General features: G+C 40.5%; 4 protein-coding genes and 1 long non-coding RNA gene across 6 annotated transcripts in view; 1 reads left to right on the forward strand and 4 right to left on the reverse strand.

Annotated features, from left to right (window-relative positions):
* The first annotated feature begins 10,340 nt into the window (after window positions 1-10,340).
* On the forward strand, window positions 10,341-64,203 carry LOC127373410 (glutamate receptor ionotropic, NMDA 2C-like). Its single transcript, XM_051417856.1, has 16 exons — window positions 10,341-11,704; window positions 21,269-21,641; window positions 22,735-22,833; window positions 32,548-32,613; window positions 33,892-34,080; window positions 34,180-34,520; window positions 34,982-35,096; window positions 41,437-41,648; window positions 48,084-48,252; window positions 50,095-50,248; window positions 50,701-50,826; window positions 52,463-52,692; window positions 56,651-56,811; window positions 58,091-58,278; window positions 59,803-60,035; window positions 61,287-64,203. Exons 2-16 carry the CDS (start codon window positions 21,285-21,287, stop codon window positions 62,841-62,843), a joined length of 4,197 nt encoding a protein of 1,398 aa, XP_051273816.1. The 5' UTR covers window positions 10,341-11,704; window positions 21,269-21,284; the 3' UTR covers window positions 62,844-64,203.
* A 10,304-nt stretch (window positions 64,204-74,507) lies between these two features.
* LOC127373425 (uncharacterized) lies at window positions 74,508-84,103 on the reverse strand. 2 transcript variants are annotated; one of them, XR_007886908.1, is made up of 4 exons: window positions 83,996-84,103; window positions 80,435-80,524; window positions 79,947-80,100; window positions 74,508-74,655 (listed from the first exon to the last, which is right to left on the reverse strand). It is a non-coding gene; the product is annotated as an uncharacterized LOC127373425 (long non-coding RNA). The 2 variants fall into 2 exon arrangements; XR_007886907.1 differs by lacking the exon at window positions 80,435-80,524.
* A 27,158-nt stretch (window positions 84,104-111,261) lies between these two features.
* Window positions 111,262-116,136, reverse strand: si:dkey-21e13.3 (uncharacterized protein LOC100150043 homolog). The gene is made up of 5 exons (XM_051417872.1): window positions 115,773-116,136; window positions 113,748-113,855; window positions 112,898-113,020; window positions 112,583-112,708; window positions 111,262-112,247 (listed from the first exon to the last, which is right to left on the reverse strand). The coding sequence occupies exons 1-5, from the start codon at window positions 115,864-115,866 to the stop codon at window positions 111,775-111,777; spliced, it is 924 nt and encodes a 307-aa protein (XP_051273832.1). The 5' UTR covers window positions 115,867-116,136; the 3' UTR covers window positions 111,262-111,774.
* An 820-nt stretch (window positions 116,137-116,956) lies between these two features.
* On the reverse strand, window positions 116,957-121,498 carry si:ch73-127m5.2 (uncharacterized protein LOC561202 homolog). Its single transcript, XM_051417867.1, has 5 exons — window positions 121,377-121,498; window positions 119,151-119,823; window positions 118,818-119,018; window positions 118,261-118,390; window positions 116,957-118,177 (listed from the first exon to the last, which is right to left on the reverse strand). Exons 2-5 carry the CDS (start codon window positions 119,536-119,538, stop codon window positions 117,706-117,708), a joined length of 1,191 nt encoding a protein of 396 aa, XP_051273827.1. The 5' UTR covers window positions 119,539-119,823; window positions 121,377-121,498; the 3' UTR covers window positions 116,957-117,705.
* Window positions 121,499-122,802: 1,304 nt separating this feature from the next.
* kif19 (kinesin family member 19) overlaps window positions 122,803-144,179 on the reverse strand; it is a 33,759-nt gene continuing 12,382 nt past the window's right edge. Inside the window, exons 3-20 of the mRNA XM_051417857.1 lie at window positions 136,081-136,191; window positions 135,875-135,962; window positions 134,562-134,698; window positions 130,949-131,074; window positions 130,666-130,860; window positions 128,649-128,795; window positions 128,412-128,534; window positions 127,868-128,024; window positions 127,574-127,748; window positions 127,075-127,273; window positions 126,694-126,964; window positions 126,454-126,578; window positions 126,180-126,343; window positions 125,964-126,069; window positions 125,290-125,413; window positions 124,354-124,742; window positions 124,037-124,205; window positions 122,803-123,943 (exon numbers count right to left, since the gene is read on the reverse strand). Of these exons, the coding sequence (XP_051273817.1) occupies window positions 123,816-123,943; window positions 124,037-124,205; window positions 124,354-124,742; window positions 125,290-125,413; window positions 125,964-126,069; window positions 126,180-126,343; window positions 126,454-126,578; window positions 126,694-126,964; window positions 127,075-127,273; window positions 127,574-127,748; window positions 127,868-128,024; window positions 128,412-128,534; window positions 128,649-128,795; window positions 130,666-130,860; window positions 130,949-131,074; window positions 134,562-134,698; window positions 135,875-135,962; window positions 136,081-136,191 (2,934 nt within the window). The 3' untranslated portion in view covers window positions 122,803-123,815. The remainder of the gene's footprint in view (window positions 123,944-124,036; window positions 124,206-124,353; window positions 124,743-125,289; window positions 125,414-125,963; window positions 126,070-126,179; window positions 126,344-126,453; window positions 126,579-126,693; window positions 126,965-127,074; window positions 127,274-127,573; window positions 127,749-127,867; window positions 128,025-128,411; window positions 128,535-128,648; window positions 128,796-130,665; window positions 130,861-130,948; window positions 131,075-134,561; window positions 134,699-135,874; window positions 135,963-136,080; window positions 136,192-144,179) is intronic.

A 144,179-nucleotide genomic window follows, 5' to 3' on the forward strand; every position in this document is an offset into this window, starting at 1 on the left:
ATATGCAGTAATTAGGTTTGATTAAGACCCAGTGAGATGTAGATCTCATTTTCAAGAATCCTAAATAAAAGTACAAAATAAAAATATAAATTCTTATGTGTTTTATTGGTTATTTTATTGGGATAAGTACATATCGATCACAACATTTATAGCCTAAGCAAGCGTGCAATGCCTGACCATAGATGGGCCCTTACAAAAATACGTAAGACTGTCCGCAGCAGAGAAATGACAGCATTGTTTGTCCGGTCAAACCAAGAGTGCATCTATTGCGACGTCACCCATTGGTTTGTGGAGTACCGTTTTTAAAACCTAAAGTCTGGCAATATAGCAGTCGCCAGTTTGTTTTTTTGGAGCGGTCACAGGCTGCGCTTTGACTCAAGCACAGATGTCAGTGCTTTACATTTACTTTGTCTTCTGTATTTGACTTGTAGCATGGAGAATTAATGTCAAAATAACAACTTTAAATAATGTAATTTTAACTTATGTGTTTCATTTAATTATGATGCAGTAAATGTATACATAAACAGGAAATATATATAACGTGCATTGTATTGAACTTTCACTTTCACCATCTTCATTTAGCTTTGGCAATAATGTAACTATTACAACATGCTAATAAAGCTTATTTGAATTTGAAAGGTGTGTGAGAGAGAGGCAAGGCAATTTGGTCGTGTCAGGATGTCAGATGAATTTTAGGCAGAATAAAATTGTAAAATCTCTGTCAGCCATGCCTAAGGGTAAAGTTTCCCAACAATAACAAACCAACCAACCACTGCCTCTCTCTGTCACACACACACAACCTTGCACACCAAAATATGCACAGACATGCACACACATTGTACATATATGCACACACACACACATACACACACACACACACACACACACACACACACACACACACACACACACACACACACACATTATGCACGCCCACGCATACAATCTTTGTCTCATGAGAAATGGTATTAATACCTGGCAGGCTTTAAAATGTCAGCCAGTCTCAAACAAGGTGCACAAAGACCCAATTTATTTATGGATCTGACACTTCTCATGTCTTTCTGCTCTCAAGCTATTTTTTGCTTTCAAAGTGTGTCTTTAGAAAGAGGAGGAGGAGGAGTAGGAGGAGGGATGGAGATGAAGATGCGGATAGACAAACTGACCGAGTGCTGGGAAAGGTGTGTGGGCCAGATGCCAAAAAGATCATCCAGTTTAGCCCAGAGGAGTTGATATTTTAACCCACACTTGAGGTCCAATGTCCCTTAGGATAATTCTTCCATTTCTGACACATGGCTGTGATCAAAGAGTTGCATTGGGTGATAAAAATACCACAAATGTGGGCTAATCACAAATCTGCATTCAGCCCTGATGGTTGCTTTCTAATATGAGTGGATGGAGTTTATTTACTCTCTTTTCTTTCTGTCTGCTTCCTTTGTCTTTTCATTCTCACTCTCTGTCCTCCTCTCTTAGTATTCACCTCCACAGTCACACACACATTAGTCGAATCTCCAGAGCTGTTTACTCATTGAGTGATGATTGCCTGTTTAAACATCTGTCCACACCAGTGTACACAGCTACACACACACACACACACACACACACACACACACACACACACACACACACACACACACATACACACACGCACAGCTCCATGTCTGATTGTATCCCAGACAACCACTAACTTCAGTGTCTACCTGGCTTTAAGATCTAGATAAACCAGACACATCCGCTAATGCAGTAATTGACACACATTTACAGTTAGCCATATAATGCTGAAATTATATATTTGATGCATTTATTGTATGCTATAATTCTTAATTTGTTTAAAATGTTTCCGCTGTAGGCTGTCTTCACATGGAAGTTGCTTTTCGACGAGGACATTCAGTTTCATTATGTAGGAAGTCAAGCGATTAAAGTCAAAGGAAAATTGTTGCTACCTTCAGTATGATTTAGGAATGATAAATAACTACAAAAAGACAACAAACTAAAACAAAAACCAGACAACAACAAGAAGGAAAGGAATGAAAGCTCTAATCTATATTTGTTATGTATTAAAGCTAGTTGAATAAAAATAACTTTTTTTGTTATTTGCTGAAACTGTCACTATTTTAGACTGTAGTACAAGAGACAGATAATCTGTGCACAAATCAGGTTCCTCTGGCTCCTCCTAGTGCTCCTAATGGCTTTTGCAAGAATCCAGAGCGCCCTGAAACAAAGCAACCAATCAGAGCCACGAGGAGTCTCGAACGCAGTGTCGATCACTGCTCGCACAGCACATGCCTTCACTTCAGTAAGAGGTTTGGAAACACAGAAACAAGCACCAGCTGTCCAAAAAAACTGTCCATTCCTCCTTTGCCAACAACAGCGTTTAGTACAAAACACATGAGTGAACACGTCCCGGCTGCACACGGAGCTTTGGGCTCATTATGTTTGATGCAATGGCGCTTGTATCGACAAGTGGCATGGCAAGAGGCATGATGACAAACAGTGGGGAATAGTCTGTATTATTAGAGGCTGGTGTTACAGTCTAATAATACAGCGCTCGACTCCCGCAGAAATCTCGACTGTTTGTTTCCCTTCACCATCAAAGCAGAGTGTTGCTGAGGCAGTTGAAATGGATGTCCGGACCATCCTCTCATACTGCTGTTAGAGGTGTTGCACTCTGCAGCGGCCTATGAAGCCTGGGGTACTCTATCCTGAGGCCGCACAATTATGTTGTTCAGGTGAAGTCTTCTTGTAAACATGAAAAACACAAGCCATCTAAAAAGAGCATTATGGATATTTCTTAGAGGCCCAAATATACATTTGGGGTGAGAAAATCTATTGTTTACCAGGCTTTTGAAACTATAAATACTAAATTCACTCACAGAGCCACAGCGGGACGGCTGTGTGAATGTGTTTGCGTAATGGGTAAATGAGTGGCACTCTCGGCTTTGGATAAAAGTGCCATATAATGCCCTCCATTTACCCATAATGTAATGTGAAAGAGCTGTTGGTACTGCCAGTCCCACTGAAAATCAACACACCGATCGGCAGCTCTTCAGAGTCAGGCAGGGAGCCAAAATAAACTATTGAAGAATGTGAGACCCACATCCAGATATTTTGTCTCAGGAGCTTGTACACTAAACCACAGCCGAAAGATCAAAACACTGGATTTCAATCAAAAGTAATCTCATCAGTTGGAAGGCTATATAATTAGTTAGTTAGTTATAAGAACATTATAAAGTAATACAGTATGACAGGCTTGCTACTTTAGTGGTCTAAAATCAATTAATTCTGCTTTAATAGTAGCTTGTAAGGCAGCCCCCTGAATGCTAATGATTTGCCAAGAAACCCACGAGTTCACTCCCATTTTGCCAGTCGAGTCACTGCACCTTTTTTTAGCGACACAGAATAACAGCATGGCAGACGGTAAACCTCTTCAAACCAAATCTTGTCTCAAAATTAACACCATACCAACTGCGATGGAAACTGAGGGCAGCATGACTTGTTTCTTTTTGCTGCTCCAGCACTTTCAACTTAAGTGCTGAATGTTAGCGAAGTTGCAACCAGACACTGGTGCAACCTCCTCTTACTGCTACTGTTGACAGCAAAGATTTTATAACTGAACTCGAAAGTCGACCCCAATTTCTTTTTAGGAGTAAAAGTATCTTGATAAATTCAACTCCGTCAGCTCTTCACACTACGGAAACAGCTCTCATCAAGGTTCCAAAGGATCTTCTGCTTGCTGATTTTAATTCTACTACACCGTAGCTCTGCATTCGACACAGCTGACCTTACAACCCTAACCAACGGTCTGGAAAAAAAGGGTTGGCAACACAGACTCTAATTTCTAGTGGATATGCTTCTGTAATATAAAGTCATAGTTTTGGAAAATGCTGGCTCATCTCTGACTCTCTTCACTTGTTTCGGTTCCCCAGGGCTTAATTTTTGGACACATTGTTTTAAATTGGAATTTCTTCCTTAAGGGCACATCATTTGTAAGCATGATCATTTGTAAGCATAAAATTGTTTCTAATTACTATGCAGATGACACAGTTGTGTGTCTGAGACACAGTGACCTGACTCACACTGTGTCTCAGAACTTCCACCAGCTCAGGAACATTAAATCAAAGATTGATTTAGTTTGTCACTTTTAAAGGGCCAGAGTTTAACATTTAGTAGGATCCATTGGTAGAAATGGTATATAATATTCATAGGTATGTGTTTTTTCTCTTTTGGGTGAAACAAGCACTTCAAACATGCCTGGTGGCACATCAAACAATAAAGCAAACAAATATTGGTTTTATTTACTTATAACAAAGGACAGTAAAAGAAAAGATCTGTGGCTTTAGACAATCCACAAAGGGGATACAAATGGTAAACTGTGAGACCCAGACTGTCAATATGTGTACATCTGTGGCAAACACTTCATCACAGGTTAATTAATGAGTGCTCTCAAGTGTGCCGATTATAAGAAAGTCTTAGTGATGGTGTAAAGAAAGTCTTTACTGTGAAAAAATATGTCCCTACCATAAAAAACCCGCTTTTAAAATGGAGTTTCACATAAACTGAGCTGACCTACCTTCTAATAATGAACCTTGTAAACAGCATAAAGTAACGTAGATAAACGGAGATAAAACCAACATGGTTTCCACTTCCACGCTCAGCTTGTAGTAAAAAGTTGATTAATAAATACAAATGGTGGTTGTGCTTCGCCACAGCAATGGAATAAGTTTAAAGAAATGTAACATTGGACAGACGAACAAAACAGGAAAATAAAGTGTCTGAACAACAGAGAAAGTGTCAGATGTTAGAAATATGAGATTAAACAAGGTAGTTGTATATGTCCAGTCCACCCACTTTGATGGAGGCAGACTGAAAGGACACTCATCAACCCCTGTTTCTTTATTTTTTATCTATATAACGACGTTAATCATTGATGGGCAATTACACAACATAATTGTTTGCCTTCCTGCACATATGATTTTGGCTCCTAATAGCTAAAAGGCAAGATGGTATTCTTATTTTATGGTATTACTTTGGCAAAGAGGTAATTAGTCAAAATAGAGGGATTGCTTTCACCCAAATGGGGTGGGGACGTGACGCAAGGCCAAAGTACTTGCATCTCATCTATGGAGGCTACCATGTTGCCAAACACAGCTCTAGATTGTGCTTTTTGAATTTTTCATGCATTTCGAGGCCACTATATCTTCTCCTTAACGTCTGCAAGGGAGGGGTGAAGTGAGGGAGTTCAATCTTTCACTACACCACAAGATCCTACACCCTGGACGTCTAATTAAAAAAATCCACAACAGCCTGAAGGGTCTTGCCATTCTTGGCTTGAAGCTGTATTACATTACTCAGGTCAAGATGGTTGATCAGTCTTTTTTTAGCTGTAGAACATATCTAATATCAGGGGTTGTGTTGTTAGGCTGCACTTCAGAAGGTTATCTATGCTTTTATCTTTAATTGTAGACTATTCTAACTGTCTGCACTCCATCCTATCGAGGCCATTTCATCCCTGCGAGGCTTTTATCTAACTCATAGATGGATCCGTATCATTGCTTGTCTTCACTGTCAGTTTTAGAGCTTAAAGCCCAAGAGGGACCAGGCTTTAGCGGTTTGGGTATAATAGTATTATAATAATGTCTTTGAATTTCTTTAAAAGGCGTAGCTTCATTTAACCTAAAGGACAATTTATCCCTCATCTTGTTTTGTTCTTTTTGCCTGTTTCTTCTTGTATTTTTTTTTTTGTCCTACTTTTCATTGATGTAGTGTGATTACCCACTAAAACACTTTGCACCAGTTTATAGTCTAAATTTTTTATTGTGATAAACTGTGGCCCCTTAGCTTCCTCGCTTGAGGTTGAACTCAATTTGTAAGGTTATTTCTGTCTGTTTATACACTGTTCAGTCAGAAAAAGCTTATTGATATGAGAATACAGCACAGCAGTATAGTTCACGTTGGGCCTCTTGGTTCTGACCTCATCACTCCCTGCTGCATGGATGTAAGCCTGCACAGAGAGAGATTGGGGAGTGATGATAGCAGACAGATTCCCCCAGAAGACTGGAGTCAGAGTGTACAGGTGGATGCTGGGTGGAGGTGGGGCTGATTAAAAGCTAAGCAGCAGAGATGAAGCAATGAAATAGTGGCAACGTTGGCAGAGCAGAAGAAAAACAACAGCATCAGTTGCTTGTTCAAATTCCCCCGAAATGACCTTGTTTGCCTGACAAGAACTAAACCAAAATGTTTCACACACCTTTAGGAGGTTTTGTACCTTCACCAAAGCTTAACCATAGCTCTGGCAGATTAAAAAAGGCTTACAAGGGCCACACGGTTTAAGTATGCTTCACATTTACCGTACAGATATGAGAGTGGAATGCATTTCTTTGAATAGACACCTGTATGGTGAAGTATGCATTGGATACATGTTGCAGAAAGTGGACATAGCAGCACAACTTGAGCTGACTTAGCTGGCTCGCAGGCTTGCCTCTATTTACTAAATGTACATTCTGCTATTTAAGGGAGAAGCCATGGGTAAACAAGTTGCACAACTAACCTTAAAAACAGTCTGACCTCTGCCACAATAACAGAGTTGTCATCTGGGAGGATGATTCACCAAACATGCTTAGCCCTTCGGGGAATGTTGTCTTGCCTTAGGCTTTTTTTCTTGGCCACAGCGTGAAGTGCTGTCCATGGTGCTGATTCCTTTGCCATGTGTTTAACATATGATTAGATTATTTTTGTAATAGCAATCGTGCTCATGGTTAAAATAAACTAATGTTGACTGTAGGACCAGTTGATCCACTAGAGGATACCATGTCAGTGTGTTGCCTAGATGTGTACAGTACACACAAGTATTAAGGTGCAGTAACAGCAGTAGTTTAAAGAGTGACAACATGTGTTTATAGCGTGACACTGCCATAGTGGACTGGTGTGCGTATTATATGCTTTGGCTTGATATCAGGTTGGTAGGAAACTGTATGCAAAAAGTCAAAGTCCAATGCTTGTCCTTCTGACCTCCAAACGGCTCCCAAACGTTCCTATTGCTGCAGGAGGTCTTTTATCCATTCAACATAAAAACATTTTTTTGTAGTTTTTGGGCAATTTGTTAAAACGACTGTTGTAAAGACATTCTTGAAATGTCATAAAATAATGAAAAATGGCAAAATCGCAACTTCCTAAATCCCAAGGTGACATCTTCAAATTGTCTCTTTTGTCCATCCAACAATCCAAAACCAAAAATATTTTTAAATATACACTGAAAAGCAGGAAATCATCACATTTGAGGAGCTGGAACCTGCAAATGTCATTGCATGGTATTTTCTTTTAAAAGATTATTGTTCATCAAACGAATTAATTATCTGTTGTTCAACTAACTGTTTCATTGCTACATGTGACAACCTCAGATATTAATACTATGCATTGTGTGCTGCACATACATACAGTGTATCCGTGACAATCTCAGACAACCAGCATTGGTTCTCAACAAATTCACATCTCACAAGACATGTATACCATAAATCTTCCTTGACAACACTCAAAATTGTCAAATTAATTATTTGCCTGTCAGCCAGCAAGCTTTTCCCAGTAAACATAATTTTGTTTCTCGCTGAATCAATCAGAGTTAATCTGTGGATCTGATCGGCTGCTGGCCGGAGAACATATGTTGCCTGGTTTACACACTCTCCAGCTGCTGAAAGAGATACTATCCTTTGAAACATCTGTCCGCTATTGTCTGTTTCCATTCATCAGAGGTATCACTGTATCTACTACACACATCCCATACAGATATAGACGCCTCAGTCACACGTCTCACATCTCAAACACTCTATTTTAACACTCGTCTGTATTTATAGCACTGTGTTAAAAGGCCTGTCACCTGACCAAGCTGCATAGTGAGGAGAAAGAAGAAATCAGCTTTTATTAGGAGAGATGGTAACCTGCGAAAGACAGCACTCTTTAAAAATATGAAACACCCGTCCGACAATGTGAGTGAAAGAGGGGAGGAGAGCAAAGCGAAATTGTTTGTCTCTCCTCCACGAAATTACTGTCAGAAGTAAGCCATGAAGAGAGGGAAAAAAAGTGAGAGGCAATCAGACATTTCTCTCTCTCTCTCTCTCTCACTCTCTCTCTCTCTCACACTCAGCATTACTCTCTACTTTCTCCTCTCAGCACACACCCTTATGCATGTCAACACGATTCCAGTCAACATTACTTAAAAAAAACGTGTGCTTTCTTTCTGCAGAACGAAAGGAGTGAAGATTACAACGGACTGATTTTTGTTCTTATCCTCGCAGGCAGGCGATTGCCTCCACAATGAGCACTTTGATCCATACATGAGACGGGCAGCAGACAATACTGATAGACACATTTGTATGTGTATAGCACCTCCAGGTTCATTGTCATATTTGCTTTGTCTCTTTGGTTTTACTGGCTTGTGTGTTTACCCAGTCGATAATCCAAGGTAAATGCGATGTTAGTGGGCTTGACTTTGCGGCTGCAACCAAAGATTGTTTTCTTTATTGATTGACTCTATTTAGAAAAAAAAAAAAGGTCAAAATAAATAAAACACAAGCAAATGCGGCCAGTTTCCAGCAGGGAACACTAAATATTTATGAATATGCTAATAATTAAAAAAAATTAAAAACTAAAGCTAAACTTACAGTACATATCTGATATTTTCATTAATATCAGTCACACAGTCCTAAAGGTCCATTTACCACATCTCACAATGTGCTACAATCTCTCAATTTCCGACACCCCTTGGTTTGACTTGCTTGTTTTTATCTATTTAATGTTTTAATGTAAATAAATAAATGTATGTATTGTCAAAACCAAAAATATTGATTTCACATGAAAGCAAATTCTTATATTTGGTGAATGTTTGGCATTGTTGCTTTAAAAATAGCTTAAAGATGAATAAATTATCATAATGGTTCTTAATTGTTTTTCCAATTAACATAAATAATAAAGAGGATGACTCATTATTGCAGCTTCACAAAGTTGGAAAACCTACAAATCCTACATTTCCTACATTTCCCATAATGCAAATTGACTTAATGAATGTACTTCATGACTGACACAAGAGGAAAAGGGAGAGAGACGGCAGAAAGGTAATATTAACGTCAATAAGTCATTTTACACCTGAACTTTAATTGTGGAATTAAATAATATTTTTAATAAAACGAGTTTGTAACTGTGGAAGTGACAAAAAAAAGTTTTGGGTGAAATTGGTTTCGATTTCGAGTGCTAATTGATTAACGATCGCCAAGTTAATTAACACAATTAATTACACATTAGAGCAACAATAGTGCTCATATTCAACTAACGTAAATGTCTTTATTATATTATATTCATTAATCATTTATGCTGTATGTGTCATTTATGTAGACAATAGTTACAATAGTACACTGTATAGCTGTACTTGCTTATAAATTGGTTTATTAGTGTTTGATTAAAGTGCAAGTGAGTTTTTTGAAGTCAGCTGTCATCAGTGATTCCTCAGTTTAATAGAAAAATAGAAAAAGAAGTTGAGAGCAGTGAGAAAATGTAGAAAATGAGCAGCAGTCAGATGATAGAAATACACAGTAGTACATAAGGTGATTTGCCCAAACAAACACAGACTATATAAACAGTCCTGTGGTCAGCTTCAAGCAAACAACACAAGGCAGAAATTTACTTCATTTTCTGTTTGAACACTCCCCCCCAATGCCTGGTGGCACATTTTTCAGATTCCATGTCTCCAGTTTGTAACGCAAGCTTTCTGTTAAAAATTCAAAGTCTGCGAGGCAAAGCTGAGATTTATTTTCTGACACTTTAAAAACCTCCTCCGCAGCCACCGAAAACATTATACGACTGTTTCTACAGGCTGAGTAGTACTCCTTGTGATGAGTAAAGTGCACTTCAGGTGTAAAATTGGTGGAATTCCCCTTTATTGGACTGATTGTTTCAGTAAGTTCATTGCAATATTTGCTTTGTCTCTCGGTTAGGCTACTGGCTTGTTTGTTTTCTGTCAATGTTCCAAGGTGAACGTGATGTTTGTTGGTTTATTGACTGTATAAAAAATGGATTCACACTGATAAACAACGGACAGAGCCTGGGGGGGTCCTGAGTGGAAAAACAATGCTATTAATGGGATTCATTTTGGAACAGCTGATGGTGAAAGGGATAGAGAAAGAAAAAAGGCAGAGAGAGGGAATTAAACAGTAGAGCAAAACAGTGAGGTGATTTAAGGAAAAGAAGGCAGGATACGTGACAGGATGAAGGTGAATAATACCGAGAAAACGGGAGCAAAAGTGGGCTGGGAGAGGAGGAGGGGTTGCGCTGAAGTGAGCGAGAGGGAGGAGAGGAAGGGAGGCAGGCTAAATCCTCACACCATTATTATCAGGACTCACATGCAGCCCCTCCTGTGATGGAGTGAGAGGAGATAGAAAGAGATAAAGAAAAGATGGAGTTAAAGAGGAAATGGAAAGCAGGATTACTGGTGTGACAGCACCGGCAGATGAGCGGCAGCGCAACGGTGAGGGAGAGAGAGAAACTCTGGTGGAAAAAAAAAAAGAAAAAGACAAATCAGTGCAACAGGATGAGGACCTGCTAGTGCACAGCCGGCCCGACCCCGCAGACCTGCCATCTGTCCCGCTGTTCTCTCCGTGTTCCTGACGCTGCCACCAGCAACCAACATCTGGATCACCTCGCTTCCATATGGGAAAAAGGGCAAGGGGGGCCAGAAAACCCAAATCTTACTCTCATCCTTTTTGATCACACAGGACCCGAGAAGGCTCATCATCACCGGGGGGATCCCTTACTGCGGAATACCACCACCTACGGGGGGGCTGATAACTGGACCTAAGGAGGGGAAAACTTTTCCTCCAAACATGCAGAGGCGTGCACAGGACCCTTTCCTCATCTGTCTGTGAGATTTTTCTAACTTCCCATGGATCTGTTCTGTCTCTTACCCCTGAGCAGGGAGAGGGAAAAGGAGACAGAGGAGGTGGAGAGGGGGAGAAAGGAGGAGACGGCGGGGAAGCGTCACCGCCGCTGCTGCTGAAGTGTTACCGGCGTTTGTGCTCCTCCGCTGAAGAGGCATTTTATCACTCTTCCTCCCCCCCTTTCGCTCCTCTCCTCATCCGACCAGCGGGGAGCCTGAGGGATGCAGACGGAGAGCTAAACACAGTGGGTTTATGCACACATGCACGCAAAACACACACAAACAGTGGCTGGCTGCTCATCTAGGGGCTCCCGCACCTCTCGTCTTCTGTCACCCTGCTTTTCCCTCACTTTCCTTTCCTCTCCTTTCCCATTTTGATGTCCTGTCTTCACCTTCATGACCACTTGTAAATGTGTTCACTGTGACACGCGCAGAAAAAGAGAGAAGTGAGAGAAGGGGCGAAGAGAGTGAGGAGTTGAAAAGAAAGATTTTTCTGGAGAAGCAGGGAGATCACATACGCTTGCTGTCACGTTGTGAAGTCCTCCAGGGGAGTGTGCAGACATCCAAAGCTGCCAAACGCACTAACACACACACAGACAACTCACTCGCTCTCACACAGAGACTTGGTATAAATGCGTACTCCTACAGGTGCTGAGAGGGGAGAGAGGCAGGTGAAAACTGAGTGAAAAGGAAAGAAACAGAAATAGAGAGAAAAGACATTTGGAGGGAAGCAGCCAGGGGAACGATGGAGCAGCGGGAGTTCAAGTTGGATGACGGCAGAAAGCACAGGTAAGTCTGTCACACTCTCCCTCACACTCTTATTCTGTCACCTAATCTGATCCACTGTCAGGAATTCATACTTTATATATAAGTGAGGGGGACAGATATGGAGCAATAGATAGATAGATAGATACTAGAATAAGAAGCTTGGTAGACACACAGTACGAGTGTGCAGTCAGACTTTCAGTTTTCATAAGTGAAGAGTTTCCTCGAGAGAAGGCTCCCATCTGCTGCTGACAGAAACAGGACAGCCAGTTGTTACTATAAGAGGAACTACTGTAAGAGAACATATTAGCATTTTTCACTCTGAGCTTTGGTGGTTAGCTGCTTGTTTGGAGTGTGTGAATTTGTGTGTGTGTGTGTGTGTGTGTGTGTGTGTGTGTGTGTGTGTGTGTGCAGTCCTTTCACACCTGCACTTACTCAGTATGACTCATTTACTTATGGATTATGGATGTTACAGTTGCAGTGTTTTACTGTCGTATCAGTTATCTGGTAATGCTCATTGATTTGTCCCATAAGCTGAATGTAGCAGCTCTCATTTTTCTCCATTAGTGACAGAAGCTCCTTTCTGCTCCAGTTTACATATATCATGTTTATTTCAGCTGCATAGTTCACAGTAACATAGAAAACCAGTGGTTCCCAACCTGAGGTTCAGGGCCCCATCAAGGGCTCATAAGATAAATCTGAGGGGCCACAAAATTATTAAAGGGGATATTAAAAGAAAAAAGCATATTTTTCTTTTCTTCTACCCATCCTCTAAGGCTGTAAACTGATGTACCACAGTTTCTTTCAGCTGCTGGGGGGGCTGCCAACATGGGGTTTTTGGCTCTAAGATAAATCTAAGGGGCCTCAAGATTATTAAAAAGACAGAACAGAAGAAAAAACATTTATTTTACACAAAATTAAATAGATTTTTCTCTAATTCTTTTTTTTGTGAAAAGACTGCAAACTTTTACCTTAGAGGCTTCCTTTCTAAGACTGCAAGCTGCTGCAGTATGTGTTTAGCTGCACAGAACTGTGGTTCCCAACCCAGAGGGGGCTCCAAGGGGTCCCATGATAAAGCTGAGGGGTCAGAAGGTGATTTAAAAAGCAACTAGTAAAAAAACTAATTCTCTTGCAAAAATAGTATTTATTTTATAGTACTTAGAGTATTTATTTAAGGTTTTTTTATGAAATAAAAATAAATACATATAATATTTAAATTTACATATCAGGTTGCAACATCATGTTTGTTTTAGCTGCACAGTTCACAGTTAGATAGAGCAGTGATTGCCAACATGGGGGTCTAGAGGGACACCAAGATAAATCAAGAGATTATTCAAATAAAAACATATTTCTATATTACATTACATTTTTGCTTTAAAAAAACAAATTGAATACTTTTATCTCTTCAAGCTTCGAAAAATCTTTCAAATGAAAAAAACTGAAAAATGTAGTTTACAGCTCATGTACACACTGCACCTGTGATAACAGGTTTAAAGAAGACACTGATTGGTGTTAAAGGGTCACAAACAAATAAAGGGTGGTTACTACTAACGCAGACAATCAGGAATATGTGTGTGAATGTGCGACTGAATGCACACTTATGCCATTTTATGTTATATGTTTCTGCAAGTGTTTCAGCGTCTGTTTTAAGCAGGTGTGGCAGCAGATTGGGTGTGACAGATATTTTGATTGCTTTACGTTTGACTGGTAGGGGCCAAGCCGATCCAGAAATGCCCCTGCCCCGCCAGCGTCACTCATCTCGGGCTGATACGTCCGGCCTGCAACGATTTCCTGTAAAGCTGTCAAGTCTTTACGTGTGAGAGCAGAAACCCACAGGGAGATGGAGTTGCAATGTTAGCTGTTAAAACCCTAATTATGATAAATTTATGTTGCAGACGTTATGTGATATGTTTCATAATAAGCTCAGGGGTTAAGCATGACACACTCATTTATTCACATTGTGGGTTTAATTTGTATGTTTATTAGCTGTGAGTGTGTGTGTGTGTGTGTGTGTGTGTGTGGGGTTGGGGCATGTGTGCATATATGAGCATGGACACAAATCAACTTGTCCTCCACAATTCATGCTTAAGAAGGAGAGATGGAGGGATGAGCAGAGGGGGAAACGGGGGGGAGCAGTTGAGCTGGTTGACGCTGACAGAGTGGTTGCTCTTGGTTGAGGCTCGGTGGTGTGTTTACTGTCATGTTCATTACTATTAATGTAACTGTTTTAATGAGGCCTTCAGAAGAGGGTGAGTCTCATTAATCCCAAGTGGGATTTCCTAGTACACTCACTCATCTATTGAATTTTTAACCAATTCTTTACATTTTTGTAATCACATGTTGACAAGCACAAGATAATGTAGCCTTAATCTATGTAGTGATGTCTTATAGAGTGCTGTCGTTACTCATAAAGTTAGGAAGATTATAATGCAAACTAATATCATGTCACTTTTGGTTGTTTTTTTGTTTAGTTGTGTACTTTCTGTCGCTGAGGACACCCTTGAAAACAGGATAGTTTATCTCAAGGGGTTATTATAATAAAGAATTTCTAACTAATAAGATATTGTATCAACAGACTGAATTGGCATTTGAAAACTGGAGATGTGGGCGCCCAGTTAGCTCAACTGGTAGAGCTGGCGATCATGTACCGAGTTGCTACAGCGGCCCAGGGTTCGAGTCAGACCTGCGGCCCTTTGCCGCGTGTCATCCCCTCTCTCTGTGTCTCTACTGCCCCTTCCTGTCTATCTTCAGCTGTCACTATCAATTAAAGCCAATAAAAGGCCTAAAAAAAAAAACTACAGATGTAGTTGGTGAGTGCTGGAAATTAACATATCAGAAGAAAAAAACTCAATATCAGGCGAGTGTTAAAGGATAAGGCTACTCTTATATTTTCTTTTTGTCAACAAATCTAATGAAAACACCAAAGTCAACAATTAGTTTGTCTCTCAGTATTTTCTGTGGCCACTTGGGGGCAGCGGAACTTCTAAGGCAAAGTTAAAACAGTTGCTTATTTAGACATCCAGCAGATACGGAGCGATATAGCATTAATATGGGGTCATATTTCTGATGACCTGATGAATATAAGTTGAACATTGACTCTTCTTTTAGCTCCACTGTGTTCACCAGCTAGTCGCTAACTCTGTCTGTCTGCTGTTTGGTACTGAGCAGGTAGCATAAACTGCTTATCAGACCTTTTTAGTGGAAAATTATGCTTATTAGAGTATAAGATTGAAGCAAAGTAGAAGAAGATACAACCATGTAAAATCCAAATATACTTTTTTCCTACATCAGTATTGCTGCATTATAGCTGATGTAAAGTAATGATGTACATTTACTCAAGCAGTGTACTGTACAATATTGAAGTACTCATAATTACATGATACATATTTTCCATTTCTGCTACTTTATACTTATACTCCACAACAATTAAGATGCAAATATTTGCTGCTAGTGCTTTAAGAGTATAGCTTCCAGTCATCACAGCAAACCACAAAGAAGTCCTTCTTGCAATTGACATACTTAAGCTCAAACATTCATTAGGAATACCAGTATCAGGAAAGGAAATCCTTGCCGGGAATATGTTTTCACACTGGAATTTCTTGGACTGATCTGGAGGCTGCATAAATGAGGCTCTAGAGAATCCTGATGTTTCATGCAGCTGTCAGAGAGCCGCGCCTGCAGTATGTTGATGAGAGGAAGCCCGTCTACTACATTAATACTAGGCCACTAATTCAAGCTCCCTAATTAATGCAATCAAATCAGTTTCGAAGGTGCTGTGAAAAAACAAGATTCAAGGCAGACATGTTGATAATTCTCTGGTGACGATGCTCATCCCATCAACTAGATCCTCTCTGCTCATTTCCTCTCCACCCCCCAGGGGACTCAGTACAGGGACTCCATCATATCCCAGCTAAGTAGTTAAATGACTGGAAGTTCACAACTGTATATGTGCTGCAGGTCCCAGGAGGTATAATGTACATAATGGTACTGTTTATTCGAAAATCACAATGTCGGTCTTTTCCCCCATTGTTATGAAAGAGGAAAAATCATATTATTTCTCATTTTGGACACCTGTAGGTGAAACATTTTACAGTTCTTCTCGATTGCTAAGACATGATTAATGAATGTAGGCGCACAGCAGAAGTCTTCTATTACAAATGAGTTTCTAATACAATTTTATATTGGTTTAACACGTTCTTCCAATCAGCAATGAGTTCTTATCCATCTATAAAACATATTGTGTTGCTATTTGCAAGCATAGATCAAAGAGGCCAATACACAACAATAAAAATGTTTGTTTCTGAGTATTGGGTGAAAAAGCTTTATTGGTTTTTTGGTGAAGACAATGCAGTACTAAAGCTGTGCCATAATGAATGTCTGGATTTGTCAAGTCTAGGTGCGTACTGTAGGTCGTACATGTCAATGACAGTTCATGGGCACAGAAAGACTTCACACAAGAATAAAATGAACAAAGAAAACTTTCTTAGACTTTCTTTTACAGTATTTCAACAGAGCATCCCAAAAATGTGTAAGAAAAGGACAGGTGCAGAGTACAGCAGAGGTTGTTATCTAGTAAAATAATCATATTGGAAAAACAATACAATTCATGCTCTGACTTGTTTGCATTTTGTTGTCCATTGTATAATGATGAAATAATATAGCCATTTGACCATAACTTCTGTTATTTTATGGAGTGTTAGGGCACTCTGCAAACAAAATGTATAATTTTGTCCATGCATGGACTTTTCAGTTCAGGTCTGTGTGTGAAAATGTAATTTCTAAATGGGCAAATGTGTTCAAGCAAATGAGGTAAATGAAACAATGAACAAACATTTTGTTTTTACTTCTTTCAGTGCCTACTTTCAAGCAGTTGATCCCAGCTTTCTGTTGCCTCGTGAATACTTTAATTAAAGGCCTGCTACAGGTTTCATGAACAGGGAACAGTCAAATGGAAGAATGGTTTTGAATTTTTAGGATGTTTTATTTGATAAACTGTCTGGCGGCTAGGAGACAAAACAATATTAAATACTACTGAATAAAAAGCTTTGAAAAACATGCTTCATTTTTATAGCATATATATCATATAATAGTGTTAGTTTATTCCCCTTTGTTATTAAGGAATAAAATAAGATAAGCCTTTATTGATCCCCAGAAGGGAAGTGTGGGTGTTGCAGGAGCACAAAGACAGAAATAAGTACCGATAAATAAATAAAAAAGCATCTTATGTGTACCCTCGTTTTATATGCCTGAAAGTGAGAGATTAACTGGTTCATAAACACTTAAATTAGGGCCTGCTACAGCTTGCATGAGCATAGAAGTTAAGAGTTCAATTAAAGAATGATTTAGAATTTTTAGGATGTTTTATTTGGTAATTTATTAGAAGAACAATATGAAGTATTATTCAAGAAACACACCTAAAAAGCAATGACATGCTTATATAGCAATTTGTATAATATTAAAGTTTGTTTTTATCATTCAATAAATCATCCATAAATCTTTGTGAGAGCTGTAAAACAAATGTGAGAGTTCCGACTCTTAGGTAGAGAGAGGAGCCTTGATACTGTGGGTTGATGATGAAGTGTGACTGGCTGTACACTCTTCTGATGTTATAGGTTTTTCCTCATTTTCCAGCACTGTCACACAGTAATCCTGTTGTGTTCTTCTCTCGTGTCCTATCAAGTCTTCCAAAATGTATCACTGCAGCTGTGCGGTTAGTTTTCATTAATAACACACCGTAGGAGGAATTTGTGGTGTGTGTAGTCATTTTGATGCTGACACAGGTACAGTCTTATGGGTCCCATTGAGAGAGTTTATCACACATGGCATGAGCTGCACTCCATCTGGAAATCTCCATAATAATAGAAAACTGGGTGCATACACTACAATGCTCACTCACTTGATTTGCACACGTTAATATTATTTTGGAAAATAAGTGCACAAACACAACAGGATTTAATGTGATTATGCAATTTTTGATAATAAAGAGTCTGGTGTTTTCCTATTAATCCCTCTTTGGCTGAAACACTTTCCATTTATTACATTTTTTAAATTCTGTTAAAAAGATAAGAAGATTCTCAGGTGATTGTTCTGTGTGTGTGTGTGTGTGTGTTGTTGGTGTGCGATTGAAATTCAGATGCAACACATTGTGCTCTGTCCCTTTTGTTCACATCCTTTCTATGCCATAAACACACTCTTTTTTTATTGCTGCTAATCTGGAGCAGACACACCCACACACCCTGTCAACTTCCTAACCACCACCCCCACCACAAACACACACGTACATACTCACACTGCTAATCTGAGGCCCTGTTATAGTGCGTTTTTCCAGAGATTACACTGTTACCACAACTTGACCTGCTCTCTAGTCATATGATCCACCCAGTGAGCGCTCGTCTATTCTCTCTCTCTCTCTGTCTCTTTCATCCTGTTTCCACGATTACCCTTTCCCTCCACAGCTCTGTTCCTTTAAGTTTTATATTTGCAGTTATATGATTACTTCTAAAACTATTACTTATCCCTGGCCACTGATTGTATGGACTTAAAACAAGGGATGCACAGATATATTGGCTGAACATCATCAGCCTATCTGCAAATGGCGTTCACCGATATCAGTGGCCGATGTTTATCTGTTGTGTTACATCAGTTTAAATGTTGTGTTGGCTTTTTCCAACTTGGATATTGAAGAAATAATCATAATTATCAGACGCAGAGCTGAGAGGCCGTTCAGCTTTGTGTCTCACATCTTGAATGAGCTGCAACAAGAGGGAGATCTTTATAATTGTAAATTTCTTTGTTTCCCTTCACAAAAGGGTGAATAAATAACAACAACAGAACATCTGTACTGGCATCTGCTATGGGCCAAATTGTTATTTTAAAAGTTGGTTTCCCAATTTTCCAATCAGTGCATCCCTAGTTAAAACTCATTATTTTTCCTGCATTAGTGTCATTTGTATACTACTGTTTGCAAATGCAGTGAGCTTGAATTCTGAAGAACAAATAACACAAGAAAAGCAGTAATTCACAAAAGGATTTGAGTCAACAAATTATACTTCATAAAGGATTTGTGGTAGTGTAGCAGTGAGGAGTGTGATTTTACATGCATATACTTATTGTTGCTTAAACCACATAATTAAAAAGAAACCTAGACATAAAATGTCAGTGTTTACCAATATCCAACAATCTCCACATAATCTTCATTTTTAGATACCTCCGGATAGCAGACACTGTAATTACTCTGAATATTTGCAGCTTGTTTATAAATCTATCTCAGAATATGAAGATCCACAGACTTTAATAATGTAGCAAGCAACAACATCTCACAACCCAAGGGACATCCAGTTGTCTCTGTATACAGTATTAATTTAATGCAATGTAAAATTAGCCATATGCACGGCTATGGTTGATAAATAAAAGAGTCGGCTGAGGATTATATGTGTTACCTGTTCTTTAGCTGTACATAAATGTTGATATCTCTATAGTACAAATTTTATTATTTAAACCACAATTGGATGGGGTTTGTCTCCTGTATGCCACTTAGAACCCGTTCCTTTCAGAGTTTTGCTGCGTGGGGGGTTTGTTTGTTTTTAATCTCCACCTAGCACAAGTGGGTGGTGGGTTAACGGCGGCTCTGTGCTCACATCTAGATATAATGATTCACTGGAGACAAATAAAGGGATCTCAGTGCATCAAAACAAGCAATCCCAGGAATTACAAGAGAAGAAGTGTAAGACAGCCTTCTGCAGTCTATACAATCTGCATAAACTCCCAGGGGAATAGATCATATGTCAGATTTTGAGTGATTTTATGTGTAACCTCCAATAAACACCTGTCTATATAGACTTGATACAACAACATTTCAAAAATGTCACTATATGCAGATGAAACTGCTCCATATACTTCTAATACGTAATTCAGTTTCACAAAAGAAAACGTGCAACACCTTTTGCAAATGCAAACATAATCAAAATGTCTTTGAACTGTCTAACCAAACATCACATCAACAAAAACACACACACATCTATAGAGTAATCTTTAATAAAGGCTGCTCCATGTCCATCATTTCAGCTATAACCAGGTATTGACTAAAGGTTGATCTATCAGCAGCATCTAATAAGAGGTAGATTGTCTTTAAAAGGTTCAAACTGTATATTTATTGCTGTGGGCACCTAAAGCCCAGGAGCTTAAAACCTCATTAAGATGAATGATTGATATGCCAGGAGCATGAAGGGGTAGGACACATTTAACCCAGTGTTGCTTTGAAAGTAGAATCAAAGCTGGGAGGTGCTGTTAATTATCAGGGTGTCTCTGATGGCCATAGATGAGACCGACACTCTATATAAAACCCCCTTCCAAATATGTGTGTGTATGTGGAGATCTTTATTTTCTATAAGCCCACCTGTCTCTAACAAGGGTTCAAAGATATTGATTCAATAAGGAAATATCTTCAAAAAGCAAACATTTGATTGAAGTAGCTTGCTAAAGATGCAAATTCTGAAGGTATACTTTGAGTTGAATGTTAAATGCACACCAAAAATCAGGTGTCAGTGACACATTATAAAAGAGGAAATGACCCAACAATCTCCAATAATTTTATCATTTCACTATTTTTTATTATGTAATATGTGCAGAATTTGACTCTAGAAGTATGTTTTCACATTCATCTACTAAAAGTGGAAAATCTCTCTGTGCTAATTGAAAATCATTCTATAGTAGCCCTGAAGGAACAAACCAAACACTGGCTCTAGATAGGACCATTCACGTTTTTTGTTGCATTTTGCGGCCACTGCAGTTTCTTTCTTGTGCAAACTGCAACGACACCGTTAGATGCCAAAACATTTCCTACACGTTGGACCTAGTGTATGGACAGTATATTTAAGTTTCCATAAACTCGTGTTAAACCTTCATTTATGTGTGGTAAAAACTAAAACAAAACCAGAGATCCAATAAACCATAGTGAAGTAAAAACTGTAACTGTCATCCAGTAAACACAAACTTTTTAAATTCAAATTAAACAGGAAAACTGTTTTAATTTGCACCTGCCACATGTTTGTTTATGAGGATGTTATGCAGTTTTTCATATCTTGTATATTTGTAGCTTGGCCGATGACTTCATGGCTGGCTGAAGTAGTGTAATGTAATGTAATCCCAGTGATGAGGGTCGAGGACCTGTGCGGCAGTTTTGGCATCCTGCTTGTACTCCCTGTGTGTGTGTGTGTGTGCTGAATCAGAGATGTGTAGAGATGGAAAGGTGATTACAGTCATGACACTGGGGGTTGGATTATGGAGGATTACATGCACGCACACTTGCACATGCTGACACACACACACACACACACACACACACACACACACACAGTTTTCCTTATGACACAAGAGTCTAAATGCAGGGCTAATACTATCATACAAAGGGGTCAGAGCGAGAGAGACAGACATGGAGAGAAAAATAAGGGATGGATATGTACAGATGGATTATGATGAATTATGTCAAAATCATCATAAAACTAAAGCAGCTTGTATGTTTGACTCTTGCTCTCTTTCCTTTCATTCTCCCTTCCTCCCTCACCCTCTTTTTCTCCCCCTCCTCTCCAGGCAGTAGGCTGCCAACATGGCCATTCCCAGGGGACATCCTCCTCCCTCTCCTTGGCCTCCCCTCCTCCTCCTCCTCCTCTTTCTCCTCCTCCTCATCTCCTCCCCGCTCCCCCTGCAGGCCCGGCCGCTCCTCGTCCACCCGTCAATCAACGTGGCGGTGGTGTTCAGCGGCTCCAGTTACCAGAACGAGGTCAGAGGTCGCCTCAGCGGGGAAAACTTTGTCGACCTGCCCGTGGTGGTCAGCCCAGTGACCGTGCTGGTCAACGACACCAACCCCCGTGACCTTCTGACACGCCTCTGCGATACTATGGCAACAGAGAGACTGCACGGCGTGGTGTTTGAGGATGATGTGGGCTCGGGTGCTGGGGCTCAGGTAAAAATGATTTATGCATTTTTAGGTTTTCTGATAAAACATCCTCTCAAGAGTCACGGTGTTCAGTCACCCACATCTGTGTTTCCTAAAGCTGCACAAAGTAAAATTTTTATGTAAAAAAGCACCTGTCCTGTCAGCTTAAATCACAAAGTGGGGCTGCAAAAAAACAGGAAGGACTAATTCAGATGCCAAGCATGTACTATCTATACTCAAATTAAATTACAGTGCCGGTATGGTTTCAGATCGTAAAGGGAGAAGAAGTGACATCAAATCGTAAAAGCAAAATCGAAATCGCCTCCAGGGGAGGGAGTGCTCAACATCCTGGTACTAAAAAGAAATTTCACTTAACTTTCAAATTACTGGTGTAAAAAAAGTAACTTTTACTCTTTCAAGTACCTGAAACAAATGCACTTTACTGATTTACACAAGATTGCTCTGCTACAGTAACGAGAGTAAATGTATTTGTTACTTCAACCCCTGGATCAGCTACCAATAAGAACTGTAAGTCTGAGTAATTTGTGACATTACATAACATGTTGTTTGCTTTGAATTCACCATAATTTATACAGTTCAAACCTGTTACATGCAAAATCGCCTGGTCCACCTTTTTTTCTTTTCCTTTAGTAGCTGTTCTGGAGCTTTTGATTGTATCTCATGATGTTCACCAGTAGATGGAGTTTGCCCAGTTATTGTGCAATTATAGATTATCATTTTCCTGAGCATTTTGAAGGTGCCTTAGGGAGTTTTCTAGTAAACATTCAGTGTTTCTCAGCTTCTCAGCTGCATATTGTAGAGGTCAAACAAACGTGTTAGACGTATTTCCCTCCTCATAAAACATGAAAATTTTGAAACCTGGATTGTTTACATTTATATTTACATGCTAGTGTTACCATTAAGGACTGAGGTTTGAAAGTACAACAATTGAAAGCTCCAGAAAACTAGTGAGTGGACCTTGTGGTAAGATTATTTATCAGCTGGATGTTTCCAAGGTCAAGAATGAACTTTCGGGCTCGAGTGCCTTTTTGGTTTGACACATTTTCACCATGGTAATCAACTCTCATGCAAACACTGAATCTGTCTGTTTTGTCTTCAGGTGGCAGAAGTGGCACAGATCCTGGATTTCCTCTCCACTCAGACAGCTCTGCCAATCGTGGGCATCAGTGGCGGCTCTGCAGTTGTCATACCATACAAGGTAATAATGAGCCGATCATTTCAGCACTGGCCCATCTCCACTCTGGAGTTTGAACCACAGCTAGAGAAGTCTGCCTTCTTGCTATGCCACATAGATTACACAAAAAATGCATGTTGTGTCCCAGAGGTGTTGATATAACATTTGTCCCAAACAGTATAATGAGCAATTAAGGAAGCAAGAAAAAAAAGATTGTAAGACGAATACCCTGTCAGCAGAAGCCCCTGCTTTTCACAGCCTCCTGTCTTAGTCAGAACTCTTCCACACCGGCGTCATTCAGCTTACAACAACTTAAGTAGGTCAGAGCGGTGGAGCCTACTTTGGCAAGCAACTCGCTGCATGCAAATATTTGGATATGAGCAATACAGATGGGTGAATTATCAGCGATGACTGCAGCCATCGACCCTCATCAGCTCCTCTAATCCCTGGCTGGGAAAAGTCAGAGTTATGGGAAGAGAAACTTTGCGAGGGGAGACAAGTGCTATGGGCAATCTGCACTTCAATCAATCATTCCCGCGTACTTGAAGAGCAGCAGGTTTTTCCTGCTATGATTTAGCATGTATCTGGTTGATGAATGGAGATGGAGAGCAGTGAGCTGTGTAGTTAGATTGTAAAGGGGAGATTGATGACACCAGACGGATTCTTAATCTATACTTTTTCTCTTTTGAGTTGCAAAATGGCTCCATCCCTTCTTCCTCTCATGCTCTGTGCTTTCCGCTCGTTTTCCCTTCCTTCCTTTAATTGCTTAACTGCCATCATCAACACCTTTTATTTATAGAAGTAACTCTCACACATAGAAACACACATGCAAATGAACACCCTCACATATTAGAGCACACACACACACACACACACACACACACACAGCCAAATGGTTGCATTCCTACACCTATCCACCACGAAAAGCATCCAAACCGAGCTGAATAGTGTAGCTGTGTGGCGGTGGGTGAGTGGTGGATTCCACCCCCAGGCAACATTTTGTAAACTATAGCATGTTGTATTTATCAGCTTCCTGTTAATCAAAAGGTATCTGCCAGATGTCACGTCATAGATGGGTATTAAACAGGAGGAGTTGTAGCTGCAGGAGGGTGATTGATTTGCTGTATTTTGATGGCGGAGTGGGAAGGCAGAGTGAGTGAGTAAGAGACAGAGAGGGGAGAAAGATGCTTCGATGAAGCTTGGCTGACAGCTGCCTGAAGGCAGTGTTTTACTGTCTCACTGATAAGTCTCCTTTTCCTTTTTCACGAGTGAGATAGTCATTCTTGTTTCCCCCACTTCCTACATTTCCCTTCCAAATTTTTCTTGCTTTTTGTCCACTTCTCACCTTCATTTCCACCTCCTTTCCATATTTCCCTTTACTCTCTCTATTCCTCCATCCTTCCCTCCATCACCTTTACTCCTTGACACATCCAGTTTTTTCGGCTCTGTTGTACGCCGGCTGAATCCATTAAGTCTGTGGCTGGAAGCAAGAGGCCTGTGCTCCTTTCTGCTCTCTCTGAGCTCCAGGACCCCATTAAACTGTTAATTAGACCCTTCAGGAGACTGAAGCCCCCCACAGCTCTTATCATTCACCCCAAAACCCAAACCATTCACTCCTCCTTATATTTTTTTCTCTTGCTGCCTGCTCCTTGCGTAACCTCCCTCTTCCCTCTACCTGTCGCTGCTCGACCTTAAATTGGCATGGAGGTGCTCATATTTACACCAGATGTGCTTTTAATACTCATCTCGGGGTGTTCTGCCACAGTGTAAAGTATCTCTGAGCCTCCAAAATATTTGGGGCAAAGTTTCTCAGTTATCAGCAATCTTTGGTTTGCAATTTGCAGAGCCGATTACAGCTGGCTCAGTCTTAGTTATTTAACCTCTCGTCTTAACGGTGGCAAAAGACAAACATGCAGATGGGGTGTTATCTACCGACAGACCGTTTGTCTGACGGGCCCAAAGTGTTGAGTGACAGTTCTCTATATAGCACAAAGAGTAAAGCACTCTCCTCTGAGGTCTGCCCGTCGAAGGCCTCATTCAGCTCTCCTCCTCACACTCCCCCTCAGTGTCTTTCTTTCTCTTATACACTCCTTTGTTGTCAGCAAGGAGAAAAAAAGCTTGTCAGAGGTGTCTGGCACAATGGGACAGGTGGATTGGATGGAGAAAGACGTATGTGTGAGTGCATGATTCTCTTAGGGGATAAAAGAGCTCAATAGTGCTTGATTATCAATAGCCTGATGATGATGAATATCTTTGATGGCGGGTTTAAAAAGAAGCAGCACCCGCCCGGGCCGCCTATTTATGGTTCCTGTCTCAGTGATCTCTCTATGGCAGACAACAAGGAAGGAGGGAATGAGACAAAGATGAAAAGATTGAAGGGAGGAGAGGAAGTGTGTCTTTTGTCAGACGGCACACACATCAAGCGAAGGCAAAGAGGAGGAAATGAGAGAGCGTGAAGAACGGCTGAGAAAAGGCATAAAGACTGTTCAATAGGGCCTGCGAGGGAAAGAGAAAAAACATTGCAACGTGTCTCTCTGAGGAGTTGGAGATGAGAGGTTGAGTGTGTTTTGTCTTTGTGTGTGTGTGTTCTTGGCTGGCTGGCTATGAGTCATTGCAGTGTGCTTGGTGATCATTAGAGGGTGCTGCATCCAGATGTTGAGTCACGGGAGTAGTAGAGCAGAAGACAAAGGGAGGAGAAAGAGAGGAGATAAGGGAGGGAGGAGAGAGAAAACTGCCAATGGAAACAAGAAGAAACTTTAATGACAACAACAAAACTTTTATTTATTCGGCACAATATTGCACTGCCTGATAAATAAGCCTTTCAATTATGATGGTAATGATTACAATAATTGGCATCAACATCAGGCCCTATGAAAACCACATATCCTCAAATTTTGTGATTTCTATGTTTTCAGAAACACTACATGGCCAAAAATATGTGGACGCCAAAAGAAATGCTCCTCTCTTCTGTGAAGGTGTTTGTGAATTGCTCTCATTCAACCACAATAGCATTAATGAGCATTGATGTTGGGTGATAAGGCCCAGCTCGCAGTCTGTGTTTATCCCAAAGGTGTTGGACAGGGTTGAGGTCAGGGCTCTGTGCAGACCAGTCAAGACCTTCCACACCAAACTGGGAAAACTTTTCCCAAAACTATTGCCACAAAGTTGGGAACACACAATGGTCTGATGGGATCTAAGGAGCCATGTCCAAACAATGTGAGAAAAGACCAAAACTTACAATTAACTGATCTTAGTAACAAGTATTGTCTGTGTAACCTGACCTTTCTCTGTGCCATAGAGCTGCATTGTTGTTCAAAAACTGTTAAAACACATTGGTGAGTCACACGGTTGAGGCACTGGGTAACATGTTCCTTCATTACACATACACCAACCTGTTACTGTAAATACTCTCTAAAGCACCAAATATGTACTGTATTTAATCCGTTGCTAAAAATAGTCCCTAACAAATGCACTACGGTTTGAGTTTTGCTAAAAACTACAGTGCCCGGCTGTTTTAGGAAACTATTTTGCCTTTTTTTCTTAAAACAGAAGTATGTTTATATGATCGGTTTTAAAGATTGATGTCTTCAGCATATATGAAGGCTATAAGGCTCTGGAATTTGACCCCAGATATCTGCACCACCACAACTGACATAGAAAATACACACATTAATCCACAGGTTGACATTATCACCCAAACAATCCAAAAGTCAGCTGTCTCCTAGAAATTACTTTCATATTATGTTCAGAGATAACATTTCTTGACACACCACATTTATGTAACACAGTGGACTAACAAGGAGTGGATGGGGTGTGTAGTGGGCGTACAGTGCAGGACTGTCACACCACCGTCCAGGGTTCACATCCACACTCCTGCAACAAAAGCACTTTAAGATTAAGAAAGATCTGACTTCTGAATATTACTGTAGTCACTACGAGTGGATAGTAGCAAGATTGTCCTTTTTTTTTTTTTATCAAAACATATGAAATATATTGTCAGTGAACATTTTATTGATATGTTCAGTATCAACATTTTTCCAAATTGCCAGGTAGGTTCCTTAACAACTTATTATGTTAATCGAAAATGTAATTTGGTTTGCATTATGTTTCCCTCAAAATATATATACTGTAAGAAATTAGTTGTATATAAATGTTATTTCTAAGAGACAGAGCTGATATGTCCCGTCACATGAAGGTAACAGCCTAAATTAGAGAAGTTGTATAAAAAAAACTAGTAGCTGATGGAATAAAAGCACTCACACACATATTGCTGTTCCAAGGCAGTAAAACCTGAACTCTGGTGGAGGCAAATTGAACTCTCTGTGTAAAGTCTGCTGAGAGTCCAATAAAATAACTTCTGTGTAGCTCTGACTGGAAGTGGTGAAGATCATTCAGACTGGCACCAGTAACTTTATGGTGCTGAGAATTCACCAACTCCTACGTAAAACCCTTTCACAACACACTGGACTGTCTCAAAAATGAGTGATTTTCACAGGAAATATAAAAGAACATAATTGCTTTTTGTAAAAATCAGTTTTCTATTTAGTACTTAATAATGAGGGTGTGGTAAAACATTTTATGATGGCTGCTGTGAATCATTTTGAGAGAGAACAGATTATTTAACTACGGATGACAACTCGTATCTATTATCGTGAAGCATTGTTAAATCTCTCTGATTCTGAGAAAATACATGAATGTTTGATCACTCACAAGCCAGTTTTTGTTCATTACAGTTACAAACATCAAATAATGAGTGATCATGGTTGTAGATGGTGATAAAGTCTGGAATAAACAAAGCCAACAGCTTTATGTGTTTGCCAGCAAACAGGAACAAAAGTGCCTTTTAAATGTGCACATGATGGATTTTTTGAAGCAAAGAAACTGTTGAGCTTGAGTATTCAATCGTAAAACATCATTTATAACAATTTGAAGCTGTCAGTAGAAGATTATATTTCAGGAGTTACAGTCTCAGTCTAAGGTCACACTCTGTTTATGATATTAGACTGAAGTGATGCACTGAGTCAGGCGTCTCTCATTGGATCACTGTGCAAAGTTATTTTTTGGGGGGTTTGTTTCTGTGGCCGGACTGACCCGCTTTCTCCATTTGTCCTTCTGTACTTGTGTCTCTTTTCTCCACCCCCCCATCCTCACTCCTGGCTCTCTCTTGGCCCCATGATCCAGAAACCAGAAACTCCATAAACAGGTCATGATCGCTGGGAATGAAAGCACATTAATGGCCAGACCACCTCCAAGCTTCACAGCATGGCCCAATAATTTCAGGAAGGTAGTCAATCAAACCACTAATTCTATGGTATTGAGTGTGACGATTGTAAAGTATAAATTGTTAAAATATATCTAAGGGGTTGGAAAAGCAGGAAGGTTTCCCTCCACACTGGAAAATTGATCAATTTAGCACTTTTGCAAACATAATGAGGTCATAAAATGTTCACTTTATCACAATAGAGCACAATTATCTATTAAAACAATATTTTCCTCTTTAGATTCTCTTTAATGCTGTGATTCTCAGTTTCCACAAGAACTCTACCTATATGGTGCCTTTCTGGTCTTCCGACCACTAAAAGCGCTTTACACTACGTGTCACGTTCACCCATTCACACACATTCATACGCTGATGGCAGCGGCTGCCATGTGAGGTGCTAACTGCTCTTCAGAAACCACCAACCTTCTCATTAGTGGACAACCTGCTTTACCTCCTGGGCCACAGCCGCCAAAACTACTTTCTATGGAAGAAATAGTCTCATTCAGGGCCGAAACTATTATTAAGATGTCTCTCCGCCCTTATAACGAGTTAAAAACATCTGTTTCAGGATGTTTTTATTTATTTATGAATGTGTGCTCTGTATTTATTTATTCATTAGTCATTTGTGTGAGATGGACACTGGTTGTGCTTGTATTGCATATCCCTCAACTTTATAGAAGTGGAATACAAACTGCTAACTAATGTACTGCTTACATGTTAATTCATCAGTAACAGTCATCCAATACAGTACTGAAGGGTGTTATTCTGCATAATGACTGTAATGATTATTTTTACTTTATTATGGCACCTTTTATTAAGTGACAATTTGAATGTAATTATGTATTTCTTCACTACTGCTGCTTTATCTGAAAGTCATAGCGGATTGAGATGAAATTAATAATTCATATACGGCTGGGTAGTGGCTTTGTATGCAAAACTTCAATTTGCAAAGTAATTATGGCCATAATATAAATATGGTGGAGTAAAAAGTACAATATTTACCACTAATATGTAGTAGAGTACAAGTAAGTACCATAACCTCCAAATGGTCCTTAAATGTAAATTCTCCACCACTGGAAGCTTGTCTACAAGCCTTACATTAGAAATGTAGACTGACATATACTGTACATGCATACATAAATCCATACGTGAGTGAGCATCTGTATGTGCAACCCCCTTCCTGTTTGACCCACACCAGTCTTTCCACCGAGGGGAGGTACAGCACAGAGTCCTCCCCCGTGGGAGGAGAGGAGTGTGTGAGCAACCACCATGTCCACCGTCTTCCTGTCACATTACCATACGCTCCTGCAGTAGGACTGCTAATTACGTCTGTGTGTGACAGCCGCACTGCCAAGGTGGTGAGAACAAGACGGCTGGGAAGTGGAGAACGAGCGGGGGGGGCAACTTCTCATGTGAGCGTATGAGTGCGAGAGTTAGACACAAAAAAGGAGGTAATTTTGTTGTAATTCTTGCTTGATTTCACTGTGAAGGGTGAGTGTCTTTCATCACATTTGCGTCTGAGTTTGTTTGATTTTTCACAATTTAGGATGCTGATAATTGGACAGTGATGTTGGCCCAAGGCGGGGGGGGTCACCATATTATTTGTTTGTTTAAAAGCTCGGACAAAACAAATTGGATTTTAATGACACTTCTTCACATGATGCACCTCTCCACTCCTCCGTCATATCAGATGAAGTGGGACACTATAGCTAAGCCAGGGCTGCCAATCCAGAGCCATTTTTTATTTATTCAGTGACAGCCTGACATGGTTGTGTACTGCTATTTTTATAGCTATTCTGGTGCTCAGCCCAGTCAGTGGTCTATTGGAGTTTCAGCCTCCGGAGGTGAGTCTCAAACAAGCTCACACAGAGCAAAAACTGGTAAAATTTGAGTGAAGGAGAGTCTTGCTGTGATATTCCTGTGGTATTCCTAGGGCTACACAGCTCTCTGGGGCTTTGCAGAGCCTCTGAGCTGTGGGAGAAGGAAGAGCAACAGGAAGGAGAGATGACAGTTAGTCACCTCTGAGACGAAAACAGACTGAGAAGATCTGAGACCTGGTCTCAAATGGCACTTGACAGTTTAACACTATATGCTCTCTCACTTTCTCTCTCTCTCTCTCTCTCTCTCTCTCTCTCTCTCTCTCTCTCTCTCTCCCTCTCTCTCTCTCTCTCTCCCTCATGCATGACTTCTCTATCATACATGTGTGTCGCTGTATTTTGAGATTTCCCAGACTTCCTGTCTCTACTAAGAGGCTGCTGTACAGTAAAAAAAAAAAGACACCTTATTACCCTGATCTTCACCTTATTGCACCAGCTCCCTGTCCATTATCAAATCAAACTCACAATATTAGAACTCGTCTTAAAGCCCGGCATGGTCTTGCACCTGCTTACATCACAGGTCTACTTTTTCCCCACAGCACTTTCAGTCTCTTTGGTTCTTCCATCCAAGCTCTGTTATTACACAGTCCCATGTGAAAAAATGGCAGGCACAGGGCGTCCAGACTATTGAACAGTTTTGGTTGAATCTGTAAAAATGTTTTTATAGTTTTGCTTTTTGCAGCGTATGCTTTATGTGTGCTCTCAGTCACTGAGGCAGATGTGACATGCATTGCCAACGATCCGATACATTAAAGACAAATATGAAGCAACTACCAATGCAACACGTTACAATTCACCTTTATTGTGATGCATCAAGACCATTTGATTCAACCCAATGCGATTCAATGCGATACGATGCTTTGCAAGGAATATGATGCTATACAATTCAATATGGTACAGATAGTTTCACTTCTGTCTTCTTTCTGCTTGTGAAAAGGTTTAGAGAGGAGGAATCAATCTAAATACAAAATTATTGGTCACATTAATAAATAATAAAGGCTACTAATAATATAGAAATAAATTTGATTTTACAGATGCAGAGATGCATCCCAAGTTCATCCAGATTGTATCCTATGCACACTTTTTAAATCAGCACAATCGCATCTTGAACTTTCATGCCCTACCCCATTAAGCAGCAGATCTCTAGATGTAAACTAGGTTTATTTGGTATTTTGAACTATATTAATTTAAAGGCTGTTGAAACAACAATTATGTGCAACTTAAATGTCTAAAAACATTCAATTTCAACCTAATTCCACCCAGTTTTGTATTTGACCCAATTTTGTTGTAAATGTCTAGACATCTTTTGTCCTAAAAATCACCAAATCTTTGCTTGGTTTACACTTGTTACTCTTGATATAAATGTATTTTGCCATTACTAGCTGACTTCTCAGTTAAGGTTAAAGGTTAATCTACAAAAAGGTAATTATTATGTCGTACCAGTTGATGATTTCTGCTCTCTGTGTCCCTCTTACACTCTACAATAGTCCTTCTCCTCTCATCCCGATAGCCTACTTTATGTGAATGCTATTTGAAGGACATGGGTTCAGCAGGCTCTAATAACTTCCATCTTATCTGTCAACACACACGAACCCACAGCGAGACGGTATGCAAATGTATGCTAACACACAGACACATACAACATTGGACCACCCCTCCTTGACAGAAAGGGAGCAGCAGGACTGAGTGTTTGCAGTTTGGAGACACGTGAGACACCAGATTGAGGCTGAATATGGCGATAAGAGTACACACTGTAAAATAAATATTCATGGTAACCGTTCCTTATACGACACATCACTCTGCATCTGCATCTTTATTAGTTTAGGGTGCAAGTGTGTATTTGATAGCTGCGTGTTATATCCATCATCCCAATCAAACAAAGATTTAATACTTTGTTAAAAGAAAAACTCTAATGGCATGCATTTTGTCAAGTTATAGATATTCTTAAACATGTTACAAAGCAGATTCAAGTGCCATTGTCCAAGCATAGCTCACCTTTAAAATGTAGTCCTTTCTTTTCATCCCATTTGTCACTTCTCGTCAACTTAATTGGTTTTGGAAGGCTGTTCCAGTGTGTTGCTTAAGTGACTTTTAACGGTGATGTTTTTCGAGTGATAGTATGCTTATTGAACAAGAGGACAAATTATTTAAAGTGCACCGTCCTAGTAGTGGCAAAGTTTCATCCAAATTTAAATGTTCTGCAGCAGTCACAATGTTAAAGGTGCTGCTAAAATGATGAGCAGCAGACGAGTTAATTTGAAAACCTTTTAGTTTGCTTCTCTTGTGGGAGAAACTTCAAGGCCGTACTCAGATGTTCATTTGCTAATTTATTCAAGATGTGTCATAATGTATTTTCAGAAGTGAGAAAAAGAAATAAGATGTTGTTTTGAAAGAAATACACAAGCAAAAATGTGGTATAGTAGCATAGTGAGAAGAAAAAACTGTTCTTTAAATTAATTTGACAGCTAACATCCACCCTGCTGAAGCGTCTTTGAGCTAAACTTGCTCTGGAGTTGCTGCTTTATCATTCACTTTTCACTCCACCACGAAAAATACTTTCCCCACCTGAATCCTTAAATGAGACTCTCTTACTCTTTACAGGCTGAGGGATCCTCCTTCTTGCAGATGGGAGCGTCTCTGGAGCAGCAGATTGTCTGCATGTTCAAGGTACAGAAATGTGTCACACTACATGTAAGTATGTAAAAGGTTATCATAAAAAATGCTTGAAGGGTCAAGCCCAAGCGTGACGTCACCCATTGGTTTGTGGAGTGCCATTGTGAAGCCCCGGAACGGAGCCAGCATGAGCTAGCGGACGTGATGTACTGCAAGTTGATCTACGCTCATTGGCTGTGTAGTTTGGACTAGCCGGAATCATAGCGGCTTGCCTGGTTAGTTCAGTACACTAAAGTAAAGCGAGAAATAGGCAATGCAGTAACAGTTTCATATTTGATCTGAGTTTCGTGGGCTGTGCTGGATGGACTCACTTTAAGAGTGACCCGTCAATCAAAATGTAGCCCTGCCCAAAAGCACACGTGACTTTATTGTCTGTTTTATGTGAAAACTAGCGACTGAGACCCTAACCTCATAAGGAAACTATTTACTGAGCTCATAAATGAAGTGTCAAGATAGCTCATTCTCCATTAGAGTTAATGGGATCACTGTGCTATTGCAGCCAATGGAGCTCCCCCTGCTGGAAATTACATAGAGTGCAGCTTTTAAGACACTTCCGTGTTGGCTTTACTTTTCAGACCCAGAAGCTCTGTCCATTATATATACAGTCAATGGTCAAGCCTTACAAATGACAAATGGCAGCTCTCAGGCTGATTAACACAATGTGAGGACATCCCAACGATCAGTGGGGGAATCCCTGATCTAATGTTCTGGCCCGATTTCCACTAAACTAATCTGTATTTATGATAGATTGTTCAAATTCTCATGAGATCAGAGAGCTGATGTCACTGATGTTTTGGGGGTCAACGGGATAATCTCAGTTAAGTCCGTGGTAACATTATCTCATCATCTAGTGGGAACATTTCCACAACGTGAGAGACATCCATTGGGAAATTGACAGGGATATTTGTGATGAAATGTGTTTTAAAAAAAAAAGATTACAGGATTTAAAAAGCTTTCTAGTTTTTTCGTGTCATGGTCAATACCAACGTAAGACTCAACGCATCTTATAGAAACTAACACCAATTTCATGTAATATATCCTTAAATATGTAGCTATAGAGTCAGCAGCCAGTTAATTTAGCTTAACATAAAGAGTAAAAACAGAAGGAAACAGCTAGTCTGAAGGTAATAAAACCTGACCACTAACACCTCTTAAGCTCACAAATTAACATGTTATATCTCATTTGGTTAATCTGTCCAAAAACTAATATTTGCACTTATTCATTATTACTACATTTTTACCTTGGATATTATTATTATTTCCCTGTTTCAGCTGATGGAGGAGTATGACTGGGGCGAGTTTGCGGTGATCACCAGTTTGCTGCCGGGCTACGACACCTTTGTGGATATAGTTGAGTCGTACACAGATACCTCGTATTTCCTGTGGAATCTACAGGATATCTTGTCTCTGGAAATGTCTGTTGGGTCTAACGATGCGAGGACCAAACGCATGCTGCAGCAGGTATAGATTTAGCGAAACTACCAAAAACTTTATGTTCAGGCAGTGATTTCTCTGTGTGAAGTGAAGTTGGCACTAACAGATTTCTTTTTCTGTCTGCAGGTGGACTCTCAGGTCCTGCTGGCGTATTGCTCCTATGAGGAGGCGCAGTACTTGTTTCGTCAGGCAGCTGAGGTAGGTCTGCTGGGGCCAGGCTACATCTGGATCCTCCCCAGTCTGGCCGTGGGCAACCCCGACAGCCCTCCACCTGACAGCTTTCCTATCGGTGTTATTGGAGTGATTACGGACCAGTGGAGGAAGAGCTTGCGGCAGAGGGTGAGGGAAGGTGTCGCCATTGTAGCGAAAGGTGCCGAGAGCTTCAAGAAGCAGTATGGTTTTATTCCTGAGGGACATGGTGACTGCAACAAGCCGGCAAAACTCTCAGACAACAATACTCTGTTCAGGTAGGAGGCATATTTTTGTTCCAGACATTTCCTGATGCATGGACGGAAGAGCACAGCTTCAGCTTTCACACTTTTCTCATAACTTTACACACACACATTCATGCAAGACGTGAAAGTATTTCGCACCTCTTTTGCACATGGTCTGAAATTCAAATTAACCTTGATTAAATATTCACAGCCTCGTCTGTTGTGGATGTATAGCTACCTTAACAGACAGCGAAATCACTCAGTAGGAACACCTTTTCCCTCCACCAATCAGCTGCTTCTGTCATCCCCTAATGAACTACTTCCAGTACCCCCACGTTAGCCCTCTCAGGGGAGCTTTCGGCTTAATTAGGAGGTGATCATTGTGTGTGTTTATCTGTGTAAATGAATATGCAAATTATCCTGTGATGTAGAATCAAGGTCCTTGATTGCATACAACACACTTTCTTCTGACTTTATGTTCTCGTGGGTTGCAGAAACATGCTGAATGTGACATGGGAAAGGAAAGATCTGTCATTCAACAACCAAGGCTTCCTCTCCAACCCTTCGATGGTCATCGTTGCTCTGGATCGGGAGAGACTCTGGGACAAGGTACTTTGACACTGGAAACTGAATCACAAGGACATAATGGCACTATGGAACACATTTTTAGGGTTCAGTTTAGTTTAAGAGCATTACAGTTTGAGTCTGTTAACAACAGCTCTTGGCCATGTAGTCCTCCATTTGACCTTCATTTTGGTATGTATTATTTTTATTTTTGTATATAAAAATCCAAATGTAGATGAGAAGATGTCATGTTGACATCCTAACGCAGCGCATTTTAAAGCACTTTAGGTAAAAGCCCTTAATGCAGTCTGCTTAGAGCAATAACCGCAAAGAGGTTACAATGGCAGGACTCAAATTTCAACTTTAAATATCATAATGTCCTTGACTCAAAATCAAAAACACATATCATATTTTTTCTGGACAGACCTGAAATTATGGACCCAAAATAAACCACCCCTGATCCGTCCAAACTACTTTTCCAGCTTGTAAGTGATGGGGTCCAACATGAACACACTTTTGTGACAAAATGAAAGATCTCTGTTGGAAAAAAGTGATGTGATGCACTTCCATGGACCAATTAGGATTAAGCAATATTATTATTTTTATTGTTACCCTGCCAGAGATCAAATCACACCCACACAGTCCTGATGAAGCAGATTAACTGAGATTTTGAGACTCATGATGAAAAACATTTAAGGATGTTTTCTTTCAAATTCAACTTATATTTTAGTAATATTGCAGAGAATGATGCTAAACACCCAAACTAATCCTATCTCCACAGATATACACAGGCACACAAATCATGGGTCAACTAAAAAGGCATTCACTTCAACAGTGATATAAAGACGTGGTCGTCGGCCACTGTGTATATCAGCCCTTCCATTATTATTGAGAAACTTAATGATCAAAATCTTAACATAAGGACATAAACAGCTGTAAAGTAACTCTCACCCATCATTAGTTATCCAACTGCCACACCCACACAGACAAAATCTTTACACCTCCGCGCTGATAAATCAATCCCTAAAACAATCGTAATGCTCAGCCTGTGAGCAACTGTTATAAAACATCTACATTGAAGTAAAGTTCGTACTTTACCTCCGCCAGGGGGGTTTTAAAGTCTGTAACGCTGCTTGTTGCTATCGAACGAGGAGCCCCGTGTATTTAGCTTATATATGTTTACATTTGCACCATTAAAAGCATGCTGAATTAACTATTTGGAGTTCCTGTTTACAATCTATCCATGGATGTATGAACAACTATCACTGGATTACTTTGATACTGAAGAAAACTTTAAAATGTGATTATTCTCAGGCCAGTTCGGGAGTTATAGGGATCATCTTTTTTTCTATCATCTCTAAATGGATTTATTTACTTTTATTACAATTGACATCAGATATAAATATATCCTCAGAAAGTGTAACTGTATCCTGCCTGTGCGTTCAGATTTGACTCAGATGACTCAGGCGTAAATTAAAACAATATAGTAAAATGTTCCTCCATGAGCCGTGTGTCCCAGCCACTGCTGCTACTCTAACTGTGCTGACAGTGTTGGTGAATTGGCCAAATCAGCATTGCGAAGTATTGCCTGGGGAGCCGCACCTCACAGTTTGCAAACCTCTGACCTACAAATATAATCTGATTGGATGCAACAAGTTCATTCCTGTTGCACTCGAGATGTCAGCATGCATTTTGGAAAAAGCTGGTAATAAAATTGGAGTGGATTCATTAAAAAATCTCAAACAATTGATCACAAAATAACTCCTAGCATGCTCTGAACGTTACCAATAGGTGATATTTGAAGGTACAAGTGTTGGCGTGATTTCAAATCAATAATGTTGTGCGTCTGTTTCCTGTTAAAGCCATATTCTTCTCTTACAGTACTCCTGTTTCATTGTCACCATGCCCTGCAATTTTCTTGAGTATTTTCACTCCGTTTTACACACACACACACGCACACACACACACACACACACACACACACACACACACACTTTTCAAAGCCTGGGGGTGTATTGAAAAAGTGCGACTAAACAGAGAGACCTGAATGTAATCTCACAGCTACAGTTGAACTCATTTATTTCTACTCTGGAAAGACCAACCTACTTTATCAATGTCACCTCTTGGCTGGTGTGTGCGTATGAATGTGTGTGTATGAACATGGACATGTAATTGTGGTGAAGTGGGGTTCGGTTTGTATGTGTGTGTAAACCTTAAAGGCGCACTTATACAGCCAACATAGTCACATACACTTCATTTATACATTAAGAGCTCATGTTAAGGTGTAGTGTAGATGTCCTGCTGTTCTTCACACACACTATCAACAATAAGACACCTCTTACAACAAGATGCTGTCTGTTTTCTCTGAATCCTCTCTTTTTCCTCTGTCCTCATTACAACCTGATCTCTCACTACTTCCTCTCCTCTTCTTGTCATGTAGCTCATCCATAATTACGCCTGGTTGTGGTGTACTTGCTCTTTTCAAGTGTCTGTCCTCCATTGTGACATCCTGACAGTTTAACATCATGTTGTTCCTCATCACCGTCTGAAGGGTGCTGCAGGGTGACATTTTGGGCAGGAAAAATCCCCGTTCTCTGCTGGGCCCCTGTCTGAATTCTTGTTCTTCTCACCGATACTCTTCCACCTGTAGAATCAATACAGAGAATAAAAACACTTCAAAATGGCTTAAAGCTGCAGTAATTAATATTTGTATGCATGTACAAAGTGAAAAACGTTACTCATAGTGAAGAACCTTTTAGCATCTTTAAACACATCAACCTAATTTCCTGCAGGATCAGGCACCTGTTTTAAGCAAAAAAAAAAAAACTCTAATAAGCCAACTGTATGCTACCTGCCCAGCACTAAACAGCAAATTAGTGACAAGCTTCTGAACATAGCATTTAGGAGCTCAAGAGCCACATATTTGTCTCCGTAGTTGGTGGAGACCACAAACAGAGCTAAAAGAAGCCTGGATATTGGACTTACATTGATTGGTTGGCAGAATAAATGCAAATGTTGTTCCATGTCTGCTGGATGTGGAAACAGACAACTGTTTCAGGGTAAAGTACCATTTAGTGTCTAAACAATACAAAACAGTGGGTGTTTGCTTTTGGCCCGTGGCCCCCCATTAAGTTGAGGTTTTGTCCCTCCAAGGGACAAAGCATGGACATCCCAGACTTAAAGTAATCATATAACGCACATTTTTGAATGGGCTAAAAACATACAGACCTTTAATTTATTGGGATGAAGTCTCAGCAACAGATATCTCAAAATATCACCAAATTCAACTGAAACTATCTGCCCAGCTACATACAGCTAGAAGAAAATTAGAACTAGCCCTCTGAGTTGGTCCTCAGACAGTAAAATACAAGATGCTTGTATTGCATTGGTGCGGCCATGTTGCTTCAGGTAGCAGTGAGACAATGAAATAGAATCCATAATAAATGAGTGATAAATCCATCTGAGAGTGTGAAGGCTTATCAGCAGCTACACAGTGGTTGATGTTATTATGTGGAAGGATTTTGCAACTCCAGAAAGTGACAGTCATTTTGTCTTTTGTCACAACAATTGGCAGGTAAACAGCAGCAATAAGGCGTTGATGTGACACACTAATCTACCAGTAATGTGCGTTTACTGCACTGTGTAAAAAAAGCTTGAGAGAGGTTAAATTTTTTGGCCTGTAGACCCTGGTGTTTTGTTTTGTTTTTCGCTGTAGCCCTGTGAGGTCCCCCCCCCCCGCTGCCTCCACACAGCAGTCTGATTGAATGAGTGGTGTGTGTTGTTTTCATGTTTTGTCTGTCTGACAGTTCCATGGGTACTTTATCATGAAACATTACATTACATTCATTTGGCAGATGCTTTTGTCCAGAGGGACTTACAATAAGTACATTTAAACCACACAGGAGAAATATATAATCCAGAATTGTGAGTTATTTCCTCAGAGATGTTTAGTTTTTTCTTCTTTTAGAAAGGAGACATAAGTGCTAGCAAAGGTTGTTGAGATATAGTCTGAAGGTGGTTTTTTTTACCTGGGAACAGAGAAGAGCCTTGACTGAGATGAGCATCCACAGTATCCTCTGAGTAATGGGACAGCTAACGTCCAGACGCAGAGGTGAAGCATGCCGAAGAGGCAATGTTCGGGCTGGGCTGTAGGGTTTGACCATGACTTGTAAGCCTGTTTGGGCATCAATTGATACAAGATAGAGTACACTGAGAATACAGACCCTCCCATATGAGTAGATTTTTTGTTGTTAGACTTAAGTGGGAATTTATCAACAGTTAGATAATGTCATTTCAAAATCAACTGGGAAGTCCAACAGTAGTCACGGACCATGAATGAAGGCATACCATCTGTACGAGGAACAAAAAAAAAAGTAATTTCTGCTTGAATTTACAATGAGGCATGAGTTCTTCTGTAGGTTTAATGTAGGAGTTAAGGCAAAGATTAGGTTAATAAACAACTTTGTAGGTGACGGTTCTTCTACCTTATCCCAAAGGTGATGAGATGACCCAATGCAAGGCGACAAGACAAGCATCAGGCACAAAACTTTCTGTGTGACACGGGACATAAGGCACTGTCTCGGTTGAAATACCATGTGATTTTTAGGGGGTCCCATGACCATGACATGATGACATTTTGAGTTTCATTTCTAACATGAAGTATTGGGGAAATTCCAAGATCCTAATACTGTATTTTAGTCCAGTATCCAATAATCAATAACAGTTTTGGCACCTTCTCAGCAGTGTAGTGAGTGTGAGAATGACAGGTAGATGATAGAGCGTCTGCTTTAGATGCTCTTTGAGAGGAGAAGACATATGAGAATCCCATAAAAGACAGATTGAAATGATTGATCTTCACAACTGGCATCTCTGCGATTCTGTCATTCACAGATGGTGCAGAGAAACAAATCCCTGATCTTGCACATCCTACTGTACCTTCATGCAGATTTGTAAATCATCCATGTGTGACGAAGGGAAGATCGCTAGTATGAGTGAGCAGAAGAACAGATCAGGAGTTGGTTTGAGAACGAGGTCTCATTAAAGCTGTGAGGGAGCGAGTTTCACATGCAGTAAGTCAGTGCTGGCTGAGCTCAGCATGGCTCATTAGGTTGGGCTGATGTGACAAACAGTCCTGAATCTCACAGTTTCACTGAGCTTAGTGCCGACATCGATGGGATTATTCATTGTTTGATGTGACATTATACAGCAATTCTGGGCCGAAGTGGCTCCCTCTGACATTAAAAAACTCAATCTACTGCATTTTTCAGTATATCTTGTTACAGTACTTGATATGCTGTCAGCCTATCTGTTTGACGATTCTGCTCAGTTCAGGGAGGTTTATTAGCACAAAACCTTTATTACCTTTATTATTATTATTATTATTATTATTAAAGCAGTTCTACAAAAGCAGCAAATATTTTAAACACACAAAAACATAAAAACACTAATCACATGGACAGTTCCCATTTATGAACACTGGCATTTCAATTTCTTTATTCAGTTGAAAAAAAGACAATTAATAATTGAATAATCAGTCAACAAAATGAACACAGATTGAAGGCAACACATGCTGGGATGTATTATTAATGAGATGCAGTCGATTCGCTCTTTGTTTTAGTTTCTGGCTTTTTTCTCTCACTCAAAGACTTTTTAAAGTCTCCTACGCATTAATGAACTCTGCTCTTCTTTCATCTTCTAATCCTCTTCCTCCAGGTCAGCACATGCTAATTTTCCTTTATAAATTAAAACAAAAAAAAAGAATCATTCATCCTGTGAAGCAGGGAAAGACAAGACAGGTGAGGAGAGAAGGAGCTGACATGCACAGAAGGTCATGGCTGAGATCCAAACACATGTCCAGTAGTGAAAGAAGTCCTCAGATATTTTACTTAAGTAAAAATAGTTTTTTTAAAAAGTGTAAAATATTCAATGAAGCAAAAGTATGCAAGTATTATCATAAAAACTATACTTAAAGTATAAAAAAGTAAAAGTACCTACTTTTTATGCAGAATGGCTTATTTTTAGAAAAAAATACAGGATTATAATTAACGATGCATCGATGTGTAAGCATCAGTAATGTTGCAGCTAACTAACTTTAGCTACTTTAAACACCTAGATCTTTAAAAATGTGTCATCATTTGTTAGCGGATATTTTGTATTAGTAAACTAATAAGTAACTAGTTATCAAATAAAGTAGTGGAATAAATGTAGTGGAATAAAAAGTACAATACTTTCCTCCAAAATATAAAGGAGTAGAAGTATACAGTAGCATCAAATGGAAATCGAGCAAGAACCTCAAAACTGTCTTTAACTACATTACTTAAATGTACATTTACTGCATAGACATATATGATAACATGAGTTCAAAGAATGAGTTCTGTGTCTCCAGGTGGGTACGTTCGCTCGGGGGATCCTTCAGGTTCGCTACCCAGTCTGGCCTCGATATGGCAGCTTCCTGGAGCAAGTGTCTGATGACCGTCACCTAACCGTGGCCACACTGGAGGAGCATCCCTTTGTCATGGTCGAGAATGTGGACCCGGGAACTGGCACGTGTGTCCGCAACACGGTGCCCTGCAGGCGCCAGTCCAATCGCACAGAGAGGTACACACAGCAGCACAAACACATGTAACGCTTGCATATTTATGCAGATGTAAACATACAGACAACACTATAGGCAACAACTATAACAACAATCAAAGCTCACTGGATTTCACACTGTGCGAGATGGGTCTAATATAGCCTGCGTCAGACTTTACAACATCCGCTGTGGGACCAACACATTTCCTCTTGTGGCCTTCATCAAGGTCACCCATACTGCAAGCTGAAACATGTTGGTCTCAAAATAAAATCGTTTTTTATGCTACGAATGAGGAGGGAAAAGAGGGGCGACATAAAATCCTTATTTTGTAAAGTGAGTTTGAGGTAAACTTGTTTGTAGCAGTAGCGTTATGTCAGCATGCCAGTGTGATTGGTGGGTTTGTAAATGTGGGTCATATAGCAGCAGTTATATTGTGAGATTTTGTGTCCATCAGTGAACATGTCTCACAGAACAATCTCAGACCATCTTTGACAGACAACCAAAGATTTCACCATCTTTCTCTCAAATTTGTCAGATTTTCTCTGGGAGCCTGAAATCACCTTTATTCAATTGTACTGGAGCGTTCCACTGTATCACTGTGTCCTTGTGTGAAGATTAAAATTGCTCTGTTGTCATGGTTCTGTGTTCAAACTCTCTGATTGTGATAGCTGAGCTTGATATTTCTTGACTTTGGAAACAGCAGCTGACAAAACAACATCAACTCAAGGTCCATTTGCACCAGAAGCTCCAGAAAAAGCGAATAAGTAGACCCTGAGTTGAGATTATTTTCTCAACTGTCAAATTCAATTGTTTCTGTTATCAGAAAGTTCCTGATGTTGAATGAAAATGTAGCCATTTTTTGACAGTTTTGTTGAGGCAAAGTTGTTGTTTAGCTGCCTGTGTTCAGACGACATTTAACATTTAAGAGCTTTGGCTCCTTTTGTTAAAGGATCAAGAAGATTGGATTTAGTGGTATCTAGTGGTATAGTTGCAGAATTCAGCCATTTGAATACAGCTCAGTCTTCCAAGCATGTAGGAGAAACTACAGAGGCTCACAAAAAATGCAAAAGACCCTACTTAGGGCCAGAGTTTTTGGTTTGTCCATTCTGTAGAAACATGGCGGTTCTACACAAGAGTTCTTATTTTCAGGTGATTAAACACTAATGAAAACATACCTATGAGTATTACATTCCCGTTCTGCCAGTAGATCCTTCTAAATGTTACAAACTGGACCTTTAAAGTAGAAAAACACATTTCTCAAAGCAAAGTATCATTTTGTTATGGTGACTAAAATTTACCATAAAAGATATCAAATAAGAAACCTTTCAAATTACACGCAGTCCTACACACAGACATATCCACCCTCCCTCTCCCTTTCTCTGCCCCAGTTTAGTTCTGAGTAGACACTGCAAACCTCCACACTTCATTAAACACAGCGTAATTGTGTGTGCTGAGTGTCTAAGTACTTTAAAAACACACCTCTGGTGTCAAACACAGATCGCAGCATGGCAGAAAACAGCCATTAAACAGCTATTACCTCTGACTACCTACAACTGGAGCTCGTCAGGAATACACAATGTCTTCATTATGTTCAAACAACCACCAACAAAAGAAGTACAAGTCTATCATAAATGTAATTGCAATCTGTTGTAAAACTAGTGTCAACCACAATGTCAGCTCTGCTTGTTTCCACACAGGAATATTTGACGGAGGAGACAAAACAGAATATATTTTACAACCTTTGGGAAACGTGATCCTCATTTAAAATCTGTCATTCTTGAAACTGATCCAACTCCACCGATTTACACATATATCTTTCTTTTTTTAAAACTGAATAGTATACTTGATATTTTTTATTAATACATTTAGATGCAGGTATAAGTACTGTATCGTCCAGTGTCTCTGCTGTGTCTCTGCATTTGAAAGTGATATTAGAGACAAAGTGTTATGCATAAAGCCCTTCTTAATGATCCTTAATGTTGGAATAATGAGTCACAAGTGGCACACATGTTTCTGATCACAGACATATTAATGTATTTTCTTCCTGGATCTGCCAAGATAGTTTCAATGAATAATAATAACTTAACTACTGAATGCAAGTGGATTTCATTTAATGTATCTATATTTTAAGATTCTTATTTTCTTTTGAGACCAGACTGTTTCTAAAAGCCTTTGTGTTGCATTTTTTTGTGGGCAGTATCTCTCTTTAGCTGAGAAACTAAGATTTGATTCCGTCGAACAACAGTTTTAATAATGGACTAATGGCCCACAAACAAAATACACAACTCCAGCTATCTTCTGGTATATGAACACGCAACACAATTGAAGAGAAGTGCTCGTTCCAAGGAACTATTATTCATGTGGACACATATTGTTCAGCAGACCAAGAGATACAGAGATCAAATGAAAACAGACAAAATCTTTACAACCCGCCACATGTCATTGCACTGATTTGATCATTTATTTAGAGGCCTTTAGGCTCATATTTTCTCTGTATGTATATATGTTGTTGGCATAAGACTCTTTCACCTCAGACACCTACAGTAGCTCCTCTGTGCACTCATGAGGTTTGTTATTTCTAACTTAATTCTCATTGGAAGATCTTCTCTCTGCCTGTTATTGATTTTGTTACTATGTATTCATGCTGCTGTGTTGTTTACCTGCAGCAGCGAGTTTACCCTGAGCCATACCAGTTCAACAGCCAGCTCCATTTGCCACATAATTATACTTATAAGTGTGTTATTTTGTGTATTATGTATGTATACGTGTGTGTTTTACAGGCAAACTTGTGTTACAGTTAGATGTTGTTGACACAAATATTTGATTATATTTGAAAATCAGGGGCAAAATCACCTTATGTTTTTCAAAGTGCTTATTGATTCATTCTGTAAATGAAAAGCAGATATGATGCCTCACTGTATTATTTATTAAAAAAATCAACATTTTCAAACAAAATACACAACAAATGCCTCCAATGGCACCTGCAACCTTCATGCATGTATCTTAAGTTCCTTTAATGATCACAGTTTTTCATTGTAAAACCATCAGTTTTGAACAATGTGTCTGTGGTAGTAAAGTCTGCCAAAAGTGCAATTGAAAAAAAGAGAGGTAAAGAGCAATAATGCATCGATTTATGTTGAAATAGGCTTGAATATGTTGTATTTTTAAGAGAATTGAGAGAAGGTTGTCATGTCTGTACTCTAAATATGAAACTACTGGTAGCAACCCATTAGCTTAACTTAGCATTAAGACAAGACTCGGGGGAAACAGCTTGCGAAAGGTAATAAAAATGCCTACCAGCACCTCTGAAGCTTACTAATTAACACCTTACATCTTTAGTTTAATCTGTACAAAAACCAGAGGAGGTGCTGGTAGTTTTTTTTTTTTAAACTTTGTGCAAGCCAGGCTGTCTGTTTCCCCTCGTTTCCGACCTATAAGCTAAGATAAGGTATTAGGCTTATTGCTGTATAGCTCATCTTACTTTTGCAAGAAAGCAAATAAATGTACCAAAATGTCACTTAAATTTAAGTGTCGATGCAGCCTCACTTGTACCACTGTATAACATTGAAGTGTTGAATTATTAGACATTTATGATATATTTAATATACACAGATTGATCAACTTTTCATCGCCAATACAACAGAAAACAAACAATTCATCCTATAAATGCCATGTTCGGTGACTCCACATGTATCTGTGTGTGTGTGTGTGTGTCAGTTATGCAGATTGCAGAGCTGACCATGGCTGGCACATTAATTATAGAGAGAGATATGTAGCGGCTGTTGTTGGGTGCGATGGCACATTGATTGCCAGTAAAGAAGATTTATCTGTCCAACATGGGGACATCTGTCATAGCATGGGACAGTGTTATCCCATCCTACCCTCTTTCTGTTTCTCTTTCACCATTTCTCTCTGGCTGGCATGTCCCATTTGGATGGTGACCAACAAACATGGAGAAGGAAAAGAAAAGGGAGAGAGAGGGAGAGAGAAGACTGCTGTTATATAAATTAGTTCATCTTGCTGGTCTGAGCAGCTTCCCCGCAGAACAGATGTTAAGCGTAATTAAAACTTTTGTCTTGCTCATTAAAAAATCCTTTCTTTGGACAGATGATGGCTTCTTTTGCCAGAGAGCTGAGCCTACCTCTCTGCCCTGATTAAGAGCAGGAATTCCACACTTAAATCCAACCTGATATATAGTACGGTGTAGCACAACATGCAGAAGACAGATGCTCAATGTAAAGCATTGCTGAAACAATAAGCTGATCATTTCATTAGTTGTTTAAGTAATTATCCAGCTAAAAAGTTACTGCTGACAGAGCCTTAAATGTGAGGACTCAGCTTCGTCCCAATTCTATCGCCAAAATGTTGGTATAAGACAATTGTACAAAACATTCAATGAAAATATGTTGATGTTTTTAATCTTTAAATCTACAATTTTTATCTGCAATATCTGCACATGACAACTGTGGTTAAGGTAAAAATGTCTTGATTATGGCAGGTAAACAATGTATGGAGAGGGTTTGGTTACAATTAGGGAACAAACTAAAGCTTTTGGTCAGGGTTAGGGAGGGATTATGCTCCAACACAGCTTCCTGCACTGGCATCGAGCGTTGGCACTGGAAGTAAATTTTGGGCAGCAGATTGATCCAATTTGAGAGTGAGGGGCATTGGACAGCTTGTACCTGTGTGTACGCTTTTGGTCCAGGGCTCTTTTTAATGGTTTGGGTTAGGTCCCTTTAGTCTAATTAAGATAAATCGTCATGCTACAGCTCATAATTATTTTTTGGAGGATAGTTTGTGTGCACATTTGTGAGAGCAGAAATTCAACATGACAGTGTCCCCATTCACAAAGTGTGTCTATAAAGTAAATGGTGCATTCAGGGCGCCTTGGTAGCTGAATTCCTACAGTGTGTGGGTGTAATGTTTGGGTGTCCTCGTACTTTTGGCCATTTACTGTTGTGTATTTTTTGATCTGGATTGTTGGTTTATAATAGTTTTTTGAATGGAAATGTGGTCCAGTGACATTAACTTTCATTATTCCTACGTGATCACAGTGGTGGTAATTTCAAATCTCCTCCTCCTCCTCCTCCTCCTCCTTCTGTCCTCCTTTGCTCTTGCCCTCCTTTCCCTCCAAACTGAAGCCGCAGCCCTGTCAGGCCTTGTCTGGTTGTTCACCATGTGTTTCCTGTCTGCTGTTCACCTGAGAATCCTCCTCTCTCCCTCTCCCTCTCTCTCTCTCTCTCTCTCTCTCTCTCTCTCTCTCTCTCTCTCTCTCTCTCCCTCTCTTTCTCTCTCTCTCTCTGGTCTAACTCCCTTATGGTGCTTCCCTCCACGCTGCACTAGTTTCTGGGCATTTCGTGAAGAACACAACACAACTGCTGCTAATTCTCAGCGGATACTGTACTATATGTGTACGTGTGTTTGTGTGTGTGGCACATTTTAGGCGTGTTTGTGTGTGTGTGTGTGTGTGTGTGTGTGTGTGTGTGTATTATTAGTGGAGTGTGTATAACGACGACAGGTGGCCAGCTCCTGCAGCAATTAATTAACACTGTGTTTATCAGAGCTATTGACTCCTGTGAAAGAAGCGAGTCTTTCAAAAGCACTTAAAATTTGTTTAAAACGAACTCTTACGCTGTTGAATGTAATCAACTTGAATGTTAATTGCTCACTTGACTTTTCATTCAATGTCTTGCTCGTTTAATCACTCACGTGCTCTCTTTTGAACACTCTTCAGCTCTTATGCTGACTCACTGACATGCTGAGGTTATCTCAATCACACACACAAACACACACACACACACAGACAGCATGGTTCAGCCCTTGTAGATTTTAGACCTCCACTTTAGCAGCTGATAGATGAAATTGAAAAAAAGTAAAGAAAGAGTTGTTTTTTTCTCCAAGAAGTTTGTCGACTTCATTTTCAATCTGTCTGCTTTTAACTTTCATTGTCCTCTGTTGCTTTTAGTGGCCCTCCGTTATTTTTTATTCTATTACCTTTTCACCATTTCCTGTCCTTCTGTTCTCTTCTTCTACACCCCATTAAGTAGCGAGGTCACATAGAGGAAGTGAGTGTCCCTCACATGATACACACCTTAATGGCCTTTGATTAGAGGCCATCACAGTCATTCAACCATCCACTGTGGGCTCCATCAACACTGCCTCGGTGTGTGCGTATGTGTTGTTTTTAGGCGTCTCCTCCGTCTCTTTGAAAGACACCCTGTTAACAGACATTGATTTTAGCTAATGAACCAGCCATCGCCTGCCCTTCACTTCGCTGCCGTTGACGTTGAGCGCTGTGAGCGTGACGTTAGCACTCGCTTTCCGAAACGAAACAGGTTTAGTCTATGAAGCTAAAGATAACTTCCCAGCTGCCAGAGAGGGCCTTTAATCACAAGATGTTAAAAACAAAAGTGTATGTACTGTATGTGTGACTCTGCTTTTTTTCATCCTTTTTACAGTATTATCGGCCACTCAGAGTCCTACACCAAACTGTGCTGTAAGGGCTTTTGCATCGACATCCTGAAGAAGCTGTCCCGCACCATCAAGTTCTCCTATGACCTCTACCTGGTCACCAACGGAAAACACGGCAAGCTGGTCCGTGGGACTTGGAACGGCATGATTGGGGAGGTGAGATTGAGGGCTGAGTTATTTAAAGGATAAATCCCTGAATACAGCAGCTGGTGTAGCTGTGTTGAGTTGCCTAGTGGCCATCTACAGACTGTTATTAGAGCAAGGTGTTTTAAAATTTTCATCCAGATCTAACTAAAAAAGAAATGTAGCTTTGGGCTATGGCATGTCCCAATTACATTAAAGGTAAGTTTTTGTGTGTAGCATATTAGATATCACCAAAAACAGCAGTGGATATTTACCCATAGTTTTAGGAACACTGCATATTTTAATAGTAACTATTCTTTAATAATAACTTTAAAAAGGGATAGATAAAAGAATATTTTTTTTAAGAGATACCTACTGTAGCCATGATAACAAGACTGCATTCATTTACTTCTTTACACATTCAGGAGACTTGAAACAACATTACTCTTCATTCAGGCTCATGTTTCGTCACTGCCTGATGAATTTATGTGTAATATTCACTCTGTTTCAGCTCTGTTCTTCATCTCCACCAACTTCTGAGTTGAAACCCACTGTGCACTACCTGGGCAGGTTGTTTACAGGTTTGGAAATGAGGTTGATGAGAAGAGATAGGATGAACCAAAACTGTAAAGTAGAACTGAGAGAAAGAGTTTGGCTCATCAATACAAGTGACCCCTGTCACTTTACACATGGTTATTTGACCCATTGTTAATATAAAATTATTGATTAGTGCCTATTTAACATAAAAATTATAAAATAAAAGTGCAGGGACCAATATGACTTCCACCAGATCCTCAGTATCAGTTTAACTTCACCAAAACATACTCAAGTCGAAGGATCACATGCTCCTCTACCAAATAAGAACAAGTTCTGAAACTCTTTAAATAATGTCTTAAATAAATTGTTGTGATGCTCTTTGTCAGTTTCAGTTACTGAAAAATGAAAAAACAACTGCCATATTTTTATCAGCTTATCTGTTATTCATTGTAAAATGTGAGGCAGTTTGTACAGCTGTTACACAGATTTTGTGGTGCGAGTACCTCAAGCTGTACACAAGGACAGTTATTGAGTAGATGTAAGTAGTGACTCCCCCACCTCTGGTTCGGTTAGTGAATGGTAGTAATGATGCACAGTGTCTTAAGTTGCATTGCATGACCGAGAGAGTTTTCTTTGATGGGTTTTATCTAGGTCAGTGGTGTGAGGCCGTGCATACATGTGGAACTAAAACACACTTTTCTCACACACACCAAGCTACATCAAACACAACTGCATCAGAAAGTAAAATGCCCTGAACAGGTGTTCCTCAAGAGAGCCTTCTAGCTTGTGTTTCTGTGCCCGCAGGCACTTTGCTCTGGGTCGGTATATGTATATGTGTGTGTGTGTATGTGTGAGTGTGGGTGTGGGTGTGTGAGTGTGTGTGCTACATTTATTAAAAACAGATGATTCCTGCTTTTGAGAGCTTGGATATGAGCACTCCTGAGATGCATCCTCTCTCTCTCTCTCTCTCTCTCTCTCTCTCTCTCTCTCTCTCTCTCTCTCTCTCTGGATGCTCAGATGATGAGACAAATATTTCTCTGCAGACAGCCATTATTAGAGTCATGCTTTACTGTAGAGCACAAAGTGTTTGCTGCATTGTGACTTCCATGTTCAAAAAGGATTGCTTATGAAATTCAGAGTTTGTTCTCTTTTCAGCAAAGAAGAGCTTGACAGCCTGTCCTTTGGGACACTGGAAAGCAGGTTTTGTTGTGATAAAATACACCCATTCACGTCTATTTTGCTGAATTATAAAGTAACCAACAATGGTTTTGTATAAATGGCGTGTTTTCACAGTGCTGACCGTAATTATTCTCTGTATCTCTGTCTTTCTTCTCTCAGGTGTTTTATAGACGAGCTGATATGGCCATTGGCTCTCTCACTATCAACGAGGAGCGTTCGGAAATCATTGACTTCTCCGTGCCGTTTGTTGAGACAGGTATCAGTGTCATGGTAGCCCGCAGCAATGGGACAGTTTCCCCGTCTGCCTTTCTCGGTAAGAAAAAGGCAACTTCTACATCCATTTCTGTTTGATTGTGCCGGTTTAAACTGGTCATAACATCCATTATCCTGGAGTTTGATGTACAGTACATGTCAGCCATGTTGCCACCACCTTCTTTCTCACCACTTTCTTCCAGGATGGCCTACTTATCCAAGTTCTGTCTCTGCAGACGCTTCAGGAAACTTCCCATTAAGCTTTTATCCCGCCGATAACTGTAACCTACAACTAAATCCCCTTACGTACCGCACACACACCTAAATCCCTTTTCCAAACCCCAAACAACAAAATTCAGCTCAAAACCCTGAAAAGTGTATTTCTGTCTGTCAGTTTTCTCATCAGCTATCCTCCTAACACATATGGTGACCCCCATCACAGGCTGAGGTTTAGAAGCAGGAAGTACAAAAGACACTTACTTTAATCCTTCATATTTGTTCCTCCTCCTCCAGAGCCCTACAGCCCAGCAGTTTGGGTCATGATGTTTGTGATGTGCCTGACCGTGGTGGCGGTGACAGTTTTTGTGTTCGAATACCTCAGTCCAGTCGGCTACAACCGCAGTCTGGTCAGCGCCAAATGTGAGTTTTAAACCTCTTTGTTTCACTTTTACTGGTAGAATGTATTCCTCCTGTGTACAGTGGGCGAAAGAGGAGTGAATGATCATTACAGCATAAACTCTTCAGGGGTAAGCAGGAGAAAAACTCCAGTAAAATCCATATTTATTCCACAGATTTCCATGTATATCATATTTTGTTAATCTCACATATTTCGCAATGTCTGCTGTTTTCTGAGTGTAATTCGGCAAGAATAAATGCAGTTATTTGCATTTACTTGATCAAAAGCCAGAAAATAGCCAGAAGCTGTGGCAAAAAAAAAAAAAAGATCCATGAAATGTATTTAATTTGCTAATCTTAGAAAGCACTTCACAGTAAGCCTGTGTGCGTCCCGTTAAATCCAGCCCCGTCTGCACGTTCTGCAACGTTAAAAGTTCCTCAACAGGATTTTGGGGAGAGGTCTAATCAATCCCAGAATGCAGCACTGACAGAGCGTGCCTCGTCTCCAGGTCTGAAAGGTCAGTTTCCTGTTTTAATTAGCATTCGTCGCCGCGCTAATCGAAGTGTGATTGATGGCGGCGGCACCCTCTGTTACTGCACATGAGCACTGGTGGCAGAGAGCGATGGAGGCTGAGGCTGTGAAATTGTTCTGTTGTTTGGAAGTTTGCAGAAGGGCATGAGATGACTCATGAATCCCTACAAAGCGGACATATTTTGCTTGATGAGACAACGTGTAGAAACAAATACGTTACTTAAAACTGATGTTATCAAACTGACAGTCAATACATATATGGCAACGGTTGTATAACTAAATTACAAAAAACATTTTCATCCTCTAGAAGTATCTAACCATGAAGATTAACTACTTTCTTAAACAAAATGGTCCCAATTAAAGATTGTCCTCCCAAGAAACGACATATGTTACATACATCCATCTGGAAAAGACCAGTAGCTGTAGTAGCTTTAGGAATTATAACTCCTCTCCATCAGGATCAAAGGAGGAAATAGTGTTATGTTGTTATAGAGCACAAAGTCTGCAGTGGAATGAGGTTGGGGTAGTTGGATGGTTCAACAAAATGCCTGACTTTGATATGGGAAACCTGCTGTTGGCTTCTCATTTCCTACTGACAGTGCTTGTTCCCTGACCTTAACCAAGTTGATTATATGCCTAAACCAAACCAAACCTTAACCATAGCTGGGTTAAATGAGAAGTCACTCCAATTAGTTATGGTTTTTAAGGCACTAACAGACATTTACATGTATCCTTCTGGTGGGAATTACAAAGAACATTGTTAACAGCGTGGCCTGTGGATTATGTAGCATAATAGAGGTATTATTTCTTGGAAGAAATTTTGACATTGATTTTTAAAAGTCATTTTTAAATGCTTTGAGCGCCACAAACAAAATCCTATTCACTACTTTTGTAGTGGGGTGGAGGATTAAATCCTAAAGCCCAGGCGAGTAAAACCAAAACTATCTGCTCGTCTAGACACCGCTAGAGCACTAAAATGTGTTTTCCAACATGAAAAACCATAAACCTTACAGTATCAATGTTTGCCCCTCTTTTCTCACTCTGGTCTAGAGTTGTCCCCATGTTGAATACAGGACCTTGTTACACAGAAACAACCTCTCTGACTTTCTCCTCCCTCTCTTTACTCAGCTCCTGGAGGTCCGACGTTCACCATCGGGAAGTCAGTGTGGCTGTTGTGGGGCATCGTCTTCAACAACTCGGTTCCTATTGAAAACCCTAAAGGAACAACCAGTAAGATCATGGTCCTGGTCTGGGCCTTCTTTGCTGTCATCTTCTTGGCCTCTTACACTGCCAACCTGGCTGCCTTCATGATCCAGGAACAATATATCGACACAGTGTCTGGGCTCTCTGACAAGAAGGTAAGAGACTGAATAAACAACTGTTTCACTGCGGAATATTAACCTCAGAGTGATTGTGAGGTGGGACAGTTATTGAAAGACCACTCAGACATACAGAAAGCAGGCTGCTTTTGTGGAGCCATGAGATATGGAGCAAACCACTCCTTTGTCTTTGTGTATAAATCCATGCCACTTCATCTTCTGTATTCTCTGTTCATCACTCTGCATCACCTAATAAACCATGAACGGAAGAGAAACAAAGGACTCACAGGAAGCCTTTAAGATGAAGTCAAGTAAAAGGACTATGTTGTGAACGTCTCTGTCCTTTTCCTATCAGTGGGGAACCCAGTGGCACATATGACTAATCAATTACTGCCTTCTGTCAATACAGATGGTGTCTGAGTCTCGACTTGTCCTGTCAGTATTTCGGTCTGTCCATCAATATTCCCCCTGTGCCGTCTCCATCTCTCGTCTCTCTCACACTGTTAAAACAAGATCACCAAATGTCAAACGATTAAAACACAGTCAAGCCACCGAAGAAAACAGACACGCACACACAAAAACTCAACCCGGAAACACGGCCTCAGAGGAGTTTTATAAGATAGCATTTCATTCTTCACAGATAGCGAAAACAACTCCGCGGCGGGGATCAGCAAAGCCACCTCAGTGATCTATGGTTGAATTAACTGACTATATTAACTTTATGCAGATGTATTATGTCCCACAGCATAAGGGACCAATATAAATTACCCTGCACAACACAACCTCAGTTGCCCCTTAATTCTGAGATCCTACACGACAGAGGATTAGGCGGATTTAGGCCGTAGGCTGGCTGGGTTCACATCTCACAGATTTAAAGGATAAGGCAAATGTTATTCTATATTTTTCCTATTGTTAATAAATGCAGTGAAAGGACAAAAATCAATGTGTTAGTCCATCTCAATCCAACTTCCCTACCCTCTCAAAAAGGACTGTGGAATATCCTACCCTATCATGATGAGAATACTTGACTACGGAGACCCGATCCGTAAGGGAGCTGTGGACAGTCAGAACCTGATCTGAATAGACCCGAGGATAATCAGACCTGATTCAATATGTGGTCAACCCCAACAGACTGAAATCGAGAGAGAACGACAATACTGGCAGCATAATGATCACCAGTTAATAAGCAGCGCCAGTCAAAACATGTCATGCTTTATGTTACATATGTTGTGTTAATAATTCATTATTAATTTCCTAATCAGGGGTTTAATATAATAGTATTCATATATTTCAAGTTTTTGCATATTCAATTAACCTGCTGTTCACGAGACTCACAAGAGAGTCGTGACTACCCCAGCACATTTGAATCAATGTTTTTCAATGTCAGTGTTTATTTTTGTGCACTGTCCACTATAAATAAACTCTACCAATTACTTGGCATTAGTTAACTGGACGAGTGCCAGCTGGCCACTCTATTTCTTCCTATAATTAGTACCAAATGACATAGTACTTTAGGAAACTTGTTGGAAATTATTAGAAAGTGATTCAGAAAATTAAAGACCCGTAAAATAAAGTGTTATCTAATTTTTCCTGAACCTCACAGTTCACACTCTCCATCTCGCCTCAAAAAACACGTTTTTCCTCCTGTGATAATTATTATTCATCATGTGATAGCTGATCCACTCGGGTAATACTGACACACACAGCAAAGAGTCACCCTCAGCAGCGCAACATGAATCTACCTAACCCAGTGAGACTGAATAATAACCCGGGTTGAGTTTTTGTTAAGAGGAACCAAGTGTGCCCATGAAGACCTTTAACCTCAAGCTCATTTGTCTAAAAATCTCATCACCTTCTTAAAACAGCATTACTCAAACAGGAATGTGCATGCTTATAGCGAGTATTTATGATTCAGATTTAGAAAACTGGCTCACAATTAAGAACACGTAAGTTTCGTATGGCTGTGCAGAAAGTAGTACATATATTTGCAGGTGTTAAACTGCTTTCTTATACACTCAGTTGCCACTTTATTGGGTGCAACAAATCCAACCTGCATGAGGCTTATAATGTTCAGTTCTTGTTAAAACTGAAAGAGGTGTTGATTCAACTGAATGATCATTTTGGATGTAGTCTGTGATGCTGTATTGCATACAGAAAGGTGTTTCTGTCATTTAGCCTACACTTAAACACATACAATGATAGAAACACCTGTCAACATAAGGCAATACAAAGAAGCAACTGAGTGTCAACAGAAGTTGGAATTATTTACTTTTTTATTGTGTTTGTCCTGGCCAGAGGGTTTTTATATTGGTGACCTGATTGGAGGAGTTGCTCATTGTCCATCTAACTGACTGGGTATAGAGATTTGACTGAGCGGTGCTTGTTAGTTAACTTGATACAGCATGATGGTTGATGATCTGAGAAAGTTGAAGTTTATTTTTGATAGAGACAAGCAATATTGTAATTGATTACTGGCTTAATGAGTGACTTGTTGTTAGTTGTCAAAATGTCTTTATTAATAGTAAAGTTCTTAAGTTTCCCGGGCACTGCTGGGCCTTGAGTCCCTTTGCCTAGAACATGCTGTAAGTTAAAGTCCTAGTACGAAATTTTTGTCAGCGTTTTCTTGCTGAGCCATGGCAGAGGAATAGTAGCACAGAGCAGAAATAAAAAGCCAGTAACTTAGGAAAATACACACTTAATTTGTCTAACTCAGACCACTGCTTAGTGCCCTCATATTAGCTTTAACTAAACTTTAAAAGCCATGTTTGTCCACAGCGATGTGGATTTTGTAATGCTAATAATAATATGCATATGGACATCTGAGTATTGCATTAGACTGAACCTATCCTTGAATTTCTAATCTTGTCTCTGTGATGTGGGCTTTTGTTCGAACAGCTGATTATATATAGAAAAGAAAGATGACGTGCACCATCTCAACTGAATCCACCACATTTGCAGCTGAAGAGTGATTATATTAACACACACACCCACTCACACGCTCACCTTTTGAGTGGCCCATTCATTTGTGCTCGGCTCAGAAGGTCAATGCCGGAACCAAGATGAATAGATCTTTCCTGTTTACAGTCTAATTGAGCTCTAACAGACGCATTTCTGCTTCATGCCGCATTAATACGTCAACTCGTGAAATGTGAACTTCGATCGGGAACAGATTGAGCGGGATTAGGATCATCTTTGGGCAGTGAAATGATTCAAACAGATGTTTGTTGACTGATATCAGATTTAATCAAACTGAGGTGAGTGGGATGGTATTACGTCTGTTCAGTTTGGCTGCTGATGAAGTCGTTCTTGGAAAAAAAAATGGAATGACTCTAAACTGGATTTCATTTAACTGAGTAGTCCCTCATCCTCTTTACTACCTTCCAACCCATTTCTTCATTCTGGCCCCTTTTTTCTCCTCTTTCCGTAATTCCTTTCCTTTACCTTCCTTTCCTTTTACCCTCTACTCTTCTTTATTTTCTTTCTTTTGTTCCTTGTTTTCTCTTCATTTACTTCCTTCCCTACTCCTACCCTTTCTCCTTTCGTCCCGCCCTCCTTTGCCTTACTCCTCCTCTCATTCCTCCCCCTTTCTGTCTCTGGCCCAACTCTCCCTTCTCTCTCCTCTTTTCCCCATGTCCTCTGACTTTTCCCGCTCTTCTTCTTAAAATGTTCCTCCTCATTATTTCTCCCTCCCCTCTCCCTCTGTCCGCTTACCACTTCTCTGTTACCTCCTCCCTTGTTTCTTTCCTCATCACCACCCATCTCTTTTATCCCTTTTATTTTCTTGCCTGCTTCTTTCTGTCTGCTCCTCATCTCTCCCACCCTCCCCTGTTCTGCTCTCACTCCCTTCAGTCTCTCTCCTCTCCTTCTATTTTCTCCTTACTTCCTCCTCTCTTACTCCCCCCCTTACCAAACCTCCCTCGATTCTCTTGTCTCCCTCTCCTCATCTCTCATATCTTCTACCCCATTTCCTTTCCTCTCATCCTCTGTCTCCCTACAGTTCCAGAAACCACATGAACATTACCCTCCTTTCCGCTTCGGGACGGTCCCAAACGGGAGCACAGAGAGGAACATCCGCAGCAACTACCCCGACATGCACACACACATGATGAAATACAACCAGAAGGGGGTGGAAGAAGCTCTAGAAAGCCTCAAAACCGGGTACAGTTTTACTGAAATGTTTAACTATGTTACACAATTAGAGAAAAGGGTAAATTTACCAGATCCTCTGGCCAGTGAAGACATGAGACACCACGGTAATAATGATCATTATTTGGGTGACAGAACAGAGATTTGATGCTCTTTGTGTTGTAGCACCTATTTGTGAATTAGGCCGGTGTGATGGGTGTATTTTTAGATGAAAAAATCATGTCTACTGCAGCTTAATTTGCATATAGAAAAGTGCTGTCAAACATCCAGTCTTCACAAAGAAAAAACTTAAAACATGTGAAATCATTTTGAACATTTTGAGCACATTAACTACAAATTGCAGATACTTCAATATTTTGATTGCTTGATTGATTTTCTTTTGCTAGGGTTGAATTAAAATTATCTTTCAGATACTTGAAACCTGCCTGGAACATTTTGTCACCTTCAACTTCAGCAACACTAGTGGCTGTCTGGAGGGCAAAGTCACTCGGTTGCTCCAGACTGAAATATATCAACAACTTTTGGATTGATTCCCTAAAAAATTGTTGACGACGTCTGTGATCCCCTGACTTTTAATCTAACTCCACCAGCAGTATCTCTACATCTACGTGGTTGACAGACACACATTCTGGTACATTTCAAATGTACAAAAATAGTTTTGTTTATGACCAAATATCTGCAAAACTAAAATCAGCCTGTGCTAACAATCTAAACCAAAATGGTGGACATGGTATACATTATACCTGCTAAACATCAGCTTGTTAACATTGTCATCGTGGGCATGTTTGCATGCTGATATTAGCATTTAGCTCAAAGCACTGCTCTGCCTAAGTAGCCTCACAGAGCTGTAGCTGTAAACTTGTTTGTCTGAGTCATATTAATATTTGAATACTAATGATATTGCAGCCATGGACTTATTTCAAAACTCTTCCTGGTTGTAGTAAAGAAGAGTACTCACGACTGGTTCCATTGCATGTAACTTTGACAAAACATTTCTACCATGTCTGCTGTGATGGAGTAGCAATCTCAAGCAAGTTTCAAGTCTCTGACTGTGTCTCAAATGAACTGAGCAATAGTAGCCTGCATGGTTGGAAAAATCTAAAAAGTTGTGTTATGCTTTTGAAAATGATCAGCAGCAATGTAAAGTATACACCGTTTGTATTTAATGGGGTAAAACATGCAGAACCAATGATAGTGTCGGATCCTTTAAGAGAGAAACATTGAGATATAAATAGAATTCTATGTAAGAGCTAAAAATTCTCTCAGACGAAGATGATCTATTTGCTTGCAGCAAGCTTGACGCCTTCATCTATGATGCTGCTGTTTTGAACTACATGGCGGGTAAGGATGAGGGCTGCAAGCTGGTAACCATCGGCAGCGGGAAAGTGTTTGCCACCACGGGATACGGCATCGCTCTGCAGAAGGACTCCCGCTGGAAACGGCCTATTGACCTGGCGCTGCTGCAGTTCCTCGGAGACGGTGGGCACATAATATGATACATAACCCATGCCTGCACACACACTCGTACACTTTCCTATATTTGTGTTTATTTCTGTCTCAATGGCACACTGTATGGGAGCCATGGAACTGGCATCAGTCCAGTTCAGTGTGTGCTGTATCAGCAGGGAAGTGGGCTTACAGGGAAGAGTTAATATCCTGCAGAACAGCAGGGAGTGTTAGGGATATGATTATCTCTATCACACACACACACTCACACACACACACACACATATCCTTCCTACCTATACACACACAAACACACTCACCATGACGGCCCGCCGGTGTGGAGTTAATATCCTCCCTCCTCTGAGAGCTTAAGAGCACCCCACACACACACACTCGCGCGCTCACTGAGCTTTCCATGATGATGTAATAAATAGTGCGTTTGTGGTCAGCATACGGTAACTGAGTGATAAAATGGGCCGTGCTCCCTGGAGGCCACTGGGGAGAACGCAGCTCAAGAGGAGGCCACCTGTTCAGAGACCTGGGGGAGAGGCTTATGCAGTAATCATAGCTAATGGAGATGCATTTAAGCACTGTAAATTCTTCTTGTTCAAAAGGTGCTTTGTTGGCATGCTGAAATGCATTTACACCACAGAGGGATATATCTTTGCGAATATGTGTATAAAAACAAGCCAAGACCCCCATATTTTGGATGCTGCACCATCTGATCACATGTTATATGTTCCCAAACGTCAGCCTGACATATTGGGTCTTTGGAAACCTTGGGATTCATTTGAATGGATCATTATAAGTGTTTTAAGTGCTGGCTTTCAGCATTCGTTTGGTCATATTTAGAATGTATGACTTGTAGCCCATTTTGTACATATTCCCCCAATTTTAGGAAAATTAAGCATAAATATACAAACAAGGAAATAAGGACCAATCACTGGCCGAGTCTGTCACCTGACCTCAATCCGCTAGGTCATGTGTGTCACAGACTTAGAACAGACTAGTCACATATTACGTCATCTGGTATGTAAGGTATTGATGTTGTATGAATACAGTATTGGTTGTGGAAGGTAGATTATATGCTATACTATATAATAACAGACTGTGGCTGACATGAAGTATTAATTTTGCTTTTATTTTTCAGACCCCTCTGTGTTATTTAAGTTAGTTATATCAGAGTTTCACAGTCATAATTATGACTTGGAGGCTGACATGAAAGGTACAAGTTGTAAACTGGAAATCAACTCCGATGGGACATTAACACGGTATCTTTGGCACCAAATATCAGAACTTTATCTAAGTCCATAGTCATCGTTTTAACTTTATAATGAACGTTTCAAATCCAATGTCGTGGCCAGTACGGAGCTAAAATAACAAAAATGTGTAACCATCCTAAGACTGCACTGTGTATCACATCCAAGAAGATATACATTAATGGTTATGTTCAGGTTATTGTAAGCTATCATATTTCTTTCTCTTCTTCACTCTGTCAAGTCATCTCATACTCTCTCTCTTTCCTCCCCCTACTCCCATAAACCTCCGTCCCTCCAGGCGACACCCAGCGCTTGGAGACTGTGTGGTTGTCGGGCATCTGCCAGAACGAGAAGAACGAAGTGATGAGCAGCAAGCTGGACATCGACAACATGGCGGGCGTCTTCTACATGCTGCTCGTGGCCATGGGCCTTAGCTTGCTGGTCTTCGCTTGGGAACACCTGCTTTACTGGAAACTACGACACTCGCTCCACAAGTCTCACAAACTTGACTTCATGTTGGCCATCAGCAGGGTGAGATTTGCAAATTAGTTGATTGATTAGTTGTTTTTTAGGAAGCTGGTTTGCTTGTTGTTTATGGATCCTCAGTTGGTTGTTTGATTGCTGATTACTTGGTTTATGGAAGTAGGGCAGAGAAATTGCTTCACTGATTTTTTACAGTGATTATTTAGTTTAGTGACTGATTGGCTGGGTGTAATTGGATTAGCTGAGTACCAGCTTGGTTGAGTGATTGAAAGATTGGCTGGTTGATTATTTTGACTCTAAGTGGTCGGTTGCTTGCTTTTTTAGTCTAATATGCTGTTTGACATGAAGTGGCTTTTTATGTGGTGATAAATTAGTGCAAATGTTTATTTGCATGTAATTATACGGTATCATTGGAGGGCCTTGTTAAAATATTTGCGAAAATGCCACTGCATTCTTATTAAGAATGAGAAGGGAGGGGAGAGAAAAAGCAGCGCTAATTCTGGTGTTTACTCAGCATTTAACTTTGATTGCTTAATGTTCATTTGCAATTAGCCTAAATCAGTTCCCAGTTTGTTGATGCCGTTGTTTGAGAATGTGGTTATTGAGGCAAAAAGCTCTGGCTGAAGTTACAGCCAAGGAAATGTCTACGGACTCCAGCCTCTGTGCTCCTCTGCCGTGTAATTACACCATTGTGCCTGGATCCGGGTTTTATCAGATTAACGGCTAAATGACTATCTGATCATTAATCCGTATGGGGCGGCCCCAAGGGCCAAATTAAATTTGGCTCTTTCAGGATCTCTCAGCCAACTGTAAGCAGAGAGCAATCATGGGATTTGGCTGTGTTTGTCCATGCAGTTAGAGACGGTTTGTTCTGCAGGGGACTTTAGGCGTGTGTGTCCGTGTGCATTTATTGGGGCAATCCTCTCAGCTTAAACTGTTTTTCTTTGAGTCCCGGGAGAATGCATAATGAATTTGTGACTAAGTCTTGCCTCAGTGATAAAATGAGATATTAATGAAATCAGTTTTTTATTTTACTGCCAGTGGGGTTTTTATTAGTTAGGAGGTGGATTGTCACTTTGAGATGCACAAATTGGTTGAAATCCCGTCTTTGAAATTGTCCCCTTAAGACCGCTAGGTTGATTCAAGGTTAAACAGTTTATGGCTGACTGTTGATTTAATTACAAGTGATTAGGCGATTTATACTCTACTCCTCTTCCCCCTGTCTGTTTTACCATTCTTCTTCTCTCTTCATTCTTTCTTTATCTTTTTCATTCTTTGTCATTATCTTTCTTCTCTCAGGGTATTTACAGTTGTTTCAATGGAGTGGAGGATACTGGCCGCTCATCTGGCTTTGCTAAACCTGACCTGACCTCCAACTACGCTCAAGCAAACATGCTAAAGATGCTTCGCACTGCCAAAGACCTGGTCTCCACTGCCAATGTTGAGACCTCTCTGGACAACGCCACCAAGACCATAGAGCAGCTGAGTCGTCACGGTGGCAGCTTGCCTGTTCGTATTCCACAAGTCGCTACAGAGGCTGTGCCAGGAGGATTTGCTTACGTTACGGAGAATCACTGCTCACTGCCCCAGCGCTCCATAACCCCGCCTCTGGCCGCTGTTACCTCTCTGAAACAGCAGAGGGGTGTGACCAGGCCAACGCCACTGCGCTACACACTACCAACTCACTCTTCTTCGTGTCTGTATGACCGGCCACTTCCTGTGTCTAGCCTCAGCAGCCCCCACCTGGCCGTGGGTGAGCCGCTCCCTCATCAGCACCCGCACCACTACCAGACCACTGGGAGACTCTACGTTGACACCCATCCTCACTCGCCCTTCATCCCCTACGCCGATCTCCAACTACCTGACATCTACACTTCTCACCCGGTCTCCTCGCCTCAAAACCAGCACGTCCAAGCAGGCTTTTCCAGGCGGAAACGAAGGTCCAAGAGTTTCCAGTGTGAGGATGGGGATGTAGAGAGGAGAAAACACAGGGACCAGGAAAAGAGTGACAAGAGTCCCGTCTGTCTGAGTGAGCTCAAAGCCAACCACCTCCAAGACAACCACATCTCCCCCAGCGTCGACAGCATCTACTCAGGGGAGGTGATGTGTCCTCGGGTAGAGAACTACAGCTCCTGGCCCCCAGAGGACCTCATGCTGAGAGGTAGACGCAGGCACCGCCGCCCCTCTTTCCTTAAAGCGACTTGGGGCAGCGAGCAGATGCGCCAGCTTGACGAATCCCAGTCATCCTTGTCCAGCCAATCACCTTCCACCCTGCCAGACCTGTTCCCATGCATACTTACACCAACCACACCTGCAAAGGCCTACAACCCTTCCCACCTTCGAAACAACCTGTGCCTCCCACGGAACCAGGCCTACCTCCACATAAGGGAGGACCAGAGGAGGCCCCTGGGGCGTAAGGGCCAGAGGCTGCGTTACTCCCACTCGGCCCACCTCCCCACATACGGAGAAGCAGTGCGACACGGGACTGGGTTAGGGCGGGGGATGGTACGGAGAGCTACCAGTTTGCTCAGCAGACAATACGCCCACTACCTGAACTCATACCCTGGACTACCCCTCTACCACGGCCCCCTAGACCTGCAACAGCACAGCCAGGCCTCCAGCAGCCACCCGAGCCCCAGCCCAGTGTGCCAGCTGTTGGCTTGTGGGGGCGGGAGATGTGGAAGCCAGCGGGCTCTGCTGTACCAGGATAGCGTGTATGGGGCCTATGGGGTTTATCAGGGATCCCAGACTGGATCAGAGGCCAAGGTAGGTCAGGGAGCAGGGGGTCAACCCATGGGGAGCCCCTGCGTACTTCGTCCCTGGCGACGGGTGTCCAGTCTGGAGTCTGAGGTCTGATGAGAAACCATATCGACCTCATAAGATGGACACAGAGGAGTAACAAAGGACAAGACTGTAGAGAGGGAGTAGTGGTTAGATTAATGTAAGAGGGAAACGTTATGACTTGAGGTAATTGTGGATTTTCTATGTGACTTTGTGTGGTAAAGAATAGAAGTTTGGGTCTGCAAATTTTACAGATCTTTAGGACTTATTTGATGTACACTACAGTAAGATAAAAAGACTGCACTGTTACCAATTTATCCTCAAGAAAGTTCTGGAAAGCTGGAATTGGCAGGTTTTGCTCACTTGCTACTTTCCTACGACAACGCTTGTGTGTTTTCTGTGCTTCGATGTGCACTCAGATTTACAACAGTCCACGGTGTTGGCGCATGGTTAAACTATAACCAGAGTTTTCATGCTGTATGTGTGTTGTGTATATTTTATTGTGGATGGTTGGGATTCAGTCTTGGGTGTCGTCAAGTAGATGAACCGTTTACAGCTGGGGAGAAATAGTAGAGGAATAAGGGATTGTCTCTTTAAATACAGCCACCAAAAAACAAGCAGCCACTGTAGCAAGATTGGTGAAGACAGCTGCGACGTACACATGAAGAGTTTAATTCCAAAATAAGACATTCAATATTAAAACATTTTGACTCCAGACACAGAAGAGCAGCAGTTTTCTAGAATGAAATAATCATTTTGAGACATCTGTTAATGAATTTCAGGTAACTTCTTCAAAGATTTATAATTTTTTGGAGCTAAACCCTTCAAGTCTTCATTTAGTGATGAGTCAGAGGAAGCAGAGACTTTTTGAAAGCAGTCCATATGAACACAATCTGCAATGATGAAAGTATTGGGACAGCACTGACCAGCACTAGGTGTCTTAAACTATGGATTCTTGTTCCTCACTGGGTCTCAGTATGAGGCTACAGTACAGCACAACATCACACAGGGCCTCACAATAAATAAATTCAGCATCTAAATACTATATCGATATAGATAAAATGTGTTATTTGAGGCTGGTTAGTGTCATAAACATGTATTCTACATATGATAGGAATTTATAGTCACTTAAAATTTTCTATTCACACTTCTGGCACATTCTTTGTTTTTCTTTTTGTAAAGCTGTTGCCAATTTACTGAAATATTTGTTATTACTGTGTTAACTCTATCAGTTGGCCTATATTAAGATTTTCATCACTTTCTCTATTCCACTCTTTTATATTCCCTCATCATCCCTCTTTTCCCATCCCCTCTAACTGTTAAATGATCAAATTTAAATGAGGTAATTGAAAGCTATTCTAGTATCTATATTACCTGGCTCCCTCACCCTGTAATTAATCACTTAGACCAATTAAAGAGCCTTTTTGGATGAACATACATGTGTGCCTCTTCTTTGTAGAGTCTTTTTCTTTCTGTCCGTGTCTATTTTGTAGAGGGGAATTGTATTCTAATGGACAAATGCCAGTCTTGAAGTAATAGTTTGGAAAATAGATGTATTTGCTTTCTCACTGGGAGTTAGATGAGAAAGTGTGAAGTTTTCCAGTTAGCTCAGCCTAGCGTAAAGATTGGAAATGGGAAAAATGTTTGCTGTGTCCAAAGGTAACAAAATCTGCCTACCAGCACCTCTAAAGCTCAGTAATTGACACGCTATATCTTTCATTTGTTCAAAAACAGAGGTGTATAAATAATATAATATAATGTGTTACATAGATATAATGTAGTGAGCTTTCAAGGTGGTGGTAGGTGTGTTTTGTTATATTCACCAAACAGATTTGAGAGCAGCATCGATCTCCTCATCTCTCCTCAATTCTCGACAAGACAGGGTATTTCCCACTCTTAATGTTTCTTTTGAGGCGTAAACAGAGGAGGAAAAAGAGGAGGTAGAAAGGGAAAAAATGGCAGCACAGGAGATGAAGATGATGATCTGGTCTCCGATCAAAGCCTCCTCTGATCTTGTCATATGGAGGTCAGTCATCTGCTGCAGCATCCTGGAGGAATATCCTTCTGGTGTTTGGGTCACATGTCAGCTGGTGACTGACACAAATACACAGCAGAAAAGAGACTGCATCAAGTGGCAATGATGTTATTCTTCAACTTCAAATCTACTGTCAAACGTTTGAACTGTGGACATGGTTTCTGTCAGGCCTGACAGCGTGGCATGACACTTCTTAAAATCTCCAGCAGCGCTCGCCTGACGCTAACTTAGGTAACGATAAGCTACTCCAACTCAAGGTGACCTGTTGCCATGGCAATTACTCTCTCTCTACGCTGTTGTCATGACGAGATAAGACTCCATTCAGGAGGCCAGATGAGTAATGTTGGAGAGTCCAAACATTGAGCGCTTTGATTTTTCCATTACTCTCTGCTTTGTTACTGGAGCATTGCTTTAGATTGGACCGTAATATTGATTTAATCCTCCGCTCTGCTACAGATCCCATATTTTTAGGGTCCAAGGTAATTGGGCTTCTTTTCATCCCTGAAGAGCAGAAAGAGGCTCAACATGCCATGATAATTATGTAATTAAGACATGCTTTTTGGCCTAACATAAAGCCTGGATTAAGGAAGGTACAGGTAGATTTGATCTTTTTTTGTACAAATATCTGATAGTATAAAAGGAAGGGAAGCATAGTACGAAGGAGCTGTCTCCTTCTGTATTGCAAAGCTATTTTTTATCTAGTTAAATGGGTCATCATCATTGGCATTTTGTGTTTTTAGTGTTAAGGAACAAAGACTAAACGAATGATCAAATGAAACTGTTCTGAATGTTTTTAAACCTGCTATTTATAGGGAGGTACAATTGAATATGACAAACTCATGTTTACAAGAGTAAATAAAAGTGATGTTAAACCCAACTTTTTTATTTTTGGAACAAATTATTTTCCAAAATAACCCTCTTTTACTCAAATGTCCAATTTCATTGTACTCTCTCACAGTATATTAAAGATTAGAGCTGAACTCTTTCATCAGAAAATGAGATTGCTTCTATTTTAATAACGCTTATTAGTGCACATTTTTTTAATTAATTGTTTAATTTTGGTAGGTGTTCGTCCTCTTGAGCACTTAGGAGTTGGTAAAACAGATAGTAATAGAGTAGTTAATTAGTTCATTAATTAAACATTGAGTGAACTCCTATCAAGAAAAATCCTGCAGGAGAAGGAAAAAAAAGTACCGTTGCATCAACTGTCAAGATTTTTATCCACTGTTGGATTCACCAAGCTGTCTGACCAAATATGTGTAACTGTAAATTACAGCCCATCATTTAGTGTTTACAGGGAATTAACGAAATACTTTTTGGGCACCTACTGTGTATGGAAGTACAAGAGAAGACGATAAAAGGTTACGGAATAAGGGGCTAGCAATTTTGTGTTTAGCAGAGTTTTGACTTACTTACATTACTGAATACCTGTTTAATAATTAAGAGAAACAAACCGGGCAGGAACAATGGGGTAAAAAAGTGAGTTTGGGAGATTTCAGTGTTAAAGGTTTAAAAGTTTAAATGGAGTACTTTGTATTTCTAAGATAGTTTTAATAAGGGAAGATGAATGTACACACACACACACACACACACACACACACATATATATATATATATATATATATATATATATATACACACACATTCACCGATCAGCCATAACATTATGATTCACTTCACCTGTCAGTGGTCATATGTATATACAGATACATATATATATTTAGGTTATGGTTATGTTTTATAAAGATGATTAAACACTTGGTGTAAATGTTCCGTTGTTCAATGTAATTATACATAGAGGGGATATTAAAGTTTATTATAAAGTGTGTTTTAAGTGCCACATGTTTTACTTTTGATGATTAATATGAAAGGGCACATAGGCTAAGTCCATTCTCTAATAGTTAAGTTCTAGGTCTTTTTTTACCCCCTTGTTTCCTACATGTCTTCACTTACCCAGTATGCATTTCCTTTGTAGCCCATCTGGGCAAAAATATTTTCACAGTAACTGTAATCTAAAGCATTACCAAATGTGGACAGTGGCATTTTGCATGTTCAAAATAAATGTTTCATTGTTACACTGACAACACACATAATCCAGATGGCACAAGGAAGAGGATACTATTCAAACCGGCGTTTTATGAACTGTACATTTCACCCCTCCATTACACGCTAATCATCCAGAAGAGCTTATCCATGTCGCTCCAGGGGAGAATAGGAAGTCATTCATTTCGACAGCCATCAGACTGTAAACACTTCCTATACTATAAGGCCAGCTGTGGCTCTATCTCCAAGTGTCACATTTAACTGTTTTATGACTGTGCAGCTGCCAGTTTTTAATCCATGCACAGTTCTTCTGTTTGGAATTTAATTATGGTTGTGAAATCATGTTTTTGTAGCTGTACTACATACACGGTAATGTAGGTCTGTTGGTCGACACATCACTTTTGATCTAGAGCGGAAATATCTTAACAAATGTTGGATGGATTGCCATGAAATTTGGTACTGACATGCATGGACCCCAGAAGATGCATCTTAATTGCTTTGATCCCCTGACTTTTCCCCTAGTGCCACCATTCATTAGCCAACAACTATTGGATGAATTACCAGGAAATTTGATACAGACATTTCTGTCCCCCTCACGATCACTTTGATGACTTTCTATCTAGCATCAAGTCAGAGTTTTAATTTGTACAGTAGTTGAATTAACCTGTTAAACTAAAGTAATTCTTTATAACTTTGTGTCTTTACTAAACACAAAGTTATACTTTGTGTTGTTACAGTTGTAACATTTGATGATATGTGTACAAATAAACACTGGTAGTATCGCAGGCAAATAACTAGCAGGTAATTTGGGTTTCATAGTGTGTGTATATAATTTTGGTGCTTTAACAAGAACACATTGATCAGAATTCACTGCAATCATCAAATACCTGGATGCCTGGACAGATCACAGTGTGTGCATATGTGTGTGTGTGTGTGTGTGTGTGTGTGTGTGTGTGTGTGTGTGTGTGTGTGTGTGTGTGTTGAGGCTACAAGTGTGTAGTGGTTGCATCAGGATTGATGAAGGGCCTGTCTTGCCAAATGATGAAAGATGTGAGTCGTGCATATGACAACATCAATGGAGCACCTGGGACAGGCTGCAGACATCACACACAGGGACTGACACTTTAACAGCAGAACTCACACTAATATAAACATAATGCACACATTCAAATAATCTCTCTCACATATACATCCTCAATGACAAACATACTTGAAATATAAAATCTCAAACTGAGACAAAGATGAAGGAGGAGGGAAGCAAATGCAGAGATGAAGAACAATTAGGCACCTTTATCATCATGGGGATTTAATATTCATGTCAGGAGGACACAAGAGTCTTTAAGGACCACCCTCTAAGCTAAAACATTATTCATTTATTCACTCACGCACACACACAGACACTCGTCACTTCATAATTTTCCACTAGGGATATTTAACTCTTTCATCCAACGCATGCATCTGCTTATTTTGTTTATTACTCTTTTGAAATAAGATTAGTGTCAAAAAGTGATTGATTTTAAAGCACACAGTTGCTGTTAATATGTACGTGTATATATACAGTATATATAATGTATATATACTGTATACATATATATAAAAACAACAAGCAGCAACCTTGACAGGGTTGTCGGCCACAACGTCTGGAGTCACCAGAGGGCCGGAGTCCAGTCTCCTCACACCTCCCGCCTGCGAATAAATTGCTTCACGTATCGTGGCAACGGCTCCAGATGCTCTGAGTCACCTTGAGACAAAAGTCTGGCCTGCCCTCCCTGATAGGTGAGAGGAAGGAAGGAGAGAGCGAGAGAGAGAGAGAGAGAGAGAGAGAGAGAGAGAGAGAGAGAGAGAGAGAGAGAGAGGAGATAAGAAGACAAAAAATGTGGGAGGAAATCAAGAGAAGCAGAGAAATATTTGGGACAAAGGTAGAGGGTATTTGTGAGCAGGAGGGGAAAAAGGTTAAAACGAAGCTAGGGATGGGGAAGGAGATGGCCGAGAATTGTCAGAGGAGGAGACATAGAATAAGTTACAAGAGAGGAGGAGGGAAGGAGATGAGGCGGTTTTGAGAAGAGATTAAGAGAATAAGGGAAGGGAGGAGGAGGGAAAGAAGAGAGGGATAGATATGGGAGTAAAAGGGAAACAGGGCAACATAAAGGAAAGATATTAGGGCAGCTGATATGAGCACAGGTAGGAAGTGAGTGGTTAAGTTGTGTGTGTGTGTGTGTGTGTGTGTGTGTGTGTGTGTGTGTGTGTGTGTGTGTGTGCATGGCTAGAAAAAGGATTATACAGACTGCAGGATGATCATGAGGAAAACCAGGAAAATATTGGGAAAATACTCCCACGAGTGCCTAAAACGCTCACACGTCTTTATTTCCTGACTGAAAAATGCACTTTTGCACTGATAGCCTTATTAAAGAGGGATACACGAACCAAAAAACAACATCATTACTATTTCACTGACATACATGCAGAAACGTGACGTAAATGACAGCCGCTCTGGTTGTTTTGACTTCCATTATCACATTAACTAAATCATCAAAGCAGCACAGCATTCTGAGCGTGACAGCTGTCTGTGCATATGAGGACACATTTTATTGTGCTACAGTACGCAATTAAACTTTGAATTTGAGAATCTGTTGTGTGTGTTTCTCGGCGTGCACGGGTGTGTGTGCGTGTGCAGCAGCTCCTCTCGTATCTGAGACGAGACGATTGGATCTGCCAGCCAGCAGGAACGTTAATTACTTCAGCAATCTTCAGGCTCACTTCCCACAATCACTCCCATCTCTAGGCAGGGAATGAGCTCGGCCATTCAGGAAGCCCAGATCCAGACCGAGCCTCCGATTCAAATCTGTTTCGAGGAAGAAGGAAATCAAATAAGCAGAACAATACAGATGGTGTCCAGAGTATGTGGAAAAGTTCTTTAAGTTCTTTCTTGCTCTTAAAAGTGAATTTTCCACTTTCCAAAACAGCTGGGACAATGACGGGTAACAAATGCTTTGACGTAAACCATCACTTCTGGGTGTAAAGTTAAAACTTTTGGTTGTCAGGGAATTTTAAAAAGAAGCTAAGTGACTTAATGAGACAGATTGTATCTTAATTAACAAATCAAGGACCCATTTTTCAGTCAAATTACAGAAATAGATCTTCTATTCCTCAGTTTTATATATTTTAATTCACTAATAAACCTGGCTATTATTTCATTCTTCCACAAACTGTAAAAAAACGCAGATGACTGAAGAATGCAACCTTTCTCCTAGAAATTACACTCAAACACAACTTATTTGCAAAAGCAAATCATTTTTTATCAACATAATGAGGAAATGGCGTTAACTGATGCATTGAGTTGCCAAAGTGTTGATTCTGAATGTCTCTGAATGTTTACTGATAACATATTTCATTGGTTTTCCTACAATATCCAATCTCAGAATACAATATCTGCTCGTCACAATTACAGCACTGTTAAACTTTTTTATGGCTATGTTTACGTTCTTGCAGCATCCTCTCGGTTTAATACAGAAAAAATCTGCAGTGACTTGAAGCAAGAGGTGAGCCGTGTTTTTTATCATTCAATTGAAACCACAGCCTTTCCTTAACTTTAAACTTGCAAGAACAGATTTTTCTGGCCACTTGGAGGGCAGCAGAAACACGTTGTTGACACAGATTGATATGTCATGACCTTTTAAGCTGATATGTCAAGCTGGTCAGCTAAAAATTTCTTATTTAAAAATCCAGCAATAATGGAGAAACATTATTTTTCCAGTCCAGTATTCACTGTCACTGTCACAGTGCCTCTGTTTTTGATCTTTACCAGAGGGAAATACATGCAAACATAGAGATTATGATTTGCAACATATTTGGAAAAACAAATTAGTAGTACATAAACGTAATTTCTAGCAGACAGGGTTGAAGAATGATGATGTGGTTCTACGTCATTCACCTCATGTGGCATTTTCCTCAGCTTCATATTGATCAGCCTGATTTTTCATCCCTTCCAAACTGTCACCGATCTCTATTAGACCAGAGGCTCCAATCCTGAGGCACACCAGTCTCTCGATGAGTTTTTCGGGGAGCAATTTCGATGTGGCACACCCAGGTCTGGGTTGTGTGTACACAGCCTATATATCATCAGTCGCAGGATGCAGCCACGACCAGAAACACAGAGGAACAACAAGTCCTCTGTGCTCACCACCGAGAAATAAATCAGCTCTTTGGAGAATCTTGATTTCTGTGTGAAAATATGCTGTAGGTCATCAGATAAAAGCCGCAGCTGTGATTAGCGGGTGTCGCCCTGCTGACGTCCTGTGAACGACACTATAAAGCACACACTGTCGCCTCTCCTCTTGTCCTTCCAAGGTGACAGCTCCTGGGGTGTTTTGGCAATGATTACTTCAGCAAATTAACAAAACCCCACGATGATCTGCCAACGTTACAGCCAAGGAACCAGGCCACACACACACGCCATATCATCACAGAGTGCGAACAGACATCCTCCAGTCTGCCAACAAGACACATACATACACATACGCACACACACCGCAGGCTACAGAAGCCAAAACCATAGCCTTCTAATTAACCAGTCCCACCCTCCTGACCCAGTAGCCAAGAGCAGCCTTATTATCAGCCAGATCTTTACCCCTCTCTGAGTCTTTTCCTGCTCTGTTAAAATGAGGTTCAGCCCTCTGCTATCCTGGAGGAGGACCGCCAAATGAGAAGAGAAGGGAGAAAGATATTAGTTAGGATGTTATTGATGAAGACTGGTGGTTTTCAAAGTTGTTGACCCTTTTTAACATATCAGTGTGTGTGATGGATTCTCTGTTGGAGATGGGACAGTTGTAACAGCTAGTCTTTTCTACTCATTATTAGCTCACTTGGTAAACTTTGCCTTTTTTAATGTCATTTACTTAACACTTAAACTTCTGTATTTTTTCAACCTGGACTTTATTTCCCCATGTTTTTGTGAAAGTGACTAATGGAGACAAAAATTTTTTTTAATTGGTCTAGTATTGAGGGAGAGTGCTGCAGTCTGCAGCTACAGCGTAATCCTTGCGGGTAATTGCACACCATCAAATTACGTCCATTAAAAGTGCATGTTTTTTTCATATGACTTATATATGACTGGTGCAAGATGCTCTAAAAGGCCGCCATAAGACCGGAAGAGAAAAGAAAAAGAAAAAGACATATGATGTATCCTGAGTTGAGCAAAGTCCATTTCAGTTTGTACCCCTGAGGAAATCAGCAAGGAAGCAGCGACTATTAGAAATTTGGAATGATGATTCCGACCCAGTGAGTACAGGGACACAGCGACCTTCATCAGGACCGCAGACATCGTCTATCAGCACACACACACACACACACACACACACACACACACACACACAGGCTGAGACACACTTACTCTCACTCTTACTCATCCTTATTCTTGATAGAAACAGTTTTCAGGCATCAGTCAATAAATGGCAGGGGAAACTGTGTGATTGTTTTGTAGCTGAAACAAACACAGCCGATCAAGATGCAAACTCCTCCGTCTCACCGGGCTGGAACAGCGGCCTAATGTCAACCCAAACATTTGAGAAACAACTTTTTGCCTCTGGGTTTGACATTGATTTCCTGTTCTACAATGCATTTGACATGCTTCCTCAGGACAGCTTGATACTTATTCTAAGCTGTCAGAATCTTTAAATATTACACAACCAGTAGCTAAGAAATTCTTTCCTCGTGTATCACTGTAAAGCGCAGGCAGTTCACCACAGGGGTTGAACTCTGGAGCAAGGGCAATTCAGAGGGGACATATTCACTGCAACAGAAACTGTACTTGTGACCTTTCACTTACATTCTCACCCTGCAGCTTCTCTAATGTGTTGATTTGTCATGTAAATCCTGAAAGTGTTAAACTGCTGTGAAGATAAAAAGATGCACCTCACATGCAACCTATTTCAGCCATTTTAATGCCTAGATATGACGGCTGACCATCATCCAGAATTCATAGAACTGTAGTTACATTATGTAATTCTTGTTTTACTGGACAGTAATGGCTTGCATTTCACTCAAATGGCCAAAAGCGTCTTCCTTACTAGCTGAAATTGAAAGCAGTAAAGCAAAAAAGTTAATGCTTGCCGCATCAGCGCAGCCGCGAGGGTTCACATGAGTTTGGGTACATGGTGTCTCAGAAAACGTCAGATTTGGTTGGGGAAAATAGCTAGGAAATACGAAAATAACTTCTGTCTAATGAACACTATGGGATGCGACCAGAACCAATTATAAGAGTAGTGTAATAAACTGTACAGGTCATTTAACTCAAAAAAGTGGATTTTGTGTTATCTTTTATTGTTGGATGTTTTCTGACTGATTTCTACTTAAAAATAATATTTTTGTCTGTATTTATTGATCAATACATCACAGAGTCAAGCTTTACAAGCCGATCATTTAAACTGATATCAGAGATGAGAGCTATCAGTACATAAGAGGTGATAAGTAAAGCTGAGGAAGGTCATCTCCTTCCAGAGAGAAAGTGTGTGTGTGTGTGTGTGTGTGTGTGTGTGTGAGAGAGAGAGAGAGAGAGAGAGAGAGAGATCAGAGCTGAGCAGAGCAGATGAATCTGGACAAGCTTGCACTATAAGGGAGACGATAAGATGGGTGTACCTTATCTGAGTCAGCACAAACCACCACTGACAACACTGATAGAGTTTTCTAGCCGTGTGTGTGTGTGTGTGTGTGTGTGTGTGTGTGTGTGTGTGTGTGTGTGTGTGTGTGTGTGTGTCTGTGTGTGTGTGTGTGTGTGCTGTGTGTGTGTGTGTGTGTGTGTAAGACAGGGAAGATAGTATCCCTGCTTTTAGAGACAAGACCAATTTCTCTAGAGTGAGTTTCAGGCATGTGGAACAGAGTCACTGAACAACATCTCCCTCTCTCTCTCTCTCTCTCTCTCTCTCTCTCTCTCTCTTTCTCTCTGTCTCACAAACACACTCGTCCACCTGCTAACTAAATCAGGTCAGCCAGTCTAAGCCAGTTAAATCGGAAAAGCTTTTTACATGTGAAAACAATGTGGATCCACACTGGTGTTTTCTAGGTTGTGGTAGTTGAAGATGTACACTGAAATGCCTAAAGAATAGGAAAATTGTTAAATCACTTCTTCCTCCTCCTTTTTCAGTCCACAAACAAAAACACTGTGCATCAACATCTGGTCAGGAGGATGCCTAGTCAAACCACTGTTTTGTCCCTGCTGTGATTACCCATACTGTACAGTAATACAACCAAACTTAACAAATATAAAAAAGTAATTTGATCGCGGCTCATAAACCTGTTAACCAGGGGCCCATTTCACCAAATTAGCTAAATGCAAGGTGTGATTTAGAAGATGAGATAATTTCCTCTCGCCCATTCTGACACGTTTCACTAATTAAAACAAACACCATACATGTGACCCATGCAGGACCCTGTAGGACTTGCAAATGTATCTGCAATTTGCAAGTGACAATAATTTGTTAACAATGCCACCATTTGCGATATGTCACACCAGCTTTAACAGCTCGTCTTGTGTTGCACTGAGGCATGAATGAAATGATTATTTTATGATTGTAAAGACGTCTGACAAAAAAAACAAATTAAAAATGTAATCACAACATTGTGTTATTGGCTACATTTCACTAAGAAAGACTACGTCATAGGGCAGCATCAGAAGTAGTTTATTCATATTGGTGAGGGGAGGTTAGGAGGGGGGTCGTGTACGGTGGGATGAAGTGGGTCAAGGAGAGGAATAGGGGGTCAATTGGAGTCAGGGTGTGACTGGGCTAGGAACGGCTTCATCATCCCCAGTGGTTTCTGAAAGAGAAGAAAAAGGAAAATTACTTATATCTTCCGGTGAGGCTGCAGAGCTGACCACAGAGAGGCTGTGCTTCCTATTGAGAAGGGAAAAAGAAGAACTGGATTTGGGGATTTTAGACACACTTACTGTATATAGGTATGCACAGGTGATTGAATTGGAGAAATAGGTTGTTGAATCAATGAAGCACAGGTCATGGATTAGTGAGTGAGGTGTGGTCTTGTTCCTGAACCTTAGTTATAATAACTTCACGAGTGTTGCCTCCAGTGGGACGATTAATTATGATCCAGGAAGGCTGGTTTGAGTGATAGATTGAAGGATTATCAGATGCCATAATGTGAGAATGAATCATTTCATCATTGGGAAATAATTCATGTTATGATCTATCCAGAGTGTGTTCTTACACATATCAGCACTTTGCTGAATTTAGTTTATTTGCTGGAACCCTCTGTGTCGGCAACCCAACACATTAGTCGCAGAAATGTAATGTACCTTGTAAAGTTTGGAGAGTCTTGAAAGGGGCTCTAGTGCATGTATGCGACCTGCATGCACTGTAACAAAAAAAGAGAGATACTGATGTGTTAAAACAAATCTGCACAAGTTGTAGTAAACTTCATTTACCTCTGAGTCACTGAAAGAGACATCCACTGAAGTAATTTTGTGTCTTTGTCTCTACTGGTTAGACTTTAATCCCTCTCTCTCTCTCTCTCTCTCTCTCTCTCTCTCTCTCTCTCTCTCTCTCTCTCTCTCTCTCCTCTCTCTCTAACACACATATGTACTCGTATTCACTTTCCTTTCACTGGCATGTCTTCACCTGCACTAGCTTGTTTCCTTTCCACTCTCCATATATCTGAGCCCGTTCATTTACAGAGGAGAGAACATTGCACTTTCTGATCACTCTCCCTGAGTCATCTGGCGGCGGGCTGATGATGTGAAGCCCATCGTACCTGTCAGCGCTCGGGGAGAGAGATCACCATCAGGCAGAGATCAAACCAGACTCACTGGTTTGGATGTAATGAGAGGAGAGGAGAGGAGAGAAGAGGAGAAGGGGAAAAGGAAGACAGGAAACAAGTAAAAGAAATGAGGAGAGACTGGGAGAGGAAGGGAAAAAAGGACAAATGAAAAAAACAGGAAAGGTGAAAAGGGAAATAATGAAAGGATATAAGAAAGGGAAAAGAAAAAAGAATAAAGGATGGGAGGATAACAGAGGAGAAAGAAAAGGGAAGGAAAATAAAGGAAAGGAGAGAAGAAGGCAAGAACAAGCAGGAAAGCAACAGAATAGGGAAAAGAAGAAAAGAAAAGAAGAAAAGAGGAGAGAAAATGAACAAAAGAACTTAGGAAAGGATAAAGGAAAGGTGGAAAAAGATGACTCAACAAAAAAGTGAAGGAGAAGCTAATCAGAGGAAATGATACGATAAAGAAGAAAAATGTGGGGACATTAAAGGAAATTAAAGGAATAGAAAGGAGAGGGAAAGGAAAGGAGAAAAGATGCGAGGAAAACAAGCGACAGGAAAAGATAAAGAAAAGGAGAAGAAAGAGTGGACAAGAAAGGAAAGGAAAAAGAAAAGAGGGGAGGAGGCGGAGGTTGAGACGGATGTACACACTTGGTCAGTTCTCTGTGAAGCTCTGACAGGTGAACATGCACACGCCCCACTGGAGAGCTGCACACTTGCCAGCCTTTTATATCTCTAATGTGTGCATGTGTCTCTCTTTCTGGTATCACTAACGTGTGTGTGTGTGTGTGTGTGTGCATGTCTGCGTGATGTGTGGGGACTCTGTCTGCACTGTCCAATCAGCCATGCTTCATTACTTTCTTTGTCTGCTTTTGAATTTGTTTATGCCTGAATTAGCACCGTCACTGATCCGTGTGTGGAGCGTCGCCTTAGCCCACAGAGCTCAGCCAGGGCTCCATTCATCTTTACCTGTCTGCTGTCACCTCACGCCATCGACCGCTAACCTGATACAACAACACGGTGATAAGAGGGACAGAACACCAGCAACGGGGGAGAGAAAGAAAGGCGTAAAAAGAAAGAGCAGACTGAGGAGGCCATCAAATGGGTCAAAGAAGGCAAAGACAGAAACCAAGAGGAAGAAAAAACAAAAAAAGCCAGACAGTGAACAAAAGAAGCAGGGGAGAAATTGAGTGTGAACAATACTTAACATCCAACCAGACAGCAAGCTTTAGCAGTATTCATCCGAAATCGCTAATCGTCTGCCGCTGTTCTCCACTTGTTAAACAAAACCGGATCGAAGATGGAAACCGCTGCTATCGATTAATAACCAGCGAGCAGGCACTTCTCATCACCACTGAGCCCGGCTGTTCTTGTTTGTTTACTTATTTATTCATGCTGATTTCATTTCTGATGAGAGAGCCATTTGCCTCACTGCGTTTAAATAAAGCCTGATGAATTCATCTATTACAAACACTCACACAGTAAGGGAGTAATTGCAGCGCAGCATTTAATACTCTTTAATTCACCGTAATCACATTACACACTGCTGCTATGTCTGGGTCGGTTTCAAAAGGCTCCTTTTTGTTAATCTCATATAACTTTTTTTATTTCTTTGCAAGAAATTGAGTAAAGCAAAAACTCTGATCGAGAACTCTGTCGACTCATAACTTTTTGGTACCAACCAAAAGGTTCCCCTAGCCTAGCCTGTATCGAGTATCAGAAACTGTCAAGTAAGCTACTTGTGCAATAATTCAGATAGTTTTATAGTAGATAGCATTTAGTTGCTACAGAGCTTAATAGCTTCAGGAGTTGGACCAAACAGAGCTAAAAGAAGAGTGAAGTGTAGACATAAATGCTAATGTCTGCTGGATGTATTAATTAGCCATTGTTTGCTATTGGGGTCTGTCCAAGGTTTCTGCCTCTTAAAATAAAGTTTTTCCTTGCCGCCGTTGCCAAGTGCTTGCTCACTGTGGGAGCTGTTGGGTCTCTGTAAATAATTTTATAGGGAGTACGGTCTAGACCTGCTCTATTTGAAAAGTGTCCTGAGATAACTTCTGTTATGAATTGGCCAATACAAACAAAATTGAATTGAATTGAATTAACATGTTAGCCATACATATATTTATCTCAAAAATAAACTTTTGGTGTCAATACTGAAATTCTGGTATTGTATCAGCATTTGTATGAAAAATATTTGAAAAGATATTGAAAAAATTTAATTATACCGAACCCTAGTGCCAGAAGAAACAACACAGAGATTAATAAACCTTCTATGCACAAGTCCCCCTGACAAAAAGACATTGATAATAACCCAGGTGTTGGAGAATTAATGAATAAAAAACAGGGTTGAGCGAGTACTCGCTCATTATGTACAGATAATGTACCTTTTATGAGTATCAAACACTTGTAAATATAGCATCTTTTACAAACAGTTATCTTACTTTCGTCATCCAAAGCATTGCTCTGAAGTTAAATTATGCCTAAAACCGATAGGAATACAGATCATTTAGTTGGTTGAACAGATACAGATAAGTGCACTCACTCATCCCTAGCAAAAAGCAAAAAAGCCTGATACAGAGTTCAAAAGTAATCTACTGGATAATGTACTGAAAAATCTTCTCCGTATCTTCCTCTCCTATCTGACAAATACAAATTTATGACCACCTTGGATTGCACTGTATTTTTGAGCATTTATTCCGGTGCTACAGACTGTTGCCAGCTCTAGTTGAATTCTACTGCAACAAGTGTATCATATGTTTTACTGTGTTTTTTTCCAAGTCAAATAATCAAACTCACAGGAGAAATATATTATGACTGAATCTGTTAAAGCATTCCTCCAGCAGGGACAGAGTGTGTTTTTCATGAGTGTAGATGGGAGAAGGAGAGGTAATGAATATCTCTGTGGGGTTTGCAGACTGTCAGTGTGACTCCCAAACTCACTTAAATGGCTTCACGCTCTACATCCCTCCCCATCTCTTGTGCCCTGCAACCTTAGGAACAAAAAATGGGACTATGCAATAGCTAGAAAATGAAAGTCAAACTAAACCCTGCCCATGGGAGGTTTCCCATGGTATACCTGGACATTTCTGTTGTTCTCTCTCTCTCTCTCTCTCTCTCTCTCTCTCTCTGTGTGTGTGTGTGTGTGTGTGTGTGTGTGTGTGTGTGTGTGTGTGGTTTCTGGGGTAATTTTAACCAGCTGACTGGGGACAGCATGTCTAATTGGGAACAAAATTGGTGTCCCCATTTGACTTTTATTGCTTCTGCATTCGGCATGATGTAAAGTGGTTTCTGTCTTAATTGTTAGGTTAAGGTTAGTAATTGGGGTTAGGGAAGGGTTAACCGTGCAGGGAGGGAATTTAAGTCAATGCCTTAAAAGTTTGCTAAATATGTGTGTGAGTAGGTGCATTTTCTCATGCACACTCAAGTGTTCATGATAAATACGTATCTCTGTTACCATTCTGTTTCTAATGACCCCATTTTTAGAATCAAATAGGTTTTGTTTTAGGGAAATGTATTGTTTTATTTTTGTGGTTTCTGCCATCATCCTTCTAACTCATTGCTAAGATCTGGAAGTCAGTTTTGAGTACTTTTATTTTTAATGCTTTAAAGTGCATTATGCTGATTATGCTTCTGCACTTTACCTAAGTATACATTTGAATACTAACATAAAGCATCTGAGTACTCCATCAGTGACGATAGATAATGCAGATGTTACTTCTTGGTAAATGTGATAAACGATTATAACATTTCAGCTACCCTTATATCGGTTTCACCTCCAAATCATATGTGAAAAAAAAAAAAAACAGTGAAGTGTTGAAAGCACAATATCACGTGGGAATAAAGAGAATATTCGTTTAGACTTCATTTATTTACTTTTACATTGTGAGTCATTTGCAATAAATTTGGAAAAAGCTTAAAAGGCAGCTAATTAAAAGTAATGACAAATTATTAGGACTAGGTTGGTGAAACAGTTTATCTTTTTTGTGACGTACACGCATCTGTCTTAATATAGTTGTAAAACTCTTCTACCTCCTACATTGTAACCACATTAGCTTCATTTTATGATAGTTAATCACACATTTTGAACAATTTCTGATGATTACCCTTTGGTCTCTTTTTAACATGCCTTTATGTCTACGTGTTTTTTTTTTTTTTAATTTATGCTTTGACAAGGCTATGAAAGTCAACCACTCAACAGATCTACTTAAACTATAAACGGAGATAAACATATCTGCATAATTGCCTCTAAAAATAATCAACCGTTTGAAGCTGTTTGACCCCGACACCTCCCGCTTTAAAAGCACTGTCTCCTCCGCTGACTGACTGACATAAAGTACCTTCCATATTCTTGTTCATGAAAAGCAATCCACACTCGGCTAACACTCTGGTGTATGTGGTCACGTATCAAGCCAATCAGAAAGGTTTGACAGTATCTCTTGAATCGTCGTCCTTCAGGTAGCCTTTCATCTGTCTTCCAGTCGTGTCTCCTCTCTGAATGCAAAATCAGAGATGTGAGAAAAAGGCAATTAATTTTTTACCTGCAGGAGATTTAGATCACACCGATGCTAACAGATTCTTAATATAAGAAAACTATAAATCCTGCTTGAATACATGTGCTGTGAATGAATTGTGTGTGAATTGTAATGTCCCTCCAGCTTTCTAATGTTCCTTTCCTCTGGGCAGACCCAGACTAATAGTACTCAGACTCCTCTCATCTGTCCAGAAATGTATAGTAGTCTATTACAGCTCTCTCTCTCTCTCTCTCTCTCTCTCTCTCTCTCTCTCTCTCTCTCTCTCTCTGTCTGTCTCTCTCTCTTTTTCCCACCTCCAGGGCTCAAATGAACAGAGCAGTAATGGGAACATCACTCGTCCATCTCTCTCCTCCTATTCTGTTCATCATCTTTCTCTCGCTTCGCTGGGAGGGAAACCAAAAAACAAGAGGTTAACGAGGAGGAGGAAGAGCTGGCTGGGTGTATCGTTGAATCAACCTTACACGTGCACTCAAAGTTGATTCTCCCACACTGTAGATCACACTTGCACTGAGCGTTCAGTGTGAAACAGATGGATAATTTTGTATTAATGAAGCTTCTAGACACAGAAACACAGATTGAAATTAAGATGATATTGGTATTGTAGACTACTAATATCCTGTTTCTAAGCAAGCACAGTCCAAAGTTATAATTAAATATGATGAAAATGTGATAAAATGTGAAAGTAACTTTATTGTCATTTCTCCAGAGTGGTTATTGGACTGTGAATTGCACCTGCAGAAATGCCTGGTGTTGTGGTAAGGGAGAACCAGTGATAGCCAAGGTTTACTGGCATTTGGCTGTTGGGTAGTGTTGATTTTCCACCCTGATTGTTAACACAGTCATGTTTTTTTCTTTGTGAAAAGTTGCATCTTTGTTTCGTTTCTGGCAATAATTTTTTGCTAATGATTAGGTGTGACAGAGCTGTAGAAAGTCAGTCATTTCTTTCATTTGTACTTTATGTACATTGTGCAACACACATTTTAGTTAGAGTTTAAAGCTGAGGTCTAAGGATGGAAAGCCTGGAAAGTAATTTCTTGCACCGCTGCATGTAGGAATGGCAAATATCTGTCGGTCAGTCAGTCCACCACTTTGGTCCAGACTGAAATAATTGAACAACCGTTGGATGAATTGCCAATCATTTTTATACAGACAATCTTGGTCCAACCATTTCTTACTTTGAAAACACACATAGGTGTCGACCAGTTTGATCTTATTATACAAATTAAAACATGTCACACAAATCTTCTGCAGTACACCATGTTTTATTCACTCACATCATGGGGGTGTACCTTTAGGTTCCCAGAAAAATTAAAACCCTAATCTCAATAACAACTGTTGGATGGATTGCTATGACATTTGGAGCAGATATCCATGGTGCCCAGAGGATGAATTCCAATGACTTTGGTGATCCCATTAAGCTTCTGCATTCTTGTTAACTTGTGTCGTCTTTTCTGATTTAAATTGCTTTCAATGATCCTCTGACTATTCCTCTAGCGCCTCTATAAGGTTGACATTGAGTGAAATACCTCAACAAGTATTGGGTGGGTTGCCATGGAATTTGGTACTCACAATTATGTTCCCCACCAGATGAAGCGTAATAACTTTAGTGGACCTGATTTTTAACTTTGCACCATCATCAGGTCTAAATTTATTTGTGCAATACTTTGGTTTATGAGCAAATACCTGCAAAACCTGCTCACAAACCATTAGCATAACAGATTCAATCAGATTAAAAGGTAACCAATGCAGAAGTGGGCAACTATATAATTATTTGTGTAAATGGGAGAGAAACAAAGATGAAGGACAGAAGAGAAAAAAATAAGTGAGCAAGAGAGTAGACGTGTTAGTCCTCTCAGTGCCTCAACAGTGCTGATCAGTAGAAGGACAATTTAACCTTGCAACCAATGCTACATGACCATTACACAGTGTTGTCTATGGAGCGTGTGGACAGTGTGAGAGGTTAGGAAGAACCATCTTGTGTGTGTGTGTGTGTGTGTGTGTGTGTGTGTGTGTGTGTGTGTGTGTGTGTGTGCGTGCGTGCGTGCGTGCGTGTGTGTGTGTGTGTGTGTAGCTGCTATATGGTATGAGAGGATATGACAGGTCAGTGCAGTGCTGTGCAGAGAGGGGAGAAATCGACCTTGGCCGTTTTATTGAATTAAAGTTTTCATTACAGAGTGAGACACCAAGGAGAGGAAAAGGTCAGGAACATTTTCATGAACTTAATGCGGTATTAACAACTGCACTTTTTACAGTTGGTACTGTGAAATGATGTTGCCACTAAGCGCTTTTGAACTACAGTGTGGTTTTAACTGGTTGGTATAATTGCATCAGCTGTTGTAGCAGTTGTATTGAAGCTGGTATCACTTCCGCAGTCACAGACGTAATTGTGGTGTTAGTGGTAGTAGTGATAGAAATAAACTGATATCACACAAATCTATTAATAAAATACAAGAGGTATTATTGCTCATCTCCATTGCCTGTTATTTTTAGTAGTAGAATTTGCCAACAATTGACTCTCACCAGGTGTTGAGCTTTCTGGCTGTTAAGACTTATTTAGTTTCAGACTGAGAATACCCCAAACACAAGTTTTAACACTCCAAAATCTATTTATAATTAAGTGTAAAACCAATTAAACAAATCTACAGTCTTAAACTCCTTGTTACTGTGTTACAGTTTCTCTGCTTGCATGGCTGCTGAATTAATCTTAGCGAATCAATCATTTACACTGGAAAAAACATAAAAGGAATCAATTTTGAATATAAGGAGTTCTCAGGAATAACAGATAGATGTTTGAATATGAAATATTTTATCTTTCAAACAAAAAAATACAATCATTCTTTATGGATTCAAAATAACCAACAATAAACAGAAATTCAGAACAGTGTACCTGTTACAAAATAACAGACGGTTCAAAGGGGGTTTGAGGCTCAGGCAGCTGATTCTAAAGCTTCTGCGTCGAGAAAAAAGCAACAGTAATACAAAGAAGGGTGTTGTCTAATGCTCCGCAGAGGGTCAAACACATTTGTAATGTGTGGATGAGCTGCCACAGAGCAGCACTACAGGGACAGTGGCTATGTTTGCAGGAACAGAAGTTAAGCGAGATCACAAGACCATCACAGGCTGGCAAGTGGATGTGAGAGTGGATGAGGAACAGAGGAGGAGATAACAGAAGCTATGGGGTGGGCGGCTAGATACGGAAGGTGATGAAGAGTAATATTTTATAGTTACTACCTTATAAAAAAATAAATACACAACATAAATAAGCTTTTGTTATTCTAACCTCTACTGAGGCGAGGAAAGAGAGCATTTATCTGCTTAACACTGTTTAACACTCGCACATGTCCACTCCCGTGAGCTGCTCTGTACTGCCACTGTGTTAACAGCTGGCCACATTTTTCATGAAACCCGGGTGAACTTGCGATTAAGCCGCCACGGCAATATAAAGGTTTTCTCTGCATGTGTTCCATGATACGACAGGACGCTTTCATTGCGTTTCCGCCTCTCTAGCAAACAGGAATCGCCACCCAAACAAGCAAGCATACAAAAACACACAAGCAACCACCAACACAGAAAACTGCAGCAACCACAGTAGTGTTAACACCCACCAACATAGCAGCAGCATCCATTCTGAACACCCTAATAATAACAGCGACACCCTAGTAGCCTATACTCAAGGAACAAGAAAGTACACAACAAAGTATCTTGTGTCCAAACTAATCTGTAAAACCATTCATTGCAGTTCACTGGAAGAGTTAGAAGCACAAGAAACTGTGAATTAATCCAGTTTTGAAAGAATTTTGCTTTGTTCATGAAGCAGCTGTAATTTCTTATAATGAAAATGTGAGAATTATCACCTGAGTCTGTTGGTTCGCTGGGCTTTACCAAGCTTTATAACAAGTTTCAGCTCATTTTGTCGGCCTGCAGCGTTGCTGTTTTGGTTCACTCTCACCACTCTTGGCATTGTTTTCACCTGCAGCAAGGATCTGTTTTCAGAAACAAAAGCTCTGCTCAGCACCACACAACAAACAGACACAGTTAGCAACTAGCTGGTGAACATGGTGGAACATTTAGCAGCCAAAGAGCCAGATATTCCTCAGGAGTTGGTAGAAAAACAGAGCGTGAGTGATTAAATGGTAAATGGACTATTTATACAGCGCTTTTCTGGTCTGCTGAACACTCGAAGCGCTTGTCACATTCACCCATTCACACTCACATTCATACACAATAGCACAGGCAGCCATGAAAGATGCCAACTGCTCATCAGGAGCGATACAGCGTTTCCTATCCAAAGCCACTAACCACCCATACACCCATACGCACACACACACACACACACACACACACACACTGACAGCAAGGCCGTCGGGAGCAATTTGGGGTTCAGTATCTTGCCCAAGGACACTTTGCCTGGACAGGGGGAGCCATGAATCAAACCAATGACCCTCCCATTATCAGATGTCCCACTCTGCCACTTGAGCCACATCCGCCCATATTGGACTTACATTCAGCATTTGGCGAGAAACAGAAAGACAAACTCTAAAGAATAACTGCTGGATGTGTAAATAAGCAACTGTTTGCTAACAAACTTTCCATATCAATTTAATAGGTGATGGTATGTCAATATTGTGTTCACAACTGCCCCCAAGTGCACAGATGAATCAGTAAGGGTAAATAAGAAAAGGGCAAATCACTGATGAATATGAAACACAGAAGTGGCCCCAGACAACATACCGTTTGTGTTATTGGAGGAAAAATAACTTCACAGTTAGACTGCTTGTTTGCTCCAGCCAATATGTGATCATAGGCTATACAAATATCATTGACATTGCATGATTTCACACACTAGCACAAACACACACACACACACACACACACACACACACACACACACATTTGACACAATGTACAAATTTACGAATTCAAGTGATATCAACAGTTAAGAGTTTTTTTCTTTAGCACTTTCAGTGTTTGCATACATTCACACATGGGTACAAATAACACCACCCTCACCAAGCAACCAGAGACAGCTGAGATGTGGCAGAGTATCGCCAGCTGCCTGGCTTTTATCTTTGGCACGTCTGCTTTTGGCAGGCTGCTCACAGCCAAAACATTTCTGGAGCTGCCAGATATTAGAACTCTGTGCCTGATCATGCACATGCAAACAAAAATAATGTTTCTACGCACATACGCACACATCAATGTGAGTTTAACAGTGTCACTGTTGCCTAGAGGTGAGAGAAGTGGGCTTGTCACCAGTTGCGATGTCCACACCAGCTGGGATGTAGGAGGGGATCTCTCCTGTCACAGTCACCATTGAGATGCCTGCAGGGCTGTTGGGTAACAATAGACGTACAGGGCCGCTCCCAGGCGTGGCTTTACAACACTGAATGAATGTGAAGAAGGGGAGAGCTGGAGAGCAGCAAGCATGTCAATTTTCTATGCATAAAAAATGTAAAAGTCCAAGTGTTAGCCCCATGGGTTTGCTTGCCTGTTGAGGCACTAAAAAAAGCTAAGCTGTGAGTGCTACAGGAGAGGCCATGACATTGTAAAAAAAAGGATTTAGCCTCTTGGTAACCTGACTGAGCTCAGCAAATTTCATGATGATCTCCCTGTTAGAATAAATATAGTGTGCATACAATTTTTACTTTTATCTGTAAAGGTGGTTCGTCTCCTGGGGAGCAGGAATGTGCTCAGAAAAATCCAGGGAAAAATTGAGCAAGAATTTTTATTTCTTGTGTCTAAGTGGTAATATTGGCATCATGGTATATACCTTAAGAAAAAAACATTACTTCTTTACACTTAGGTTACTTTTGAAATGCAATAGGTTACAGATTACTAGTTACCCTGTTAAAGAATTGAATTGATCACTTCATCAAAGTAATATAACTTATTATGTACGGAAAATAATATATTTAGATATATCCCCTTGTAATAACCAATATTATTACCAATAATAAGTAACTTTAATGTAACTACATATTTTTGTAACTGTAACATATTATATTTACTCTTATTTTGTAATTTAATAAGTGTTACTTTACAAGTATCTTACTCCTCAACACTGTTGGGGACAACAAAGAACCATACAAATTTTTATTTTTTAATTTTTTTTAAGGTTAAAAAACACTTTTGATAGATGGACAGACAAAAAATAAACCAAAAACCATAAATTCAAACATACACTAACTTTATATTAGGGCTGTTAAATACTAGTTGTTCTCCTTACCCAGGTGACCCTTGCATGTATGTTGACAGTCCACAATTCCATGGCCTAACATCAACCTCCGTTATTCTTCCCTCTAAAACACAAACTGACTGAACCCAAAGTGACCCAACACACCACAGTCCTGAGGCGGAACCGGAGGACACACACACACACACAGGCTTCACACACGGACACACACAGAGTCATACGCAGTACATTTTCTCTAGTCCTTCCCCACAGTGGCTTCACGCAGGGCGATGGAGTGTCAGTCCTGTTTGGTTGCTGTGAACAGAGAACAGGTGCAGCAGTCGACAGATGAGGAGAACTTCTCCCCTGCCTTCTAAATAAAACACCATCCATCTCCATCTCAAACTTTCCCTGCACTCACTCTCTCCCCTACTCGCTATTCTCTAAAGAACTGTCATGTTAAAGTCATCAACTTTACAACAAGGCACACACACTTCTTGTTTTGGAGGACTTCTGTTTTGTGCAATTTGTGAACAAAGAGTGAAATATCAGTTGAAAATCACTTTATCATTATTGGACTTTACTAAAAGAGATTGGGAGTATTAGGAGTTGCAGTAAGAGCCGCAGTAAGATGTACTTGAAAAGAGACAAAAACTAAAACTTACAAGTCCATATAAAGCCAATTGTGACTATTGCTGATAACAGCTGATTCACATTTAATCATAAATGACTAATTAAGAAAGTTAGATATGAAAATTCAGGTAGGAACTAATTAACATCCAGCACTGTGTTCTCGTGTAATTCTATGATAGTTTTTGATATGAGCCCTGATTCAAAGTTATTTATTAACAGTAGGATTTGAGAAATTCTGACATTTGTGTCTTGTAATTTAATTCTACAAACAAAACTTATGGCTTTAGAACATTTTTAAAGATATTACAGTTACATCTACACACAAATGTAGCTGTAACTACTCAGGATTTAGTATTCTTTACTACAAGCGTTAGACCATCTTCTTTTACTGCAACCTTTTAAAGACCATGTTTTTCCTCCAGTCTGTCTTAGGTATTCTTAAAAGGATAGGGCTCCCTTCCTAAAGTGCAACTAGATATTCTTTCTCAACGCTGCTCAGCAAACAGGTTAATATTTCAACCATGAAATAATAGAAACAAGGAACTAAAAGGAAGAAACAATAACATTAAGTGGGTACATTAATCAATTAAAAGTAAATGTCAAATACCTGTTTCAGTTTGCCACCTCCATCATCTCTTTCTAGCTCTAAACCTCATTCTTTCGCCTTTAAGATAATTTAAGTTATTTCTGCCTTTGATTTATTTCTGTTAAAATTCACTGCAGCAATGGAAGTTTCCTACGTTACACTTGCCAGTAGGATATGTCGGGTCTTTTGCATATCATGGGACAGATTATGACACAGATTCTGTTCAGGCTATGGGCCAGATCAGATTGCAGATTATGTTTACAGATAAATGAGACACACTGTCTGACATTCCATTGTCAGACAGATGGGAACCCATAAGGGGGGTCTTCCGGAAACAGCATCTCCCCAACCTGTCCTGATACATGACCTCCAACCTGTAGCCCACCACAGGGCCAATGACTGATGGAAGCAGATGGGGGAGTTTGGTGAATTTTGCACATCTTAGACTAATAATCAAATGGCATGTTGACTTCCTCCATGCTTTCACTATTATCTGTATATAAGTTATTCAACACTGAGGAAATTCATGAAAAGCAGAGAAACAATTCTAGTTTGAATTTTCATTATGGTTATCCTTTTCTTGAAATGTTCAGGAACTGAAGTTTTATTTCTGACTTACTTTGTACATACTTTGATGTCACATTGGTGCCATATTACTTTTCCCATCATAAAGACAAGTATAAAACATTAATTACTGCAGCCTTTCAAATAAGACTGATGGGAATTCTCTTCAAGCTCTCACTTATAAATCATGTAAATTTAACATGTTAAAGCACCCATCTACAGACCTTTATATCTACAGATAGAGCAGGTACTCTTCCAGATGTCACTAAATCATACACATTGGTCCTTTAAGATGAAGCAATGTCATTAGTTTTGCACATATTTGGTTATAAAGCAAAGTATTGGACAAATTAAAAGTTTGATTCGATAGAAGGGGTTGCCTGATGGAAAGTAAGGATATCACCAAAGTTATTAGGATACATTGTCGAAGGACAATGAATGTCATGATGGAAACTTTTGTGCCAACTAATCTGGGAGATGTTGAGATATTTCCAAAATTAGAGAAAAGTGTGATGCTGGTGGCATAAAATAAAACTCTAGGGATCATTAAAGTCAGTAGGATTCTTCTGGGCACCATGACTGTTTTATGGCAATTAATCCAACAGTTCAGATATTTCAGTCTGGACCAAAGTGACGGACCCACTGACCAAAAGACAGGTCGACATTGAAGATAATAGTGCTTTCTTTTTACTTTCCGTCTCAGTTGCTCCATTTTTGTCCTCCACTCAGACTTTCTCTGACTTAGTCCTCCCATCTTGTGGTGTTACTTACAGTACAAAGCATCCTACAGTGGCGACTGAGTGTGACCCAAAAGCAATGTGGTCAAAATGGACGTCTGTCATACCCTGACCTCCCCGTCGCTAAGGGAATGGGCACATAGGCAGCGACAGAGTAAATCTCTCAGCCTCACCTCTTTGTCCTTTCATACATGACGCCATAAAACTATAAATGTCAACTTCAAGATCACACACCATTCCCCAGTGATAGAACAAAACAATCACACATGAACACACACATATACAGGTAGACAGACACACAATAACACACACGAGTTAGGTGAAAATGATCATAACGTTGTTTCATGTGTAGGACAGGACAGAGCATCGTAGACAAAAAACTACAGTGGAAGAAATTTCAGAGCAAGGCTGCTCATCCCAGAGGACAAAACCACATCAATAAAACTATAAAATATTGTCTCATTGACCTGGTTTCCACCCCATGTACAACTACATTCACACTCACCACTCACCACTTCACACTTGTATTGTATTTGAAAACCTCATACCAACACGACAAAGTCATTTCAAAGTGACCCATGTGGCGGCTCCAGAAACAAATTATATGAGCATTTTCTGATCTGCCACCTCTATGGGTAAGGTTGGGCTACTAAAACCACTTGGTCAAGGTTAAGAAAACATAGCAGTTGTGAAATTTATTTGAAAAGGAAACACTGACTGTGTGCTTGAGACAGAATGTGAACCATGTTTTTGTTGAAGCATGTTTTACTGTGTCAAAAGGCCACCTGCCACCTCTCTACACAAGCAAAGGTAATCATGACATTACATTTACTCAAAAACATGTTAACAAGTGCAAATTAATTACATGAATGTACTACACAGGGTTGTATCATGTCTCCACACTGAATTGGTACATTTTTGACATTGGTACAAATTTTTGTGACCACTGAAAAACTCTAAGAAAGAAACACTATTAAAGGTCAGCAATTGTTGGGTGTATAAAGTAATATCTGAAATCCAGCAGGGCTCTGCGGTGAATTCAGCGCCTGTGTGAAGGGTTTTGGGTTTGATCCTTGGTCTGACTTTTAAACCCTGAGGTATTTTTCAAAGCGGATGCCCAGAGTGAAGGCTGAAAAGCTCTCAGAGAGTGGCTCGGAGTGTGAAAGGGACTTGTTGGTATGCTGTTGATCCCTTTTCCTTGCTAGTACCTGAAGTAAAACAATTTCAGTATGAGAGGGGGAGAAGTGAGATCCTGAGGCCAAAAGATGCAATTTATAAAAGTACAGAGATAAGAGGAAAACAAGAGAAATAAGTGGAAACGCTACTTCTATCTTTGCAATTGAATGTACAGTATGTTAAATATGAACGAATGACCAATGTTCTAATAATGGACAAGACTATTTATTCGTAAAACAGAATGTGGTCAATCGTCACGGGAAAAGAGGTTGTTTTGAGCATTTGAAGACCGAAACTGTCCATTTTCAAGTAAGGACACACTCAACATTCAAGTACCAGAAAGCATGCAAATGGGTGATCTTAATCAGTGTTGCTCCCTGCTCTGCAGTCTGCACACACAGATTATGGGACGGATCAGTTTGACCTCACTGTCAGACAGATGGGAACCCAAAGGGGGGGTCTTCCAGAAACAGCACCCCCAGTTCCCTCCTGCCTGTTCTGATACATGACCTCCAACCTGGAGCTCACCACAGGACTGAGAAAGATGGGGAGAGGGGGAGGAAGGTGTAGAAGTCAGTGGGGGATTTTAAAATGATCAGTCAGTTTGCATATTTTAGCTCAACAATTAAAATTAGTGTATATTACATTCTAGGCAGTCAGTGGTTTCAGTTAATGTCAGCATGATGTGAACACCAAGTTGCAGAGGCCTGAAACCTGTCAAAGAGATCAACTTGCAGAGAGAATAATGATTTGTTTTTGTTTTTTGTGGTAATGTGGTAATCCAATTGTGTGCAAGGGCTGTTTGAAGGCTGAAGGCTCTTGCTTGTTGTATTCATGGAGGCACTGACATAAATGTTTTAAAGCTTTATCATTCGATTTCTGGCCACTAGGGTATCTGAAAAATATCAAAACAAGCTGACGGATACACAGCCAGTATCATATCACGGCTTATAAATGTGTTATGGCAAATGTGTTTGCAAACAGAGCAACATTAGCATTCATTTGGAGTCATATTTCTGGCCACCAGGGGAATGTAAGCACAATACTCACTGGCCTTTCAGCTTTGGTTTGTTCTCCACCAGCTCCAAAGAATAAAAAAAAGGACAAAATAAAAATGGATTGTGTGAATTTGGTGATTCTTGAATTTAAAATGATGTTCAACAACTAACTGCCAAGTCTCATATTTCAGAGATGAGAAGCACTTAAATCCACCAGAGTTATCCAAACTTGTCGTGTGCCTAAAAAACATGTCAGGATTAATTTAAATTAGATGGATTTTGTAGTTAATTGGCGAAGACGTGCTAAACAACTGGTATGATGTTTTAAGAAAAGTGTGGAAACCAGAGTGTGGTGGGGAAGAGAAGGGGAAAGTAATTATAGCAAAGAAACAAATGAGGGCTTCGATAAGAATAGTTGTACCCTTTGTCTTGGCATTTGTTGCCATACAACCCATCCAGGAGAATGATGACTGACCACAACTATCCACTAAGGCAAAATAAAGGGCATCTTTATACATGTGTACTCACTGAGCTCAGGCTGTCAATTCATTATAAAGGTGAGGTGGAAATAAGTCTCTGCCCTGTTAACTACAATACCTCTGCTGCCTCCATTCCACAGCCCTCCATCCATACCGTAGCTGGCAAACATTTATCAGACAAACAGCCTCATCGGATGCACACCAAAGGTCAGAGTGTGACAGCGTACGATGAGGTGTAGATCAAAGTGACCGAGCTAAGTAGAGTAAGGTAATAGGGTAGTAGGTCATCCACAAGTAGCCATCGGAGGTGGCTTTTACATAGCCGCTTAACACAAACAAACCTCTGGCTGATGCTTTTAGTTGTCCAGTTTTTGTTTTTAGTCCAATTATAGTCACAATTTGTTCCTCACGACTGGTTTACAAGATCAATCTTGACAGTTCTGCTGGAGGCTGACGTCAGTCTGACTTTCGCTTGATAATAAAAATAAAAAGTCTCTCACTCACTGTATGGTTTATTCCTCTCTAATAATGTGACACTGCATTTTATAAACACCTTTATAAGGTGGTGATGTGTTGATGTCGTGTACAGTTACTTCTGTTGCCAGGTGAATCAAGTAATTCTGCTTTAAGTAAAGAATTTTAATACTTCTACCTTGCAGCACGCTATATATATTTAAAGTGCTGTTCACCTCTCACTGCAGTGGGACAACTTTCAGCTATTTTTGCAGAGTTATATGTGGAGCGCTTTGCCAAACTTTCAGACATCAAACAATTGCATCAGAACTGTTGCTGTTAACTGGATCTTAGCCTAACGGTTGATGTTCACAAGCTGCCGCTGTGTCGTCGGCACATACCCGCCAGTGTTCTGCATATGGCTATTACACCACCTAAGGGCATGATACTCTTGCATAATGCTGTTTGTACATTAATATTCTACACCCAACATATGCTTAAGATTGCACACAGGAATATGGTCTCACTTTGCCATTAATAATGTGCTGTTTTTAGAGATTTTTTAGAATCTCGGATGTTTAGCATCTTTTAAAAACATTTTTTTCTTTTAGCTACGCATGTTCTTTTGAATGTTATACAGCACATTCACTCCCATAAAACCCTATAAAAGTTACTTTGAAGTTCTGATTTTCTTTGATCAGTTGTGTGTTTGTAGTTATTTGTACCAAGTCGTGTTGTGTTTTTTTCAGACACTAAAGTAATTCTGTGTAGTGTAGACTCACCAGAAAATAACAAATTATCTGTAAGCCTTCAGGATTTTTATTCTGAATGTGATTTTTTAAAAATAGTTCTAAAACTTGGGCATTAATATTTGAAAAATGTGTTTGTACACAACCTTTGAAGGGAACATTATGCACCTAAGACAGAAGATAATGTAACCACTCGTTGCAGTAATCACTACAATAATTTATTCCCCACCATAGACTCTGATTTAGATTAAAATAATAATAATAATAATAAAACTTGCTTGTGTATTAAATCAAAATCTCAACTTTGCATTAGGGAATAAATGTTTGAGCCAGTGCAGTGTGTCTGTGTTGATATAATGAGCAAGCTGAGGATATGAATCATTTCCGTCATTGCAGGTATTACAGTTCTGTGCCTTGGGCAACCCGTCATGATTGATAACTCAGATGATTACACTTTGCCAATGGGAGAGGGAGGAAGAGCAGGAGTGGTGAGGGGAGGAAGAGAGGAAAGGAAGGGACATAATGACACTAATGATAATTACAGAATTGTTAATACCTGAATCTTCAACAAGGTAGCTGTGCCCTTAGTTCTAGACATAGTAAGACATCCTTTAATCCCCGTGTATCTTCAAAGAAATTTACCCAATGTATAATTTTAATCTAAAGGTAACTATGCATGTCACTGAGGCTCGGCTGTAATTTAGTTTCTCTGAGTGTTCTTAGTAAAGACGTGAAAATATGGCAGATGAATTCATCTGGATGCATCATTTTTAAATCTAGGCTTTCCCAATTTGAATAACTGTCAGCGAAGAGATGTCATCATCCATCTCCTATAAACCTTTGCATTTTGGGGGCATTTCCTGTCGTTGGATCAGAGTATTTGTTATTGCAGTCTGTACACGTTCGTTTCATGTCAACCTTCGTTAGAAGGACACATTACCCTCATACATACAGTATGTACACTCTATGTCACAGAAACATATGGCTGTTAATTTATGGAAGATGTCATTTTAATGACGACAGCCTGTTCATCTCCTGTGGCTGGACCTGTTTCTGTTACGGTGTGCGCATGCATGAGTTTTTTAACATACAGTACAGATGTGACATACAGTAAGAAGAAGACCTCACAACATACTACATTCAAAGTTAAAATGAGATGTAATAAATGTTAATCATGTAAAGGCAAGTCATTAAATGGTACTTTTGATGTTCTTTTCTTAGCCTAAATCTTAATTTGGCTGGTAGATATAAATGTTGTAGATCTGGCAAGCAAATACTGGAATACACTTGTTAATACGAAGCCAAAAATATCTTGTTTCCTTGCCATGGACAGCGCAAACAAACTGTAGACATAACACTGAGTTCTAATCACTACTTAAAGGGACATTTTGTAGTGTTTTAAGTATTTTATTAGCTAAAATCAATGTCTTCATTCATAAATGTGTCCTCATTGGTGTAAAATTACCTCTGCCAATGATCTGACTTATCCTTGTAAGTGAAGAATTTCTTATCTGTCTATACATTGGACGGGCAAGTCCGTGGAGGCTTCCATGTCGAGATCAGTGAGAGGCGCTTGTCACTGCCCCGGCACATTTGAAAGTCTGCGCTGCACTTTAGTTAATAATGGAGGATCATACTTATGCCGAGCCACAGGAGAAGGAATCCTCGTCGCCAAAAAAGCGAAAAAGGGAATAAAAAAGGCAACGTGGCCGGCGAATTCAAAAAACGAGGGTAAACATCGGGGTAGCTTTTCCCAGGTGGAAAGAGCTAATGAAGGAGAAAGACTTTCAAAGGGACGCTGAAGTTGCCTGCTTTCTCCTTGACAGGTAGGCTTCTTGGTACATAACGGCTACCGTAGTGGCAATACGCATTTGAAAACGCGAGGCACTAGAGAGCACTTTTCGTTTGAATGCAAAATACAATTTCACCGCTAGATGGGAGAAATTCCTACACAATGTCCCTTTAAGTTGATATGACCAACTTGTTGCAACAAAACAGCTGCCTGTTTACACAGCAGTTACAGAGGAACATTAACTTTTATTTGTACAATTTCTGGCCAGATGACTCCAATAATTACTCACCTTTTTACTCTCTGATCTCTACTAACTCCTGAGAGCAATATATGGCTCTTTAGCTACTAAAGCTGCTCCACTATTGTACAGTATATTCACCTGTTACAGTAGTCAGTAACTGTCTGCTTTGCCTGTGAATGCAACGCTGAGAGCGGTGATTGTGAACCAAACCAGAGCAGGAAATCAAAAACTAGGCCTCAAGGACGTTACAAAGCTCCGAGCTAGAGGAAACTGCAGGTGAGAAATAATTATCTGTCATCCCTTTTACATATACATAGTAATTTGATCCATTGTTAATATAAAAATATGGATTATAGTAGCTTTAATATTACAGCTACATTGTTTACATCCAGGTATAAATTGGATTTTGTAGGATTTTAAAACAGTTCTAGGATTTTTTGGCTAAAGCTGCTGAATAGGACATCTGACATATTGAGAGATACCTACAAAATGTAATCTGCAAACATCATTAACACTCAACTTTGTTTGCTCAGAATTTTGCCGTGTCATGTTGGCAGCCCTATCTCAACAGTCTGCCCCTATAGCAGCTTGCTAATTACTGGACAGGGGCCTCACTTTCCCAAACCAGACTTGACACTATTCGGTGGCACACTCATAACTCCCTGCGGTGTTACCAGGTAGACAGTCCTCCCAAAAAGCATCATGGTTTGTCTATCATGTGTACGTTGGCCCCTGCGGCTGCTGTCAACATGTTCCGTAAAGGTTGAACCTGCTCACCCTCAATAAACTAAGCTCATGGAAAAACATTCACCTTCTGCATGGCTGAACATGGACCGAGCAGGTGGGAGTAAGCAGAAAAACGTGTGTTTGTGCGTGTGCGCGTGTGCCCTCGCAAAATGTGTCTAAAGCTTGTATTTTTGCGTTATTTATGCACATTTCTCGTGTTTGTGTTTTATCTGTTTTAACTGCGAATCAGCTCTGTTAGTATTTACGGACAAACACCTGCATGTGTTTGCTGTTACTACCTGTTTGTGTGTGTCGTTGTGTGAGTGAGTCATTGCTACCTGACGAGAAAGTCTGTCAGTCACACTCCAACAGTGGCGGGCCGATAATCACCTCCCAATTAGCCGGTCAGACAAGCCAACAAACACACACACACACACACACACACATACCAATTTTAATGGAGTTTGGCTACAACTCACTTCAAAACTCCGGTGTCACCCAGCTGTACGACCTTTGACTCTTTGACTCTCTGTACTCCGAGGGTCGAACCAGCATACCCTGCAGAGGTATAGGATACAGTGAGGACAGTTTAAGTCTGCAAGTATAATATAACACTAATGGGTTTGCAAAACACCCACTGCAGTCCGCCTTTTCAGTGAGATTAATCAATAGGAATTCTGTGTTAATCCACCCACCTGTTTCAGAGAGGGAGTGGGAGGGATAACTGATGAATATAAGAAGGGATTTAATGCAAAAATAAAATATAACTTGGATCATTGTATGAGTCAAAAATAGATTTCAGTTAAGAGTGTGCTTTATATATTTTTTATTTTAAACAGACAGTAGACAGGCTCATCTGTTTGCAGTGAGAGGAGGAGAGGAGAGCCGGATAAGTCACTGCTCTCAAAGAAGGAGGATGGAAATGAGAATCGAGGGTGAAGATGAACAGCGGAGGGGGGGGTGGGGAATAAGGGTTGCAAAGGAGAGCAATAACTGGATGAATGCAGAGGAGGATGACTGGGAGAAAGAAAAGGCTTATTAAAGGGAGGTGGAGAGGTGAGGTGAGCTGTGTTTGTGCCAGTCTGTGCCAGAGTTGCTCCGACCAGTCCCTCTGTTTTGGCTGGCAGATGGGTCCTGTCGTGGTGCCGCCTGAAGGATGGCGTGCCATGCAGACGCCATCACTAGGAAAACACACACACACACACACACACACACACACACACACACACACACACACACACACACACACACACAGACGCTCACACACAATGTTCTCTTGCAATTTCACTTCCTTTCTTGCCAGCATGGCCGCAGAACTGACAGATTGAGAGCAAACAGGCAGGCAGGCAATCAACTCAGACACCTGAGAGCGCCCTAAGGACCCTGCTCTCGCTGGCAGGCGGAGGGGACTGCTGGCTACGCTGCAAAACACCAATTAGGCCCTTGAAAAAAGCTCCATTAAAAGACCAATTAAAGAGCCATTACAGAATAATGAGAAGAGTGGTACCTGTTAGGTCTGAACCAACCGGTGCAAATAGAGATACAACACACCCAGTACCTGAGAAATGTAGTTTTATTGGACAGCCACCTGGTCAAACGTCATGCTCAGCCACTAAGGTTGTGCTGACAGCGCACACTGACATGACAGAGGGTCACAGCTTATCATGTAGTTGACCCAGAACATCATATTCATTCATACTCTTTCCTTTTTAAGTGGACTGTAGGTGAAGGACGACAAAGCCAAGAATTCGAATTGTAAGAAAATAATGCTTTAAAGATTGTTTTCATAATGAGCCTTTTTGACATAAAATGGATCTGCAGTGGAACACATCCAGGGAATAAAGAGGGGGCTGTTTCCTGCAAGGCAGTGATGAAGTGAGCTGCCACTGAATTCCCCTTTCAGTCGTTAAAACATGGTGGACTTTACAAGGGCAAGGCAAAGGATGGTTTTGTGGACTGAAGACTGAAATTGTCGTCTAATCACTTAACTATGTGATTACTTTCTATTTCTATCCACTGATGTGGCCTCTCTAGACAAGTGTCTGATTCTGTGTGTGTGTGAGGGAGAGTGAGAGAACCATGGACAGACAGAGACAAGTGTCCTTCTGTATCACAGCCTCCATCAGGACCAATCAATACAATCCCTCAGAATTACTGTCACAACAGAATGAATTACTCTGCCATGCACAGAATACACACACACACACACTCACACAACCTCTGTATGCTACCCATTACTCTCTCCACACACATTGGCATTTATTATATTTATTAAAGCAAGCACCATGCACTAACATTTTGTAGTACTATATGTTCATTTGATTGATGAAAATAGGCCAAACAGGAAGGCAAAGCTCATTAAAGGATCTGATTTGTATTCTTTTTGTGGTTTTGACCATCATCCCTGTCAGTAATAACAAAATTGTTAATAACACCTAGTTACCAAAATAACTGAGATCTTGCAATACAGCTACATTGCTAAAAAGTGTGTTCAGATGATCAGAGAGGTTTTAAACAAATCGCTTTAGACAAACTCTTTAAGAGGAAAAAACAAAGTTATTTAAGCAGATATGATCAATAGTTTTTACATTACAATTTAGCAAATTATGTGTAAAAGCAATAAACAATGTTCAGACTGTTTGAGCTAATTTTTAAGCTGTACAGCAGCCTGCAACTTCAATTTTTTGGTTCACTTTGGTTCACTGTTTCAGGCACAGCAGACTGTTTTCCGTGAAAAAGCTTGCAAAAACTTACTGTAGAATGCCCAGCACCAAACATCAGACAGGCAAATTTAGCTGAACATTGTGACGCATTTAGCAGCTTAGCTAGATATTTCCCCCTGGAGTTGGTAGACAACATATGCGTATGGGTTAGGGAAAGGTGGTGGCCTCGGGACACAAGGCCTTCCCTATATTAACATATAACCAACAGTCTTTTGCTACCCTGAAAAACTTTTGTTACATAAACCTAACCACACACACGACTAGAGTTTCAAACCCCTTCGGTGTCAAAGCGCTTTGTATGAAAATGTAATATTTCATACACTTGGAGATGAAAGTTGCCTGCCAATTCGAGGAGCAATTAGATTTTCCATCACAACGTAATTGGGAAAACAAATTAGTATTATATAAATAACATTTCTAGGAGACATCTTTACACTTACTGTGATTACTCCACATTCTTCCTGTGCAATGCATTTTCAGGTGCTCTCACTTTCAGTTTTACCTTCAGAGGATTAGATAATTTGGTCAAAGTTTTGGCTTATGTTTACAACCTTTCTGATTGTCTGACTGCTCCTTTCTCACCCTGTCTGACGTTGTTGTAGCAACGTCGCCATGTTTCTAGATCTATCAATTACTCTTGTGACATAACTGATGGAAATGATGTCCGAAACTACAAAAATAAGACCCAGGTTGTAATAAAAAAACAGTTTTATCCTTTAAAGACAGAGGGTGAGTGGATAAAATGCCAAGAAAGAACTGAATATCTGATTGTTAAAAAAATACTGATGATAATTTATTTTGTTGAGCTATAGATCCTCTCTCTCTCTCTCTCTCTCTCTCTCTCTCTCTCTCTCTCCTCTTCCCTGTTCTCTCTCTCCACCTCTCTGTCCTTTTGAGTGAGGATCTATCCTCGTTACATGGTGGCAGATTGACTTTGGCTGGAAAATAGATACCATGTATCCTTGGGGTCACATTTGTCTTCATAGATTCCATGTTGAGGCACAGAGAGAAAGTACACAGAGAGAAAGTATGAGAGAAACAAAGAGTGACAGAGAGAGGGTCAATAAGTAATAAATAGAGAGGACAACAAGATGGAAAGAGAGTTAAAGGACATGGGAAGGAAGAAACAGACGGAGAAATAGGACACAGAAGGACAAGAGGAAATGGAAATGTGAAAACCGGAGAAATAAAAAATGATCTTCAGTTTTTGGCTGGCTGTTTTGGGCATCTGGGATGGGAGGATGAAATAGAGGATAGGTGCGAGGTGATTAAAGTATTGTGTTGGCCCCGTGAGGACTGACAGCCATCTTTTCTCCTCACATATTTTCTACGCCCAGGAAATGCTGTCCCACCTCTCCTCTGGTCTTAATCACATGAGACCACAGGGAAACAGCTGGCCTCAATGTCAGCTCAGGGCTGCTGGTCTAGGATCTGTGGAGGGATACAGCAAAGAGACAGATGCTGATAACTAATGGCTGTCATTATGAACATAACAACACACACACACACACACGTCTGTGTGTAGGAGCAGAATCCTTGGTTACTTGTGCACTTATTTGGTCAAAATAAGGATATTTTTCTGCTGTTATATTGCCCCCCATAGAGAGGCGAAGTTCCAGGTTCTGTTCCAGAAGAATGAAAATGTCATTATAAATCACATTGACATTTGTAACTATGTTAATGACTAAAAATATAGCCTCGGAACAAATCCTTTCTCAACTGTCGTGTGGCTCACTTAGATTATTTCAAGGTCTAGTGTGTAACATTTAGGAGGATCTAGTGGCAGAAATAGAATTTAATATTCAAAGGTATTTGTGTTTTATCACCTGAATATAGGAATCATTGTGTTTTTGTTACCTTAGAGTGAGCAGTGTTTATCTACAGATGCCCCTAGTCGCCGTCCATGGTGTCCACCATGTTGAACCGCCGCATGTTTCTACTCTAGCCCACAACGGACAAAACCACTGTAGATACGGACTTTAGCGTTTTTTGCAGGTTTCACAGTCACCTTAGTTTCTCCTGCAAACTTCACAACCCGTTCTCATTCCCAGGTCTTCAGATACAGACAGGTTAGTTGCAATCTGCAACTTTACCAGTAGATGCCACTAAATCCTACACACTAGTCCTTTAATATGACTTTTTTTGTTTGATGAACACCATTACCCATAAGCCCTTCAGGAAAAGAGTTGAGTACATGGGCGAGTTAAGGGGCTGCAGTTAGTATAAACAGCAGAGATTACAGCAAAAAAATGATAAAAAATAGCTTTAGAAGACGGTTTTGGTGAATTATGATGACGTAAGTGAAGAGGTGTAAAATGCAGTCTCGCTGGTAAATTTTCATGGGAGCTGTAGCGAGTATTTACTACGATTTCTTGTTAATTTCCCATAATAAAGAATATGATAATATGTTCCATTACATCCCTGCATGCACACTTGATTTAATCAACAGTTCATCTTCTCTCATCATCCTAGCAAAAGCATCACGCCCTCACCCTTATCCTGGGAAATACACAGAATATATAAAAACTCAGGCCCACCCACACACACACAAACATTGTATTCTGTGAATACACAGACAGAACAAGGTCACTTTGGGCATCTGTGTGAGCAGCAGTGTTGAATGTTTGGACTGGAAACTGCTCTTGATGCCACTTCAAACAACACACGACACCAAACAATTGTCATCTGTATTTGGTGAGTTGGCAAGTTTTTTTAATTTTATTCACTCATTCACTTGTTGACTGAAGAGCTGCTTTTATTAGCTAAGGACAAACTAGAGCACTAACCAACAGTGTACTGTCTTTGTTTACCCGAGGATACTGAAAACAGTGTCTGACGAAACATACAGAGTGGAGAGACGTCATTTAAGAGAAGAGCGGCGATGAATATGAATATATGCAGAATCTACTTGGTAAATCACTCTCTACAAAAAACAAAACGTGTGAGTGCATTGGGTTTATCACTTAAAACATATGTGATTCATTGAGGGTGCAGTACATTATGATTAGCATTTTGTATGCACTCTGTCTCCCTTTTACAATTTCATTTTATCTCGAAAAGCCCATTGTATAGGAAAAGCTATGGAAGTATATCAATATACGGAATGAGAAAGACCACAACACATTAATAATCATAATAACCTGTGGGTATATCTATATCAAGAATGACACACAAACACATTTACATGCTAATACTACAACTACACCTCCCTTTTTCAATTTTTTCAACTGTTGTGCAAGCTATCTGTCATGCTTTGAGGGGAAATACATTAATAACTTCACATCTCCATCTGACTGCCTGAGTCTAAATGGAAGTCACCTCCGAGGGACACACCACTGGTGTAGCCAAAGATGTTATCTGGCAAACTCCACCAGCCTGTAATCCCAAATAGGCAAAAACACGAGTGTCATAACCTACAAACAAAACACTGCAGGAAAACCAATTTGATACAGATTTGGTTTTCTGCAGTGGAAGCTGATTCAGGTACCTTTCGATAAAGCACAGCTGGCATTGCTTTATCAGAAACAACAATGGTGGTTTTATCCGTCCTGTTTGGATCTTTGGATCGTTGGATCTTTCAGTTGCTGATTAAAGAAACTGATTTTCAATACTGGTTTTCATTTTGATTATTTTGCTGATACCTGTGACAAGAGGCAGGACTAGCTATTTATGTAATAAAATATGATGCATTGTTGTAAGTCTGTTTTCACATGGTGGTATTACTACTTTTAGTGAAGGGTAACCTGTAAAGGTAACTAACTCTAGCAGTGGGCGAGGATGTAAAAGACTACAAGCAAAGAAACGTGACATAAATAGTGCTGGTTTTAAGAATATTTAAAAATTGGCTTTGGAGTTTTGCTCGTCTGTTGTAAATTACCTCCATCCTCTACAACTTGAAGGTAAACTGTGCAAACTGTTCCAAACTATTATCACAGAGCACAACTTTTTCTGTCACTTTTACACCAACCTTTAATTTCTAATTCTGTCAGAAAAAGTCATCGCTGAAGGGAAATTTCATTTTCCACAAAGCAACTGGCAATTCTTGTCTCTGACATTCAGTGACATGCGTTTGTGTGTTACTCCTCTGTATCAACCAGATTGTCCCAATAGAATTTTTCACCTTTTTTTTTTTTTTTTTTTAGCTTCACTTTTTGTCTACGGTTGTTTTTATTAATTTATGGCCCAGTGTTGGAACTGAAATTCTCTTTTTTTGGACACTTGTATCTTGGATCAGGCAAAGAAAAGCAGTTCTAAAAATGTGTCATCTTCTCTGAACTTAGCCACCTGTAACCTGAGGGATACTGCAATCAAGTTTTTACTTTTGGCAAACAGGATGTAAAACTATTTCAAGTGGCATGCTGTTATAGTTCAAGGGGCAGAGTGTGTTACATCTGATTAAAGCTGAAATACACTCTCCAAATTCAAGGTCAAACCTCATCCTGACAATTAAAATTCACTTTACAACCACTGATAGCAATGCTAATGACCACATGAGAAGGGAGGCTCCTTAATCAGTACAAATATTCCTCTCATGCTTCCCCCATTTCAGGAGACATGGGGCCGCTCTTCATTTGCTGTGTGACGGCTGTGTTGCAGGGGGTGTCCCTGCCGGCTTAAGATGACGGCTGCAGAGAGGCAGTGGAGTGACTGACGACTCAGAGATAGTCCGTCTGTCAGACAGAGTGATGGCTGGGAGACACTCTTTGACAGATCAGGCGAGACGGGAAGAAATAAGAGGAGAGGAGGGGGAGGACGAGAAGGGAAGCCTGGCAGCTTTGTCTTTCAATCTGGGGAGATATGGGAGGTGGGGACAGTAGGAAAAACAAATTCAGAAGTGCTGACGTGGCGGCCGTGTTGCTTGCGGATGATCAAGAGGCACCTATACTTGTTGATGATGTTTTCAAGAGGGATCAAAGACTGAAAATGTGCTCCATTAAGCTCCATTAAGCTTGTATCCATCCAGTGTTGTTCAGTGATATCAAAGATTGTCTGCAGCCAGTGTGAAAGCTCTCACCCTGGGCAGACATAATGAACAGCCTAATCAGACAAGTCTGTAATCAGCCAAGTATCTTAATTAGGCTTGGGAGGGTTGCTGAAGAGCAGTGCTGAGCCTGGCCTCAATCAGTCACATTTTGACTGGGAGGAACAAGATGTATTGATAATACCTTTTGATTATAGGCTTGAACACAGAGGGGTTTTTACTTAAAAATTGTTATATTATTTGTCACTGATGTGTCATTTGTTGTCCAGGCGTTTCTTTTACAGGAATTTATTTTTTCTTGCTAGCAGAGTGGCTCTAGGGATTTTTTTGTGAAATGTATAAACAACTATTGGATGGATTGCCATAAAATTTGGCACATATACCCATGATGGCCAGAGGCTAATCCTAATGACTTTGATGAGCTGCTGTCTTTTCATCTAGCGCCACCAGCAGGTCACTTATCTAAACAGTTACTGATTGATTGGCACAAACGTGGTCTTGAGAGATGAGTACCTTTTACTTTAGTGCTCCTCTGACTTTTCCTCTTTATGGTTTTGAGTGAAATATCTTGGCAACAGTGTGATGGATTGCCATTAAATTTGGTAAATCAATTCACGATTCCCTCAGGATGAATCGTATTGTATTGTGACTTTGGCGAGCCAATCATATTTAATCTAATGCCACCATCAGGTCATAATGTTGACTACACGCTACACTGAGATGGTGGCGAACGCCTGGTGAACATCAGCATGTTAGTATTGTCATTGTCAGCATTTTAGCATGCTTACTTTAGCATTTAGTTGGACTACAGCCTCACACTCTAGAAGTCTAGTTTTAATGATTGATGGTATGATTCTCTTAATTTTGGATATAATAATGTAAAAGAAGCCTAATGTGGAGCAGGTTGAAAAGTAGTATTTATGTGCAAATGCAAGAGCGAGGGTAGCCATAGTGCCCTACAGGTCATACCTGTGTATAACTGCATAATACTGATTTTACATTCATTCTCATTCGTATTTAATTTAATTGAATTTGTCTGTTCATGTTCTGTGCCATCTTTTCCCACTCTTCCAAAGCTAATTGTCCAATTTGGCCCAAGCTCAATTTCAACCTTGCACCGTGGAAAAGTTCAATACATTTGCATATTCTCAGCATCAGCGCAGTCAATCATCCCGGTGTCAGGCAAAGTGCTTCTCCAGGGGTCACGCGAGGTTTTAACTCTCAGGTTCGCCTCCTCCAGGCCTTAAATATCCAGGACAAGGAGCAGCAGTGAGACACATATTAGCATAAACCCTTCCCTCTCACTGCTTCTCTCACTCTCTTCGACTGCCCTTCACACATTCACTGACAGGTCTTGTTTCCTCCACGCTGAAACTAATTGGCTTGCTTCAGAGCCCAGCTTTTACAACTCGATTACGTTCCTCTTCGTCAGTTTAAATGAAACGCAGGGAGTTTGTCTTGTGTGTTTAAGAGCCTCCAGCTTCGAGCTCTAAACTGGTGAGTCACAGGTACCAGGGAAGCCTTGATACTTCTAAAACAGATGTGCCTCAGCCCCCCCTAACGCTGTATGTGTGTGTGTTTGCTGTGTGAAGTGAATACGTCTATATAAAACGTTTTTTAATGGAACTTTTGATCACATTTTGCACCAGACCCTTGAGGAAGAGAGAGTTGTCCAAGGTATAGCCTGTCAGGGGAGTTGTATTCATTTTGAAACAAAGTGATAGCCACGCTCACTGACACTGTCATCACTATTGAGCAGAATGACAGCGACACATAATGTACCGTATACCCACAGGCTGTGGGAAACAGTGAGTCGAGACTTTTGTTGAAACAGACACAGAAAGCAGAAAAAAATTGATGAAAAACAAAACTGTAAATGGAGAGAAAACGGCAGGTTGAAGAAAAAGAGTTCGAGGACCATTTTGATGTTTTTGTCAAAGTCAACTCTCTTATTTTCATTGCTGTCTGGCTGCTATCTTTTCTTCTTTTTCTGTTTGCTTTGCGTGTGACTCATCTTACATTCTGCCTTCTATCTTTGTCTCTCCGTCTCAGTCTGTAACTGTCTCTTTTTTTGTTTTTCTCTCGCCAGCCTCCCTCACCATCTTTCCCACACACAGACACACACACTTCGCTGTCACTTATCATTGATTAAAAGTACGTCCCAGAGGTCTCAGCCATAATCAGCTCTAAAAACTGTTCATTAAGTCTGCAGCACGGAGCTCGCGGAACTCGCTGCACACCTCCAGGTTTGGACTAATAAACACACACAAACATCTAGCTTTACACACACACACACACACACACACACACACACACACACACAATCTCACTCAGATAGGATGTGTGATCAAAATTGTAATTTTTGCATGTCTGGAAAATGAACAAACATTCATAAATAAACTGTGTAATTTTTGTTTTACATTGCAACCCCATGATTCAGTTTGTCCTTGTTATATTCATTAGCGGTATATTTTTGGGCTGAAGATTTACACTCTAAAGTCTGAAATATACAGTGAAGTATGAAGAACTCTGATTGGTTCTCCCACCGTCTGCGTGTCACTGTCCCCTCCCCTAATTGGCTTCCTGGCGTTTCCTCCCACGGTGATAATCTCCAATCAACCATCTGCCGTGTCATCTCTGTGCGCCACCGCTCTGCCCTTCCCTCCGTCCCTTCTCCATGTTCCCACTTTCCCCCCGCTGATAATGTCATGATGCAATATTCTCTCAAAACAGCCATTAAACAAAACGCTGTTTGTGAAAACAAAGTCCACAATTAGTCGTACACTGTCCTTTCTGACACCATCTATGAGCCACAGCATCTATGAGGTTGTGTGTGTGTGTGTGTGTGTGTGTGTGTGAAAAGGCCCTCCTGTGATGGACGTAATAGGCCAGGACAGATGGCCTCCTCTCCCACCAACCCACCACTACACGCACACATTTACATGCACACACACGCCTGAAGCGCAGCCTCAGTGTTTTTGTCGTGGTTGTTGTTGCCTGTTCCAGTACTAGCCTTATTCTGTCGCTCATAGCAGCAGGGAGAGAGCTACATCTGTGCCGCGTTTGCTTGTGATGTCAGTTCAGAAATAGAAGTGAAGGAGCCGGCGTTTGAACCGACCATTCAGCTCTCTGACATCTCTGGGTAAAAATAAGCTGTCTGGGACGTGGTGGGCTCTTTGGTGTTTGGTGTTGAGTTTAACATCTGCTTGTCACAACCTGGTGCAGCATCATACCGTGACGGGGCAACCACAGGTGTGTTAGCTGACACTGGATGAAATTGCATTTGACTGCTTCCACTGTTGTTAGTACATGAAATTTCATTTCCCCGATCTTATTAAATTGATTGTCTTCTGATTTAAATTTTGGTGTCTGCGTGGCTCCACGAGCTGAAATGAAGGAAAGAATCCACTGAAAAATATCATAAAACTGAAAACAAACAGCTATAACATCGTTTATGACATTTCCACTGTGTTATAGTAAGTAAACAATGTGAAATCACATTCAGATGCTATTTCAAGTGCAGGTAAAATTGGTGTCAGTCCCTCAGAATCCAATAGCAAATCAGCAGGGAGACAAAGTTCTAATAAAAAATCCAAACTGCCAACTAAAACATTTTGTACAATAGAATTTTAAGTGAGACTCATTCTCAGAGTGAGCTCTCACTGGATGGACATGGATGGCTTTACTGACAATTTGTCATTTCAACGTTCTTTAAGGTTAATGAACAGCAGGTGAATGAAAGTCATCACAGGTTTATTTGGGCAGCAGTCAACTGAACAACAACAACATGATGTTGGAGTTCTTCATCTAGCTCCAGTGTTGTTAGCAAGGCCATCACATACTCCAAAGTGACTTGACTAGAAGAGCTTGAAGAATCACTAAGGGTCAATGTTGGTGTTACCCAGGAAATGTAGTAAGTTCACGAATTAATAGGATCAACACTTCTACAAATGGCTACAATAATCAACTGCTGACACACAAAAGAAATTCACCCATAGAGTTATAAATCCTTACTGAACACTCGCCATAGCTTTATCTAATTAGACAAGAATGCAGTGCAGCTGAAACACATTGGTCGTTTGACGTGCATGAATATTGCAATTCTTTCTCCACCTACACAGAAGTCACAGCTGATGGTGACAGGATCCCAGATATTACTCATGCCAATTCTCTGTCAAATGTCCAAAAGTCTTGTCAGTCAGAAATCAGTTTCTTATGCCGAGGAAGGTTGAGATAAAGTGGGAATCTTTAGCTGAATAAAGGAAACAATTTCCTAATCCTGTCATATATTATATCTGTCATATAGGATGATAAGATAGACAATCAGACTAACATATGTCTTTTTTTAGGATGATATTATTGGGCCAACATGTGTGAAAATATGTATTTGCTCACTTTGATAAAATTATGTCTTGCTGTATTTATTCCCAAGATGTTTGGTCCTTGATCAAATAAAGCACTTGTCACTGTTGTTTAAGATTCTGCCAGTGCAACCAAACTGAAGGAAATGAGCAGTGTTTGTGTACTTCAGTCAGTTCTGTGGAAATGGTATGTAGATGACATGAAAGACCGTGTATTTTTCTTGAAGTGCCTCGCTTAATGGACCCATGAGACAGACTGTTGATGTTCCCCTGGCTTTGATTCAAACTCCTCTCACAAGCTCTCTTCCCTAAGGTCAAGGCCACCACCGTCCCAAGTACGAAGGGCACACAATCCAGTCGAGTGGATCTGTCCAAAAACTCACTTGCATTTGACAGACGCATCGATTGGTTAATGCTAATCCTGAATCTCTGCTGATGAGAGTTGCCATCGACCTGTCACAGAGGTCCATAAGTGAGAATTTGGTTGGCTGCAAAGGCAGCGGGTTGTCAGAGAGGCAGAGAATCAGGGGTCCATCATCTTATCTGCCTGACAATCAGTATTTTAAAGACAAGAAGCAAACCCCTGCGGAAGGATCTATCAAAGTGATTGCATTCACTTTCTGAAATGAAACCCCTCCTGCATCTTCTGTTTGTTCGTGTGTGTGTGTGTGTGTGTGTGTTTACTGTGTGCAGATGTTGTGTTAGTCTGGCATTATCTGTGTCTCTGTGTTTGCTGTCATATTTTGTGCTTTGTTTGTGTGTCCACATCAAATGAGAATGAGTGCGTGTTGCGAGTCAACAAGGTGGATCATTGTTGTCTATCGCTGAAGTATGCTACAGGCTAAGAATAACGAAGGCCACAATGGAGAAATGACGAAAGCAGTAATTGGAATCTCTGTGCCATGAAATCCTAATGCAATTACATGGAGTTGTTTCTGCAGAAAAACAACGAGAGGATTAAAGTTTAAATGACTCATTTGCAAAGACAAGCAATAAAACAGTCTTCTGCCATGTTATCTGGGTTTGAGGGCATATAATGCAAAGTTCATCATGCATTATTAATAAGTCTTATATTAAAAGTAATATATGCAGGCTTCCTGCATCTCCTATTACAGAGAGGAAGTAGACCCATTGATTAAACACTTCATGAGCCTGCCGCATCACATGTTTGTGCAAAGACTCAGGCAACAACTCCAAAAAAAGTATATTTTATTGATATTCCAGCAGTATGGCAGTAAGTCTTTAGGAACTGCATTATTAAACAAATAAGAGACATTATGAAATAAATACCTGTGTAAAATATATAATAAACTGAAATATATCATAGATCCCTCACGTGTCAGCCAATCACATGCCCTATGCCTCTCTTAACAGCTGCTACCAAATTCAGCCAGTGAGCTCCTGCTCTGATGATATATGTAATATTCTGTCTTTTGCATGATAAAACAGATTTTAACCCATTTCTCTAGTTGTGACTGTATTTCCTAATCCAGGGATTTGCCCTTGCTCTTATGTAAAACGCAAGAAAAAAGAAAAGAAAAAATGTATATGTAAATGTCTATGTATTGATGTAAGTGAATGTATTTGTATTGTTACTTCAGTTCAGGTTGTTTTTTTATATCTGAGTTGGAATCACTTCTGGCTACCATCTTTGTTTGGATGAGGAGAAAGAAGCACAACTTGGAAAACAGGTTCAATATCTTTTTTTATTACGTAACAGATGGAATATTTTTTCAGCCAGCTAGTTAAAAGAGTCTTTGAGGATTCTGAAAATACCTTCAGAACAGCGGCAAGTGTTGTTAAACAACATAGATTTTTCAAAAATTGGTACTTTTTGGAAAATCAGATGCTGTGACTCAAATGTCTGAGAGGCACAAACTGAACCCATATAAACAAAATCTGTGTTATAGCAATTATGTTATGTGCAGTATTGTTTATACAGAAGAAAACTAAAATAAACATTTACATCTTTTTTATTCACTGTTCTTTATATAATCCAATCATGTGCACATTGTTACTGGCCCTGTGAAAACAGCATGTTGACAGGACTCGCTGGGTGAGTAGTGAAGGCGCTGCTGCTGACAGCAGATAAAATCCTCTCTGACCCGACCTTTTAGCTCTGTTTTAACAAGTTTGAGCTTCTCACCTCTGGTTACTGTTTCTGGGCCCTGACTCACAGGCGTAAACCTCACCAGACCAAATGTCTTTTCATTCCAGGAGTTTATTGGCATGCCAGACAAATGCTTGCTGCCATGTAAAAATAAATTTGGTCTGATTCACACAGACACTAATGCACCAATTATCTCACGTAATGAGAATATTGATGGCTGTTAGACTGCCTATAAGTCTGTTTTCTTATGTAAAAATGCTTTTGTTTCACTTTGACGATTGCACAGTGAACCAGTTCTCCACTAGAGGACAATCAAGTTAGTCACGGATAGGTGTGTGCACCTCTTGTCTACCTGTAAATAATTCCAAAGCTTCATCTCTATCACATCAAATATTTAAGTGGTTCCCAGAGTAATAAAGTTAGGATTGATTAGAGGACGTGCCCCTGAGTTTGGACGCCTGGAGCTGAATGGAACCAATAAGAGAGGTAATTAGAGGAAGAGAAATAGGAGAAAGATTGAGAGGGGATACACTTGTGTCTATCTTTGTGTTAGCATTTGTATTTAACAGACGTACAGTCAAAGGGCAAGCACTCAATTTAACTATAGGCACATTCACAAACCGCTTTCATATCAGCGGGGGAAAGCAAACCAATTAAATCTATGTAAATATCTGAGAATATCCACTGAGATATGCAGTCAGACAGCTTGTCATTATTAGATTCAGTCCATGTGTGTAGGCACGTGTACTAAGTCACCAACTGGCATTCTGTTTCTTTAGTATTGCGCTGTACAAAGACTACAGAGGTTTCTACGAAGCACACCCATGCCATCTAGTGTTAAACTCTTGTAATCAAGCTGGTTCAGCAAAGCTGGCTGTTCCACACAAGTTTGACACAGTGTGTAAGAGAACAGACAACTGATGAGATATTTGCTTGTTTGTTAGCTGTTCTTGTCGAGAATATATATTGTGTGTGATTTTTATGCTCCAACGGACCAAGGCCAATTCCTTGGGTAAAAACTTACTTGGCAATAAACCCGATTCTGATTCTGATTCTGATTCTGAATAATGGTTCACTTTCACCTTCAGACTGTGCAACTTTCTGTCAAACTTTTATGCTACTTTGGGTGAGGCAAGACACATGATGTAGATTAAATGTGAGACTCAGGCAATTAGTGTCCTAGCTGGCAAGGTTTTGTTCTCACAACTTCCATACTCATTTTCCCTGAAGACTAAAACCCTTTTGAATCAGATGATTTAGCCCAGCGGCCAAGGTTCTCGCACATCTGGAGTTTCCAGGAGGCAACATATGGCATCTTAGCTCGCCATCTTGGGGCTCATGTTGATGCAGTGCTCCAAGAATTATGATGAGTGAACAGGGGGAAAAACAGCAAAGCAGGTTTGACAATATAAAGGAAATACTACAACTCAACTAGCATCCATACTGTACAGTTGGGGGGTTGTAGCAGTAGTGGTTTTATTATTTTTTTAAATATTAATTCTAATGCGTATTCTGAGTTCTTCAGTTGTGTTATGTGTTTGTTGCTCGTGTGTTTTCTGCCGGTATTTTTGAATCGCATAACCTGTATATAAAGACTGTCAAAAATAACCTTTTAAAATATACTCAGACACATTCACCGTTAAAAATTTAAAGTATTTTATTATTTAATGTGGGCATTAAAGATATCCATATAATCATACTTGTCGGGTAACACTGAATGAGCCATAATCAAAACTGATACACTTGCACTGTAGAAAAGAAATTCATAAATGTGGCTGCCAACGAAAGAAAATAAATTTTTTCAAGCACCTGTAAACAAATCAACAAGGATATCATTATATATTAATTTTAAGCTTTTCATGTTATACTTTAAATTGATTTATAGCCTTTCCATTATCCTTGATTCAATTATTGCACAGAAAACAAACAGTAATTGTCTCATCTGCAAGCTGAGCCAAGGAATAGCAACAAAAAGAAAACAAATATAAGATCAACATCAGCAGGAACAGATAGGAGCCATTTGGAAGCATTTGCAGTCTGAATATATCCAAGTGTGCATGTCCAGGGTATGGTGTGTAAACATTCCCCTGATGTATTGGTGCGTACCAATAATCGGTGGTGTAAGGCCACCATGTTTGCAGTCTTTAAGCTGTCAGAGGAAAGTGTGAAACACGCGAGTCTTCAGACTTTTGGTTCGGGGAACATTCCTTGTAGAGAACTTGATCAACCTCAAGGGATTTGAAAAGCTTCCCAAGCTGGAGAACGGGAACCAATGAGCAGTCCGCTTGTTCCCGTGAAGGCCCCAGAAAGAGGAGGAGCAGCGCTGGAAAACCTCAATGTTGACGCCGTATTGACCTGGCGCCCACTGAGACACACACACCAGAGTCACAGAGGAGGCAAAACCACAGGTGTGAGGAGAGACGCCATGGAAAACAGACTCCCCTGGCCTCACAGACGCTCCCCTCTCCCAGACCATGCCGGCCTCCTCTACCACTCCCATGCCACAGAGGTTGCAGAGGGCCTGAAGGCACACCTCCTCAAGGGCCTCCTTATCAGGAAAACGGAGCAGGATGGCAACAAGACGAGGAACTGCACCTCGACGTAGTAACTGTTCCTGCAGCTTAGCTGAAGGCGACAATAGTTGTTTACAGTGTGTTGCATTTTGAAACATCTATTTGGTCAAAGTTATTGGTACAATAAGTGTAAACCTCACAAGACCATCAGCCAGATAGCCTCATAACAGTGGCACTCTTTTTTTGCCAAAGAGGAACAACAGCTGTCTGACCTGATACCAAACAATGTAAAATGCAAAGTGGAAGGCTTTAAATCTTGTATGGAATACACATATGCATTAAACACGTGATTTGAAGAACACAAACAACAAAATGAAGCACTGAGAAAACAGGGAGCCCATTTCCAGAACTCAAATTGAAGTATTTTTACTGATTAACTTTACTTACGGCTGTCATAAGACATGCGTGAGATGGTCCTTGCAGCGTGAAGGAGCAGTTCTTCATCACTACTGGTCAGCACAGAGAGAACAGCCGGGACCAAGCCCGCATCACCAAAACCTTTACGAACCACAGCTGACACGAAGCAAAGAAACTCAATGAATGAAGGTAAAGCTACACTGACAAAAGTATAAAGAATAAAGACAATTAAGCAGGTTTTAGGGGCAGACAACAGATAATGAAAGGCTTGAGGCTCCAGCAATCAACCAACATATGATGGATCTAATAAACTTCATTTATAAATAAGATACATAAATAACTTACATTCCTTGGCGAGTTCAGCCACTAGTTTTGCAGTCAGCAGTGTAAGAGGCCCTCTGTGCCTCAGAGACAGGGCTAGAATTGGTAGGATCCCACTGACCACTACCTGCTCAGCAGCGCCCTTGTCTGGACATAAGTGGAATTACACATGTGAACAAAACACATACAAAATACACAATAAACATATTTACAACCAAAGCCAAAAAACCTTAGGCTTGAAAGATGACACTACATGAGGTATATCAAGGTGTATTTTTTTTATGACTTGTCCTTTAATCAGAATAGAGCAGAATAGAATAGAATATTTTAGTCTTTTTAAGCTCTGATGATATCTTTGACCCTTCTTTACCTCTTCCTCCTCTGTAGCCCCCTGTTACTCTCTTGCTAGGAGACACAAATACAGCTTAACGTCTACGGAGGACTTACAACTGTCATGCACCTGATCCCTTAACAGCCTCTCAACCTCAAGCTCCCCATTCCTTGCTGCTTGCCTTTTGCTTCAGGTTTTATCGTTCAAAATGGGAAGCTTTAATGACACATATAGCTACCACAAGAGTGGGAGGCATGATGTCTCGAGGTATGCCCGTACGAAAACACATAAATATGTAAATTGCATATGGCAGCAGGACTGTGTGCATTTTGCAATTCAAATCACATCAAATGAAAGACATACTGACACAAAAATATAACCCCGAAACACCTCATTATACCATGAAACCTATGACACATTGCAATATATTTAATGCTGTCTAACAGATAATGTTATAGCTGAGCCTTGAGGGATAGCATAGCCTGAGATATATTCCAATTAGAAAGGCGATGTCGCAGTGTGAAAGAGTGCAAATGAACTCACTCCTCTCCTTTATATTGATCAGCACTGTATTCAGATGTGGTTTAAGTTCATCCTCAATCAGTTCCAAGCCCAGGACTCTAATAGCTCCTAGTGCATTGTTCAGGTTGTCTGTGGGGAAATGGAGACACATTAAGAGTCATAAAATGGGGCACACAAAAAGAAAGGCCAGCAGGTGTGGAGGCTGTATTGGAAATATGAATGTCATTACAGTTGCGTGAGAGAGAGGAAGAGCTGCCCATAAAACAAATGTCATGAAAAACATGTAAATGAAAAACTACTGGGACTATAAACTCAGTACTGAGAGCCTCCATGGGAACAGGAGTAAAAAATCCTGTAAATAATGTATAAAAAATACACTTTATTCCTACACATCCCACTTGCAGAACACCCAGATGTCAAACTCTGCTCTGTCTGGTTTTAGACCCAATGTCCAGACATTTCTTGAGTGCCCACAATAAGCTGTTGATGTTTAGTATGATGTGTATAACTCACCATCTTAGTTTAGTGTGTTAGAACGCTCACATTAGACCTTTTTCACAGCAGCAATTTTGACATATAGGTGGGTAAACACATCTGTTCCCTATGATACTAATTAAGGTTCTGTTCCATTTAGTGTAGCAGAGTCATATCATTAGTAACACCTGTGTTTACTCTATTTCATGTCAAAATGGCAGCTCTGAAAAAAGCTCCAAATAAAGTACAGCACAGGTTGGTGATAATGTCAGTAGTTTTGAAGGTATTTGAAAACAAACCGTACTGACAAATTAAGTTTATTACCTGGTGATGTAAAGTTAAGGGATTATCAAAGTTATTACAGTTAATCCCAAGGGAAACATGAATTTCTTTACCAGATTTAATGCCACTTCATCAAATACTTGTTGAAACAACCTGCCCCATTCTGCCATCCATAAACTTCCACCCAGGATAGAACCATACCAACGGGGGTATCTGGTTCACAAACTAGCTTTATTTGACTATGCCACTCATTTAATTAAATGAATTTACAGCAACAGTGCATAGATGGCTGCCCACAACAGTTTCGCTCTGTTGTCTCGTTTGGCTTCATGGTCAAGGACACTTCATCCTTAAATAGCACTTTCCTTGTCACTTTATTTCGGCTGATCTGGGCTAATATAGAACACTCCAGTCGCCAACCCGATTCTTTTGAGTGGGCCTTTAAGGAACTTACAATGACACATAGTGCTTAGCAGAAGTTATTACTGTCTTTTCCTTACTTAAACACCAGACCATTAACTGAAGACGCAAGCATATTACGAGGCCATAGCAGTGGTTTTGAATGTTTTAGCCTCCTTTACTAGAAATAATGAATACTTCATCACAACTGAGCTGCTGTGTTTGACACATTTCAGTGTGTTTTTCCTACTATTCCCTGCAGCTACTGGTTTCCAGTCATTTCCATACGATGTGAAAATCAGTTCCCCGCCTCTTGAAATCATTTTAGTGAAAAGGTAAAACAGTGCAATCAACCTGTACTTAAAACTGCATAACCACACAATTATAATAAAAAATTAATGCAACATTGATGTTCGCTGTGATGGACTACACAACTCAAGCAAGTCTCAAGAGGCTGCTAATTGATTTACAGAAATAAACAGTAAACAAAGGCTCCCTGGAGCGGTTGGAAAAACACACTGACAAATCTAAGACAATCAAGGATGCATCCGTGTTCAGCAAAATATTTAAAGTTAATGAACGTATAACAGTTGCATGGTCCTTTATGGATAAGTTTTAATCTTGTCTCTGGCTGTGAAAATGTGTGTGAGTTAATACCATTTTCTCCCCTTCAACAACTAATACTGAGTTAACCCTTTGATTGTCTAATTAAGCTACTCAGTGGCCAACAGTATTGAAGTCTGGTTGCACAAGCACGTCCCACGTGTGAAGCCGGACCGAAACAAAGCGTGCAGCTACTATGAGTAAAGGAATTACAACCACATTAATGTCAAAGCCAATATCAAGATCCCAGAGACTGTAAACCATCAGTCATGGTTCTGTTCCACTCACCGTTTGGTGTGTAGGGTTGCAGTCGACTGGATCTGCTTTTATCCCTGTGTGGACGTGTGTAAGTGTACATGAGTGGCACATTAGGGTGTCCCATTCTCCTCTGTCCTACCGTCTCTGCACAGCTGGTGGTGAAACTTTCTCAGGTTGACATCTTCCTGCACTTCTCTTATTGTTATTCTCCTTTCACTACCTCAACCTCCATCTCACTTTAATCCCAGTGCTGCACTCCCTACCCATCCTGCACTGTTGTTTTGATCAAAAACAAATTGTTGTCTATGTTTTGCACACGTCTATCTGGTCTGTCTTCCTTGTACTCCAGCTGGCTCTCTGTCCCCTCTCGGGGTTAATACAGAGCAAATCCCCACTAAAGCTGTTCTCTACCCCCTCGTGTGTGTGCAGTGAAGGTATTAGCACTTGGCTGACTCTGCTGAGTGTATTCTTACCGGCGTAAAATCTCCCACAATGCCTTTCAGCTTCTAGAAAATCCAAAACAATAACACAGGTAGTACACAGGTGTACTATTAGATGACCTTTTCCCCAGTCTTCAACCTGATGTCTCCATATCAGGTTGAAAAATATTATTATTATTATATTATATTTTTAAACAGGTATCATCATGTAGTATATATATATATATAACTTAACCATTTTATGGCAAGACTCTACAGGTGAATAGTGTAACATTTTTAACTAATAGGTATCACCATGAAACTTCCCCAGTTCATTACTTACACTAAGACTTATTGTCTGTGTTACAAGTTTTCTGAAATGTTATGTTTAAATGTGCAAATGACAACACAACTTTTTTGTGAATTTAGGAGAAATCTACAGACGTAAATAGACAAAGTGTAGTACAAAATAAGAAAGACGACATGTTATGGATAGAATCTCAACATCATCACCTAAGTAATTTCCCCCTGGGATTATTAAAGTATTTCTGATTTATTTCTGATTCTGAATATGTGAAATGACTGAAAATGATCTACCTATCACTTCCTTTTCTAAAATACATTTCTGTGCCTCTCTTCTCTCCAGAGCTCTGTAATTAACCAAATGCTTCAATGTTAAACTCCCAAATGAAATATATGAAGCAATTCTCTCTTTTTACTCAATTATCAACACATTTAGGCACATCTTGCTCCATTTATCACATCTCTCACAGGACAATAACAGAATCAAAGTAGTTAGGAAAATTAAATCTTTATATTTTACTCAACTCTTGAGGTTCCAGTAAAAACAGACTTAGTACAGAACGATAAATGTTCAACTGGAAATCTAAACAATAAATACAACAGGGAGACAGGAGACGAAGTACTGCCGGCAGAAAATATAATCAGATATTATCCGTCTATATTATGGGCTGTCCCTGTGCATGGACAGGTTTTCTCAGTGTTCACATTTTTACATACATCGATGAGGATTTTGTTCTGTTCACTGAAAACATAGCATAAAAAAAATAATACATATTATGGACTCAGTTAGACTACATACATACAAAATCTGCTACTAAAGAAACAGGATTCTCTCAGAAGAATACGTGGAGATTTTAGGAAACACACTTCATTGCTTTCTTGCCGAGGCTATGACGAAAAGATGGATAACACTCCCATATGTAGCAGCAGTTGGTTAGCTTAGCTTAGCAAGCCGGACTCTATCCAGTCTTTATGCTAAGCCCAGCTAACCAGCTGCTGGCTCCAGCTCTGTATTTACCGTACAGATGTGAGAATAAATGTATTTCCCAAAATGTCAAACTATTCCTTCAACTTGGACTTCAAGCTGTGACGTTATACGTTGATGCTGGGCTCACTAAAACTGTGATCTCCTTCACAGGAGCTCAACCCAGCTCAACTTGTGCAGAGTTTGTGTCCTACTGCTGAGTATTCTCTTGAATGGGACCATGATTTGTTCTTTAGGCCCGTCATGTGAGCGGGTGTCAAACAGTTCCGGACGCATTCAGACCACTGGAAACAGTCTCGTATCCTACTGAAACCAGGGTGAGGACATTACTCTCCACATCGTCTGGTTTGCCTTGCTCTACAGGAGTTTCCACAGGACCAGGAACTCCAGTTTCCTGCCTTATCTTCTTCTTGGCTCTGCCCCGCCCCTTGCCTTTTGAAATGACCTTCCCTTGCTCACTGACCCCGCCAGACACCTTGTGCGACTTCTCGTTGTCAGTGGGGCGGGTTTTGCGGTGGCGCCTGCGGATACGGCGCATTGGGGGACCAGAGTCAGCTGGGTCTGACGCTGCTGCGCCAGACAGGATCCGAATCTGCTGTTCAATTACCATAATGACCATGTCCAGTGCAACGTCCAACATTCCCAGACCCAGGCCATGAGTGACATTATCAAACGCACCGCTGTTGACCGGGTCCTTGAAACATCTTCTCATATCCTCAAGGTGGTTCCTGAGAGAAACAGAAAGAAAGCGTTAGTGTTCTGTTTATCCAAGCTTGATAGCCGTGTTACAACAAGGACATACAGTGCGTACTTAGTTTCAATAATTTTGGACCAGTGTTGAACTGTATTCGTCTCGGGGATGAGCTGTTTAGCCATGTTGCCGTAGTCGATGTAGTCATGGGCAAAGTCCTTCATATCGTCACACAAAGCTCCAGTGTCACCTAAGCACATACACAAATTGAAACACAGTTTAGTCTCTTGCACTCTCCTCCATGTTATAAAATGTAAAGATTCCCTCAAACCACGTATTAAGACATGTAAACAAATATTTTTTTTGGACAATAACGTGTGTCTGATTCATATTAAGTCCTTAAAAAGTCCTCTACACCTTCTACACCTTGACTTCTAAACTATTTGTGATGTCACAAATCATGCTCGTAGCTCCGCCCCTTACAAATCTGATTTTCCAATGAGCTCAGAGAAACTTTCCACTCTCAGCAGATGAACGTGAAAACATCCTTCTAGTGTCAAACTCTGCACATACATCATTCTGGAGCTCAAACATCCAACTGAACAAAAAACAAAACAAAAATCTGACTGGAGGGGGAACTTTAAATATTCCTCCACATTAACACACATCTCTGTCACCTTCAGTGAGTTTGGAGAACGAGGAGGATACGGAGGTAGTTGTGCTTGGAGTGAGGCCGAGGACATTGAGTGACTCCTGAAGGGTTTTCTTGCTGGCCGGGCCTCTGCTGACCCGAGTGTAGGCTGCCAACGAGCGCAGCGACATCTTCTCTGGGGCCTGCAGGCGGCGTTTAATTTCATCATACGAGATGAGATACTTCCCTAAAATAAGAGCAAAACAGGAGGAGGTAAATCAGCTTGGTAATTTAACCAACCTGGAACCAGAACCTAAACGGAACCAGTGATCAAAACCCAACTCCAAAGCTCTGATATGAACCATTCAAAACAACTTACGAGCCTTAGAGCCTTTCATGTTGGGATCCAGGAGTGACGACACCTCCGCAAAAGGCATATGGGTCGGGGAATTTGTGCTTGGATTTGGTGGCGGGTCCTGATTCTGGGACACATCCTCAGTCTGTACTGGGGCAGCAACCTGCATCTGGGGCTGAATATGAGGCTGCATGGTGTGCATGTCCACCTGGTTCTGGTCTAGCTGAGCCTGGCCTTGTGCTTGAGGGAGGATCAGTGTGTTTTCAGATAAACCCTGCAGCCCCATGCCCCCTTGTGCAACACTACCTGTTTGCTCTGAAGACACCTGAAAGATGCCCATAACTGGTTTTACCACTGTGAAAACCATGTTCCCCTGGGCATCCAGACCCACCACCCGAGTAGATGGGTCCATGTCTTGGTTGAAATTGTCACTTTCTAGCTGATGGTGGAAGTTCGAGAGGCTTAATTATCAGATCAGGTTACCTTAGAGGCCCATGTAGTGTTACAGTGAACTCCTCTGCTCTTTAACGGTTATGGTTGAAGCTGACCTGACAAAAGGGGGAAGGTAAGCTGAGACTGTATCTATAGTCAAGGTAAAACCTCCCGCATTGAAACTGTTGGAACAATGTTCACTCTCTTTGTACAGTTTCATGAAGCTTATAATCACACGTGGCAACACCACAGCGGGAGTTTCATTCTGAAAGAAAAGAAAAAGGAGAAATCATGGTTAGTAACACAGGTTCAAGATGTTTCAAATCAAATTATGCAAACGTTTAGCTGGTGGAAAATCTGAAATCAGTGCATTAGAAGAAACTTTTATAAAAATTGTTGTAAAAGTGAAATCAAATGACTGGTTTTGGTTTGGGATATGTAGGGGAATGACAATGTATTCAACCTAAATTGTGTCATTGGATAGTTAAGGTTTATATGATGGGAATTCACCTTATTGACAGTTCATCTGGCTGTAAATGGAACAAACATGAGCAGGTTTCTGTCCACACTTTTATATTGCAACCTCACCCTCAGCATCCCCCTTCCTCCCTCCATCTGTCTCTACGGTGATCTCTCCTCACTCACACTCCCACAACATGTCCAAACGTTCATCTTAACAGCAGGAAACGATCCATAAGAGCATGGAAACCTAGAAAAGCTCACATCAACCCTAAAAGACCTGGTCTCCTTTCCTGCAGTTCATCCAGAGCTGATTCCTCTCCACACCACCTCTCCCACTCAGATCTTCCCATTATTATAACTCAAACAGACCCACAACCCACACATATTGTGCATACCCATATTGTACACCCACCCGCCCCCATTTTTTGTTTTTCTTTGTGTGCCTGCTTTCTTTTTCTTGTATATTTGCGCATTTTATCCATGTCCTCATGTCCCTATATTTATGTTGTCGTTTTATAAATCCTTTGTTTTTTTGTAAATACTCTTATTATCCACTTGTCTTGAATCATATTAGCTGAAAAAAAAAAAAAAAAAAAAAAAAAACATTTTCATCGTTTTGAGAGATAAAGACACCATATGAATTGAATTCGCTTTGTGCGTAATGGCGCAAACCCATCCAGAAAGCATTACGCACAGCTTCATTACAACGCAAAGGAAGTGCGGGTTGTAATCAATCACACATCCCGCACAGATTTCATCAATAAGGTCTCTGAGATTGTGTCAACAGTCTGCCAGTCAGACCTGAGCTGCTGCTCGTTGAGGAGAGGCGTCTCTGATTGGACAACACAGCTCAAACTGTCCAGCTCAAAGTCTCAAACAAAAGGCTGAATAATGATTCAACTCAAAACATCAGAACACCAAGAACAACTTTTATCTACAGCGTCAGACTGAACGAGCGGTTTTTTGAGTTGATGTGTAAAATAATAACTTTAGATAATGACACCGAGGACGTGGATGCTCCCCAGCGTCCACCTGCCATTTCATAAACATTTAATAACCACGGTGTTACATTTTCACTCGTAGTTACAGGACAAACAAAATGAGACTTTTTTTTTTTTTTTTTTGCGCTACCAATTAACGAATGTATCAACACTGCCACATTTATCGTAACTAACATTCATCATGGCTGCCAGGCGCGGCCGTTGCTAGGTTTTTTTCTTTTTCTTCCAATACACCAGGCCTGAAGCGGTACACAAAACGGGGCAAAACTGGAGCGGGCGGTAGCGGTTCTGGACGGGACAGACCACATTTAACCGCTAACCTCTGGGTGCAACTAGTGACGGCTGTCCCACTCACCGAATTGCCGTCTGATTTTTCTTAAAAGGACACTGATCCTAGAACGGTCCGCGTCGAAGCCAGCGACATTTTTCTTCCTTCTCTGCTGTTGCTTCGGCGGGTTGCAAATCAGCTGTACGTGCACTACCGCCCGAGAGCGGTAATCCCTCTGCTCATTGGTCAGTTGACACGTCAATCACGCACCACACGGTTTGTGATTGGACAAGACCGCTGTCGGTAGAGCGGAGGGGGGCGGGATTTCCGTCTAAGCGCTATCCGAGTACAATGGGATGAGATCTTGTACTTGTGTATTTGTTGGTTTGGAGAAAACAGTTGCAAATTATAGTTTAAGTGTAAAAAAAGACATTAATATATCTATATAAGACATTTTTACTCGTTTACTTGTTTGAGATAATTTAATCAATTGTACAGGAGTCTGCAAGAGGCACTCTGCTTTACTCTGTTTATCTGGATGATTACTGATTAAAAGCCCTTGTATCTGGAACTAAAATAAACTTTTTGGCTTTACTATTGACATGTATACATGATTCTGTAATTATAAGTGCTTAGGCACGAGTGGATGCCCTCAGGGGACTCAAAACAATCAATCTACATGTATTATTAAAGATGCTCTGAGCAATGACATATGCCAGTAGTTATTAACATAATCATTATTCATTACTTGGAGCACTGATTAATCACATTAGTGAGTTTTGACATATGACATATGCCAACTAAATAATACATTTGAGCTTTCAGTGTGTATTACAGAAAGGTTTATGGTTTCAACACTTTCTGACAGATATATGTTATTAAAACCAAGAGATCACGGTAAAGTTCAAACACTGTGCAGACTCAGAAGACAGAATGATATCCCTTTCCCAGCTACACTTTATCTTATGCATCCTGATCTGTACTTTGTAAATAGCGTATAATATACTTATAGACTTATAGTCCCAGGGTATAATATTATATTATATATTAGAACATACTGCAGACAACAACTTGCTGCTTAAAATACAATTTGTAAAATAATGAATGCAATCTTATCCCTGAATCAAGTAAACTTATTACTGCTGACAGTATGGGAGATGGTCCATCAGATGGCGTCCTGTAGCTTGGATGCAATTATCTTCTGCCCTAAATGTGGCCACTGTGCACCATCTAGTGGACAGCTTACGTTATTATAAATCCGATCAGTAGAGAGCATCCTGTGCCAGTCTCACACTTGTGTCCCACACTGTTACCCTGATCCAGCTGTCACATTTCATCCTAATCAACAATGTCTTTAAAAAGAATTGCTTTGTTAATTGTTATTGATGCAAGACCCTCTATAATTACTATAATTAAATAATTACAAATAACAATGGATTACCTGTCTGGAATGAAAGTTGGTTGCTTTTACTGCAGCCAGTGAATTGTGTGTTTGGACTGGAAAACATGCAACTTTTCACTTATCTCGTTTGAATTTATTTGGGTACAAATTAAAAAAAATGTACAAAATAAAGCATAGAAAGTAGATTGTTATGAAAACAATGTCATTAACAACAACATAAAAGAAAAGGCAACAGTTAAATAATTCTTTAAAAATACAGCCTAACTAATCTGGAAAAGCAACTTGTGGTACTATACATCTACACAAACAGACGTGACATTAAACAGTCACATTTGGGTAGGAAAAGGCATAGACCTGGGGCGAGTGAGAATACAACATTGAATCCAGATGTGCACAACAATCAAGATGATTTTTTTTTTTACTCAAATATTAGTGTTTCATTGAATTGAAACATCACTACAAGAAAAAACTATGCTGAAACAATCTGAGAGTAGGCCATTTTCTCATTATACAGTTTTTACATTGTCATTAGTGTAACATTCTCACAGCTTTTTTTTATCCTGTGTCTAATGTAACCAGTCTTTTCCCTTGATTCTCATTTAAATCATTACTGTGAGGTTGAGTCCCATCAAAAGCCCCCCATTAGCTTGATGTTTCAGTTTCTGGCCTTCGTAACAAACACTGAAAATTACCAAACCGTATATACTCATAATGCACAAACATTAGTACAGTGTTGCATTCGCAGTGAGCTCGACATCCTCCTGACCTGACGATAACACATGATCCAGCACGACAGCAAGCTAACGTGGAAACACTTGACAGAACAGAACACGCACTGTACGTCTAGCAATCTTCGGCGTCTGTAGGTCTCAGAGCCTGTCGGCGCCGTCACTCAGTGTCCACAACAAAGCATAGAGGACACCTGTGTGGAGGAGCCCAGCTTTTGTCTGGTTAATCTCAGTCATACTGCCTCACAATTTTGCCTAATGTCAGTCACTGAGGGGTTAACTGTTCGTATAAATGAGCGTATTAATGGATGCTCTCAGCTCTGCAGTTGGAGGAGACGGTTCCCCTCCAGGCTCAGCTGGTTTGGGGAGTTAGTGCTGGTGTTGAGGATAAATGGCTCAGTGTCTGCGTGTGCGCTGGCCCCCGGTGCCTGTGGTGGTGATGTAGAGGAGGGGCTGTGGCTGCCGCAGCTGGGGCCCCCGCTTCAGGTTATTCATTTGGGCTGTGGAGGACTCTGCATTGGAGCCTGCAGAGAGACGGGGAAATGACAAAACAAAGGCTCAATCAAAAGATTGTTATAGATATAGATATTCTTCACTGGCAGCGACAGAGGGCTCACCTGTTTGCTGGCTATTGTGAGGTGCCCTGACTTTGGCGAGAGGAAGGACCCCTCTGTACTGGGGGCGGAGCATGGGAGCCTGGGGCTGATTGTTATTGTGGAGATGGGGGTCTGATGTGCTGTCCAGAGGACGGAACCTCTGAGCGGTGGTTGTCTTGGTTTGAGGCAGCTGCGAGTGAGAGGAGGAAGAAATTGTGACACCTTAACTTCTTGTAGGCTTTTGTTCAGATGGCACAATGTAACGATGTGTGTTTCCCTTCAAAGTTTGGTTTAAAGACAAATATGCATATAATATGCTATAATACTATGATACTCACTGCTTGACCAGTGACCTCGAAGGAGCGTGAGCGCCTCTTCCTGCGACGAGCCTCGAAGTCCACTTCGCGGGGCGTTTGGTTCTTGGTGGCGACCTGGCGGTTACGTGGGCGCGTCCAGGTCACTTGCAGGCCGGGCCCCTCTCCTGTGCTGCTGGACAGGTTATCGTCCGAGGTGGCGTGTCTGAGCTCAGGGCTCGGCTGCCTGCCGCGCCGCATGGGCAAACCTCTAGGGGGAGCCTCACTCAAAGAGAGGCTGCTCTTTTGCTTCTTGGGGTCCAGGGGAGAGGGAGGAGGGGGTAACCGCAAGGCATCCACCTCAAGGGCTTTGGAGCGTCGACGGGCTGCTTTTACTACAATGTTCTGGACCCCTTTTAGGATCTGCTGCCGCTCTGTGGAGACGCAGGAGATGTTTGTTATTTGACTTTTTTCACTTGCTTTACCTACTTCTATCTACCTGCATGCACTAGATAAAAGGTTTATAGTCCATCAAAGGGCTACTTCAGAAAGAAAGAATTACTCTTTATGTTTTTAACAATTCGTTAGTGCTGACATGCAACATTTTTCACAACTGTGAATTCTTTAGGTCCTTTATAAAGTAATAATATTCACATATTCTCAATATTAAGCAAGCTTTGCAGTTTGAAGACTCAACCTTAGACATTGCATTGTGCATGAAAATAACATTTTATAGACTGAGCAATTATCCAATTGAGGGTCTAAGGATAGAAGGTTTGATTGTAAAGCCCTTTGGAGCAAATTTATATAAAATTACTTGACTTGAAATAATCCTAATACCGTGCTAGATGAAACATTTCAGACACCAAGATTTGCTAAAAGGTGTCCTGTTGAATGTACTAACACCCGCCAAACGATTCTTTGACCTCAGCTGTCCCTCCACTAACCCATCTTTCATATATACTCGTTTGAACATCTTACCAGTCCGCGAAAGGGGGATGTCAGCGCCAGCCTCGCTGCTCTCGGGTGATGAGTCCAGGTGGCTGCTGACACTGTGGCTGAGATGGCTGTAGCTCAGAGAGCTCTCAGGAGCCAGTGGCTGCAGCTGCAAACATAACACATTATGATCAGACATTCACTGCAGACCTTTGCTTTCAGTCAAGGTCAGATTTAGGGCCATTTTAATTACTTCTGTCTTTACAAAATTAAGTTTTTACTTTGAATAGGGCTTTTGGATTCTAGCACTCATAACTCTTCTTACATCATCTTGTCTATGAGTCATACTCCAGATGCATTTGCACAGAGAGAAGATTAGATGGAGGTAATATTATTTCAGGCCTGGAACAAAGATGTAATTCTATTGGTTAGCAAATTTCAAAATGGAAAACAGAGAAAAACCCCTGAAAGCAAAAGTTGAGAGTGCATACTTATTACAGCTCATGTTGGAGTTTCTTTTATGAAGCTACGTGGGTTGAAAATGAAAATGTTCTACTGGAGTGATATATCTGTGTGAGTTTAATTCAAACAGGAACCTATAGTGCTTGAAAAACTACATCTGACTAGACTGTATTAATTCACAGCATGAGCCACCTCTCAGAGATAGCTATTAAACTGGAATGAACCAGGCAAATACTGCCTATTAGAATGGTCCTCACCTCTCTGTTGCCCTTCCCGTTAATGTGGATGGGAGGCGGCGTCATTACAGATGAGTGTTTCATCTGCCTGGCGTGGGGGCTGTTCTTAAAAACTCTGTTATTGTCCCTGACACGGAGAAAGAAAAAGAAAACGTGATACTCGATGTTAATATTACTGCAAATACAGCTGTTGTATCAATTCTAAAATGGAAAACATATAACAAGATATCCTCTTACAGATCAGGCTCAGGAAGAATGGGGGGTAAAGTGTGTCTTCGGATTTTGGCTTGGCCTCGTCTGTTATCAGAGCACATGTTGCGCACGCTCTCCTGGTCTGAGTCCATGTCCTGCATGTTGTCTCGAACCTGACCGGGGAGAGTGATCTTAGGTAGAGAGCCCTCCTGGAAATGAGAGCATAGCAGAAACTATTTGTACCAATATTCATCTAGGACATCTTCTAAATGTTTTTTATAATTTAGTTTGTTCATTTAATTTTTCATGAAGAAGCTACCTTGATGGTGTGTCTGGTGGTCACCTTATCCAGGGCCATGGCTCTGTCCAATTTCCTCTCATCCAGCTCCCTCATGTACATTTCATACAGCTCCTGGAGTTGTGGAGGTACCAGCAAACTGTGGTCTAGAACACACAGACACAATTCAGTAAAACAGAAATTTAAAATAATATATATTCAATTTACTATGATGTAAGACCAACACAAGTGGACATTGTTTGTTTGTGCTAACAGACTCACCATTAATGAACTGTCTCTGTTGCTGTATGATCTCGTCACACAGGTGTCTGTGCTGCTCGAAGCGCTGCACCACAAAGTTTTTCTGCCGGATGACGTTGTCCTTGAGCAGCGCGTGTGACTGCATCTCCGCATTCTCGATCTCTAGCTCGTGGACTTTGCAGAGGAGGCCCAGGACCTCGCGCTGCTCCTCTGAGCTCACCCGCCGGGGCAACAGCTCCTCCAAGCGCCGGCCCCGATCCCGAAGCTCCAGAAATCTGCGCTCGAGCAACGTCTTGAGGATGAGCGGGAAAAAGAACAGAAGGTTTGTTTCTATATTCTGCAGAAACAAAAGTACAAGAACCATTTTCCTAATAGTTTTAAGAAGTAGATCAAGAATCCAACCTTCTGTTTGTGGATCTTTTTCTGTTCAGCCATGAGTGTAACCAGGTTTTCTCGGGCCATCGCCACCTGCTGGGTCTCTGAGCTGTCCGGAGGAGACTCCGGGGAGTCAGAGTCCTTCTCGCTTTCATCTTTATTGACACTTTCCTTCCTTCTTTCAGCCCGCCACTTCCTCCTTCGCCTACTCCGCTCCTGCTCCCAGCTAGGAGACAAAAAATTATACTAACGTTACACTACACACTAGTGTACAGTAATAATTATATATCATTTGGTTTCATCAGCTACGTGATAATGATCAGTTTTCTGCAGTGTTAAATAATCATTTGTTTTTGAATAATAGTTTGTCATGATGGTTAGGTCAGTTTCACCAGCGAACTGAATATAACACAAAGTAGCCCAAAGTATGGTTGCTATGGTTACCTGCTTTCACTCTAATTTGACTAGGTACCACTCTCAGACAATGTTGAGAAAGTCAAGATATTAAATGACTAAAAACACTGACTCTGCAATGGTTAGCAGGTGTTTGGAGGTGTCGATCTGGATCTCCATGTTGCTGTTTTCCAGTTCCATCAGGCTTCTCCTGATCTCCATCTGTTGGCGGAAGGCATCCAAGAGCTGCTCCCTCAGCTGGTCCATCTCCGCCCGACTCTGCTGGCTGGAGTGAGCCTGGACCTCCGCTACAAGTTGGGACGAGTAGAGAGGAGAGGAGAGGAAAATAATGATATGAATCATGAACAGGCAGTGTAGAATACCAATATCAGAAGACAGCTTCATTTGGCAGATGTTCTCCATGTACCCTGGACGTGGCGGATGTCAGCCCGGTCTGAGTTGAGCTGGCGGGTCGCCTGATCCGCAATCTTCTTCTTGAGCCTCTGGATCTCACAGCGCAGGTCTGAGATAATGTTGGTGTACTGAGCAATGTGGTATGACACATTTATCAGGTTCTTCTTTACCTGAAGCACACAGTGATTAGGAAAGACAAAAAAAAAAAAAAAATTTATTTAACTGCAATTAAATATCTTTATTTGTAGAGCTTTTATCCAAAGCACTTGACAATTTGCCTCTCACTCATTTATACAGGACAGGATGAGTTGAGGGTTGAACCGCTAACTCTGTGACTAGTGGATAACGTTCTCTACCTCCTGAGCCTCAGTGAATACTATTACTGTACCTAGTTCTGCTTTATTGGCAAGAAATGTCCTACAATCCCTTGAAATAAACTGTAAAAATCTACTCTTCCCTACAAAGATGTGCAGTAAAAGTAAATATTAAAACAAATATAATATCACTGCCTAGTGGAAATAAGGTTAACTAAAAGATGACCCGTGTCCTGAGCTCACCCGTGTTCGAATGCTTTTGGCACGGTCGGCGTACGTCAGAGTGTTACGAGACTCCTCAAAAGCCATGGAGGCGGGGCTAATATGGGCTATCATGACTGTTCGGCTGTTCCCGCCCAACGAGTCCTGTCAGTCAGAAGACATCAGACGAAAAAATTAATACATGGATAATATCTAAATGACAAAACACTGTTACGATATGCTGGAGTTAGTCCACTGTAAATTCTAAAATTCCTGTACCTTCAGTAGTCGAGTCAATTTGCTGTCTCGATAGTTGACATACTTGGTGCCATTTTTGTCACTCAGGGCGTTGATGCAGTTGCCCAAAGCCAGAAGGGAGCGGTTGATGTGGGCCCCCTCTTTCAACCGCTGACCCCTATTCTGAGTCTAAAAGAGACAGAGAGATAGCTGTCAGCATTTTTTTGGGCATCTCCTGCCTTTATTACCGAGTAAACACCTGATGGGAAATGAGGAGACAAGAGAGGTAGAGAATAACATGCATTGGGTTGTCTGTCCTGTACAGTCCAGGTGAAGCACAGTTTTGAGTTTAAACCTAATAAATAATACCTAAGAATGTTTTTTTAACTTTGATTGTTGCCTATTTAGTCATGAACATACTCACTTCTTGCCGTCCCAACCTCTAAACATACGGGCTCTTCACTGTTTCTTAGCAGTAGAGTAGTTGTCATGTTTTCCCTTGGCCAGGAGATGGCATTACCTCCTGCGTTTAGTCTATTAATACTTGTCAGAAACAACTTTCACTGACGCATGCACTCCTCTTTAGAGGTAGTGAAAATGTTCCCTGTGGCCCCTGGTGACAAACAACTCCCTCTTCTGCTCATTTACTAATGGAGGCCATATGTGCTATTCATCAATAGTATGGCCATGAACCTCTCAAACCGTCTCCATGGCAAATAAGTGCTTTCACTCACTGATTGTTTGCATGTTGTTCTTGTGGTGTGCAAGGACGTGACAGTGTTAACATGGGCGACAGCGACAAGCCATTCATCTGACCGACAAAAGCAGACTTGAGAAACTGTGAACAACAAACTGAACAAATACTTTTCAACATCCTCACTTGACTGCTTCAAAAGAGAAGGTCGAAGTAATGATATGAATCGGCTCACATGGTGGAGCTCACAGGAAGAGACTGTCTTCTTCCTGTCTGAATATACAGCGCTGCTCTTCTACACACATATATTGATGGCACTGGTGTGACAGACAATATACACACCATTTTTTGTAAAGGCTATGTTTTATTATTCCAGACATTATTCGATACATATCGAATGTGTTTTTATAACTTTGTAGCTAATTTTTTTCCTTTACTTTGCGTGTCAGTTCTTTAAGGTGAAATCAATAAAATATTTGGGGTGAATAAATAGATTTTGAAGAACATCTAAATCGGAATGACCTTGTGATTTGTAGTCAATGTGCAGGTGTTTTGACAAATAAACTCTTTGACGCCTCGGCATGTGACAAAAAGAACGGTGGTGGAGGAAGTAAAAGTCCTCCATTGAAAATGTTATCAGCAAAATGTACTTTAAGTATGAAAAGTGCAAAATGTCCCCTGTGCGTTTTATACCATTATTTATTATATTATTATTGCTGATGTGCAAGTAGCACTTCATTGGAGCTGGCTGAATTGGAGCTTATTTTAACTATTTCATATACTGTTGGGTTTTACTTGGTCATCATATTTCTTGTAAATGTGTAAACTGAGTAGTAAATATTGCGGTTAAATAAACGTAGTGGAAGTATAAAGTGGCATAAAATGGAAATACTCTAGTAAAATGAAAATATTTTCCACTTCGCACTAAAATGTGATCCCATTTGGCAAAAGGTTGGTGTATTACTTTAATAAATTGCATCGTGGGGCTTAATGGAAGATATAAAGAGGCTTTTATTAAAGTCTCCAGAGGTTTATGGGAACCCTTAATCCTCTGGACTGTTGTAAAGATACTCTGCCAAGCATCCCCAGTGAGCAGACTGCAGTTGAGTCCAGACACACTCACAAAGCAGATCCTTGTAGTTTTGAGGCTATATATGTGTAATATGTCCATAGAGGTTTACAAAAAGCAGTGTTTGTAACAGGCACATTAGCCAAGTCTTTGAACTTGAGTGTGGCCAAAAAGCAGCTGACAAAAGTGAATCCACCCATTTAGGTACACAAACACCAACTAAACTGACCACCTGTACAACTACCAATTAAACATAATTTCAGGCATTTAAACACCTCCTCACTATATACACACACCTGTGCTGCGCGTTCAGACCCCGCGAGGTCAATCATGAAGAGGCGTGCAAAGCGGACCTCCTGCAAGACGTCTCGACACCGGCTCTGCTGCTTGACGGCCACCTGCAGCACAGCGTGGGAGCGAGATGACGTCTGATTGGCGGCTGTTGGCTCCTGGGTGCGCTGTTTGTTGCCCCTCATCAGCAATTCCATGATCTGAAAACACATAGGTAGAGTTCTTCGTCATGGGTGGTCCAGTTGCGCTGGATGAAATCTGAATGTTTTGATTGGTAGCTTGTCTAACCTCCTGTGCATTGATGGTAGACACCTCTGTGATGCCTGCAACCTGAATCACTCCTTTAGAGTCTTCTCTCAGGTCCAAGAAGCCTGAGGATGGGTTCAGCAGGTCACGGATCATCTCATTGTAGATCTAAAAATACACATATAGAATTTGTGTCATTAAATGTAAGCACCAACAATAAAAACTGATTAAGTAGTTATAGTACAAGTCAGATATACAGTATGAAAACGTATTATGTATCTGCTCGAAATCCTTAAGTTATGTTTTTCTGAGTTATAGACATGAATCAACTGGGAGGTTGTTTTTGTCCATTGAAAAGGCTCCATTCAGGCATTCAGGCCTCCTATTCAGACCGAAATCTGGTACAAAAACATCAAGTGGTATATTTTCAGCAACTTGTCATTTAGAAACCACAGCTTTCTGGGTGGCACACTGTCATCAGCCGGTGTCAGTGCTCTTCTTTCACTAAAAGAAAATTCAGGTGACTTCTCTGGACTGACATTGATGGTGGAGCGAAAGCCCCTAAACCCACATAAAAGCTCAGTGCAGGAAGTGACATCCTGGAAAGTGACCACTGGATGACAAACCACTGTGAGGTCGGAGCCGAAAAGACAGTTTGTATTTGTCAAGCAGACCCCAGCCACAAACTCTGAAAGGGGGATGCTTTTACTGACACTGACAGTTGGATATTTGGTCTATTATTTTTTCCATCTGTACTCTTACATTGCTGGTAAAGTTTGAACAAGACTAAGAGTCTACTGTCACGCTAGTGGCTCTGTGACGCTGTACATAGGCATAGTGGTGCTTTGAGCTAAATGTTAATGTCAGCATTCCAACTTGTTTAAAAAACAATACTAGCAGATACAATGTTTAAACTGAAAAAAACATTTTACATTTATAATTAGCGCTAAGCACAAAGTACAGATGAGGCTGATGTTAGTCATTTTGCAGGCCTTATCATAAAAGTTGAATGAACATAAAGTAAAGGGAGAGGGAGCACTGACTGGTAAAGAATAACTGAAGGTGGCTTTTTAAAAATCAGTATATTTATTTGCATTTGCTGTATGTGTTTCTGTGCATGTGTTTTAGAGATTCCACGTGTGAAAGGGAGTGTAATTTCAACAAGAAAAGGAGCAGATGTGTGCACATCGCTCAGTCAGGCTGTAAAATGGCGTTTAACCTCTTTGTGGCGAGGCAGCAGTGGCAACAGATTGCTCCCTGGAAACGCAAACACACACGTCACGCACAGCCTTGTGTCAGGATTCATCCTGAAGAGTTCAGTACAGGCCAGACAACATCCATACTCCATGATTGGCATTTTAATCAGAAAATGTTCACTTCCACCCACCCAGAGTCCTACTAAAGAGCTAAGCTTCAATAACATTGTCAATCATTGAATATAATGATAGCGTTTGGCACCGAAAACATAAAATGTAATTTCAATGTCTGATGCAAACCCTCCTCTTCTATTTGTGCCCAACTGCTTACATTGTGCCATTTTCATTTTCAGTTCCAGATTTAATGCTCTTTTCATATTTGCTCTTTTTATACAAGGTTATATTCATCATCAGCCTCTTTCTTTCTGCCTTTGTCCCTCTCTTTTCTCTCACTCTCATTTCCTTTCCTGACACCCCAAACATTTTTTAACAAATATGACTCATTCTTCTTTATATTCACTATGCCATCTTTCGTAGAAGGACTTTTGCGAGCAAAGCTATGATGGACAAATTGTTCACTTAAAATCAGTAAAAAGATCCTGAATGAGGCAGCCAATTTCCAAGGCTCAAACAATATATTTCCTGTGTTTCAAAAAGCAAGCAGCTGCTATGCACAAGGTGAAAAGCTTAAATAGATAGCTTGAAAAGGCTTTTAATAGGACTAATTTATGCAGAACTATGAGTACAGTATAAACTAAACTAAATAAACTAAATCTCAACTAATTGACCAAAGTCAAGAAAAGCCAATAATTACCTCTTTAAAATGGGAATACGAAGTCACACCACCGAGGCTCAGTTACTGCTATCAGAGTCAAATGAACCAACTTCCATTGTATCCACAGCTATTAAGGGCTTTGTCATTAAACACACAGTCTGAGCAATACCTGCATCTCAGTAATGAGGTTTGGAAGCACAGCCAGCAGGCTCACAGAGAAACCGCCATCGTCAGCCTACAGTCTTATCTGTGGTTCATCATCCAGTCACAAAATCACTTACACAGGACCACAGATCACTCCACACCTAAAAATACTGCGCACAATAAAAGCACCAATGTACCTATAGTATGTAAAGTCACTGTGGTGTTTTATTTTTGTTCGTATATCTTCGTCGAAGCTATAGTGTTGCTGAAGTAACAGATAATGAGACATATAGAACAACAAATATCTTTGGAGTGACGGTCTGCTAGCATTATCACTGCTGTCCCCCGTCTTCAAAAAGTCTCTAGTCATGCCACTTCGCTAAAAAACAACCCACCAAGCTCACCTGACACAAAAAATAAGTAATACTAAAAGAGTCTGAGTGATTTAGTGCTTTGCATCGCCTCATGTTGTCTCACTTCAACTTGTCAATTGTTTGTGAAAAAGGTTTCACTTAAAATGGCATACATTCTGTGTCAGCATGAGAGAAATGAATCAATAATAGTCTGTATTTGAACTCCAAAGAAAGCCATGGAGAGTCTATCAAAACAAAATAGGCCACCATTATATCTATTCAGAGCATACATTGAGAAAATGTTTGAGAGTTTTAAGTGGCATCGGCATTATCAGCCCGTGAGGGGGGAAAAATGGTTAAAAAAACACAACACAATAAATTGGTGAAATTACTGCTTCAGTTCGCTGTAAAGCCTTTCAGACAGGTCTCGTCACTAACTGTCTCGGCTGCTAGTGTAACATGGCAAAGCGCCTAAATGGCCATCCATAAGGGTCAGTTAGAGAAAAACCACAAACACTAGACACTGGCTGGCTATCACCTTGTATTTCAAAAAGGGTTATTGTGAAAGATGGCAACTTTCTTTTTGAGATAGCAGCAGTAACCCTTTTAACAAGGCAAGGGGAGGCAAAGGCAAGTGTTTCATTGAAACACCTTTCAATAATCTTTCAAAAGGCAATTCAAAGTGCTTTACGTAAGACAAAAAGGCATCAAAACCAGATATAACACAAACACAAGGCACATAAAAACACACATATACCAATGTGGAATTAACATTGTGAACATTGTTCATCTGTGTCTACAGGGCTGTGGATGAGGATGCCAGCTCTTTTTTTCAGATCTGAAACGAATGCCAGGCTAAAGTAAAAGGACACCAGCAGTATCTGCCTGCAATTGGCATTAGCTAACAACCTCAGATCTTATCAGTGTTAACAGATGACGGCGAAAGAAGAACTTCTAATTGTGACTTTGACAGAAACATAGAATGAATGGAGACAATTGAAATGTTCAAAAATCTGAAGAAATCTTCAAACTCTGTGTAACCAATCAAATAAATGGCTACAACATATGGAGCCCCACTTCAGGGTAATTAGGAAATGTGTCATCACTGTTGCATTAAGCAGATGTTTCTGTGAGCTCTTAATGAGAATAAATGTCTGGAGGAAAGTTGTGGTAAATGAATATCTAACCTCCAGATAGGACATGGAGACACTATACAGCATGTCATCACTGGTCTCCTCAATGGCATGGAACAGGTCGTTCAGCGTTCGAACGTAGATACCTGGCTCCTTGTCTGTCCCCAGCATGGTGTATGTCTTCCCACAACCTGCAAATAGAAAATAAAAGTTAACAATAAAGAAATATTTATGGTCTGTTATGCTCAAATGATATCAGGCTGATTTAAGGGTGATACGTGTATGCTGCCCTAAGTTGAAGATGAAACACAGATAACTTGTTAGATTATTTATCCAGAGATGTGGCTGACTTTGTTTAAAAAGGTTGCTCTGTTTTCAGCTGGGAATTTTTTTTAAAGCCAACTGTTTGTCTTGAAAAGACAAAGAGGGTTTCCAGAAGCTCTGATAAACCCACTTTATTCTACTTGCTCAGCACTAAACCAGATAGGGTCAGCTACTAGCTGGTGAAAAATAGTGGAACATTTAGCAACTAAAGAGCCAGATTTACCTTGAGGATTTTTGGAGACCAGTCCGGAGTTAAAAGAAAAGTGAATAATGGACTTCCAGGTGGCCAGAAATATGACTTCAAATGAATGATAATCTCACTCTGTGTCTCATCGATGTAAATAGGCACCTGTTTGCTGGGACAACAACTTTATAGGGTGATAATATGTCAATCTTGTGGCCCCAAATAAGTGAATGAAAGCAGTTTTAAGAATATCATACTCATGTATACAGTATCTAAACATTGTTAACCAAAGTAAATCGAATATTTTAAATTAACCACCTTAAAGGTAAATGCTAAAGCAAGTGTTAACTGAGTCCATATGACTCATGGTTCAGACTTGCTGTCTTAATTTGTCCTTGGCTGGCCTGTTGCACACGGTGCAAGCAAACACATAAACACGCACACACACACGCTAAAATCCCGGTGTTTACTTCCCCATGACAGGAGACAAAGAGCTGTGAATCTCTGAGACAGATGGACAGACAGAAGGCAGAAGAAGTCAGTGAGACAGATGGATAACTTGATGGAGAAATGGTGCTCAACTAGTCTTTGACAATCTGTCTCTACCCACAGGAAACATGGGAGGTAAAGCATGACTCATTTTCTAATTAGACCTGCACAAAAAACTAAAAAAAGAAGACAGATGCGAATAAGATGTCTAACCCTTTTCCTGAGAGTGTGCTGCCTAGCTGACTCAGAAAAAGGCTGACCAAATATTACACATATAATTGGTTGGATGATACACCTTCATTCAGACAGAGTGCTTAGTGCACTGCTGTGCAACACACACACACACACACACACACACACACAAACAAACCTGTGGGTCCGTAGGCAAACACAGTGGCATTGTAGCCTGATATGAGACCTTCAATCAGCCCTTTGGTTGTAGCTCGGTACACCTCCTCCTGCACAGGAAGAACAAATAAACTTAAAGGGTGCATATTCTATAAACCAAATGTTGTGCCACATTTGTTCAGATTTCATTTGGTTTTTGTTTTATTTGAACTTTGACTCTTGACTGACCTGACTGGCTGAGTAATCGAATGCCACGTCAAACATGTAAGTCTTCTCCCTGGAGCGGTTGGCACGCAGGATGTCATCTGGGTCCTCCATGGGGTCCATCAGAACCACCACCTAATGATGAAGAGGAAGGCAAAGAAAGGAAGGAGGTGAAAAAAGAGGAAGAAGGTGTTAGGTCTCCAGGCCCATTCTGATGTCTGAGCAGCCTATTAACTTGATGATATGTGTTTTGTCCATCCGGGTGGAAAGTTAATGAGCAAATGTGCCCTGAATTCAGTGGGTTGAGGTTTGGCTTGAAAATGTGGCAAAGGTAAATGACCAAAAGGACAGTTGGGATGTTACTGAAATACAAAATGACTGTCCCAACTGAATTCTGCTTCAACTGGACAGCTCACAGACCTGAAAATTACAGTTTCACTGGGAGCTACTGTTATTATTTACTGTTTGATTAGATTATTATGTGTGTTAACACATAACTGAAAAAGGGAAATAAAAAAGCAGGTACGCTGCACAGCTGGAACATCAGCTGTCAGGACGAGCCAACAAAAAATGCAGAAGGCTCTCTGTCTGTTGCAGATGTCTGTTTCTGTTGAAACACTTTGCATCTGGTGTACACAGGGATATCTAAAGACAGCAGGCAGTCATAGCTGTCAGTGTCAGGCAGGTTTATCTATTGCAGTGGTTCACAACCTCTTTCGTTTTGTACCCTCACACCCCGATCAGAAGAGCTCAGGGACACCATCATGTTTCTTATGTGTCCAATTTATTTTTAAATGTATTACTCATAGAAAATGGAAATTGCTACAACAATTGCTTTTTAGTTGAAGCTACCACTTGTAGAGGCAGAAGCTGGATATTGTTTTACCTTCTCTGCATACTTAGCTAGCTTTCACACATTTTCAAATGAAGCAGGTTGTGTTAAGGAAACACCTTAACTGACTTCTCTGCAGTCAGCTTATCGTAGGTGGTAGTTGATTAGTTAGTGTGACACTCAATATCAGCCTCACACCAATTTGTATTCTTCTTTGTGTCTTTCTCTACTGATCTACTGTGCAGTTTCAATTGAGTCTTGCACACTTGGAATTTTGAGTATAACCATCAGACTGTAAGAGACACAGAAAAAATAACTGATAGTTAGAACAGAGAAAAGCAATGTCCCTTGTAAAAGCAAGGACAGGGAGAATAATTAATTTCAAAACATAGTTGAGACTAAAATTGTAAAATAAACCAAAATTTAATTAAAGTGAAGCAAACTTAGGTGCACTTCTCTGCTTTTTAGTCAGTATTTCTCCAACATTTCCTTACCAATAATTGTAAGAAATGTAATTAAAGAAAATGTAAATGTCAGCGGAAGCTGTTTTTCTCTAATGACAGACTGTACTCGGGAACAGACCCCTGTTGAGATCAAGGACACTTTCAAAAGTACGTATGCATGTATGCAAATAGAAATCCACTCAAACCATCTGCCATACTCTGAGTCCTGCTTATAGAACATAATGATGAAACCATCAGCCCACATGTCAAGGACATTCATACTGTAGCATCCAGAGAAGAAAGTCTAACCCTAAACCACAATCATCAGTAAATCACAGCTCTCCAAAAGAACATTTCAGGAACAAATTCTGAACAGAAATGGCACAGCATGACATCAGAGGAAATTATTATAATGCTGTTGACAAATCACTGCATCAGAGTGGGTGCAACCGGCTCGACAGGTCGTTCACAGCTGGAGGAAAATTATTCCCCTCAGAGTGTTGTGGGTTAGAATCTCATGCTATGCAATTGGCCGAAAAGTCAATAATAACAAAGAAACCAGTACAGAGGACCATTGCAGATACGACGGTGGGGAAGCTGGGAGTTTTGTCAGGTTTTTCAGCTGATCAGCTCCATTCAGCAGTGGCCCTGGAGAGTCCTCTGAGGCCTGTATTGCTGAAGCACCCGGCTTGTTTGATGACCCCCTCAACCACTGAGCCGCTCACTTTGAAGCCTCTCAATTGAAATTCAAGAGGAGAGATAGGGAGCGGGAGGAAAGATGGAGAGGTGAGAGAAATGAATGCAACACTGCTACTTTGTCCTTAGAGTTGACTCCTTTTCTGAGCTCAAGATATTTGTTTTCATGTACCCCCCCCCAAAAGAGTGTAATCTTTTTTACTGCATGCACATGGAGAAGATGAGGACACGACACAAGGACAGCATGTGAGCTGAAAAGTGGCACGTGCAGCAGCTACTTTCTTTCTGATCCTTTCTCCCCTCCTCTTCTTTCTTCCCATCCTCTTAACTTCCTGGTTCTCCTCTAACTTTTTGTTGCACTGTGTCCAGCTTCAATGACGTACGAGTTCTGATCGCATTTCACAGGAAAGATATTGTCAACGAGAGGGTACGTCTCTTAGTATCAGAAGCACTCTAGGTCAGACACACTTCAGCCACTTAGTCACGGCCAATCTGATGACCTTTAGAAGGAATATTAAAGTAGTCAGAAAAGTTACCATAAACATAAATACAGACCAATGACAACACCTGCATAGTTTATAGCATTATTACTTCTACACAACTTTGAACTATCTGGAACATACATCTTCATTTTGGAAAAGCTTCAAAGTCCTGATCAAAACTAAAATGTAGCAATGGTCAAAATTTGTCCAATGTGTGGAGCACAGTTTTGTACTGCAGGGCTCAACAATAAGGATTCCTTATTAGCAAGTTGCCCAAACGGGCAAGTGGTAAAAGAATTAAACACACACCGATGATTGAAGAAGCTAAGGAGTGAGCCATTTTGCTTCTCACCTCTGCACATGCACAGTACTGATCAGACACTAGAAAAGACAAAGTATGAGCTGAAACGCAAGTGACCATTTCAATAAATAAAACAATAAGTATAGAGGCAAGTAAAAACTGACTTTGGGCAAGTACATTTTGGACACATTTGGCTAACCAGGCAAGTGAAAAACATTGAACCCTGTGGTGTGAAAAATGCCAGTTGACTGAAAATACAAGGCTGAACCAAAGAGATCAGCTAGCCAGCTTAGTGTGAACATCGCCTGTTACTATATGCATGGTGCATGCGTGTGTAATTGTGTTCCTTGAGAAAGCTGATGAGCATGCAACAATGCGCCTACATAATTGCAAGTATAGTAGGTATCAAATAGTGTGTGCATCCATGCATGGTTTTGTCTGTATGCACGCACTTGGGAAAATCATCAAAGGCTAAGGGTGTTGATAACACCTCTTGTCCCATCTGTCATCTGTGTTTCTTGAGTTACAGTACCTTTCCAAACTCCACCCATGAACATCCACACAGCAGCTGCTGCTTGGGCAGATTCTATACCACTAATTTTCTTAAAGACTTCTGATAAGACTATAAGGTGCTGGCTCTAATGACAGTACACTGTGTGGCAACATAAGACTGGATGCCTGGGCAGGTGCCTTAGGGTTTTGATGCCAATAATGAACTACAGGTAACCTCTCTGAGTTTAGACTTTGCCAACACAGGTGCCCTTCACAGTAGACTGTCCTCTGAGTTCAATTAAGAGGCTTCTGTGCAACAAAGAGTCCGGGGTGAAGTACAGGTCAGTCTTAGCTGTTGAGTCTAGTGTACAGAACAAGTTAAGGAGCATTTGGAAACATGGTCGTCTCATGGAAACCATTAAACCGCCACACATCCTCTCTCTTTCTCACACAGTTGCGTGGAAACATGTACTCATACACACATAGCAACTAAGAAAGCAGCATTTCATGTCCTCTATAACAAGCAAGTCTGTGCAAGCAGGGTGGCAAGAGGCATGACTGACCACAAGAGCGGAGGCCAGCACACTCCCACGCAATGTGCTTCGGTGTATGCATTAGAGGAGGTGTCGTCTGTTGGTTTTTTACACTAAAAACATTCGGGAAGTGGCAGCTCTCCTGATTTATGTGTATGCACTGATGATGGCAAGGTTTAATGGTTAAATAATGTTGAGACAAACATGAGAAGAACTGATTGTAACACCTTCAGAAGTTACACAGATAATTTTATCAACAGAACAATTTGCAACTTGGTGAACTTTTGATTAAATAGATTAAATGGCAAAAATCCACTGGTACCAGCTTCTCAATGGTGAATATTTTCTGGTTTTCTTTCTCTTACTTTCTTACTTTATGATAGCAAATTGAATATCTTTAGGTTTTGGACTGCTGATCAGACAAAACAAGAATTTGAAAACTCTACTCTCGTCACAATTGGCTGACATTCTACAGACCAAATTATTAATTAAAAAAAAGAAATAAGAAATAAGTAATAATAAGTGTTATATCATTACACTACAAACAATAAAAGGTATGTCACTACACACACACTAAGTCATATCTATGTCTATAAAGCCTATTATTTATTTTCACATGGACTGACCAACTATATCACACAGCCGCAGATCCAAGCAAGATCTGCTGATCAAACTGTAACTTCGTCATCACGCAGAACTGGAATTGGTAGAATCAGCCTTAGAAAAGCTGATTGATTCATCCCTCTTATTTGCTGTACTTGAATCATGAATTCACCAGGCTGAAAACTGGGCTGTGAGTCAGTGGACAGCTGCACAGCAACCACTCTACAAACACAACTGGCACAATACAGCAAACACATAGAACCTGATAAGATTAATAGAAATGTCTGACTGGTGTAGTTGTCAATGAACAAAGTAGTGGGCAAGCTGTAACTATGACAATGATTATTAATTACTGGGACATTGGCTGTGACTCTTATATGAAGACACAGGCATAGGAGCACATTTATCAGTTATTATATATGTGGAAGTCAGTCGAGACAGACAATCATTTCGATCAATGATAGAAGATAGAAACAGTGTGAGTCCTCTCAAACGTCGTCCATGATGGTGGTTAATTCTGTTTGACCTTTTAGCTGTTCTATATCTTCTATCAGGAAAGAAGAAACTGGTTCACTGGTTCAGCTTGATCTTTCAGTGATAAGAACATTGGCAGACAAAGAAATCTCTCAGCGATAGTCCAGTTCAATAACGTATTATGTGGTGAGTGATGTCAAGGTCAGATTTTCCACTGGGGTTTAAACTGATTCTTGTTGCTCTTTCTACAGGGACCAATTACCCCTTTTTCGACCGCTAACTAATTGATGGTCGCCACTAAAGGAGACGTCAATTTTGACACAAGCGGGCCAGAAGCCTGAAGGAACTAAGAACCACATGGGGTGAAAAGGAAAGCAATTTCCTGGTCGACAGCCTCTGTAAACGTGGTGTCACTTTTAACTGTTTTAATCACGCTGTCCCGTTTCACAATGGACATCACATGCACACTTTTCATTTAGATGCTGGGTTTGACTCAATTTAATGTGACCCTGGGGGCTGACAAAACAAATGGTCAGAGCGTGAATTTACACACTGTGGCTAAGAAAAAAAGAGACTCCTAAAATATTCATATCCTCACAAGGATCAGCCAAAGTCAAAACAACAGCTTGCTTATGCAGCGACATGAAACCAATTAGCGTGATGGAGTTATCTAAATGCCATAAAAAGCAGTGGGGTGCGATGAAGCACCCTTGCCCAGCGCCTTCCTTGGCTGATGGGTTTTCTAATCAACAGGACCTGCTGTTCTGGTCGTTAAAGCAGCAGGGCTGACTTGGTTGGCCATCTTGCTGATTATAGCACTGCTAGCTCCCACCGCGGATCCATAATTCAAAGCCTGGATGTGGTACTGTTTCGCAAGCCAGCCTGCCCTGGTTGGTTCTCCCTGACTCGCTCCACTGTTGTGTGCCAAGTGGCAAATGCTGCCAAGACAGCTAACAAAAGTCAGCAGTCGTGTAGACATCAAGCGCTTTTATAGGCACTGGTTTCATTACACCTAAATGATGGCTCGGATCCCTAATAAAATGACAAAAGAGCAATTGAAAATCTCAATCATATAAATGCCCTACAGTTCACTGAGCACCACTGATAGTGTAATAACTCACAAAGTTTGATTAGAAGTTAAATCAAGCATTTTCCTGTCTTGTACCAGTAAAGTATTTATTCTCCATGATCATCACAAACAGGCTTCCATCGGGTCCCATTGCCAGCAGGTAAGACTGGAGAGAAACTGAAAACATCTTGTTAAAGTGTAATTAATAAGAAGATAAATAGTGACTTGGGCAGATAAATAGAGCAGCTCCAAATAAAGACCCAAAGAGAAAATAATCTGAAAGATCGGACAGCAACACTAGAAGACAGCAGATGGAGCAGGTAAGGTCCTTTTTTAAACAAAAACATGCAGACAGGGTCTGAATCAGAGCGATAGGGCCAAAACGTGTCAAACCAACTCTACACACTTGTGTCACCTTTTACTGCTTACATTCATGTCCTGTCTTTATTGCCCTGGTTTCAAAGGTCATGAGGTTACATCCTTTTCTATCAAGCTCATAGGGTTGACCATGCATGTATTGGAGAGATTAAGAGGAAGGGCTTTTGTGCATGTGGTTCATGTGTCAGTGTGTCATATCTAAAGTGCATGTCTGTCTAAGCATCTTGTTTTTCCCTAGAGACACCATCCTCATTTAACCCCCATCTCCATGTGACATTTGTTGTTACCAAGGGAGAGTGTTTCCAATTCAGTTCCAACTGCTTTCTGAGTTTTGGATGAAACTGGGGATCATCATCAAGGTTCCACCAAGCCTGTATTATTTTAAATCCTAAAAAATATTTAGAATTAAAAGAAATTATTTGGAACTGCATATACATACACCTGGTTATTAACAGCAGAATGGAATGTATAAAAACTGTTTTTTAGTCATGCTGGCATGGCTCTAGGGATGGCAATGTCCTTAGGTTGGTCCAGCACATTTGTCCAGACTGAAATATGTTGAAGGGATTTCTACTAAATTAAGACATCCATTGCCCCCAAAGAATGAATCCTACTTATTTAAGTGATCTCTTGACTATTCCTCTAGCCTCACCACATGCCTGGCGTTTATGGTTTTTAGGGAAATGTCTTGACAACAACTGGATGGATTAATAGGACATTTGGTGAAGACTCTAATGACTGTGTTAGGATTAACTGTAATCACTTTGGTGATCCCTTAATGTTTATCTATTGCCATCGTCAGATTAAAGCTTTAATTTGTCTATTGCTTTGCTTTACTTTAATGACACCACATACATTTCACCATTTCCCTACCCTTATCACTAAGTTGCACGATGACATATAGTTGTTTAACAATGACATCTGTGCGCTGCGTGAAGAATACTGCAAAGAACAAAGGATCAAGATCACAAAAAGAAAGCAATCAGGTCTACCCGGTGACCTTTACGGGGCAACCTTTCAAGCTGCTCTTTCAGAAGCGCAACCGAAGCTTTGGAAAGTCCAACGGGCACAATTGCGGCTGGTTATCTGATAGAAAACCTCAGAGCTGCCCTCTCTGCACCCCAACAATGCAACTGTATATCCCGTTTCAGGGGCTCTCGATGATCAGAGGTATGTGTTGGATCACAGTGTACCTGATACAGGGTGCTTGATAGCTAGGTCCGCTCTTCATTTGAGGTTACATAAGACGTCTAGCTGTGGCTGTGGCAAACGAATGTCAGATCAGTACAGTCAGACGAGTGTCGCTGTAATTCCGACTCAGACACTCATATGTGCACCTGTAGACACACACACCAGGGTCCTTGCAATAGGATTCCCAGCCTCTTACGTAAAGCAACAAGAGATCTTGAAAGATTTAGGAATTGGATGAAAGAAATAGCTTCTCTTTGGCTTTCTTTCTGCCACCTCTCCATTTCTTTCTCTCTTGCTCATTAACCTTGTCATTTCAGTTTTGAGGGCATGTAGCCCAGATGTATTATCAGATATCACAGGTACAGATGGTTACAAAAGATAAGAGGAACTACACAGCAAATTGTCATCCATAAAAGCAATTCATTGAACCCACAAAACTAAATCAAGTGTGAAGATGTGGAGGGTGCGGATTGCCCAAACATTGCCATTAATGTCACCATCAACATATAACATTAAAAGTGTTCATTTGATAGATGTTCTCGTTTGCAAAGATTCTTGGATCCAGACCGAGCATCCTGATCAGCTTTTCCTTGTTGCCTGTGTTACAAATTTAATTGGTTTTCATAACA

This window comes from Dicentrarchus labrax, unplaced genomic scaffold, assembly GCF_905237075.1.
Source record: "Dicentrarchus labrax unplaced genomic scaffold, dlabrax2021, whole genome shotgun sequence".
Taxonomy (NCBI): Eukaryota; Metazoa; Chordata; class Actinopteri; family Moronidae; genus Dicentrarchus; species Dicentrarchus labrax.

What these genes read in the sequence shown, in the direction of transcription:
- LOC127373410 (XM_051417856.1), top strand. Translation starts at nt 21,285, where the DNA reads ATGGCCATTCCCAGGGGACATCCTCCTCCCTCTCCTTGGCCTCCCCTC. An exon ending in CCAAACGCATGCTGCAGCAG is followed by an intron (nt 34,081 to 34,179) that starts GTATAGATTTAG and finishes TTCTGTCTGCAG; the next exon opens with GTGGACTCTCAGGTCCTGCT. An exon ending in CAGTCCAATCGCACAGAGAG is followed by an intron (nt 41,649 to 48,083) that starts GTACACACAGCA and finishes TCCTTTTTACAG; the next exon opens with TATTATCGGCCACTCAGAGT.
- si:ch73-127m5.2 (XM_051417867.1), bottom strand. Translation starts at nt 119,538, where the DNA reads ATGGACCCATCTACTCGGGTGGTGGGTCTGGATGCCCAGGGGAACATG. An exon ending in CATGAAAGGCTCTAAGGCTC is followed by an intron (nt 119,019 to 119,150) that starts GTAAGTTGTTTT and finishes CTCTTATTTTAG; the next exon opens with GGAAGTATCTCATCTCGTAT. An exon ending in GTTCTCCAAACTCACTGAAG is followed by an intron (nt 118,391 to 118,817) that starts GTGACAGAGATG and finishes GTATGTGCTTAG; the next exon opens with GTGACACTGGAGCTTTGTGT.
- si:dkey-21e13.3 (XM_051417872.1), bottom strand. Translation starts at nt 115,866, where the DNA reads ATGGGACACCCTAATGTGCCACTCATGTACACTTACACACGTCCACAC. An exon ending in GATCAATATAAAGGAGAGGA is followed by an intron (nt 113,021 to 113,747) that starts GTGAGTTCATTT and finishes ACTTATGTCCAG; the next exon opens with ACAAGGGCGCTGCTGAGCAG. An exon ending in ACGCATGTCTTATGACAGCC is followed by an intron (nt 112,248 to 112,582) that starts GTAAGTAAAGTT and finishes TGTCGCCTTCAG; the next exon opens with CTAAGCTGCAGGAACAGTTA.